The sequence below is a fragment of the Narcine bancroftii genome, chromosome 1, assembly GCF_036971445.1.
Source record: "Narcine bancroftii isolate sNarBan1 chromosome 1, sNarBan1.hap1, whole genome shotgun sequence".
Taxonomy (NCBI): domain Eukaryota; kingdom Metazoa; phylum Chordata; class Chondrichthyes; order Torpediniformes; family Narcinidae; genus Narcine; species Narcine bancroftii.
The window spans coordinates 224,737,516-224,881,694 of NC_091469.1; the positions used below are offsets into that span (position 1 = coordinate 224,737,516).

General features: G+C 41.9%; 2 protein-coding genes and 1 long non-coding RNA gene across 6 annotated transcripts in view; all 3 read right to left on the reverse strand.

Moving 5' to 3' along the window:
- Nucleotides 1–13,214: 13,214 nt before the first annotated feature.
- LOC138749642 (protein limb expression 1 homolog) lies at nucleotides 13,215–59,467 on the reverse strand. Its single transcript, XM_069911352.1, has 6 exons — nucleotides 59,204–59,467; nucleotides 51,423–51,586; nucleotides 22,576–22,716; nucleotides 21,379–21,474; nucleotides 19,039–19,116; nucleotides 13,215–16,151 (listed from the first exon to the last, which is right to left on the reverse strand). Exons 1-6 carry the CDS (start codon nucleotides 59,283–59,285, stop codon nucleotides 15,831–15,833), a joined length of 882 nt encoding a protein of 293 aa, XP_069767453.1. The 5' UTR covers nucleotides 59,286–59,467; the 3' UTR covers nucleotides 13,215–15,830.
- A 2,253-nt stretch (nucleotides 59,468–61,720) lies between these two features.
- LOC138749688 (uncharacterized) lies at nucleotides 61,721–74,783 on the reverse strand. Its single transcript, XR_011348836.1, has 3 exons — nucleotides 74,486–74,783; nucleotides 73,650–73,765; nucleotides 61,721–62,148 (listed from the first exon to the last, which is right to left on the reverse strand). It is a non-coding gene; the product is annotated as an uncharacterized lncRNA (long non-coding RNA).
- Nucleotides 74,784–98,403: 23,620 nt separating this feature from the next.
- Nucleotides 98,404–144,179, reverse strand: part of riok2 (RIO kinase 2 (yeast)) — a 61,132-nt gene continuing 15,356 nt past the window's right edge. Inside the window, exons 3-13 of one of the 4 annotated variants that reach the window (XM_069892227.1) lie at nucleotides 140,901–141,000; nucleotides 137,551–137,842; nucleotides 128,224–128,362; nucleotides 126,898–127,014; nucleotides 125,920–126,095; nucleotides 114,856–114,944; nucleotides 111,916–112,107; nucleotides 109,455–109,547; nucleotides 107,372–107,872; nucleotides 99,173–99,266; nucleotides 98,404–98,707 (exon numbers count right to left, since the gene is read on the reverse strand). In XM_069892227.1, the coding sequence (XP_069748328.1) occupies nucleotides 98,546–98,707; nucleotides 99,173–99,266; nucleotides 107,372–107,872; nucleotides 109,455–109,547; nucleotides 111,916–112,107; nucleotides 114,856–114,944; nucleotides 125,920–126,095; nucleotides 126,898–127,014; nucleotides 128,224–128,356 (1,557 nt within the window). In that variant the 5' untranslated portion in view covers nucleotides 128,357–128,362; nucleotides 137,551–137,842; nucleotides 140,901–141,000 and the 3' untranslated portion in view covers nucleotides 98,404–98,545. Of the gene's footprint in view, nucleotides 98,708–99,172; nucleotides 99,267–107,371; nucleotides 107,873–109,454; nucleotides 109,548–111,915; nucleotides 112,108–114,855; nucleotides 114,945–125,919; nucleotides 126,096–126,897; nucleotides 127,015–128,223; nucleotides 128,363–128,466; nucleotides 128,546–132,594; nucleotides 132,700–137,550; nucleotides 137,843–140,900; nucleotides 141,001–144,179 lie in introns of those variants that run through there. The other 3 variants (XM_069892206.1, XM_069892216.1, XM_069892235.1) reach the window with 3 other exon arrangements.

Below are 144,179 nucleotides of genomic sequence, written 5' to 3' on the forward strand. Positions count from 1 at the left end.
CCATCAGTATGCATTGGTCAAACTAATTAGTCGAAGAATATTATCCGAAGCATATCTATTTTTAATAAAACCTGTTTGATCTACATGTATCAATTTAGGTAAATATTTAGCAAGCCAATTTGCTAACAATATAGCTATTACTTTATAGTCCACATTCAATAAAGAAATAGGTCTATACAAAGATACTTTGAATGGATCTCTATCTTTCTTTAGAATTACAGTAATTAAAGCACTAGAACAAGATTCTGGTAACTCATAATCTTCAGTCACTTGTTGTAATACCTCCCCAAACACAGAAGATAAATCTTCATAATGTTCAGTCACTTGTTGTAATACCTCCCCAAACACAGAAGATAAATCTTCATAATGTTCAGTCACTTGTTGTAATACCTCCCCAAACACAGAAGATAAATCTTCATAAAAAACTTTATAAAATTCCACTGAAAACCCATCATCTCCTGGTGACTTACCATTAGGCATTTCCATCATAGCAGTCTTAATTTCTAAATCTGTGAATGGAGATTCCAAATCTATAATATCCTCTTCATCTAATGCTGGTAACTTTAATATAGATAAAAAAAAATAATCAATAGATCCATTATCCTGTTTCCACTCAGAAGTATATAATTTTTTTATAAAATGAATAAAACTTTTAATTGATTTCCTGAGGTTTATAGGTAACTATTGAATCCTTTTTAACAGCATTAAGGTTTGCTCCTTCTTTAACTGCCACGCAAGTACTTTATGCACCTTCTTACCCCACACATAATATCATTGTTTGGTTCAATTAAGTAAACATTCAACTTGATAAGTTTGTATTGTATTATATCACAATTTCAATCTAGTCAAAACTATTTTCTGATCTTCTGTTACTCCCTTCTGAAATTCCTTCTCCAATTCATCAATCTGCCTTTTTAATTTAATACTTTCAGCCATATACCTTTCCTTAACTTTAGTAGCATAACTAATTATTTGTCCTCTTAAATAAACCTTTAATGCATCCCATACTACAAATCTACTTTGAACAGAGTTAACATTTTCCATTAAGAAACAATCAATCTGTTTCTTAACAAAAGCAACAAACTCAGGTTTTTTCAACAACATTCTATTAAACCTCCATCTATAAGATGGACATAACACCTCTGAACTTTCATAAGAAAAACATAATAAAGAATGATCAGATATTACTCTACTTTTATAATCTGTCTGCAATATTTTTCCCTGTAAATGTGCCAGTATTAAAAAAAAATCTATTCTAGTAAAGGAATAATACCCCGAAGAATAAAAATAAAAATCTTTCTCTATAGGATTAATCCTTCTCCAAATTCTACCAAATTTAAGTCTTCATTAAAGTCCCTATTTGTATCGCCATCTTTGATTTTCTAATACATTTTGGAGATTTATCCATTAATGGATCCAAAATACAATTAAAATCTCCCCCAACTAGAATATTTTCATTAGCTTGACTTAATAACAAAAAAGCATCTGAAATAAAACATTCATCATCCACATTAGGTACATAAATATCAAGTAAAGTCCAAAGTTCATTAAAAATTGAGACTGATAATTGCCATAAAAAAACCTTCAACACTGCAGGGTATCAAAAAGCAAACTTATATCCTTTCCGCCACAGCACATCCTTGGCTGAATTAAACTCACGTCGACGTCTAATAATTTCTTGACTCAAATCAGCATAGAAACAAACTCTATTATTCTGAATCGTCATTGGGGCTTGACTTTGTCTTGCCTTCTGTACCGCCAATCTATCCTGATAACTCAAACACCGAATTAACACTGCTCGTGATGGTTGACCCGATAACGGCTTCCTCCTCAATGCTATATGTGCCCTTTCCAGTTCCAAACTACCCGGAAAGAACTCTTTACCTAACATCTCAGGAATCCAATTCTTAAAAATTTTTATTGGATTTGCACCTTCAATATCTTCCGGAAGACCCACAATTTTTACATTATTTCTCCGACTTTGATTTTCCAATTAATCAATTTTTTTCAATAAATCTCTCTTCTGAATTCCCCAATCCACGAACGAATCTTCCACTTTCTCTATTTTATCTTTATTACGTACAACTTGCTCTTTACATTCAGAGAAAGCTGTCTCAAGCTTTTTAAAATTTTCTTGTACTACATCTACTGAAGAAAGGGATTTATTAACATCTCTCTTAAGTGTAGATATATCTTCAGAAACATTAAACATTGTAGATTGCATTTGAGTCATTTGATGAAACATAGTATCCATATGGTAAGCAATCCCTTCCAGCACAGTAAAAATAGAGTTCAATCCAGATTCCAGTGCCACATTTTGAGACCCACTTTCTACAAGCTACTCCTCCAATTGTTCCTGTGAACTGGCCATAAAAGCCAAGTCTTCTTCTTGTTCCAACATTGTCAAGGCTTTTCCCTTGTGGCTGTGGGTCTGGACACCTGATGACGGCACCCCGACCACATCGGGGCACCGCTGCTCGGGCCCCCTGCAGACCACACATGCTCCAGTAAATTGCGGACCCTGGAAGCAACGCGCATGCCTGGCAGGGCCAGGGGCTGCACAGGGGGAGTCTCCAATGCCTTCCTGCACATCCCCGACTCCCCCGACAGCAGCATGGGTCCAAGGGCTCTTTGTTCAATCGGGTTGCCTGCGCGCACGACATCGCGAACGTGTGGGTGAATGTTGGTCGATTTCATCAAGAAACCGGCGCCATCTTGCGGAGACAAGACCAGCGCCGGCTTAATACTTAGCCTAGCTGGAGTTCTCTGTGGCTTGGAAGTTTCCGACAACAACTCCGTGGTTCCAACTGGACAGGTAGGCCTCAGTTCTTCAGCACTTTTAAAAAGTAGTTTTTTCTGTAATTGAGTCTTAGGTTTTTTAATATTAGTCGCCATTATAGACAACTAATGTACTTAGAAGCAAAAATAAAATGTTTATATACTTAGATTAAAGTTTAAAAACGGATGTTTAAAAAAAGCTGGCTGGGGAGGATTAGGACCGCACGTCTGCCCTCTATGCCATCTTGCCACGCCCCCCCAAAGTTTTTGATTTCTAATGGTCATAGCAGTCTCATCGTTTTCCCACCCGAGACATTCTATCTTTAACTTGTTCCACATCTTTTATTGAATTCATGATTGGTTTTGTCCATATACTTCTTCAATTTATTCACGGGTTCAGGTAACTTATTGATTTCTATTTTCGTTTCATCCTTCATATTTCTAACTTCTTTAAATAAATCTATATTACTCACTTCCTTTGGGGACAGCAATAGATCATGCTCCTTCCTGTACTTCTTCACCTTCGATCGCTTTCCAAAGAGGAGCTCTCTGACTCCAACTGGTCCGTGTGACTCCCGGTGGTGGCGTCTTCAGCTCATTCAGTTGGGTGTGGTATACTTCGCTGCGACAGTGGAGGCTGCACGCTCATCTCAGGGTCAGCAGACGCGCTAGTCTCCAGCTCTGGATTCGCTTCAGGCCTTACCATCCGGTTTCCTTCTCTACTTTGAACAGGTAAGTCAGTAGTAGTTTTTAAAATCTTTTTTCCCCATATTTGTGAGTATATAGATATATTTAAAGTTGTTAAATGGAGTTTGTATATAAAGTTCATTACTTTTTTTTAACACCTCCTTTTAATGGATATTCATGAGAGTTGGGATTTGCTAGTGGTTAGCACAGGGCAGTTACAGCACCATTGATCAAGACAGGAGCATGAATTCTGTGCTGTCTGTAAGGAGTTTGCATGTTCCATGTCTGTAAGGAGTTTGCATGTTCCATGTCTGTATGGGTTTTCCCTGGAGGCTCCAGTTTCCTTCCACTGTTCAAAACGTACCAAGAGGTGTAGGTTAATTGGGTGAAATTGGGCGGCACAGGCTCATGTCCTGTCACCATTCTGTATGACTAAATTTTTTAAAATTAAATTTAAATTAAAGAAAATAGAAAGACTGATTCCTGGGAATGACGGGGCTGTTGTAAGGAGAGAATAAGTCGCCTGCACCCATATTTACTTGAATTTATGAAAATGAGAGATCTAGACAGGTGAGGTATGGAAGGAGAACGCCCCTTCTGGGTGATTAAGGACTGATGATCATTGCCTCAGGATACTGGTAAGATTTTTAACATTCCGATAAGGAGAAATTTCTCATCTTTGGAGGTGGTGAACTGGAAGAATTCTCTATCCCAATGTAATAGAGATGAAGTCACTGGAAATATTTGAGGAGTGTAAATGGATTTTGTGGAGAGAGGCCCTATTCTTCCTCCATTTCTCTATGTTCTGCAAAGCGGCCATCTTTTTATCCTATTTCAACTGTCTCATATTTCAGGGATAATCATCTACAGAGTGAAACGCAACTATTCTAATTTGAACTGTGAAGGACAAGTGTACCTACTCCTGTGGAACAGTAATACCTGTCGTAACATGAGGACCCACTCATTTAAAAACCTGCCTTACTGTGTAACCCTCAAACACAACGGGGAAATTGCTTGAAAAGCGCAGTTGAAACCCACCCCTAACTCTGCACTCAGAAAGCAATGCAACAGAGCTGATTTTGTTCTTTAAAAAGAAAGATTTATTTGCATAAGTTTCATTTGAATATTTACATAATTCTCTCATTAAAGTACCCCCATCCTTGCCCAGGATGCACTCCAGACCTGTGGCATTCTTTGGCTCTGGAAACCTCCAGCGAGCCAATGTACACTGCGTCCTCCCTCTGTAGAAGCATCTTCTGAAGAGGAACTGACAATCCGCTCCCTACCGCCACCACCAGGGCCACATCATTATTGCGTCCGTCCAACACACACGTTACCAGGGTCGGCGGGAGCTCGGATGCCCTGTTCTAACTCCCTTCTAAATCTTCAGAATTGCCAAGGCCAAAGTTCCTGCACTTAAAACACTGTTTTGCTCACCTTTTGGTTGAATTGGCTACCAGTGCAGAGGGAAGAGCCGGTTACTCAAGTCAAGCTTATTGTCATCTGATTGCACATTCAACCTGACAAAACAGTATTCTCCAGTTCTTGGAGCAATGTATGCAGATACACAACCAGACATAACACACACAGACAAATAATACATATGCAGGACATGTATTAAATCTATAAAAATAAATATTGCCTCATGAATATGAGAGTCTCGGATGTTAGTGGTCGTTCAGGATTCTCACTGCACATACAAAGAGGTTGTTACCCAGCTTTGTGGTGCTGGGTCTGATACTCCTGTGTGACAGTATATAGATATGTTTTTGGGAGATAAATTGGGGCAGGTTTGTTAGTGTTGGTCACATGCAAACACTTTAAAACAGATCTTATTTAAAATACTAGAGCCCTGGTCATGCTAGACATGTCGGCCTCAGAGCCTTTGCAAAAGCTCTAGAGAGTGCGCAAGTGACATTACTAATGGATTGTTGTTTACAAAAAAGCAAAAGATGAAAGAACTTGTCGGAGTCATGTTCTGTCTGGAGTAGCACTTGCTGTTCAAGGAGGGTCATGTGGTTTTTCAAGCAGAGAGAGTCAAACGAGCTTTCTCTCAGAGTGCGAGAGAGTCAGAGATCAGTTCTACAGTTTTACAGTTAGTAGCAGTAGCTGGGACTGGAACAGGACTTGCTGGCAAGCTTGTGGAAAACCCCATTTGGAAGACTGGTTGTGAGTGCTTAGTTCAGCCTGGTCAAAGTCCTTATGGTTCATGCGAGAGGAGAGGACAGGCTGTCTCATATTTCACTTGAAATAAGAGAAACAAAAAGGAACTCTGTGGTGACATGAAAGAAAGGGGTTATCATCTGGAGAACCCTAAGGGGGCAAGTTTATTTGGCAAGATACTGAAGTGGCTGATTAAAAAGGAATCAGTTGTGGTGTCTAATGTACAACAAATCTCTCTCTGAAAACCAACAAGAACCTTCCTGAGCAGTAACCATTTACCTTTCACCCGTCAAAGCCTGGTGAACTTTATAAATGTTAAATTCTGTGCACAGTATAAGAATTGCCTTCAACCAGTGAACTTGGAGGGATGAGGAGTAAGATTGAACTGTGAATCAAAGAACTTTTCTGAACTTACACTCACATTGCATACACGTGCCCTTAGAATTAGAAGGGAGTTAAGTTAGGTAAAGAAAGTTAATAGTGATAAGTTAAAGTGTAATACTGTTTTCATGTTTAAAGATAATTAAAATCAACTTTTGTTTAAGTAACCATTTGTCTTGGTGAATATCTATTGCTGCTGGGTTTTGGGGTCCTCTGGGCTCGTAACATCTGTATTTCTTCCCTGACGAGAGCAGATGAACTATGCCGTGTGCAGGGTGGCAGGGGTCCTCAATGATTTTGCGCGCCCTCTTCAGACAATGATCCCAGTAGATCACATCGATGGTTGTGGGCGGGATGGTGGGAGGGGTGTGTGGAGGGAGACTCCAGTGATCCTCTCTGCTACTTTTATACTGATGTATAAGGAAGATGTGCAGACAGCCTATAGTTGCTAAGAAAAGCCTGTCATATATATTGTAATAAACAATATCAGGATAAACCCTGCACAATATGCAAGGGTATATTAAATCACAGTTTAGGAAGTGTTCAAAAATGTTGTGAATCAAAATGGGAAAATATATTGTTGGAGACTTTGTGAAGACATGAAACTAATGGTGGGGTCCCAACCTACTTTCAGAGCTGATGCCCATGAATTGATTGAAACACAGCAGACCGTGCAGCATGGTGTGAGAGGGGCTTGGCTGTTGAGCCAGACTCTGTCTACCACCGCCCTGATAGCCAGACAGACAGCACAAGCTCAGTTGATGGGGTAATGTGAACCCTAAAATGGTAAGGCACTGGCATAGATCTTATGGTGTTTAATAATACATTTTAAAGCAATGTATTCTACACAATATAGTGACCATACCTTGCAGGGCAATTCCTGGGCATTGAGGGCTGGGAAAGTAACTGTTTTGTGGGGTGGTGTACTGTTTACATTTATGCTGTTTCAGCGTTCCTGTGAAATAGACTAGACATTTCAGGGCCTCTACCAATGCTACATCTCCACCTCAAACAGTTAAATGAGTCAATGGAAATGTTGCATTTTTCATGGTGCTTTTGAAAATCTTGAATCTTATTTTTTTTAATTGTTCATCTGATAGACATCGTATGAGAGAGTGGGATCTGCATGGAATTGTCATCAGGCCTGCAATGATGTTACGGATCAAGAAGCTAACTAAATGCAATTATGGCCTTGGTATTGGGGATGTTGGCATGAAGCTGGCCATTGACTCTGAATGACTTGTAGGAGTGTTATGGAGACCAGAGGACCCCAAAACCAGCAGCAATAGATATGCACCACAACCCAGGGATACTTAAACAAAAGTAGTTTTTAATTATAATTGAACAAGAAAACAGAATTAAACTTTAATTTATTCCTTAACCTACCTAACTATTTAATCCCCCCCTCTAATACTAAGTGCAGGTGTGTGTAATGTGTATTTAAGATTAGAAAAGTTCTTTGGATCACAGTCCAATCTCACTGGTTGCAGGCAATTCTTGTACTGTGCACAGAAGTTTGTATTAACAAAGTTCACCAGTCTTTGGTGTTTAACAGGCAAATGTTTACCACTCAGGAGGGTTCTTGCTGGTTTTCAGAGAGAGATTCCTTTTCTAGGATATCCGCAACTGATTCCTTCTCAATCAGTCTTGCTGACGAAACTTGCCCCCTTCAGGGTTCTCCAGATGATCCTCCTTCTTTCAGGTCACCTTTCAGACCGCCAATCTCTTCCTTTGACCAGGCAGCCTTCCAAAGCTTGTCCTTCTGGAACTAATTTCGTTCTCCTCTCTCTCTGTTTCACACCCTCCCTCTCTGAGAGCAAAAACAGTTCTCCTCTGTCTGCAAAGATCACATGCACTCCCAGGCAAGCTGTTGTTGATACTTTATTGCCTCCTGCAAAAAGCATTCTGCAAAAGTCCTGCAAATATTCTGTGTTTTAAAATGTGTGTGTGCAAGCTGCCTCCCAAACCACCTCTAAATACTCTGTCACAGGAGAGACACCAGTGGTGTAGGAAGTATCTCATCAGAGATTTGAGGTGCTTAGAGTTTATAATCCAATTCTGAGAGGTACATAGGAGGAAAAGTGGTTAGCAGGGCAGATGTAGGGGTTTGCACAATGCTATTACAGTGCCAGCAATTGGAACGAGTCAATTAGGTACGATTAAAATAGTGGTTTTCAAACTTTTTCTTTCCACCCACATACCACCTTAAGCAATCCCTTAAGCAATCACAGAGCACCTATGGCAGAGGGAATACTTAAAGTGGTATGTGAGTGGAAAGAAAAAGGTTGAGCACCACTGATCTAACCTGAGGTGGGAAATTCCATCTCTGTCACCCTCTAGTGGCCAGGAGGATCACCAACTCCCAATCATCACACAATCCTCCAACATCACCTTTTCAAATTTCTGCAAAACTAATATTGCAGAGATACATAGGAAAAATGTTCTAAGGGACTTTTGTAATTGTAATCCAGAATAGCTGACAAAAAAGGATGACAAAAGGAATGATTTAATATTACAAATAAATTATTTTATAGAGTCATAAAACAAGAGAAAATTGGAAGCATTTAAGCAAAAAGCTTCAAGACATGCCTTGATGATAGTGGGTTGCATAAAAAGGGGCAATGGGTGAGCATACAGGAGGGATATGGAAAACCAGGCGGAATGGTGCACCAACAATAACCTCTCACTCAATGTCACCAAAACCAAGGAGCTGATTGTTGACTTCAAGAAGGGAAACCAGAGGTACGATCCATTGACTATTGGTGAATCAGAGGTGGAGAGGGTGAGCAAATGTAAATTCTTGGGAATCACTATCTCAGAGGATCTTTCCTGGACCCAACACTCTAATGGCATTGTGAAGAAAGCACGTCAGCACCTCTACTTCCTCAGGAGTTTGCAGAGGTTTGGTATGACATTGGAACCCTGGCAAATTTCGGCAGACATAATGAAAAGTGTGTTGACCAGCTGCATTATGGTCTGCTATGGGAGCACCAATACCCCTGAGTGGAAAACCATGCAAAAATTAGTAGACCCGGCCCAGGACATCACAGGAAAAACCCTCCCAAACCTTAATAACATTTGCAGGGAATGGTGCTGTCAGAGGGCAGCAGCAAACATCAAGGATCCACACTACCCAGCACATGCTCTTTTCTCACTGTTACTGTCAGGAAATAGGTAGAGGTGTCACAAAATTTGCACCAGCAGGTTCAGGAACACCCACCCCTCCACCATCAGACTCCTTAACAATAAAGTCATTTAGGGATGCATTTAAAGACTCTTACTTTTGCACTTTATTGGTATTTTTCTCGATGTATTGCATTATTTTTTTACATTTATTTATTTGTTTACATGAATATGTATCTCCTTGTGTACAGTTTTTTTTGCTCTACCAGTAAGAGGTAATTCTGTCTCGCTCACAGGAAAAGGGATCTCAGAGTTGTGTGTGATGCTATGTATGTACTCTGACAATAAATCTGAACTTTGACATTCCAAACTACAGCAGCTAATAGTGGAACAGAATGACAGGCTATAGTCAAGGTCAGGGAATATTACTTTGCAAGGAGCAGCGACATCAAAATGGAAAAGTGGGAATTTGAGTAACAGATCAATAAATGCAGATATATGTGAGTCATGAATTTCTGAAATTCTCCTGTGCTCTATTAAATAGATTATTGACAGCTATTGTGCCTAAGTATGGCATACCAGGAGAATAAATTTGTTCAAGTACTCGATCACTTGATAATTTTGCACATTCGGCACGGTTGGCGTAGCGGTTAGCGCAACGCCATTACAGCACCAGTGATCGGGATTGTGGTTCAAATCCTGCGCAGTCTGTAAGGAGTTTGTATGTTCTCCCCATGTCTGTGTGGATTTTCCCTGAGGGATCTGGTTTCCTCCCACTGTTTGAAATGTACCGGAGGTGTAGGTAATTGGGTGGCACAGAATCGTGGGCCAAAATGACCAGTTACTGTGCTGTATGCCTAAAATTTAAAATTAATTTAAGCAAAATCTACTTTGAAGATATGATGGTACGAGCAGTGCTTATTAACTACTTTGATAATTTTAGTTGGTTAAACTGCAGAAGTACTGGCAACTTTCTTGACCATCACCCAGGTCCTCTGACCTGAATGATAGTAGATCTTGGACCTATACAGGTTGCAGTGCTGAAAAGCCAGAAATAAAATGGGTGCGTTTCCCTTTTATTTTTGTGTGTGTGTGAGTTTACTACATTGATTAAGCTCCTTACTATATTTTAAAAAATCCTTGCATTTGTAAACTAGATGGCAATCGTTCAATAGATTGAAGTAGTACAAACCTCCTTTTTATCCATCCTTTGTACTAGCTCCAGAAACATTGCTCCCCATGAAGCAGCACACCCTTTGGAAATCAGTGGGAAATTTGATTTGTTTTCTTTTCAAATTAATTATCAGGCTATGGATATGATGCAAATGCTGCCATTTATTCCTCCTCAGAAGATGAGTTTAAAGCACCCTGCTGGCTTTTTGATATTAGACCACTGGATAAATGGGTCAATAGGTATGGATATTAGAAGTCAAGCATGTAAATGAAGATGCATTTAGTCCAAACCAGATTAAGTTGTAATGTTTCTGTTTCTAAAGGATCTCAATAAAACTGTTCGGTATTTGTCCCCCACTATGAACAGTTTGGTCATCAGTTTTACTAAAGGCGATGTTTTTGGATGATGTTCAGTTCAAATAATTCAAAAATTAAAAACATTGTCTTAGCTTTGTTTTTGAATATTTTATTTTGAGAATTTCCATTCAACATGCAGTCAAAACAAAGAATAATTAAAAAGAAAATTATCAACATCAATAATATTAACAAAATAATAGTTATCGATCCGTGTTGATATTAAAAATGTGAGAATAAAGATGAGTCAACATGTGATTCAATTATTAGAAAGAGAGAAACATTCCAATAACACTACAAAGATGCAAATTCTATGTCCGTGTTGAACCAAAGGGAGAAAAAGGTAATAGAAAGAAGAACAAAATAAGAGGACCCTCCCACCTCCCCACCCCCCGCAAGAAACACAGAGAAAGAAAAAGAAAAGATTGGCTTCACCTCGGATAAACCCCACTCCAATAAAGGGACAAATACCTGACATATCCAGGGTCCTCAGCTCTGTGAGCACCGGGGGAAGAGACAGGAGGGGGGAATTGTTAAAGATTTTCCCCGATGTACCTTAGGTATGAATTCCATATTTTTTTGAATTTTTTATTTAAATTCCACACATGTATTAATCCAAATACAGAATATATCAATCATACACCATGTAATTATAATACCTGTCTTATATATGTATAATCCCTCCCATCCCTTCCCCATTCCCCCAAATAATAGGCGCAAAAAGAAAGAAAAGAAATGAAAAGTTAGAAAAGGACGAAAAAGTAAAAACTAAAAAGAAAAAAGTAAGAAAATAAAGATAGAAATACCTGGTTATTAAAAATTTAATTAAATGTACCTTGAAATTTTAATCATACATTAATTAATTGACTCCAAGGAGCTGATAAGGTTCTCAGAGGTCTAGGGGATAGCTTTAAAAATTAATACCTACAATTTGTAAGTGTGGACACCAAATTTTCAAGAAGGAATCATATATGTTTCTTAAATTACATGCAATCTTCTTGAGAGGTATACCACTATGAATTTCAGCACGCCATCTATCCAAACCCAAATATGGATCTGATTTCCATGTCCCTTCTACGCATTTTCTTACAACTGCTAATGCAATTTTAAAAATTCTTTTTGCAACAAATTAAATTTCATTTTTAGTCTTATCCCAGATACGTTACCTAATAGGAAAAGCATAGGATCTTGAGGGAATTTAACTCATGTAACCTATTCTAGAAATGCTCCTAGTTCCATTCAAAACCATTTGAATTTTGAACATGTCCATGTGGAGTTTAAAAAAAAGTACCTGTCTCTTGATTGCACCTAAAACATTTATCTGATCGATCTGATTTCAGTCTATGTCATTTCTGTGGGGTAAAAAATTATGCTACATCTCACATTTATTGTATTTGTCATACTTTCATGACAGAGTTCTAACCAATTTTTCTCCCCAATACTGGTACATTTTTCTCCCCAATCTATTTCCCATCTCTGCCTGAATTCCTTGTTTTCACATTCCTTTTTGCAACAATGTATACATAGCCAAAATAATTTTTTTAACAAATTTAATACCAATTAAAATTTCTATCTCACTCCTTTCAGGCAATAACATTGCTGGATCTAATTTATCATGTAAATATGAATTCCATATTCTTGAAAATACATCATACATGTTTCTAGGTCTTCTCTGGAGGAACACAATTTTGCATTTCTATCTTCCAGCAGGCTAAACCTAGTTGAGAATCAGATTCCCAAGTAACAGCTATGCATTTCCTGGCCACTGCTAAAGTGAGCTTAACAAACTTTAATTGATATTTTAGGTCTTAGATCTTCTAAATTCCACAATAAAAATAATTCAGGTGCCTGAGGGTATCGAATTCTGGTAATTTTTTCCAGAATACCAAAATCTTCCCAGAAAGGCCTCACTTTAGGACATGACCAGATTAAATGCAAGGAAGTACCTATTTCTTGACCACATTGAAAATATTGGTCTGATATTTACAATTTGAATTTATGTAACTTTTGTGGAGTGAGGTATAGCTGATGCAAGAAGATATATTGCACCAGCCGATACCTTACATTAATCGTGTGAATCGTGCTGTCCCGACATAAGTCGGACCAGCAAAATGGATCAATTTCTATACCCAAATCTGATTCCCACCTTTATCTTGATTTATCAAGCCCTTGTTCCCTCCTGAAGTAAGGAATACATTTTTGAAAAAAATTTTTTTTGCTTCCCTGTTTGAACCAGAGTCTGTATTTCGCTACACTGCGGTAAGGTTAGTGCTGGACTCAATTTGTCCCTTAAATAAAATCTTCACTGAAGATAACAGAAAAAATATATATTTTAAACTCCATATTTATTCCCAATTTTCTCAAATGTCATAAATTTTCCCTGCTCAAAACAATCCTCAATATACTTGACCCCTCTCTGGGGCCAAGTGTCCAGGATTTTATTATCAATCGTTAATGGAATTAATATATTTTGAGCCAGGGGTGTTTTAGGTGAAAGACCCTACCCACCCACCCCCCCCCCCCGTTCCCCATTTGACCATTAATTTTATTCTGTATTGTAATTATATGCTTTAATAGGAGGGTTTCTTTAGGGCCAGATATATATAAGGTTTTCTGCTATCCTGTCATCAACTTTATGCAACTCCAATTTTACCCATGAAAAATTGTCTCCTCAATCAAAGAGGGAAGTAACAAACTTAAATTGGGTTTCCCAAAAATATTTTTTGAAATTTAGGAACAGTAATCCTCCCAATTCATAATTCCAAATTAATTTGTCAATAAAGACTCTGGAAAGCTTACGTTCCCACAGAAACTTCCTGATGCATTTATTAAGGTTTTGAAATAATCTCTAAGGTATAGGAACAGACAAACTTTTTGAAAAACATAGTGTACTCTAGGCAGCACATTCATTTTAATATAGTTGACCCTTCCAACCAAAGTTATTGGGAGAGTCACCCATAACATTGTATTAGCTTCATTTTTAAGCTTGTTCTCATACTTTTATCCCCTTGTGAGTTTTCTGTTTCCATAGCTTGATGACAGGCAATATCACTAATGACCACTCCTTGTGCACCTGGTTATCTGTAAAATGGAACCTTCACTTCCAGAAGGATTCGTAGCATCTATTCCTCATATTCTCTGTACAATATTGAGAGGTTTACCTACAGTTTTAAAGATCCTAAAGGGTTCATCACTAATTAACTGTAATAAACATATAGCAACAACCACGAACTTCAGTAGAAGAGCCACATGACTCCTTAGGTGCGCTGCCCCTCTTGATAACAGCTGATACCATGCCTTTTGGCCACCTTCCCATCTGAATCCATGTAATTTAATTTATTAGTTTCTCGACAATCTATCATTTTCAGTTTTGAGTACACCCAGTAAAGGAGTATTCACAACCCTGAGATAGAGGATTCCAAGGGGTTCTCCTTGTTTCATTACTATATGCCAACATTTTATTGGTTGATTTGTGGAGAGATTCAGAAAGCATTAAAGTCATTTAAACCTGGGTGGAGAAAGATCATTAAAACCCTGAATGAAATAGGATTTAAGACAAGTAAAATAGCATATATAATAAAAACCTTGCCTTTTGTGAGGGTGAAAACAGCGGCAGATCCAAAACAAAATCACAAATACAATTTTTTACGTTGCATTTGTGCTTATTTGTAGGCAAAGGCGCAACAGGAGCTGAAAATTGATCGACTGGCTTGTTACAGCTTTGTATTGGACTGAAAGGCATGACAGTGGCACTTGGTAATCCTGACAGCAAAGCACTTAATTAGAGCCCAAGGACTGCAATAAAAATGACACATTGCACAAGACTGTAAAGTTAAAAGCCATCAAAGCCAAACACACCCTGTAAATTTCTAAAAGGTTACAGAATCCTTTTCCATGCAAGGAAGCTATGAAGATACTCATTATAATGGATGAATATTCTTCTTTTATATGGGGAAGTCTTTAAAGCATGAAATTCCCAGCAAGTTATTATTGCTGCTCATCTGGAGTGATGTATAATATCTCTGGTCTTCCCTTTTAAGTATTTAAGGAGCTACAAAGGTGATGGGATAGAGGAGGTGGCAGATGTAGGATATAGTGTGAAACTGTATGGAGATTGTATCAGTTCTTCGGCTGTACAGCAGCTTCAGCTGGAATTGTCCCACCGGTGAGTTTTGATCACAAATTTTCAAATCCATGAAAGATAATGCACAAAATATAAGAGTTTTACTTTGAGAGTTGAATTTGATGGTGAACCAATGTATCCAAGTGTACTGTTATCTTTGCACATTGAGGAAATATACTCAGGCAAATGAGTTCCATGACAGATTCAGATTCACTGCAGCATATCTGAACACAGATATGAAAAACAAATATGAAGAACTCTGAGTGTCTTTAAATATTGGAAGCGAACTATTTCCAGTTATCCTGGTGAATATGAAAATATAAACAAAGTCTATAGGATTTAGGACAACAAACAGGAGTACACTTAAAAAAAAAAGTATGAGTGAAATATGGAATGCGCAAACAGCGTTTGTGAAGAAGGAAGAGAGGAGCAGTTGGGGAAGCCCATTTGGAGCTTGAAATGTTCTACCTGGATATTCAAGTCCATTATCTGTTGTAGGCAAAGTTAGAATTAAGGAGCAGGATAAGAACAAAGGCTATTCCTGGCTCGTGTAAATACTGAGGATCATTAGTAAATGGTTGAGGAAAGGAGAATATTCAGAAATGGGTAAAGAATGGTTGCCTAGATTATGTCTCATGCTCACACTGGCCACTGTTTAGTTAAAATGGTCTGTTCCCATGCTGTAATTTTTCTGGTAATCTAGATGCAAATTCTTTTCAAACTATCAAATTAATCATTTTGTTCTGAGAACATTTGATTTGGGTTTATCTAAGATACATTTATAGCATAATAATAATGCAAACATGGCATTAAGAATTAATAGGACAAGGATGCGACATTGAATACCAAGCCTCACTGAACTTCTATGTGCATATTATCCCTTGATTAGCTATTACACATGCCCTGTGCATATTACTGCCAGGATTCATCACCGTGCCAACTGCTAATACGTGCCATGATAATTATCAACAAAAACAATTATGCAGGTACTAGTTATTGACTCTTTCAATGTCAAGCTGAATTTCAATGCATACATTTTTTTTTGTGGTTATAAATTTCTGATCTGACCAAATTGGGTTAGGTTGCACAATCCTAACAAGTTAGTGTCGCATATTGTCTTTTCGCATATTTGAACACTGTTGCATTTTGACCCAATCTGGCTGACAGCCAGCATCAGAATTTCTTTCCTTTCCTTGTGAAACCGTAACTCATGGCCAGTTTCCCTGGCTCTCTCTAAGTCTCTGAGTGCAAATTGGAGCTCCTGAGAGATCATTCCTGGTGTCGTCTTTTCCCTCAAAATCCAATCTAGTGCCATCTGACTTCTTAAACAATCATCCAAAGGTTGATTGGAATAATAGGAAATTACATCCTGCCAAAAAGAAAAAAATAATCCCTTTGAAAATGGCTGGTTCATTCATGAAATAATTGGATGATGTCCCTGGTGGTACCAAGTTCACTAAGAATATTTTGATGTGTTACCCTTTAATGGATTATCATATATACGAAAGTATTAACAACCAGGCTTCATGTTACACATTTATAAAGTAATGTTCCCTATGATTCTAATGACTGTTACTTTATACATTTCTTACTGTCAGGCATTGAGTGTGTTTATTGAATATAGGGCTACAGGCTGCTGGACACTAGCTCGTGGGAATGAGGCATTAAAGGGCTTGGGGCAAGAAGAAGGTTTGCATCTGGAGCTCAGGTTGCCGATGAATCAAACTGGTGTCTGTGCAGTTCCAGTAGCGATTGGGGCACTAGAGATGAGTCCACGGACACTCAGTGTCTCTGAAGTGACTCCCTTTTACTTCTATTTCACCTATTGTTAGGGGCGTCGGGCAATGCTCATGGTGACCATTTGCCTTATGGCAGACAAAATTTAAAGTATATTATATATTATTACATGACAGTAAAAGGAACCTTAAACCCTGAACAGAGATCTACACAGCAGTAAATGTCCTTTGGCCCACAGTGTTCTGCTGACATAACTGACGCTATCAGCTGCCTAGAATTTCCCTATTGCATAACACTACATTTTTTTCTGTTCTATATACCTTTACAATTGCCTCTTACAAGATTCTATTATACATGCCTCCACCACAGTTGCTGGCAGTGCATTCCATGCACCCACCACTCTGTGTGAAGAACTTGCCTCTTACATCCCCCTTGTACTTACTCCATTTGGAGCTTCAAATTACACCCCTTGGCTGGGAAAAAAAAAGTCCCTAGCAGGGGCATAGCCAGGTTCAACATTAGGGGGAGCAAGCACATTAAAAAAGGTGCCATGACACATGCCAATGGTGAGTCAGTGGTTGAAGGATGGCCACACTGATTTTTCGACGGCGTCTGATGGGGTTGCGGGGGGTGGGGACTATCCTGAGTCTGTCAGAAGGCAAGTAAAGTCAGCAAACTTCCACAAGAGATAAGCGGAGATTAGTTCCATTCTTAAACGTACATGAATTGCTAATGAATGATGGGAAACCACAAACTACAGGTGTCTTCATGGTCCTGCAGTGTGCACATCATTTTTTGTGAAATGAATGATAATCTTAACTCAAATGAAACATGGAGAAAAGCACTGGGTAGAAAAGAGGAATGCCTTTAAAACTGAAAGAAGCCTAATTCTGCAACTGGTTTATATAAATCAGAAAATGGTGTTTGTGCTGAAATTGACGTCAGTTCTGCAACGGACGATAGGAGTTGTCCATCCTCATGCCTCTTCCTGGTTATACCTTTATTTGAAAATGAGCATGGGCACAGGTGGGCAGTACAGATCGGGGCCACTATTGGTCAGAGCCTGTAGCAGTGTCACCTATGCAGCCAAAGTGTGTCTTGTTGAGGGGAACTGGGACTATGTCGTGCACAGCCAGCCCACGGACTCTAGGACCGGCCGGGCTGAATCTCCTGTTGCCCCTTTTAGGGCTTCATCTGGTCTGCGCACATAAATAAACATGGCCATTGTGGTGATACGACCACCAGCCTACTGCAGGGGGCGATCTCTGCACCTGCAGGAAGACCACCTAAGGGGCTGACTCCACCTGGCCGGCTGTCAATCCGCTGACCTGAATATAGACCTGAGCCGGCCCCTCCTGAGCCAGTCACACCAAGGCATGAACTGGTGTTCAGACTTTTACTGGAATAAAGCCTGTTGTACAGTCTTTGAATTTTGTGTTTGCTTGCTGCTACCTCAGTTCACCGCTGTGGGGAAAAAGTAATTGAATAAAGCAAAGAGTTCATCTGGGGGAAAATAAACCAGTTTTTCCTCAGTTTACTGCAACATTTATTGTTGTCTTTATTTTAAATTTACGTATCAAACGAGTGGATGGGGGGTGTGTATGTACAGTTCTTCATTCTCACCCCAACTTCTGTGATGCACTGGTGGGTCACCAGCATACCACAGGAGACCGAGCAGTGAGTACACCATTCAAAAAGTTGCCGCTTTTGAAGAAGGTGATCCCCCTACACCTCCCCCCCCACTCCTTCCCCCAGCTGCACCACTGGTCTCTAGCCACCCACATCATCAATGCCTCTCATCATCTTGTACACCTCCATCAGGTCACCCCTTATCGTCCATCGCTCCATGAGAAAAAAAAACAAGTTCACTCATAAGGCATCCAGGCCACGTCCTTTTAAATTTCCTCTGCACTCTCTCTGTAGCATCCATACTTTCACAATATGAAACATATAAATCCTGCTGTACTTGTGAGCTTATTGTTGCTGAATATATTTTCATGGATCTTTATCCCCACTAAATATGCTACATAGATGTATTTTGGGTTGAAAATCTACTTCTTGGAATTAATGTTGGGGGCAAGATACAATGCTGTGGCAATGTGAGCTCAACGACACGAGATGAATTGTTAAGCAACATGCGTCTCTTGTATTAAGTTGACTATTCGACAGACAAACCTAAAGACAGTTCTCAAATGAAGTTTGGACATGTGACAAGTCAATCTTTGCAGGGTATGTATGCACCTATTTTCTTGCTTAGGCAGGGAAGGTGTGCCACAGAAAGTAAGATGAAGGGCTGGATCAATGAAATGAAGCAGAGGTTGTAGCAAATGAGCAAAGGCCAGGCACTAGACTTGTGATTAAAATAAAGCAGAAGCAGTGAAATGATTAAAGTAAGGAGCATTCCCAGCCCTTGCAGGTTCATTTTTGGATTTTCAAAGTAATAAAAAAATTAAATTTTCTGGAGTAAAAATCAGCTGCTAATCATTTTCTTTGTAATTTCTTTGATATCCAAATGTTACCTGTCGGGAACATTTCCTTTCTCTCAGAATTTTGAAGCTTCCATTCCAGTGTAACAATTGAAAGATCGTCATCAGTTCCTGTAAAAACAAGAGAAAATGACCTCCTTTACAGCTGAATATAAGAAGTAGGAGCACGAGTAGCCCACATAGATGCTTGAGCTTGCTCCATTATTCAGGACCATTTACTTTCCAGCCTATCCCCATATCCCTTGCTTACTTTAGCTCCCAAAACTCTGTCAGTGTTGGCAGTGAAACGCATGTCTGAACCACTGAATTCCAAAGATTCGCAATCCCAAGAGTGAATAAATCAACTATTTCATTAACTTTTGTGCAAGTTTATTATCTCTTTTAAGTGAGTCCTTGACCTCTTACCCTGAGACCATGAACTCTCTCTCCTGGGAAAATAACCTCCCAGCATCCATTCCGTGAATCCTCAGAACTTCAGTATAAAAGTGATAAATTATATATATTTTTTTGTATCATGGGTTATTTTTTTCATTAGTTGAGGAAATTGTGGATTTCTGATAAAGAGAAGCAAGTATTTTTAGATCCAGGAATTGTTTGGTGAATTTTATTTGAAATTACCCTAACCATTGCTAAATGCTTGGAAAAATCAAGTTCAACGCAAACCTTTTTTAAAAATATTTTGCAGAGCTATATTTTTAAAAAACTGCATTGGAATAATACCCTGCTCAGAAATTTTATATACCCCAAATTGAAGTAGTCATTGTTGAAACCTTCTGTAAACAGTGCTTGTTTGCAAATCCTCATATTTCTCCAAAAATTACACCCTTTTCAGTACAAGAACATTAATAAGCCTTCTTTTAAGTTGCAAAGAAACTGGCTGTTGCAAACTAATGGGTCCCATCTACAAAATGTACAGCAGTTATTTGCCCAGGCTACTGTGACAGCATGTCCTTTCTTTCTTTTTAAAACATTTTCATTGAGTTTAACAAAAACCTTTTACTCAAGGTAAACTAATGATAACATAAATCAAATAATATCAAATACATATCACATATCAATTGTAAATTAAAAGCAGAACCATAATTATTACATAACTTAATTTGTTCAGAACTTCAAATTCTTTAATTATAATAATTAAACAATGAAATCATAACTCGTACTATGTCCAAAAATAATATTGAATACAAAAATTATACAAATAATACATGTAAAATTCCCATACATAAGATATTTTATGCTTCTCTGATGTGATCATGTTGCTCTGTGATATGATCCGTGATCTGAAGTTAAACCCCCCTTTACTTATTTGTCAAAAATAAAAAGGGAAACTAAGGATTTTTAAAAATCTCTACAGCATGTCCTAAATGTATGAACTGTGTTACCAAAAATGGTAATGTTGGCAGCAACTGGGACATCATCATCTATATGTTCGCTGTCCTCACTTGGAAATAAGTTCCCACTTCCTCATGGCTTCTGGGTCCAAATCCTTCACCAGAAGCCTGCAGCAGTTCAAAAAGGCAGCTCACCACCAATTTTTCAGGGGAATTAGGGTGGGACAATAAATGCTCACTTTTCCAGCAATTCCCAGATCACAGACGTGAAAATAAAATGAAATGGTTCCATGTATCTGCTTGTCACTAAAATACAAGAACATTGTCTTTCCTCCCTAACCTATCCTACGCAGCAGCCAGAGATGCATTGCAGGGAGCAGTGGCACCTCATTTAGGAGCTACAGTTTTTTTTTCAGAAAAGCATAAACTTCTGCTGGTGAATTTGGTGGACGCATTGACAAATGTGATTCTGGCTGTATGTCCTCTGGCAATAAATCTGAAATCTCTTTTAGAAGGTGAATGTGTGATCCAACCTGAGTAAATAGCACATTACTCAGTAAATATGAATTGGTAGCAGAAAGAGAGATGGCCAGATGAACAACTTTGCCAATAAGTGGAGGGCGTGCTGGTTGAGGAAACTTGCTTGCATATCAGCCACAATCCTTCATCAAATCTCCAGGCAAATGCCACGGGAAGCTGGAAATCCCCACTTTGGCCTCATTTATGTCGTTACAACAAATCTGCACTTAGATTGCATGCAGGCCATCCTTCAGCGCCGGTGTCAGAAGAGATCTAATTTGGGGGTGGGGGGCACTTGAGTAACCATGGGTGGGGGAAGGAGGGGAGGCACAAATGGCCATTCGAGAACTCATGACGCCATTCCTTACAAATCCGTCCCTGCTATGTCACAGCAATGCAGGTAGGTTCCCAGCAAAATGGATCTCCGCACTTTTTTGTTCTTTATGCTCGAGAAGTATTCCTAATGGGAAATACTTCAATAAAGTGAATAATTTTGAGCGTGAAGTGACAGCAATCAAATTACCTGAAATTCCAACATAGTTTTTCCTCTATTTGCCTCCAGCATTTGATAGTAAGCCCCAATGCTGGTGCTTGGATTCAACACATCATTTGTACTGCCCTTGTAAAAGAAAAAGAGAAAGAGAAATTGAATTATGACAAGCCTAAAAATACATGTTCCAACATTATCTTTTGAAATGTTTTCCTGATGGATGGAATGGCATAAATAATATCAGGTTTTTGGCGTGCCACCAGAAAATGTGTTAAGTGAAGATTGGGGCTTATTGCACTATTTAAAAATTCAAATAATCTTTGTGTAACGAAGTGCCATATTTTGTGTAACTGTGCAGCAAGACGAGTTGTATCCTATGGTTGGGCATAGATTGAGGAACCAAATGCCTCATAATTAACATACAAACAGGCTGTGAGTTAAAGGAACAGGTACAAAGTCATTTCAGTCAGTCAGGGACAATCTGTTCAGCTGCCAGAAGCTGTTGGTAGATTAACAATGCAGTAGGGAAGGGATGATACTGTCAGTCGCCAGAAGTTCATTGGATTATTGACAGAGTGATTATTGAGATGCATACGAGTTGCATGTGACCAGACATGTAACAAAAAGGGAGGTGCTTTCGAAGGTTATAACATCAGATATTACCTGAGGCATTATTGTAATTTCTTCTCAAATGAAAATAGATCATCATAGATCATGAAATTCTAGCATGACATCATATATTGAAGCCCAGAGCTCCCAGTCCGCAGGAGTTTCTTCTCATCTATTGTTGATCGGCTGAGTGGAGAGTGTGATGATGTGCCTGTTGCCCTCTAACCACGTAACTTATTTACATGACTGCCCACAAATGCACTCCAATAATTCGTAAAAAGGTATCAGGTATTCTGATTAGTTTATTGATTTCGCTTGATTATGTTGCAAAGCAGCGTATTCTGTAAAGGAGCAGGTAATCACTTAAAGAAAGTAAGGTTTCCATATTAAAATACAGCTGAATGAAAATCTCAAAATTGCTGTCAATTTTACAGTTTTGTGGTGCTGGCTCCATTGTCATTGAAACTGCAAAATCTAATCCATTTTTTTGGATCGCCAAGTGGGAGCAACATTGAGAAATGTCAGGCCGTCGATGCATGGCTACCTCACAAGCCGTCCATTTTATAAATCAACACTGCTAACTAAAGACACATTAAACGAATGTGATAAGTAGGTACTCACACAGGCTGCGACAATTGCTTCGTCCATGCTATTTCTGATAAATTCTACCGTGATTAGACGAGATGGTTGTTCATTGAAGACAGAGTTCACCAGGGCTACTCTGGCTGCATCTCGTCTGGCGTCGGCTTTGGTTAAACAGTGCTAAGAATTTAACAGAATTTATGGGATGGTACATAAGTTGAGGCACAAAATTACCAAGTAGCCAAATACATACTAATTTATAGTATTATATTCTCTCCCCCTCCGTCACTCAGAGTCTAATTTAGATATACAGCACTGTAACAGGCCATCTAGGCACACAAGTCTGGATCACCCAGTTGCATCCAATTGACCTACAAACCCGTGCGTTTTGAAGGGTGGGAGGAAACCGGAGCCCCCTGGGAAAACCAACGTAGACACGGAAAGACCGTACAAACTTACTGACAGCGCAGGATTTGAACCTCAGCCATGATCGCTGGCGCTAACTGCTACACTAACCCTGCCACTCCCTGCGGATAATACAGGATAAAATAAACCACCCTTGATTTTTTCCTTTCTCATAATGTGGAAATGCTTCTCTTTCACTTGACACTGAATCTTAGTGGGACAGATAAGATATTGAACCTGGTTAAGATAAATATATTTCTAATTACAACTAAATTCCTGTTCGGTGCATGCATTTGAATGGGAGGGGCAATACGGTTAGTGTAGGTGTATTACAGCACTGGCGACCTGAGTTTGAAATCGGCACTGTCTGTAAGGAGTTTGTACATTTTCCCTGTGTCTGCATGGGTTTCGTCTGGCTGCTCCGGTTTCCTCCCACATTCCAAAGATGTACAGGGGTTAATCAGTTAATTGGTCAGATGGGTGTATTTGGGTAGCATGGGCTCATGGGACAAGAGGACTGGTTACCAGGCAGTATCTCTAAATTAAAAATTTTAAATTCCAGAACTTAACATAAAAATCATTGATCTAGCATCAGAATCAAGTATGGGAATGCAAGTTTGATCCTTCACACAAACTATCTAGTCTGTATCCAGCATTAAAGATGAATTTCTGATATCATGAAACCTGTGAAAGGTTATTATTTATTAGAATGGTAATTTGAGGTGCTCTTATCAATGTACACACTTCAACACATTATAGACAAAGCTATCTGGAAATTCCTTTCTGCACTTAAGGGTTTTGCATAAATGAAATGGGGCAATGACCATTTTGTTCATCGTTGGCAATGGCCATCCTGAGCTTGTTACATGCAATTTACACATTCCCACTTCGACCCGTTCATCCTTGGCTTTCTCCACTGCCAGAGTGAGGAATCTGGGGGAACAAAACTTCATGCTCTGTCTGGTCCTATTACAGCCCAATGGCACGAGCATTGAATTTTTAAATTTCAGGTAATGAGTCCCTTCTTCTGACTACTTCCATTCCTTTACTTTTGATTGCTTCAGACGTGAGAGAACGGGGGATGAAAGGGGGAGGAGTGGCATTGCTCATTAGGGAAAATATCACAGTTGTGCTCAGGCAGGACAGACCAGAGGACTCGTCTACTGAGGCCATATGCGTGGAGCTGAGGAACGGGAAAGGTATGACCACACTCATGAGGTTGCATTATAGACTGCTCAATAGTCAATGAGAAATGGAGGAGCAAATTTGTAGAGAGATAGCAGACAGCTGCAGGAAACATAAAGTTGTGATAGTGTCAGGATAAAATGCAACATAAGCAGGCAAAGGGAGCTTTGGTTTTTGAGGGTATTGGGGATCTGGTTTGTATAGCAGGTATCAGCAACATGCAGCAAATGAAATTCTTGGGGAATTGAAGACAAAAACTCAAGAAATAAATCATGAAGGCTAAAGGAAGACATGAGGTTGCTTTGGTAGACAATGTGAAAGAAAATCCTAAGGTTTTCTGCAGGTACATAAAGAGTAAAAGGATAGTCAGTTACAAAATTGGTCCCCCTGAAGATCAGAGTGGTCGGCTATGCATGGAGAGATGGGGGAGATCTTAAATGGATTTTTTGCATCAGTATTTACTCAGGAAACTGCACAGAGTTTAAGGAAATAAGGAAAACAAACAGTGAGGTCATGGAACCTATACAGATTAAAGAGGAGAAGATGCTTGCTGTCTTAAAGGAAATAAGTGTGGATATGTCCCCAGGGCCTAACAAGATATTTTCTCGGACCTTGAGGGAGACTAGTGCAGAAATTGCAGTGGATCTGGCAGAAATATTTAAAATGTCCTTAGCCACGGGTGTGGTGCTGGAGGAGTGGTGGGTAGCTCATGTTGTTTTGTTCTTTAAAAAAATTATACACCGGTGAGCCTGACATTAGTAGTAGGCAAGTTATTGGAAGGTGTTCTAAGAATTTGGATGTATATGTATTTGGATAGCTAGGGACTGATCTGAGTTAATCAACATGGCTTAGTGTGTGGTAGGTTGTGTTTAACCAATCTGATAGGAACATTTACTCAGATATTGCCTGGATTTCAGAAACTAAGTTATAGGGAAATGTTTTTCCCTGGAGTGTAGAACAATGATGGGAGATTTGATGGATGTATTTAAAATTATGAGGTAAGTTATTGGATGTGAGGAAGGCTTTCAAAGCTTGCAGAGGGATCTGGACGAGGTGGAAAAATGGGCCGAAAAATGGCAGATGGAATTGATTGCAGACAAGTGTGAGGTGTTGCATTTTGGAAAGACAAACCAAAAAAGGACATGCAAGGTGAATGATAAGACACTGGGGAGTGCAGTAGGACAGAGGGATCTGGGAATACAGATACATAATTCTCTGAAAGTGGAGTGACAGGTGGATGGGGTCGTAAAGAGAGCATTTGGCATATTGGCCTTCATAAATCAAAGTATTGAATATAGAAGTTGGGATATTATGGTAAAGTTGTACAAGATATTGCTGAAGCCAAAATTGGAGTATTTTGTGCAGTTTTGGAACTACAGGACAGATAGCAATAAGATAGAAAGAGTGCAGAGAAGATTTACTAGAATGTTTCCCAGACTTCAAGAAGTGAGTTACATGGAAAGGTTGAACAGGTTAGGACTTTAATCCCTGGAGTGTAGAAGAATGAGAGGAGATTTGATAGAGGTATTGAAAATAGTCAGAGTTAATTTAGGTCATATTTTTCCACTGAGGGTGAGATACAAACCAGAAGACATGGAATAAGGGTGAAAAGGGAAATGTTTAGGGGAAGCATTAAAAGGAACTTCTTGACACAGAGAGTGGTGGGAATATGGAATGAGCTGCCAGCAGAAGTGCTGAATGCAGGATCACTTTGCACATTGAAGAAGAATTTGGATACATACAGTATATGGATGGGAGGGCTATGGAGGGCTATGGTCGGGGTGCATATTAGTGAGACAAGGTAAAATATTAATTCAGCACGCATTAGAAGGGCCAAAGAATGTGTTTCTGTGCAGTAAGGTTCTATGGTTCCCCACTCACCTTGCCCCAAACCCCCACCCATTCTCATCCCCCTCTCTGGTTCATCCTCTTCCATGCACCTTTTCATTTCCACCCACAAATTGACAATGAATTTGCTTTCATTACCATTGACTGAGTCAGTAGTAAGGAAGACACATGCAATGTTAGTGCTCATATCCAAGTAAGGATGTGATGCTGAGGCTCTAGAAAGAGTTGGTCAGACTACGTTTGGAGTATTGTAAATAGTGTTGGGCCCATATCTAATTTTGAAGTTGGAGAGGGACCAGAAGAATGATTCTGATGTTGAGAAGATTAATGTATGAGGAGCAGTTTATGGTTGGAGTTTAAAAGGATGTGGGGGTGGGGGGGGGGGGGGGGGAGGTGGATTTTATCCATATTGTATATTGAAAGGATTAGTTAGTATGAATATGGAGATGTTTCCAGTCATGGAAGAGTCTGGGTCCAGAGGGCACAGCCTCAGAATAAAAGGCTGTACCTTAAGACAAGGAGAAGTTTCTTCAGCCAGAGGATGGTGAATCTGTGGAGTGAATTGCCACAGAAGGCTGACATTGTGTATGTTTAAAGCAGAAGTTAATAGGTTCTTGATTAATAAGGGTGTCAAAGGTTAAGGCAAGAAGGCAGGAGAATGTAGGTGAGAAGAAAAATACATCAGCCATGAATGAAGTGGTGCATCAGACTCGATAGGCCAAACTGCCTAATTTTGTCCCTACATCTTCTGGTCAAATTTGTATACCACAACTAAGAACTAAGTGCTAATATTAGATGTAGGCATTTTTATCTGGTCCCATTTGAGTAAATTGTTAGTGAAGATCTGTTGTATTTGACAGTTTTGTAATTTAATTCCTTGGAATCTAGGAGTCAGTGGCTGTGGTCTTAAGTCTCCCACATGAGTTTTAAGCTCAATGTCAATCTTAGCATTCCAGTGCCATATTGAGGGATTGCCACACTATCTGAATTTTATTTTGAGATGTTAAAATGAAGCCTTGTCTTCTTCAAGTAGACATAAGAGAAGACAGGAATCATCCCAGTGTCTGTCAATATTTACTTCCAGAGCAACATTAATGAAACAGATTAATTAAACTCGTCATTTATATTTTGTGTGTTTACAGACTTTTGCTGTGCACAAACTGTCTGTCTCATTTCCTATATCAGAACAGTGACTATATGTAATGTAGTCACAGTAAAGTAATTACTTCATTTTTATATTTTTTGACCAACTGTGGCCGTGAAAGCCACTATATATTGTGTGTTTTCATGCTGTGGTTGTAGTCAAAACACAGAGATACTGGAGGAACTTGGCCAGTCTTGCTTCGCCCATAGGAGGTAAAGATATAGTACTGACATGACATTTCAGGCCTGAGCTAGTATATCTCTGTTTAAATGACAAAATTAAATCTTACAGTAGAAATGAATAGTTCAGGCAAAAAGGAAAGGAAATTGTACAGAATTACTTTTCAAATCAGGAAACCCAAAGCAGTTCTCTCAAAATTCTTATTTTAACATTTTCCTTCCTGCGTCAAATCAGATATTTTCTCTGGAATTCAATAAACGTCCCAGTTGCAAGAGCATTGTCTACATAATCAAGCCAAGTTTGTCTTCAGTTAGAAAATTACATGCTGGAATCAGGACAAAGCTTTCTTTTATTTTCAAGGTATAGTGTGAAAAAGTGGTGCCTGGAGGCAAAGTCTCTGCAGCCTTCCACTGAGTTGTTGATGGTGCCATTCACTAACCAAATTTCCGTGAATTATTCGTTCACATTTTCCAATTAAAAGCTCCCTTCTTGCTGCAATTCATTTCCGAGAAGGTGGCATCTCATTAGGGACCTGAGGATCTAGAGTAAGACGTTCTGTCCTGGTTGTTGCTTTTGGAAGTTGGAAAGGAACGTTTGTGTGAGTGGTCCCTCCCAGCTAAGGTAGCTTGCCTGACACATTTTTGTGACTGGGCCTCATACAAGAAGAGCAAGGGTTTATTTGAGGGTTGGCTGTGTTGGATTCCTGAGGTTTGATCATTTGACTATTTCATCTCAAACTTGCAAATGGAAAACATCATGATGTAAATATTTTAATTAGTGTTCTATCCTTTAAATCTGACTCTGCCAAGGCCCAGAACATTAAAACATTTAAATATTACTTGAAAATATTTTTGTGCTTAATGTGTAAATATACACCATGTAACATATTAAACATACAATTATACAATCCATGGAATTACTTTACCAATTAATGTAAAGCAAACAAAATAATCAGAACTACAAATGTAGTATATTTTTAATAAGGTAATAAATTCGCAACTTATGCCTCTGTTTAGTACAACAATGTATCAAATATCACAAGGATCTTAGAAATACACTTATATACACAACAATATATTTTTACATTTTCCATCCATCTGCCATGGAAAACCAAGCACTGATGTTCAGAAATGCATTATCCATTTCAGGAAGAGAAATGTACATTGATTTTATTGATCAATTAATTAAAATGTTGATTTTTTTTCCATCAACTTTAAGTGTGGGTGTAGCCGCGCGCTACTTGAAAGAAGACACACACACATGTAGTGTAGTCAGGTTAAGATCTGAATTTTATTAGGGCTCAGGCCCGACTTTTATACTTGCACTGTTCTCACTATGGCCTCCCTTGGCTGTCATCACGACATACATAACAAAAGTGGGTTTTCCATGTGCAGGTACTTTCCTGCATAACATTGCCCTTCTTCCCCGAGCGCTGTCCCTGTCTGTTGGCTGCTCAGCAAGTTCAGCACCATTTTGGGGGCGCTGGCCTTTAAGCTGCCCTTGCCGTTCACCTGCTGGTTCGCTTGTTGGGGCCAGTACCACTGACGGCTCGATCACCACCGCGACGGGCAAACACATGAACCCCCTCTAGAATGGGCAGTATTATCTTTGTTACTGTCCTTGGTGCCTGGAGGCAAAGTCTCTGCAGCCTTAGGTACCCTGCCTTTTCTGCGGCCTGCCTCTCCAGCATGGTGCTGGGGTCTTGACCGGGCATGCCAGGTCTAGATATGCCAGCTTCAGCCTGTCTGTGGTGAAGACCTCTGTCTTGCCTCTGACCTCCAGCTCGAATGTGGTGGATGACCCGGAATGGAATCTTGTATGGCCTCTGAAGTGGTGGACGATGTGGCCCCTGCGAATGGAAACATACTTACTGTCCTGCAGGTCTTTGAGTATGTTGGTCTTCACATGTCCATGCCTGGAAGGTGGAATCAGGGCCGGGTTGATGACCCTTAGCCCGCGGAGCAATGCTGCAGAGTCGTCCTCCTCTCTGCCTGGGGATGCTATGAATTCCCCCAGGAACACCAGTGGAGCTCCGTAGACAAGTTCGGCCGAAGAGGTGTTGAGGTCCTCCTTGGGTGCCATGTGGATGCCCAACAGTACCCATGGTAGCTCATCTACCCAGTTGGGTCCTTGGAGTCTGGCCATGAGCACGGATTTGAGGTGCCTATGGAAGCGCTCCACCAACCCATTGGACTGTGTGTGGAAAGCTGTTGTGTGATGAAGCTGGGCACCCCACAGGCTGGCAAGGTTGGACCACAGAACTAGGCCCCTCTGTCAGATGTGACATGGGATGGTAAACCAAACCGTGCCACCCAGGACGAGATGAGGGCCCTGGTGCACGAGATGGTGGACATGTCTGCCAGCAGGACTGCTTCTGGCCATCTGGTGAAGCAATCGACCATTGTGAAGAGATAGCAGAAACCCTGGGATACCGGAAAGGGCCCTTCTATGTCCACGTGGATGTAGTTGAACCTTCATTCTGTGGGCTCAAAGTGCTGAGGTGGGTTCTTGAGGTGATGCTGTACCTTAGTTGTTTGGCACTGTATGCATGCCTTCGCCCACCCGCTGACCTGTTTCCGCAATCTATTCCACATGTATTTGCTGGCCACCAGCCAGACTGTGGACCTGATGGATGTCAGCCAGTTCGTGGATGGAGTCAAAAACTTGTCATCTCCAAGCTGCTGGGACGATAGATCTGACAGGAGGGTGGTGGTACCTGTGGCTACTTGGATATCCTGGAGCTGCAGTCCCGATATGGCAGTCCTGTATTGGGGCATCTCTTCGTTTCTCTGCTGCGCCTCTGCCAGTGCCACAAAGTCTACTCCCTTGATAACGTGTGGGCACTTTGTCTGGACAGTCCATTGGCCACCATGTTGTCCTTGCCAGAGACGTACCTTACATCTGTGGTGTACTCTGAGATGTAAGACGTGTTGTTGCTGGTGGGCTGACCAGGGGTCCAAGATTTTAGCCAAGGCGAAAGTCAGGGGCTTGTGATCTGTGAAAGCCGTGAAGAACCTGCCCTCTAAGAAGTACCTAAAATGGCAGATGGCTAAGTACAGCACCAGCAGCTCTTTGTCGAAAGTGCTGTACTTCAGTTCTGGAGGCTCCAGATGTTTGCTGAAGAAAGCCAGCGGCCGCCAAATTCCTTTGATCTGCTACTCTAGAACTCCACTCATTGCCATTCCTGAGGCAGCCACCATCAGGGCCATTGGAGATCTGATGTGGGATGTGCCAGGAAAGCAGCGTCCACCAGGGCTTCCTTGGGCTTTATGAAGGCTTCCACTGACTCCTCGTCCAAGGTGATGTTCTTCGCCTTGCCTGCCACCCGGGTGAACAAGGGCCATATGATCTGGGCAGCTGAGAGGATGAATGTGTGATAGAAGTTGATCATCTTCATAAACTCCTGTAGTCCCTTGGTCATGTTGGATCTGGGGAACTTCCAGATAGCCTCCACTTTGCTGGGTAGTGGTGTGGCTCCTTCCCTGGTTATCCTATGGCCCAGGAAGTTGATGACCTCCAATCTAAACTGGCATCTGGTTGGGTTGATCGTCAGGCTGAACTCGCTCAGTCAGGTGTGGAGTTTGTGGAGATGCTCCGTATGCTCCTGTTGGTTTCTACTCATCTCCAGGATATCATCCAGGTCCACAAAGGTGCCATCCAGGTCTCAGCCCACTGTGTCCATGAGTCACTGGAAGATCTGTGCAGTGTTCTTTAGTCCGAACTGCATTCAGAGCGAAGAGGCTGAACAGGATGATGATGATGGTGGTCTTGGAGACATCGGAGTGTACCGGGATCTGATGACATCCCCACATGAGGTCCACCTTGGAGAAGATCTTTGCCCCATGCAGGTTAGCCGCAAAGTCCTGGATGTGGAGTATAGGGTACCGATCCGGAGTTGTGGCCTTATTGACCCAGCATTAGTCACTGCATCGTCTCCAGCCCCCAGTTTCTTTGAGGACCACGTGCAGGGGTGCAGCCAATGGGCTGTCCAACCGCTGTACAATGCCGAGCTCATCCAGTTTACTGAATTCCTCCTTCACTGGCTGGAGCTTCTCTGGAGGAAGGCATCTTGCCCTTGCGTGGAGCAGTGGGCCCTAGGTCAGGATGTGGTGCTGTACTCCATGACAGGGCATCACCGTGTTAAATTGGGGGGTGAGCACTGTGGGGAACTCAGCCATGACCCTGGCATACTTGTCCGATCTCTGTATGGAATCCAGGCGGAGTGCTGGGAGTCTGTCGTCTTTGAAAGGGAACGTTTGAAAAGTCTTGGCATGGACCAATCTTGTTCCCTTGAGGTCCACCAGCAGGCTGTGGGCGCACGGGAAGTCTGCCCCGAGAAGCAGCTGTTCTACTGCGGCTGGCATGAACACCCATGAGAAGAGGGTGCCTCCCACAACTGCAGTTGGACCTTGCGGGTACTCTTGGTCTTAATCAGGCTGTTGTTGGCAGCCCACAGCTTGGGGCCTGACTGCCTAATTCTGGTGTCCTGTCACGACAGGCAGGACGCTGATCTCTGCTCTGGTGTCCACGAGGAAGGTCGTCTGGCTTGCCCCAGTGTTTCCCTGAAAAGTGCATGGCAGCCTGCACTGACAGGCTCCAGTGCCCCTTCTTGGTGGTAGAAACATTACGGGTCAACTGGATCACCTTCTCTGTGGCTCTGCATGGCTCTGGCTGTGGGGTTTAGTGATGAGCCCCATAGGTGCTGAGCACTCTCTCTTCTGCTTCCACAGAACGTGTGCTCATGCTGCGACTTTCTTGGGGGGGGGGGGGGGCGGTTGCTGAAATCTGGATTAGCCATGAGCAGTTGGATAGTTGGATGTCATCGGGCAGTTGTTCCTGGAATGCCTGCTCAAACATGATGCAGGGCCTGTCTTTGCCCAGGAGGACCAGCATCTCATTCATGAAGGCTGACGGGGGCCTGTCCCCTAGCCCGTCCAGGTGGAGAAGACATGCCCCTCTCTGTGAGAGCCCGAAGGTCTCGATCAGCAAATCCTTGAAGGCATTGTATGCGCCTTCCGATGGGGGCTCCTGGATGAAGTTGGCCACCCGGCTTGCCGTGTCCTGGTCCAGGGAGCAGATCACATGGTAGTACTGGGTGGATTCTGCTGTGATCTGTCGGATCTAGAACTGTGCCTCAGACTGGTCAAACCACATATGTGGTTAATTCGTCCAAAAAGTCGGCAGCTTGAGAGCGACCATGTTGACTGCTGCTTGTTTGTTCATCACTGGGTTTAGATGCCGTCTAAATCATCAGGGACACCAATTGTAGCCGCGCGCTACTCAAAAGAAGACACAGACCTAGTGTAGTCAGGTTAAGCTCTGAGTTTTATTAGGGCTCAGGCCCGACTTTTATACTTGCTCTATTCCTGCCATGACCCCCCCCCCCCCCCCCCTTGGCTGACATCATGAACTGCTTTCCTGTGCGCTGTCCCTGTCTGTTGGCTGTGCAGCAAGGCCAGTGCCATTTTGGGGTCGCTTGTCTTTAAGCTTCCTTTGCCGTCCGCCTGGCGGTTCACTTGTTGGGGCCAGTACCGCTGCACGGGCTGCTGGCCTTTGGTTGCACTCGCCGCCTGGAGCACGGCTCGATCACCGCCGCGGCGGGCTGCCACATGAGGACCATTCTCCCTATTAATATTTCAAGGCCGAGAATATCTGCTCTGCCAGATTTCTACCTAATCAAAATCGCCACAAATATAGATGTGTAAAAAAAAAATTTGCAAACTTATTTTTCCAAGAATTTTAGGAGAAACTACAAAAAATATTTTGCAATACACAAAAGTGCTGGAGAATCTCTGCAGATCACCGAGCATCTAGATGAGGCAAAGGGACTTTTCCACTTTGATAAATACTAAACAAGGTTCTGAAGATGAATTGTGTGCGACTGAAGGGAAAAAGAAAATGGTAAGACAAATGAATCAGCCAGAAATAATGTGGAAGGTCTTGTGGCAAAGACTGATTTGAGAATGAAATGCGATAAACATTTATTTTATTGGCCAGTTCTGTTTTTATGAAAGCCCTAACAGGAGTCTTCTGTAGAATAATATCAAGAAAGGTTGAAGCTGTGAAGGTTGTTGAGATATTGAGACCATCATTGACAGGGATGGAGAATAACTGGAGGGGACACCTTGTCATTTCTGACATCAAAAATGAGGTTTGTCATAGTAAAAGAGTATTTACAGATGATACATGTCAAAGCATTGCATGATTAATGATGGTAGAAAGCATGAAAGAGGCCATTTGACATTTTGGCTGAACATCTGGAACGTTTTTAAAAGCTACATTCCCCCGTCACGTCATCACTTTGTTCAGAAAATTATTCAAGATGCTGAGAATGCAGAAGTTCTGTATCTGATCTAAATGGCTCTTTCACCACTTTTAATTTATTCGTTGATAGTCTATAACTCCAATACACCACTGGGAAATCTGCCAGCTTGGGCTTTTCTCTTTGGAGTGAAGAAGGATGAGAGGTGATATCATAGAGTTCATAGATTGTGAGAGGGTGGACAGCCAGCATCTTTTTTCCCAGAGTGAGAGTAGCAAACACCAGAGGACATCTGAACAAAGTGAGGGGATGTAATTTTAGGGGAGATGTCAGGAATAGGTTTTTTACATAGAGAGTAGTGAGTGTCTAGAATGTGTTGCCAGGGGTGGTGGCGGAGGCTGGTACAATAGGGACAAATCTTAGGTGCTTGGATGAAAGAAAAATAGAAAATTTTGGATAGGGAAGGTTTAGTTTTTTTTAGTAGGTTTATATAGGTTGGCCAAGGGGGTTGCACTGTGCTGGAATGTTCTATGTTCTAACTTACTATAAACTTCATTGGAAAAGCCAGATAAACCTTAGAAATAACATTGCAAGTTCTCTGGGGTTTACGTAATATTACTTTCAAAATAACATGGAATGAGTAGAAAAATTCAGGTAAAAATTTGTCTCTCATTGCTTCACGTGGGGCCAGATTCACTGCAGGCAGCAAGGTTGTTTGATCTACCATGATCCACCTCGGCTAATCTGACTTAAGTCCCATTCACGCTGGCACTTTGTCTTGATAATTAACTGCCAATATACCGGTTAATGTCCAGTGCGTACGCTTGTGAATTGCCACACAGGTGGCAGTCACCCTGGGGATGGACTGCCTAGTATCAACCCCGTGGTGATCTGATGCTTGCATGCCAGTTACTCCAGTGTGAAAAGGACAACAGAAATTGCAGTGTATTAAACAAGACACGATTTCTAGTGTCTGTTCACATACATCAACTACCATCATGACACACAGGCTGAAACAGTGAAAAAATTAGCCGTTTTAAACACCTCCCATTTCTGCTGCTACTTTTGATACCTTCTAACAACAATATACTTAAAGTTAACATGACTTTGAGTGTTCTGGCTGTAACACTACCCCAAAGATTACTTTTGAATGAATATCTCCTAAATTAACATTGCATACTCAATTTTTGCACCTAAGTTATAATATAGTGATCCATTGATCAAATAGTTAAAACAAAGCATCTGAATGCTCATAAAACATGGATTAAATTAGTCTAGCTTTAAGTTTTTTTTAATCTATTGCCAGCCATTGTGCATTTAGGTAATTATAAGTGAGAAATCCAGGATTTATGGCAGAGTTGTCATACCGATGTTTATCTTGGCTGACAAAATTGAATACTAAAGCAGACGATGGAGCAGGAGGGAAGAGATTAAGTACTGACTACCATTATTACGGTGCGGACAAGGGCAACTCTGTGCATTTCTAAAAATAATTGTTATCTTGGCAAAGTTGGTGAAGCAGCTCAGATTGCCATCACAAGTTCAGCATCTTCTGAGGGAAGAAACCTTTCTTCATCTCGGACTGAAGCCTTACCCCATATCCTGGCCCCTTGCTTTCTTGTCCTTTCACTGGAAACATTCTCTTTGCATTCTGTCTAGTCCTGTCAGCAATTTGCAAATTTCAATTTGATCCCCACTTATTTTCCTAAAGTCAAGTGAATGGACACCTTTCTCTGCTCAAATGACCGTCCAGCATCTCAGGAACCTGAATGCACTCCCTTCATGACAAGTATATCCTTTCTTTGATTAGGAGACGAAAATTGTGCAGAATACTCCAGATGAGGTCTCACCAAAACCTGCTCTAATTGTCACAAAACATTCCTGCACTCTGCCTCCTGCCATGAAGGCCGACATACAGTTTGCCCTTCAAACTTCTTGCTTGTCTACATGCTTGCTTTCAGCAACTGATTTTTTTTTCAATTTTATACATACAACACGGTAACAGGCCCCTTTGGCCTACGAGCCTGGGCCAACCAATTACACCCTGGTGCATTTTGAATGGTGGGAGGAAACTGGAGTACCCAGAAGAACCCCACGCAGGCACGGGGAGAATGTACAAACTTCTTACAGACAGTGTGGGATTCGAACCCCAGTCCCGATTGATGGCGCTGTAACAGTGTTGCACTAACCGCTACACTAACCATGCTGTCCTATGTCTGAGAATATCCACATCTCTTTGTACATCAAGGCTTCACAATAGAACACATCACCTTTTGGTGGCTGCTAACTAAGTGGATTTTCTTTTACATTTATTCATATTTTACTGTCCTTGCCAACATTTTACTCTCAGATTCATTCTCTCAAAATGCCTTTGCTTCCCTCTTCAATCCCACCTAGTTCAGTGTCATCCAAATCATTGATAATACATTATAATTTAGCTAAGGTCCAATCACTAATAGCTGAGTTATCCCAGGGCATTAAAAAAAACCACACTTTTGTCTCTATCTTGTTTTCTCTCTAGCAATCAATTTTCAACCCATGCAAATACATTTCCCTAAGAACGTTTCACTTTAATTTTACGCATCACATTTTATGTGAGACTTCATCAAAGTCGTTCCAAAAATCCAAGTGCAGCATATCCATTTGTTTCTCTTATCTATCTATCTATATGTTTACGTCCTAAGAAATACTGCAGGAGCATCAAATCCATGTGATCTTATCATAATCCCTTTATAATTTACAAGTATTCTGTAATGACTTTCTTTTTAATAGTATTTAGTATATTCCCCATTGTTTATGTTATTCCAGCTGGTTTGTAGTTTCCTGTTTTCTCTCTTACTTCTCAGTTTTGAATAGTGGGATGAGATTTGCCAGTGTGCAACCTGTGGCAACTATCCTATAATCAACAAATTATTTCAAATGATAACCACAGCATCCATTATTTTCATGGCTACTTTCTTTAGTATTCAGTGCATACTTATCAGACTGGGGAAACCCATTGCTCTGTAAGGTGGTATAGACTCACTGGGTCAAATATCATAAAGAGTTGTGGAACTTTGCACAAAGGTATCTATACAGAACCCACCTACTGCAGCAATAACACACCACCTGCCTGCCCATCAGTTTATGTATTTATTTACTGTTGATCAAATTAACCTTATTTCCTTGATTAATTTAATTAAATGTAATTGTTAAAATGTAGTTAAATCCTACAGGTTATTTTAATTGCGACGTACAGCACGGTAACAGGCCCTTTTGGCCTATGAGCCCATTCTCCCCAGATACACCAATTAACTTGCATGCCCAGTAATGTTTTGAAGGGTGGAAGGAAACTGGAACACATGGAGGAAACCCATACATAAATGGGAAGAGCATACAAATTCCTTACAGACAGCGCTGGATTCGAACCCCAGTTGCTGTATTAGCATTGCACTAACCATGTTTGGCCTGGAAGTCAGCCTGAAGAAAACTGAGGTCCTCCATCAGCCAGCTCCCCACCATGATTACCAGCCCCCCCACATCTCCATCGGGCACACAAAACTCAAAACGGTCAACCAGTTTACCTATCTCGGCTGCACCATTTCATCAGATGCAAGGATCGACAATGAGATAGACAACAGACTCGCCAAGGCAAATAGCGCCTTTGGAAGACTACACAAAAGAGTCTGGAAAAACAACCAACTGAAAAACCTCACAAAGATTAGCGTATACAGAGCCGTTGTCATACCCACACTCCTGTTCGGCTCCGAATCATGGGTCCTCTACCGGCACCACCTACGGCTCCTAGAACGCTTCCACCAGCGTTGTCTCCGCTCCATCCTCAACATCCATTGGAGCGCTTACATCCCTATCGTCGAAGTACTCGAGATGGCAGAGGTCGACAGCATCGAGTCCACGCTGCTGAAGATCCAGCTGCGCTGGATGGGTCACGTCTCCAGAATGGAGGACCATCGCCTTCCCAAGATCGTGTTATATGGCGAGCTCTCCACTGGCCACCGTGACAAAGGTGCACCAAAGAAAAGGTACAAGGACTGCCTAAAGAAATCTCTTGGTGCCTGCCACATTGACCACCGCCAGTGGGCTGATATCGCCTCAAACCGTGCATCTTGGCGCCTCACAGTTTGGCGGGCAGCAACCTCCTTTGAAGAAGACCGCAGAGCCCACCTCACTGACAAAAGGCAAAGGAGGAAAAACCCAACACCCAACCCCAACCAACCAATTTTCCCCTGCAACCGCTGCAATCGTGTCTGCCTGTCCCGCATCGGACTTGTCAGCCACAAACGAGCCTGCAGCTGACGTGGACTTTTTTACCCCCTCCATAAATCTTCGTCCGCGAAGCCAAGCCAAAGAACCATGTCATCCACTTAAACAGCCCTTGGATACCATTAGTCACTACCTGCCTTAACTGTAACATCAAGCTGTGGATTTTTCTTGTAGCTTGCATTATCATTTGTCAAGCTGAATGTCAGTCACTCCTCTAGAACCAGCCCCCCACACCCCCGCCATTCCACCGCTCAGTATCATATCTACCATGCTGAAGCCCCCTTCCTCACAAAATCATGCACACTGCAAATGGCCTGCTCTGTGAGGACTACTGCTTCCAGACAATTCATCCATTTCATTTATTTTGCATTTGTGAGTAGTATCCACATTGATTTTACATCCTTGCGTGGATTTCTTCTTCATTTTGTCCTTATTCAACTAAGAACAATCTCTTTTCATGATCTCCCATACTCTAAATCCCATCTGCAATATTGCTTTGTGTTTTTGACACTGAACTTCAGAAAAGATGTATTGGCCTTGGAAGGCAAACATTGTAGATGAATCTGAATGACAGCAGGGCCTAAAGGATTTATTCAGGCTGAATACACATAGCTTGCATTCCCATGAGGTATGTGCGTGAGATGAACTCTACAATGACTGAGAATTTTGATGGAATAGATATTTTTTCTGGAGTAGGAAAGAGGGAGTAATCTTAAAATCGGATTCACATCAAAGTTAAGAAATTAATTTTCCACATAAAAATAGTGGAAGTTAGGAACTCTCTAACTTAATCCAATGTGTGGGAGAGATAGATTTTTTTTGAGGATATCAAGAGATAAAAAGAGTGAATATATTTTGAAATACAGATCAACTGAAAACAATATGGAACAATATTTGACGGTCAGAATAGCTCAATTCTGATACAAAATTCTGGCAGGAATGAGCACAGTTTCAGCAGGTTCACTTGAGGTCAAATCTAACAATAGAATCAACAATGGTGAGTGAATGGTGAATGTTTGGGTATCATGACTGGACAGGACTGAGCTGTGTCCAGTTTACAATATTTCAAATTCTTCAGATAACCATTGGACGTCTCTTCTCACCACCAAAGGAATTAATATGCTGCATCAACAAATCCCAACTCCAGCCACATACTGCTCTTGTCCACCTGCTCTAGGCACCAATGACTTTGTATTCAGTTACCAATGTGGGTCTGCCTCAGAAAACAAGCTATGAATTATCAGTGGAGCTTTGCCTAATGATCCCTCTATTTTCAGGCCTACATTCTTTCTGGTAATGATCTATCATCCAGTAAGACTTTCTTTATCCTGCATGGGCAATGCTATAACAATGCTATTGGTCCAGGTTCAAATCCATGGCTGCCTGTAAGGAGTTTGTACATTCTCCCCGTGACATTTGTGCACAGCATCTAATAGCCTGAAGGTACCTGGGATTTTCTGATTTCAGAAGCTAAGCAGGCACAGGCCTGGTCAGTACTTGGAGGGGAGACTGCCTAGGAACACTGTGATAGTACAGATTCTACCACCAATGTGTCTATGTAGAGATGGTAGTGTAGGATGACTGTGATTGGCTGAGAGTTTATCCACACCTACTGGCAGGTCTTAAAAGATTGCTCCGAGCCAGACCAGGTCATTCTGGACCGGTCGACCTACTTGTGACCAGGCTTTAGTTGATAAAAGCCTTGGTTTGGTTCTTTCACTGTGTTTCTGTGAGGGGCACTGGACAAAGTGGAGACTCTCTGTCTGCCTCACGGTGGACTACATTCTAAATGTAGTAATTATGGTGACAATAATGGAATCTTTACCTTTACATGTTTTTTCCCCAGGTCTCCAGTTTCCCCTCACCTTCAAAAATGCATGGGGTTGTTGGGTATAATTGGGCAGCATGAGTATCAATGGCCGGAATTGGCTTCTACTGTGTTGTAAATAAATACATTTAAAATTTAGATTTTAAAAAGATCCCACACGTAACCAAATCTACGTCTCGACCTCGATCATAAGCAAATTCTCTCCTATTTGTGCTCCCAGAGGCTCGGATTCTTCTCTCACTCTTTTGTTTTAAATTTATTTTATTGGCCCATGTAGAAAATACATACACAGCCAAATGCAATGTCAATATTAATACATGCTATTTTATGGTTTTTCACCCCCCAACGCCTTCCCTCCCACATAGAAACCCCCCCAAAGAAAGCAAGAAAAAAGAAAAGAAAGAAAGAAAAGAGAAGAAAAGAAAGCAAAAAAAGATTAATTATATATACGATACTGGATGTTATCTTATTGTAACCTTAAATTGTAACCTTATTATATTATCCTCTACAATTATGAATATATCTACTAGATATAAGATATATAATAAACTATATATATAGTTTATATATTATATAAAATATAAAATATAATATATATATAATATAATAAAATATATATAATATAATAAACTAAAGCACTACCATATAATATATACTACATGATCAAATTCTAAATAAATATATTTATATATATCTATCTTCTTCTTTGGCTTGGCTTCGCAGATGAAGATTTATGGAGGGGTAATGTCCACGTCAGTTGCAGGCTCGTTTGTGGCTGACAGGCAGACACGGTATATATATCTATATATATATATCTATATATATAGATATATATAGATATATATCTATATATCTATATATATATATGTATTCATAAAGATATCTATAAATTATTTAACAATAATAAAATAATAAAGATATCTATAAATTATTTAACAATAATAAAATAAGAGATTGAGATAAGGAGAGGTCGGGGAGTGACAAGATGGAGCCGAAGTTTACCAATTAACTTAGTGTAGATCTTGATAGGGCTATAACACCAATCCTTTGCATATATGGAAACAAAACTCTCAAAAAGTTATCATATTTATTCTTTAAATTATACATTTGCAACTTCGCATTTCACCATGCCATCTATCTAATACTAAGTCAGTGTCCAGTTTCCATGAAACAGCTACACATTTTCTAGCGACTGCCAATGCAATTTGTAAAAATTCCTTTTGAAACCAATCCAACTTTAAATCTGGATTAATCCATGAAATATCCCCCAAAAGAAATAGCATAGGATTTCTTGGAAGTTTAACACCTGTTGAAGGAAATCTATAAAATTGGTCCAATCTCACTCTTTTAAAGAATGCCAGAATTCGGTGCTGAAAATGTACATCTACTGAGTGTGTGCAATTCTCTGATCTGGTGACATTAAATTTCATGAACAAAGGCATGCAGAAGACAAATGATCATTGGTAAAACTAAAGATTTGTGGAAAGATTCAAGAAAGTCCAGCTGTCATGTCTAAAATGGAAACTGTTAAGGTATTTATAATTCACTACAGTATTTATAATTAAATGGCATTGATAAAATAAACCCAGTTCCTTCAAAGTAAACCAGGAGTGTGGTCTACAGGGCATAACTTTAAACCAGTGACAAGTTAATTTAAAACAGCTATTGAGAGGAACTTCAATCAAAGAGTGATAAATGTTAAGAGTAATTTGCAACCAAGGCAGCGGAGCCAAGATCTTCAGAGGTGTCAGTCTGATGAAAGAATATAGTTAGAAAAGAAGGAATTTATTGTTTTGTCAACATCTCTCCTTTAACGAATGCATCATGAACAGCTACAATATGATTATTGATCTTATCGGCAATAAAATTGAACTGGGTAACACAGTTAGTGTCGCGGTTCAAGTGCCAGTGATTGGGAGCTGGGTTCGAATCCTGCGCTGTCTGTAAGGAGTTGGTACATTCTCCCTGTGTCTGTGTGGGTTTTCTCCAGGTCTCCAGTTTCCTCCAACTGTTCGAAATGTTGTAGTTTAATCGGGTGTAAATTCAGCGGCATGGATCCATGTCCCTGTTACTGTGCTGCATACCTTCCTTTTTAAAAAAAAAACAAACTGAAAATTTGCACACCCTGACAAAATATTACTCACATGCATTTGTTATATAGTGATTGTCCATAAAACTTAGAATCATAGAACGAAAGGTTAAAAAAAAGTAAATTCTGGAACTCAAGCTCAAAATTGGTGTGGTGGGCCCCTGGTTCTCTCAGACGCTCTGATGCTGTAACCTCATTGGCTTCCAAAGGGGCAGTGGGCAATCCTCGACAGCATCACCTCAGAACTCCCAACACAGGAGGTGGATAACTCAAAAATCCTCAAGTAGCTCAGAAAGTCCAACTTAAAATGTGTAAGAGCAGTTGTTTCCTTAATGAAGTAGAATTTGTTCTACATTCTTTTAAGTTCAACATTACATTTTCTGTCAAATATTAGGTTACATATCTGAATAGGAACGCTTTATATACAGAACAAAGGCACGGCAGATGGTGCAGCCGTCTCACAGCTCCAATGACCCAGGCTTGATCCTGACCTCTGACACTTGCATGTGCAGAGTTTACACATTCCCCTGTGTTGTTTTCCCCTGGGTGCTCTGGTCTCCTCTTACATCCAAAGGCAGTATGAAGGCTCATTGTAGATGAGTGAGACCATTGTAGGTGAGTGAGACATTGATGGGAATGTGAAAGGGAAGAGATTGCAGGGAAATAAGTGGAAGAATGGGATTGTTAGGACTGAAGTGCAGTGAACTGGGATTCACTGGTAGTATGCTGTGCGGATGGCTGATTCTGCCCCCATCTGCTCACATCTAACCCTGGTTTCCCGCCTAAACCCAGAACCCTTTTGAAGAACACTGTGAGATCCTACCCACAGTTATAAGCTAATAAAAGCATTTGTCTCCTTGCAGTCATGAGAGCTTTTATTCACGCTACAATTTTATTAGCTTATTCCCTCAACGATGGAAGTGCTACTCAAGCCAGGGGTACTGCTGACAGACCCTCTGTTCCCGACGTGGCTGAGGAGTTCACGGACTGGCTAGACTGCTTTCAGGCCTACCTGAACGTGACCAGAGATGTCTTCCACACCGTTGAACTCAGGAGGTCCACACTCATTTCGAGGGTAGGAACAAAAGGGTATGCAATCATCAGGGACTGCACTACATATGATGCTGCCATGAAGGTGTTCAAGCCTCAGTACCTGAAGGCACAAAACAAGGTCCTAGCGAGGCACCGACTCGCTCTACATCGCTAATGGCCAGGAGACACCATCGATGACTACTTGCTGGATCAGTGACACCTGACAAGAAGTGCAGGTACAACATGGCTATGGGCTGCATTCATGAGGACACCCTCGTCGCGGGGGTCCGCTTGAGGTACATGAGGCAGCAACTGCTCGAGTCGGGTAAGAAGAACCTGGCTAGTCACGTTTCACTGGCCAAGTCGCTGGAACAGGCCAAACTTGAGAATGACCACCTCAAAGCCAACGAGCTCACACACCCAGGTGACCTCTTCCAAGGACCAGTTGCTCCCAATACCCCAGCCCTAACGGCTGCCACTTCCCGTGCTAGGGAATGCTTTTTCTGCGGCAAGAGCCAGCATTCCCAATCTCTTTGCCTGGCTAAAGACTTAGTGTGTTCTAGATGTGGCAAGAAAGGGCATCGGGTGAGGTTTTGCCACACGAGGGGAAGCTCCCGGATACAACTCCAGCAGCAAACTGTTTGCCCTGAATTCACCCAAACCCACTTGCAGCGCTACATGCCAAAGGAGGGTGACAGTAAAGAAATGGTGCAAAAATCCTTGGTGGCCGTGACTCAAATTCAAACTCGGCGCCATCATCGTCAAAGGAGGAAGGAGGGCGGCTATTTTGCCCCGCCACAAGTTCGACGCCATCTTACCCATGCAGGGAAATCCAGGATGGTGGGGGCCACTTGAGTAAGGAGTATGGAGTCTCTGTGGACCTAGCCTCAATGGTTCTGGACCAGGACAGACCTCACCATCTCAGCAACTCCATAGTGACTGTGAAGGTAAATGGACATTCCACTAAATGAGTAATCGACACAGGCTCTACCAAAAGCTTCATAGACTCATGGACTGTGCAAAAATACAACCTGAAGATGGATCCTTCCAATTACCACATATTTCTTGCATCTCATTCGCATTCTATGCATGTTCAATAACATTGTATAGTCCATCTGTCATTTGAAGGTGGAGATTTCTATAAATTTTGTTTGTATGTACTTGATGAATTGTGTGCTCCGGTGTTGTTAGGTCTGGACTTCCTGTGTCACCTTAAAAGCATGACCTTGGAGAATTCTGGTCCCCTCCTCCCTGTAATGGTTCGGAACAGAGGGCCCCTAAAATCAGAACCCACATGCAGCCTCTCCATACTGAATATCAACCCATTCCCCCCCCCCCCACCACATCTCTTCCCGAATCTGTCCTTGGACTGCAAACCTATTGCTAACAAGAGCAGGACTTACAGCACAGCAGACCGAGATTTCATACAGTCTGAGACACAATGTCTGCTCGAGTAAGGAATCATCGAACCTAGCACCAGTCTGTGGAGAGCTCAAGTGGTAGTGGTAAAAGGGGAAAACAAGTCCAGGCTAGTAATTGACTATAGCCAAACTATTAATTGGTACATGCTCCTGGACGCATACCCCCTCCTTCGAATTGCGGACATGGTGAATGATATTGCAAAGTATCGGGTCTACTCAACCATTGACCTGAAAGGTGCATATCACCAGCTGCCAATCCGTTCTGAGGACTATCCATATACAACATTTGAGGCTAACAGTCATCTCTGTCAATTCCAGAGGGACCCTTTCAGTTACACTAATGGGGTTCTATCTTCCAGAGGCAGATGGACAGAATAGTGGACGAGTATGGGTTGAAGGCTACCTTCCCTTACCTTGATAATGTCACCATCTGTGGCCACATCTTGGAAGACCGTGATGCCAATTTCCAGAGCTTTCTCCATGTGGTGAAAGCCCTGAACCTCACTTATAACTCTGACAAGTACATGTTCAGGACTAAACGTCTGGCTATCCTTGGCTACGTGGTGGAGAATGACATCATTGGCCCTGATCCCAATAGGATGCACCCCCTGTTAGAGCTTCCCGTTCCTAGAACCACGAAGGGTTTGAGGAGATGCCTGGAGTTTTTCTCATATTATGCCCAGTGTATCCCTCAATACAATGATAAGGTTCAACCTCTCTTAAAAGCCACTAATTTCCCCCTCTCAGCTGAATCCCAAACGGCTTTTAACTACCTCCAGAAACACATTGCATAAGCCACCAGGCTCGTGGTGGACGAAAATGTACCTTTCCAAGTGGAAAGCAACGCTTCTGACATCGCCCTGGCCGCTATCCTCAACCAGGCGGGCAGGCCGGTTGCATTTTTTTCGCCTTAACCCAGAATCCTTCCAAAGACTACTGTGAGACCCTACCCGTAGTTATAAACTAATAAAAGCATTTGTTCTCCCTCCAGTTGCAAGATCTTTTATTCACGCTACAATAAGTGGGAGAATGGGATTGATAGGATTGAAGTAAATTTGATTCGTTGCCCAAGTTTAAATGAACATCTTGTTTGTAAGACATACTGTAGATGCAACCATAGAGTTGCTCTACCGATGGTTAAACTCAGGAGTTTGGTAATAAAGAGGTGTACCAGCAGGAAGAAGAAAGATAACTTTCACTCAGGATTGTTACCTGCTGCAGCGTTAAAAGGGAATTTTAGTGGTGATTAATAAGAATTTTACACAAGGTCTGAAAGCTTTTACTATAATCAAAGAATCATAAAATCATTATGGTATAGAAGGAGTCATTCCCAAAGTGGGCGATGGAAACATCTAAGTGGGTGGTGAGGATAGAGGCCATGGCCCAAACAATTGTTGACGTGGTCTGGACAGGATACTGGCCACACGCCAGCCAGATCAGGCAGCAGATGCCGTGGCGTCTGGTGATCATTGCACTTTCACGTCTGCAATGACCAAGGCTCTAGGTTTGTAAGTTGAAAGTTATCTTCAGTCTTGTAATGTACATTTAAATTATAATATAATAAAGATATGATGGGGACCCCACAATATTTCCTTATGTTTTTCTGTTGTGATTTACATGATTTTTACATTTTTTTTTGCTAGAAATGCTTTGTTTTGTCATTGTCCTCTGTAGTGGAACACAATATTTATTTATATTTATGAAACATCAGGTAGCATTAACTTATATTTTGTGTATGCACATATACGTATTGTGTAGATAGGCTATGTTGTGCTATCAGCTACACCTCGTAGTTTTCGTTATGTATTTACGTGTGTCTGTCGCGCTATCAGATAGACCCGACAGACCAGAAGTCGAGATTATCAGCCTTTAATCGCTATAAACTCACAGGGATATCGTACATGCTGTTGGCCCGATTCCAAGGCAGTACTGAGGGAGGGGATTGGGTGATACCACCTTTATTAGGAATCCTGGGAGGAGGAGTTACAGTATCAGGAGCGGGCCAACCAGTCCAATGCATGTATTACAGTGTTCCACCACAGTGTCATGTACTTTTCTTGGTAATTGTGTACTGACAACAACCACACCAGCAGTGCGAGTATAAGACAGCTTTAATAAACTAATATGTACACTAAGAGGTCTTTTCTCTCTGCGAGACGAACCTGGAAGGGTAGACTGTAGCTCTGGACTGCTTTATATACAAGGTCACCGGGATGACCCCTGGTGACCTAATGGTGTAATTACATATCACCACAAATTGCATTGCTATTATATTTCCTTATGATATTTTTCTGCTGCATTTTGTTGCGATTGGCATGATTTATGGCCTCAGCACAGCAAACAAAACAGATGTGGTGTTTGTCGGGGTTGGGGGGGGGGTGGTGTGGGCGCTAGGGATGTGGCCTAGGAGCCAAGGGGGCGGCAGCCTGAGAACTTTTGGGAACCACTGATGTAGAGTAAGCTATTCAATCCCATTCCTTCATGCTCTCCCCGTGGCCCCTGAAATATTTCCCTTTAATTGCTGATCCTGTTCACCTTTGGAAACTCTAATCAACTCTATTTCGAGCACCTTGCCGCCCCACACCCTTTGCAGGCAGTTTGCTCCACTGCCCCCTGTCCATAAAAGTTTTTCCTTACATTAATTCTTGAACCATCGGCCCGGTTAGCCTAGCGGTTAGCTCGATGTTATTACAGCGCCAACAACCTGCACTGCCTGAAAGGAGTTTGTATGTCCTCCCCGTATCTGGGTATGTTCTCACCATATTTCGTCTGGATGCTCTGGTTTCCTTTCACCCTTCAAAAAAAAATGTATGGGGATTGAAGGTCAATTGAGGTATTTGGGTGGCATGGGATCGAGGGCTGGAAAAGCCTGTGCTGTGTGTCTAGATTTTTAAAAATATATATTAACAGCTTCCCTGCCGTTAACCTATTTACATCATGATTTAAACAAATTTTTCAATTGGGATTTTGATCTTTGGAATCTAAATATTGCCAACAAGGAGCAGGATTATTTTGGTCTCAAAATGTAAATACTGGTAGAAATAAAGGTTTTTGGTACATGTTATATCCACCAATGTGAGAGAACTGCAGTAATATAGTTTTAAATTAAAAAAAAACCAATAGAGATTATCACAGCAAAGTCCATCTGGAAATATTTTGGCCAAGAAATTAAATAAATTGTTGCTGTTGTAGAAAATAATTGCCGAGTGACCACATTGTATGAATATTCTTTTCATAAGTAAAATTAAGACATAACTCAACTGAGATTGTGATGAGTGAATTATAAGCTGCGTGGAAAAAAAAGAAAATTTATGCAGAATGAAATACAATAGATTCTATTTGCAACTCTGAAGTGCTTCCCTGTAAGTGGGAATTCCTGTATTCTGTGGGAAAAAAATTCAGCAGTAGTCCACTGGGACACAAGGGAGGTGACAGGTGAGTCCTCATAGCCCACTGATCATAAATTAACAGTCTGAGCTGGAGGCCCAATGTCCCCCATGCTGGGAGTGCAACTCCAGAAGCTGAGACAGGTTCTGTGGTACAGTACTTAACAGGTAGAATATGAAAATACGTGCAGAGGGGCTTACATCTTGAAGACATAACCCAGCACTACATTTGATTTTTCACAAGATAGGCAATCTATTACAACTCAAATGATACACGTTACCAGATATAATGGACGTAACTAATTAGCAAAAAAATCCCGAACAATTTCTTTACTTCCTCCCGTGTTTCACTTGTGAAAATGTAAACTGTTAAATCATTCAAGTATACCTTGAAAAAAGAAGTTAGGCCTGAATCATTGGTAACACATATTTACCTCCTATGGGCGCTGTGAGGCTGGTTGACTTCTTACAGCATTTATTGTGTGTTTTTACTAGAAACTTGGAAGACAATGTAAATAAGCATCTTTTTTTATCACAATAGCAAAGTTCAGCAGAAATTTCCTTAGTGGTACAGTTAGTGTAGCGGTTAGTGCAATGCTGTTACAGATCCAATGATCGGGGCCAGGGCTTGCACTGTCCGTAAGGAGTTTGCACATTTTCTCTGTGTCTGCGTGAGTTTTCCCTGGGGGCTCCGGTTTTCTCCCATCATTCAAAACATTCCAGAGGTGTTGGTTAATTGGGTGTAATTAGGAGACATAGGCTCGTGCTGAAATGGCCGGTTACTGTGCTGTAGGTCTAAATTTAATGTTGATGGGTGGAGTGTGCAGTGGTTTGGGGCAGGAGTGGGGAGGAAGGAACCATAAATTTCTGAAGGAGAACATGGGGCAGATGAGGAGAATGTTACAAATTTAGCCATATAATAATTACAGCACGGAAACAGGCCATCTCGGCCCTTCTAGTCCACACCAAACCAACTAGGCTACTCTAGTCCCACCTACCTGCACCTTGCCCCTAACCCTCCATTCCCCTCTCATCCATATACCTATCCGATTTTTCCTTAAATGACAAAATAGACCCTGCCGCCACTCCTTCTCCTGGAAGCTCATTCCACACAGCCACCATTCTCTGAATGAAGAAGTTCCCCCTCATGTTACTTCTAAACTTTTCCCCCTTAACTGTTACAGTGATCTAGAATGCATTGTCTGAAATAGTGACTGTAGCTGATTCAATACTAATTTTCAAGTGGGAAATATGGGAGATATGGGGAATAGAGGACTAACTGAACAATGTTTTCTTGGGATGCTAAACCACCATGAAAAATTGATTGTTCTCTTCCAATGTTCTGATGTTCTATGATTTTACTTACAATGTTACCTGATGGTTTTCACCTCATGCTTAGTGTATGATCCTTTTAATTGATTTCCAGAAGTTGGGTACCATTAGTACATCTGATCCAAACTGCCCTTCTGAGATGGTGGTGAGCGACCTTCTTGAACTGCTGGACTGAGAAAGTACAGTTGGGAAGGAAATTCCATGACTGAGATATGGCAATAATGAAGGCCCAGTAATACATTCTCAAGTGGGGATGGTGTGCAACTTTGTGGGAAAACTGCAGGTGCCCATGTGTCTGCAGTGTTTCTTTGTGCGAGAGGTCATGGGCTTTGGAGGTGCTGTCAGATAGCAGAGCAACTACAGTCCCATTTGTAGATGCATCCACACTGTGATGGGTCCACACCCCATCCACACCTGCTTGGTGGAGTGCCAATCAAGTGGACCACTTTGCCTGGAATATGTTGCAAGAGTTGCATTCATTCAAACGATTGGGGAACATTCTGCTACATCCCTGACTTGTCGATAATGGAAAGGCTTTGGGAAGTCAAGAGGTGCCAATTCGCTGGCCCTGCACTAATCTGTCACATCATATAACAAGGACACAATGGCGACTCCTATTCATTTATCCTACTGCTCTGCCTTCAACACCATAGAACAAACAAACTTAATGCCAAAACTCTGAGATAGGAGTCAGTGTCTCCATCTAACTTGATCTTTGACTTCCTGACCTGTAAAACACAAGCAGCATGGACTGGTGACAGCATCTCTTCCATGATAACCCGAAACACTGGTGCACTGCAAGACTGCATGCTCAGCCCCATACTATACTCCCTTTGCACTCATGGCTATGAGAAAAAAACCCTGCTCCAAGTCCACCCACAAGTTTGCAGATGGCACTACCATTGTGGACTGGATCTCAAACCACAACAGAGAGGAGAATACAAAAGGGAGAGAATTTTCTGGTATGATGTCAGGATAACACGCTCTTCCTCAATGTCAGCAAAGTGATGGAGCTTGCAGTTGACTTCAGGAAGCGTCTAGGATGTTTTGGTAGGGTAATGGATATAAGGCATTTGACAATGTCCCTCATGGGAGAGTGATTCAGAAGTTGGAATTGAATGGTGTCCACAGTGAATTAATCGTTTGAATTCAGAATTGGATGGCCCAGAAAAACACACAGGGTATTGGTGGAAGAGCTTTATTCTGTCTGGAGGTCCATGAACAGCAGTGTTCCACAGGGTGCGGATTCAACCACCCCCCCCCCCACCCTTGTTGTTTCTGCTATATATAAATGAATGGTGTCATGCCATCTGCAAACTTTATGACCCTGTTGGAGCTAGATCTGGTGATGTAGTCGCGAGCATGAACTGGAGGTGCGCCAGTGCTGAGCATGACGGTGCTCGACACTGTGACACTGACCCGGATAGACTGTGGTCTTCTGTTAGGAAGTCCAGAATGCAAAATGAACTGACTTATTCAAATGCTGCTCCCCGCAGTGTTGTCTTCTTTATTTGTTATTATTGCACCTCATGCTATATTATATGACTTGCCTGGATAGTAGGCAAAGGGAAGCTTTTTACCGGGGCACATGACAATGAACTATTCAACTCAGTTCCCTACTCTCCATTCATTATTTTGCATTTTTACCTTTGGAGAAATAGATGCACATTTTGTTGAATTCCCAAATTCTTCAGGTAAATTACACACTGACCAGAAATGAGCGGGAAGGGTGGTGGGCAATCCAAGGGTGCAGAAGATTAAATAAGTCAATGTGCGATTGAACTTGTCTGGTAACATTGAGCAGCACGTCTCCTTGTGCGGGTGAAGATAGAACCTGCTGGTGCTTTCTACTTTAAATTTTGTTTTTCCTCGTCAACAGGTTTAGGGAAGTGCATCTCAACTTTTCATAGCAAAGGAATATATACCAGGCTTGAGAACATTTGTTTTATCAGGAGGAGTCCCAAACATCTCTCCCCTTTCCATGACCCTGATAACTAGAACAAAAATTTAATTAACAAAATGTTTCATTTATTTAAATTTAATTCAGACATACAGCACAGTAACAAGCCATTTTGGGCCAGGAGTCCATGCCACCCTACACTATTGGTACGTTTCAAATGGTGCAAGGAAACCAGATCCCCCCCAGGGAAAAACCACACAGTTGAGGGGAGAATGTACAAACTCCTTACAGCACGGGATTTGACCTGGGTCCCAATTGCTATCGCTGTAAAGGTGTTGCGCTAACTACCGCAACAACGGTCAAAATCCTCTTGTAATTTATTGGATTGTCATTATCAAAGATGTCGATAAAATGTTAGAATGGAAACAGTCATTAATGATTTGCTTGCCTTTATGTATTAAATGATCAGATAGACAAAACCACTCAGCAGTTAAGTCATAAGCAAAATTCAGAGACATTAGCAAGTATCTGGAAAAGAAGTGTCTTTGTTATTGTTAAGACTCGAACATAAAATGCACAGATGCATGTTAAATACACTTTAACTGTGTTACCTGAAAGCTGCCAAAGCAACTGCCTCCTGGCAGGGTGACATAGCATACATATGGAGCAGCAGAAGATGGAACTGACTCATATATCACAAGGCTTCCATTCTTAAAGGCAGTGCCTAGATTGCTTTTCTTCTCCCAAAACTCCTGCAATGTTTCTACCACGTTCACTGTGTGAAGGCAAAGAAAGGAGAACTTTGAGTTTAGGAATTAACATTCAACTCTCATCCTTATTTCTTTATGATAAACTGGTAAGTAAGAGCAAATTAATTCATTCTTTGTTCTTCAGATGTGAATCATTTACAACATCAGTTGCTACTTCCAATGTAGAGCAGTTGTACAATCAGATGACAATAAACTTGACTTCACAAAAATGTTTGAAAATCAAAAATGAATTAAAAAATCCACTTCAGAAAATGTTAGGGCAGCTGACCCAAAATTTTGTCAAAGAGAAGGGGCTGATTATCGTAAAGAAAAAGATGTCAGAGAACCGGGAAGGTTTAGCAAGTCTGCTACTTTGACAGCTGAGGACATACGGTAACTTCCAAAAGTGGAGCGAACAAACTTGAGGACGAGGAAGAGACCGAGATGAGAGGAGTGAGGATGTCTTGGAGGATTGTGGGGGATAGAAATTTCAAGCATGGAAGGGACAAGACAAAACAACATCGAAAACTTTACAATCAAGCTATTGCTTTACAAGGGGTAGTGTCAGTCAGCAAGCACGAGACAGTAGGTGAAAGAGACATGGGGCGAGTCACCCAGATTATTTCCAGTATTTCATGATTTTGTTTTGCATTCCATTGTCTGAAGTCAGTTTCAAACAATGGTTGTGATTGTAGGCAAGTGAACCTTCTGTTCTTATGCTAGTTCATTGTTTACTGCCTGCATGTAAGTGCAATTATTTGATATCTGCCCAGTGGAGTCAAATCTGCATGTTTTTGTAAATGACTAATGGAAATGCAACTTGAGCCAAGAGTTCAACTCCACCTGTTGTCCTCAATTACTTGATTGAGTTTCTAGTCTGGTCACATCACCAATGGCAGTTCACCACTTTTAAATAGATAACCATGGGGACGACACAGTTGGCGTAGTGCCTAGTGCCACGCTGTTACAGCTCCAGCGACTGGGACTGGGGTTCAAATCTCGTGCTGTCTGTAAGGTGTTTGTACATTCTCCCCGTGTCTGCATGGGTTTTCACTGGGGGCTCCGGTTCCCATCCACCCTTTAAAAATAAACTACTGGGGGTGTAGTTTAATAGGGTGTAATTGGGCGGCACAGGCTTGTGGGCCGAAAGGGCCTGCTGTGTGTCTAAATTTAAAATTTACAAAGTTAACCCCTCGAGATCAAGGTAAAGTTTATTTATCATCCGAGAACCAGCACAACCCGACAAAACATTGTTCTTCAATCCTCAGTGCAAATACACTTACAGACATCACCCACATACAGACAAGTATAGTACATGTATACATACAGTATATTTGAAATAAATATTAATAATAAAGAGGGGAAAGTTATTTTAATAGTTAATTAGTTATTCAGCATGCTCATTGCCTGTGGGAAGAAATGGTTCCTCAGCTTGGTGGTTCTGGCTCTAATACCTCTCTATACTTTCCCAATGGGAGTAGCTGTAAGGTGCTGCATGTGGGGTGGTAAGGGTCCTCATTGATTTTATGAACTCTCGGATTGATCCTGGTAAATCACAATGATAGAGGGGAGGGAGACCCCAGTGATCCTCTCTACTGATTTCATGGTCCGTGGATTGACCTCCAATCCAATGTTGCACAGCAATCTGATGTATATGGCTTGGACATCCTGGATAGAGCTCCTGTAGAAAGTTTACTTTATGGTGGCCAGAAGCCTTGCCCACTTCAGTCTTCTCAGGAAGTGAAGTCATTGTTGTGCCTTCCTGACAAGTGAAGAGGTGTTGTGTGTCCAGGATGGTCTCCACAGTCCTTTCAGTACATGGCCAGGTATATTGTCTGGTCCTTGCACAGGATTCTCCTTGCCTCGGCCAAGGGGCCTTTTCTTAAGAGGAAGACAGAGCTTTCTTTAGCATCAGTCTATTCTTCTCATTGAACCATGCATAGAAGATGTTCAAAGAAGTAAAACACAGAAGTCTGCAGACACTGTGATTGTAGTAAAAACACAGAAATGCTGGAGGAACTCAGTAGATGTTGCAGCGTCTGTAACATCCTAGTAAATATATATTACTGACAATTTGGGCCCGAGTCCTTCAAGGTGTGAGCAAAAAGCAAGTATGGGGCCTATATTAAAAAGCTGATGAAAATGTGAGGTGAAAGAGCCACAGAGATAGGATATAAGAAGGCAGGAGAGGAAAGGTGAGAATTTATTAGGGGAGGGGGTAGTCTTTGGCTCGGTGAAGGGAGACAGAGGAGAAAAGGGAGGGAGAGAGAGAGAGCAAGAGAGCTAGAGAAAAGGAGACAAAGAAAAGATGGAGGGGGTGAGATAATGGAAACTGAAAAAGTCCATGACAATACCATTTGGTTAGAGGATGCCCAGATGGAATATGAAGTTTTGTTCCTCCAATTTACTGGTAGTTATGGCCTGGCAGCAAGTGAATTGAAGGCGAATTTAAATAAGCTACCACTGTGGGAGATCCACAGCATTGTGGCGGACAGAGCTGAGGTGCTTGATGAAGTGATCTCGCAGTCTGCATACAGTCTCTCCGATGTAAAGGGGACTACAACGAATACAGAAGAAGATCCCCACATACTCACAGTGAAGCATTGCTTCACTTAAAAGGACCTCCTGAGGCCTCAACCGGTGGTGAAGGAAGGAGCATGGGCAGAAGTGGAGCATCTCCTGCAATCACAGGGGTAGGCTCCAAGGGAGGAGTGGAGGGAGTGGTCCCTGCAGATGGCGGGTAGAGGAGGAGAAGGGAAGATGTTTCACGTCGTAGATGGTGAAAATCGTGGAGGATGTTATGTTGGATGCCAAGACTGGTGGAGAGGTTGGTGAGGACAAGGGGACTCCTGTTCCTGTTGTGTGGGGGTGGACAGTGCCAGGGCAGAAGTGTAGGAAATTAAAGATATGCAGGTGAGGGCCAAATTGATGACAGTAGTTGCGAATCTATGTTTTTTGAAGAAGGGGGACCTCTGATAATTTGGCATGGAGGCTCTCGTCCTGGGAGCGAATGTGACGGAGATGGAGGAATTGAGAGAACAGAATCTTTACAGGTCAGGGTATGAGGAGGTATAGTTGAGGTAGCTGTGGGAGTTGGTGGGTTTGTAGAGGATGCCTGTCAAGAATTTGTCTCCTGAGATGGAGACAGAGGTTGAGGAAAGGGAGAGTGTTGCTAGAAAGGGAACAAGCGAATTTGAGGTCGGTGTGAAAGTTGGCAGCAATGTGGACAAAGTTGGCAAGTTCATTATGGGTACAAGAGGCAGCTCATCAGTGCAGTGGAGGAAGATTTGAAGAGCATTGTCCATGTAGGCTTGTAGTATGGATTGTTCCACATATCCAACCAAATAGCAGGCATAGCTGGGACCCATGCAGGTATCCATGGCTACCCCTTTAACTTGGAGAAAGTGGGATGAGTTAAAGGAGAAGTTATTGAGGGGGAGGACAAGTTCTGCCAGCTGGAGGAGGGTGGTAGTAGAGGGGGACTGGTTGGGTCTGTTGTCAAGAAAGAAACAAAGGTGTTTGAGGCCTTTGCTCTGCGGGATGGAAGTGTATAGTGATTGTCGAGTAAGTCTGGAAGGGAGGCAACATAATTGACTCTCAAGGTTGTTGTGATCTGTTATTGTTTTGATACCTTGCCACATGAGTTTAGTGTCGCCGGTATACACAGCTGTATATGGATCCTCTGCGCTTACCCCTGCTTTGCCTTCAGGATTGCACAGGAGATTTCAGTCCTGGCTGATCTTGTCTCCTGTCCTGAAGGCTGCATCCTGAGCTCTGACACGTGCATGGACCTCTATGTCTAACCATGGTTTATGGTTAGCCCTGGTCTACTGGTTTTATAGCATTTTTTTTAAATCTACATTTTTGAATGACCTGCTGTAGGTCACATTAGATAACATGAGTCATTGAAGAAACCTGAGCAGAGGATGTTTGGATCCTATTCTAATCCAGTTATGGCAAGCATGCCTCACACCTGGGGGAGCTCATGGAACTAGCGAGTGGGTTAAAGGAGAGCTGGCATAGACTTTGTGGGCCAAAATGACCTCCTTCTCTGTGACATATTTCTAAAATAGGTGTTAGGTGTTTCATTCAATTTTTTTTTGTTAAAGGCACTCATACAAATGTAAGTTGTTAATTGGAAATAGTGGTCTCTTGAGTTATTACCAGGCCTGAACTTTAAAAAAAATCCATCAACATATAATCTTATGGATATAATCATTTTCTTAACACTAAATTATTTTGGAAAATCAATCAAAAATGGCATTCAAATAGTTTTCATTTAAAGTTAGTGACTTTCTCCCTCAAACTCTGTTAACAAAATAAGACTGATATTTGTTGAAGATCTGGCGTAAGAAGACCTTTCATCGCAGATCCCATTTTGTATTCTTTTTAATTGCAAAATTGTGTAAAACATAATGATTCCTTTGGTTTCAGAATTCATTGACTTGATCTTTAGATCTATAATCAGATAAACCACTACAGTTTGAAATTGAATGCTGCCCTAATTAGCTCCTTTCTTTTTTCAAGGGACGCTTCCTAACTTGTTCAACGTTTCCAGCATTGTGTGATGTTATTTTGGATGTTTGGTATCTGCAGTTTATTGTTTGGTCTTTTTTTCTCTCCAAAGATTTATTTCAGCCTCTGTTTCCCCAACACTAATAAAAACGTGGATGCTGGAAATCAGAAATAAAAACAGAAATAAATTGCTATACTCAGTGTTGTCCTTTTCATTTTTTTTTCTATTGTTTATTTTCATGAAAATAAAACAATACTCAAAAATTCAAAAGAACATCTCAAGAGTTTGTGTCATTGAATGAATCAAATCAGTCATTTCTAGGACATTGCTAACAGTTGAAAAAGCAATATGTATATATAATGGGCTCTTAGCTTGATGTATGGAAAGTTCTAAGTACCTACACAGCATATGTTTCTCATTGCTGGCTCTATATTTTAAACATTAAGTGTTTGGTGATTGATAAAAGTGGTGTCTCAGTAGTCTATGGACTTCATTGTCATTAAATACTAGTTACATAGGGGGAAAGGATGCTGACTGTTTTAAGGTACAATTAGCTTTTGTTCCAAAATATATGGGATTCATTCAAATGGACTTTGTGTGCCTCACTGAGAATTTTTCAGAGATCGTATCTAGTAAATACATTACAATAATTTTCTATATCTTGCCATTCGATCAATAAACTACTGTAGATGAAAGCAGGATTGTAATTCTTAGCCAAATCTACACTGATGTTTTTAAATGTTTCTGTGCAATATCAGTTAATAATTAAATATGAAATTGAAACTTCATGATTAAAATTTAACAATATAAAATAGAAATAATGCATATAATAAAATATAACTGCAATTTTCTTGGACTTAAGACTCCTTTCATTTTGGACGTTGTCTGAAGCTGAAGAGCTTGAATCTATACATTCATAAGTGCAAAATGTTAACCTTACCATGTGAATCTAATCACAGGACAAATTATTTTTAGTATGCTAACCGGCATGGTTAGCGCAATGCTGTTAAAGCTCCAGCGATCAGGATCTGGGGTTCGAATCGTCTGTAAAGACTTTGTATGTTCTCCACGTGTCTGCATTGGTTTTTCCTGGGGTCTCCAGTTTCCTCCCACCATTTGAAACGTACCGGGGGGTTGCAGGCCAATTGGGTGTAATTTGGCGGCATGGACTTGTGGGCTGAAAGGGCCTGTTTCCGTGCTGTATGTCTAAATTAAATTTAACATTTTTAAAAATTAATTATTTCCCAAAGTGAGTATTAAGATTTTTGCTCCAGATATTTTTCTGATGCTGACATTTCCTTTCTGACAATTTTGGGATTATGGGGGAATTAGGATAATATATAGTTTTTCTGTTAAATCTTGCTTAATTGCTCTGTAGCCAATTGAATCCTAAACTTTGGCACAGGTTAGAATTGGAGCTTGGAGCTTACAAATCAGATCAACAGAAATTGGGAATGGAGTGCATCAACACAACGGGATTTTCAACACCAGAACTCTGATATCTGTTCTCTTATCGAGCACTACACAAAAAGTGCAATCATAATCTGAATATCTATCTTCTGAATGATTTTAGCAAATATTTCCATCAAATATTAATATGGCAGTGACTTCAAAAACAAAATGAGATATAAACGTTTTTAATCTGCACAAGTTGGAAAGAATTGCAAATGTTGGACCCAGTCAGAAAAAGCTGGAAACAGTGCAGGTTTGAGGAACAATTACATGATCTTGTCTTTTCTCTCTATGATTTCTTACTGTTCAGCTGGGAATATCAAGCAGTTTCCTTCTGTTTAAGATTTCAATTTTGCCCCTTATTTGTCTGCTCTGTTTGAGTTTCTGCCACGTTGAGGATGTGAATTTTGGCCTTGAAGAAGTTCTGTTCTTTCTGATCTTTATTTGTTTTACTCTCCACCATCAAGAGCGGCTTGGTGAGCATAGCAGTTAGCGCAACTCTGTTATAGCGCCAACGATTGGGACCGGGGTTCAAATCCCACGCTGTCTGTAAATACTTTGTACGGTCTCCCCATGCCTTAATGGGTTTCCTCCGGGGGCTCTGCTTTCCTCCCACCGTTTGAAATGTACCGGGGCTGTAAGTTAATTGGATGTAAATTTGGTGGCACAGGCTCGTGGGCTGAAATGGCCCGGTAACTGTGCTGTATGTCTACATTTTAAAAAAAATTAAATTCAAGAGCATGCTTGCTTGAATTCTGATGTTTATTTAACATCTTTAACTTATTTATTAGAAATAAGGAGTGTCCATTACTTGTCTTTTATTCTGAATCCACATCGATATTTTCAACAGATTTAACATAAAGGATAGGAATGATAACTGAATAGTTTAATATAAAACTATTGATTTGTGCTTGTTCATTTTGGCTGCTAAAAATACACTGAATTTGTTGGGAGTCATGATCCTCTTCCAACTAAGTCACAGATATAAAAAATTCTCTTGGTAAATTCTAATAGACACACCATTGAAATACGTCATATGTGTTCCACTGCCCAGTCATAATGAAATACCTCAATTTTAACAAGCCAAAATATAGTCCTTTTTAATTATAGGTGAATCATTTTTGTGAATTTTACAGAGCTGTGAAGTCCTGGAGTTGGTGAGGTTGCCATTATAAAACTAGTGAGTTCTAATAATTTTCCTTTGCTTGAATATTATACTTTATATTTCCTGTGAAATAATTTGCTTGAAAGCCAACTGATTTAACTCAACCACTTCAAAGAACAAAACAGAACGAACTGCCTTGTTACAAAAACAGTAGAATTTAGACTTCTTAAACTATTTGTTGGCCACAAAAAGATACTTTTAACAAACTCCAGGACATAATGAACCTTAACATGCAATACAGTTCTTATATGTCTACTGTTCAACTTTACAGGAACTGTTTCCAAAATAGAAAACAAATGAAAATTTTACAAGAAGTGTAGTAATAGCTCATAAAATGTAAGCACTCAAATCGCAGACGTGTACATTTGACAGATTGAACTTATGGGTATAATATTATTGCAGAATATGTATGATTTGGAAACTGATGCCATAAAATATGACACAAGACTGAAGCAAATTAGTATTTGTTATTAGTATATCAAATAAATATTTCTCACAAAGTTTACTCACAGTCTTTAAAGGTAAATGCTGGATTTTTGTTAGGAAGCAGCGAAGAGACTATATCTTGCAGAGATTTCAGATCATTATCCATCTTGAGCCTGACTTCTGCAGATAACTTCTAAGCACTTCCCAGATGCCTGAATTAGTCTGGCTCTGCGCTGAGCTTCTGTGGAAGTCCACAGAGGCAGTATGGACTGGTGAGACTTGTTGTATGCATCTGCCAATCAGACATTGAGTAGTCTGAAAAGCCAACCAGGGGTCCTTATCCCTGGCTTGCTCACTTTTGTAGTATGGGGAGCTAATTAGCTGGAAGACTATCAGACAAGCTTCATTTCCACTGTTTCATTCTTTTTGATGTGATGCTCGCTGACAGCCACCTAATCAGTGAAAGAAATTCCTTGTCTGACCTACCAGTCAAAGCCTTTAGCTGTTTCAGTTCTTTGAATCACATAACTGTGTCTGCTTAGAGGGAGTTGAACATTACAAACTGAAATATGGTTGAGTTTCATCTGTAACTTTAAATGAAAAATAGCATTATTTTTGACATGAAAATCAAACTACACAGAATCCTTGCCCTTGCCAAAGTTAAGGCCTTTTATTGTAAAGTCTGCTCTCTTGTTGTGAAGGCTTTTACTGATTTGGATGAAAGTGTAGGAAGCATAGATCACCTGCATTTCATTCTGCACTTCAAACCTCCTGCACGATAATGAATGGTGTTTTTAAAGCTTTCCAAAAGCGCAAAACAACACCAGTTTAGAAATCAACAGCTGTGCCCAAGTGAATTGAATTTTCACAACCATTGCCTTACATTACCTTTCCATTACCAAAAGTTCTCCTTTTTGGTTTATGCCATTATTCTCTCTGTTTATTCATTATTCTTGCACATTTTGAAGGAAATACATTTAGAGAAATAAAAATATTATCTTCATAGTTTAAATATGTTTAATAATGGTTTTAAAACTATAAGCAGAAATGCTATTGCCATGAGTCTGAATATAATTAAATGCATGGTACCTTGTTTTTAAAATGCAATAATTTTAATAATGTTGTGGATTAGTATTTAAATAAAAATAAAAATACTTTTGAAATCATAGTGACTCCTTTATATTTATAGCTATTTTTAAAAAAAATTCTTTAAAAAGTGTTGATTGCATTAATAGAATTACGACATGGTAAACTAACAGTAACTTTTGTCAGAAGAGCAAGCCCGTAAACTAAACCATCATCCAGTCTTTCAGAGTAGAGGGGTCACTGATAAAGAAAGCGTTGTCAAGTTTGTGTCTGTCAGAAGCAATAAGGCTTAATTTTTTTTAATAGGATGCAACTTTAGTTTTTTTTTATTTTCGAGATTCTCTTTGGCTTGGCTTCGCGGACGAATATTTATGGAGGGGGTAAAAGTCCACGTCAGCTGCAGGCTCGTTTGTGGCTGACAAGTCCGATGCGGGACAGGCAGACATGGTTGCAGCGGCTGCAGGGGAAAATTGGTTGGTTGGGGTTGGGTGTTGGGTTTTTCCTCCTTTGCCTTTTGTCAGTGAGGTGGGCTCTGCGGTCTTCTTCAAAGGAGGTTGCTGCCTGCCAAACTGTGAGGCGCCAAGATGCACGGTTTGAGGCGATATTAGCCCACTGGCAGTGGTCAATGTGGCAGGCACCAAGAGATTTCTTTAGGCAGTCCTTGTACCTTTTCTTTGGTGCACCTCTGTCACGGTGGCCAGTGGAGAGCTCGCCATATAACACGATCTTGGGTAGGCGATGGTCCTCCATTCTGGAGACGTGACCCACCCAGCGCAGCTGGATCTTCAGCAGCGTGGACTCGATTTTCGAGATTCTAACATTTAAGTATTCGCCAATCCAAAGATCTCACTGGTAACAATGGAAACTGAGTCAATTCCTCCCATTAAAAGAACAGGCCTAAAACGTGCAGACACATTCCATCTGATTTAACGGGATTGCATCTGCGTGGTGAAATCACTATTGTACATATTTTCCATATGTAAATTCCATGACCTTTCCTGGTCGACCCTGCTCTCACTGGCCGGCTCATGACTCCTCCCCCTTTCTTCCCCATAAAGGCTGTCATGCCACCAGCCTGTCCACGAGTGCGAGCGACCAACATAGGGATGCTGACCATTTCTTGCAAATAAAAGCCTTCAGTCTCGACAACCTTAGTTTCTGATTGTGTTTCAACCTGCTAGAGATGTGTAAACTAATTTAAAAAGGATAGGTGAAGAATACTAGTATATATGCATTTCCAGTCAGAATCTGCACGTCAGTGGAAGCAGAACTGCTCAATGCTCATCATGTGTTCCTATATGCAGAAAGTATCTACAAGTTTGATTTTCCAAATCAAGGCAGCATCCTTCTGGTGACCCAGTCTGGATTTTGTATAGCTTGTGATCTCAGTCTCATCTCATTGTAAAGGTCTGTCTGTAAATCTGATCCATCATGTGTACCCCAAATAATCTATACCATCCCATATCCAACCCTAACTACCCTCTTCACTCTTGCTTCCCAGTACTTAGGTATTGATGTACGAGATTTCAGAAGAAGTTCAGGGTCAACATTTCTGAATGATCAGCCACATCCATCCTCAGATTAGAAGACTAGAGAAAACAGATTTATTTTTAAGTTCATCAGTCACATTATATCCAGTGTAAAGAGAAATGTTCTTCTGTGAAGAGTCCAATGTGTTATCTCTAACATTCTTACAGCTGTGTAAAAGGCACAATTTATAGTTGATGAATGGTCCACCCAGTTTTAGTTATATGGTGTTTTTAATTTTGCATTTTACAGGTGTAATGAAAAAGATACTTCACAGGAGCACTCCTCAAGGCCAGTAAGACAACAGGGACAGACTGGACCTTGTTGGTACGTTGCTGATGGCACCAATTGTGTCTCTTCGTTTGCTGCCGATGAAAGTGGGGTGCATTTGTAAGCTGTACCAGCCTGTGTAATGTCTGAAAGGAAAAAAAGTAAACAACAGTAAGTATAAGGCTTTGAAAAGTATGTGAAGGTGCGGTTTGTTTATAAGTGAGTGGTGAAAATGCTTTTAAGTAGCAATTGTTGACATTTAGAATTAAATAATGTCTCCATTGACCTTAACCACCTGTATCAGGGCCATTAAAAAACTTGCAGCGACGTAACCGTATAGTTTGCACATTACACTCTTTCGATCTGGTCAAATCCTAGGCCACAGTGAACAAACAATTTCCACACACAGCGCGGAGCAGGTCCTTCTGGCCCTGCACCAACATTTTTGAGGGATGGGAAGAAACCGCAGCACCCAAAGGAAACCTATGCAGACACTGGGAAAACGAACAAACTCCTTAGAGGCAGCACCGGATTCGAATCCAGTACTGTAATAGCACTGTACTAACCGAGCCACCCAATCTTTATTCTTCCCACTGCAGTGGCCGCGATAAAATCCTCAGAAAAGAGGGGTAACTGCTTTTGATCCATCCTGACTCTACAAAGCCAAATGAACATGTAGAATAATTTACAACAGTGCTTAGAGGCAATGACCATCTTCTTATTAAGAAGTGAAGGCATATCCTTGTCTTCTCCAACTAGATTTAGTCTCTCCCAGAATTTGGCCCTGTGGAATTGTGCTTCGGAATACATTTAGCCATGCCTGACTCACTGATGTAGAAAGAAAATGGATTCTGTACTGGGTCGAATAAACACTCGAACACTTCTCTGCTGCTTTGCTTCTCCTCATCTCCCAATGGAATTCATCAAAAGAATGAAAGGGTAACTTTTCTGTCTACATTGCCTGGACATCGAAGCCAAGATCAATGCAAATTCAGGCATTGATTTGGAGGCTGAGTTCAATGGAATCATTACTGAAGTTTAAATTTTTAAATGTAAATAAATGTTTAAAATTTAGACATACAGCACAGTAAAAGGCTCTTCTGGCCCATGAGCCCGTGGCACCCAAATACCACAATTAACCTACGACCCCTGCACATTTTGAAAGAGGGGAGGAAGCCGGAGTACCCGGAGGAAGCCCAAACAGACACGGGGAAAACGTACAAACTCCTAACAAACTCCACTAGATTCTATAGATGAAGAGAAGATCAAAGATCCTACTTGTAGAGTGCATCGAAAGAACCAAAGACTTGTTGATCCAAACCAAGGCTATTATTAACTAAAAGACTGGAGCATATCACAAGTAGGTCGACCAGACCAGAATGACCTGGTTTGGCTAGGAGCAATCCTTTAAGACCTGCCAGTAGGTGTGGTTACACTCTCAGCCAATCACAGTCATCCTACACTACAATCTGTAGATATACACATTGGTGATAGAATCTGTACTATCACACTACTCACTTAAATTTGGTTTCTAGACTTGAATAGAAGCAGCTTGTCACTTCAATTGTCTTCTTAACCCTCACATGTGAAGGGAGGGGGGGGGGGGAAACCATGTTAGAGATTTGCCTCCCGCAGCAACAGGTCAATGACAGATGTTATCTCACAGACTCCACACAAAGTTCTGAAACACTGGGCAGTAAAGATGCATACATCAGGATGTTTTTATCTTAATCAACTGGAGCTCAGCTCCATCATCCCCTCAAAACTGATCAGCAAACTCCAAGACCTGGGTCTCAACACCCCACTGTGTAATTGGATCATGGGTTTCCTCTGTTCTAGACCAGTGGAGGGTTGGTAAGAACATTTCCTCCACAATCTCCAACAGCACCAGAGCACTACAGGGCTGTGCTCTTATCTTCCTGCTCTCCACCATATAACCATATAACCATATAACCACTTACAGCACAGAACAGCCCAGTTCGGCCCTACTAGTCCATGCCGTAACAAATCCCCACCCTCCTAGTCCCACTGACCAGCACCCGGTCCATACCCCTCCAGTCCTCTCCTATCCATGTAACTATCTAGTCTTTCCTTAAATGTAACCAATGATCCCGCCTCGACCACGTCTGTCGGAAGCTCATTCCACATCCCCACCACCCTTTGCGTAAAGAAATTTCCCCTCATGTTCCCCTTATAATTTTCCCCCTTCAATCTTAAACCATGCCCTCTGGTTTGAATCTCCCCCACTCTTAATTGAAAAAGCCTATCCACGTTTACTCTGTCTGTCCCTTTTAAAATCTTAAACACCTCTATCAAGTCCCCTCTCAATCTTCTACGCTCCAGAGAAAAAAGCCCCAGTTTGCACAACCTTTCCCTGTAACCCAAACCTTGAAATCCTGTCAACATTCTCGTGAACCTTCTCTGCACTCTCTCTATTTTGTTTATATCTTTCCTATAATTTGGTGACCAAAACTGTACACAGTACTCCAAATTTGGCCTCACCACGTTTACACCTATGTCTGTACGGCTTGGTACAACAATAACACCATCCACATATTTGCTGAAAAGACCATCTGTGCTAAAAGGAGCCCTGAGCCAGCATCCAGGAGGGAGACTGAAAACTTGGCTGAAGAGTGCAGTAACAACAACCTCTCATTCAATGTCACCAAAACCAAGGAACCGATTGCAGCAGATCTTTGGAAGGGAGAACCAAAGATGTACAATCCAGTGATCACTGGGGAATCAGAGGTGGAGAGGGTCAGCAAATTTAAATTGCTGGGAGTCATTATCTCGGAGGACTGAACAACATGAACAACGCACATCAGGACCTCTACTTCCTCAGGAGTTTACGATCATTTTGTATGACATCGAAAACCTTGGGAAACTTTCACAGATGTGTAGAGGAAAGTGTGCTGACTGGTTGCATTGTGGCCTGGTATGGGAGTAGCAATACCTCTGAATGGAAAGCCCTACAAAAGGAAGTGGACACAGACCAGTACATCACAGGCAAAACTCTCCCACCATTGAGAACATCTACAGGGAATGCTGCTGTCAGAGAGCAGCAGCGATCATCAAAGATCCACACCACCCACCCAGCACACTGTTCTCGCTGCTGCCATCAGGACTGAGGTACAGGTGCCACTGGACTCACTGCTACCCCATCACCATCAGACTCAACCAGAAACTCATTTAAGAACTCTTATTTTATTTATTAATGAATATTTATTTTCTGCATTGCAGTTAGTTTGTTTACATTTCTCTTTTTTTGTTTACATATCTTTTCTGGAGTACAGTTTTTTTGCAATACCGATAAGTAGAAATTCTGTCTGCGTATTGTGTGTCTGCGTATTCTGCACCGAGGGCCAGAAAACACTGCCAGGTTGCACTTGTGCAATAAACTTGACTGTCTTATGAGTACACCGTTATCTCTTCAGATATAATTTGCTTCAGTCTTGTGTCATATTTTATGGCATCAGTTTCCAAATCATACACATTCTCCAATAATATTATACCCATAAGTTCAATCAGTTAAATATACACGTCTGCGATTTGAATGCTCAGTGCATTCAAGATCTTGCAGAGGCATGTTCCATGGTCTGATGGTGCAAGCAACTTTCTCCTGTGCCATGTTATTCATGATTCATGATTCCATAATGACAGCTGAAGGCCTAGTCAGCTGATTTTACAACCAGCATCTGCATCATTTAATCACACACTCAAAAAAAGATATTCAGTACAGATGTGTTCTTAATTACAAAGATATGTAAAGTGCAGCAGCCAAATATGGATACATTCATGATTTTTTCTCAAAATATGAATAAAATGTTCTTCCTACTCTTATCAACCATAGTTTCCTATGAATAGGATGAGATTTTTTTGATTAAACACTACAACAATTGACTGTGAGTTCTGAAATTTTTTTTGGAGGGAAGATATTAAATTGGCCTAAATGTTACCATTGTAGCGAAGTATTCTACACTGAGCTGCTATCGATGTCGGTGCAAATGTTGTCGATTTGATGTACACGCTGTGGAGTCTAGTGCAAGACTGACACCTCCAGGCTTGCATGCTGGGCTTATATCCATCTCTGCTTCTGTCACATGGACAGGAAGTGACACCATCAGTGATGTCATCAGATCAGATTAAAATCCTGTTTTGGATGCAGGTCAATTTCCCGCGTTTTCCACAGCACATCCACCATTTTGGGAGCCAGTTCACTTGCTAGTAAGTGGGTCGCCACACGAACACCCCAGCCCCCACTCCAGAACTGGCAATCCCCACTGTGGACCGCCAAAGTCTGTCTATGTTTTTGTTTGGGCAGCCTGGTTGTCCACCGAGGTGCCTGAATCACGACTGGTCCGTCCAGATCCAGCTGGGCAGGTTTGAGGCAAAAGCTTCCTCTTCACCTCCGATGGCCAAAATGTACTTTGAAACATTGCGTCTTCAAACCTCAAAGGGACCCTCATATGGATGCTGGAATGGTGCTCGTTGAGCTCCTTTCTATATGAAAATATACTTGTAGTCCTGCAAGTTCTGGGGCATATAGGCCCTGGCCTGACCGTCTTGAGATGTCGGTATGGGCACTAAAGAACCGAGCCTCGCGGAGCTTGCTTAGGACCACTGAGGGCTTCTCCTTCCGTCCTCGTGAGTCTAATACAAATTCTCCTGAAATTTGTGTGCCATAGACCAGCTCTGCCGATGAGGCACCTAGATTATCCTTAGGTGCCATTTGTATGCTCAAGAGTACCCACATCGATTCTTCAACCCAGCTAAGTTCCTGCAGATGCGCCATTTCAAATGCCTGTGGAATCTTTCTACTAGTCCTTTGGATTGTGGGTCGTACGCAGTTGGGTGGTGCAACTTGGTTCTAAGCAGGGTGGCCATTGCTGACATGAATTGGGCGTGATGTGTGCTGGCAGACTGAAATGTGCTAGCCAGGCAGAAATGAGGGCCCTGGCGCAGGTGTCGGTTGTCATGACTGCCAGTGGAATCATCTCTGGCCACCGTGTGGCTCGATCCACTATAGTGAAAAGAAACTGGGAACCACGTGTCACCGGCAGGGTGGCTTAAATGTCCACGTGTACGTGGTTAAATCTTCGATATGTCAGATCAAAAGATTGTAGTAGGGCTTTCGTGTGTTGCTGGACTTTGGATGTCTGGCAACAAGTGCATGTCTTCACCCAATTGCTGTCCTGCTTTCAAAGGCCATGCCACACAAATCTGTTGGCTACCATCTGGACAGTCGTTCAGATCAATGGATGTGCCAACCTGTGTACCACATCAGATACCTGCCACCTCCAGGCCACTGGAATGATTGGGGGAGGTCAACCTGTAGTTACGTCACACAGAAGTCTGAGCTCCCCCAGGCCTACCAGAATTTCTTCCAGCTGCAGGTTCGAGCCTTTTGTTCCGTAATGCAGAATTTCTTCGTCTGCCTGTTGCGCTTTCATGAGCACAACATAGTCCACCCCTTAGGCTAAGGTCTGCACGGATTTTATGGCTGGGAGAGACAGCGCATCTGCCACTACGTTGGACTTTCCTGAGATGTGATCAATGGCTGTTGTGAACTCAGAAACATATCATAAATGTCTCTATTAATAAGCCGACCATGGGCTTGATACCTTAGTGAAGTCATATGTAAGCGGCTTGTGGTCCGTAAAAACCATGAAATACTTTTAGAAAGTACCTGAAATGTCTGATAATGATTGGTACAGTGCCAACAATTGTTGATCAAAAGCACTGTACTTAACTTCTGGTGGTCTTAGGTGCTTGCTAAAGAAAGCCAATGGTTTCCAATGCCCATCGATGTATTGTACAAGAACCCCTGCTACTTCTGTACTGGATGCATCCACTGTCAGGGATGTTGGGAAATCTGTTCTTGAGTGGACCAGCAATGCGGCATTAGCCAGTACTTCCTTGGTGTTCTTGAATGCTGCCAACAATTCTTCATCTCAAGTGACTCCTTTGCCTTGCCTGACACCAGGGCGAAGAGGGGGCGCATGATGTGAGCGGGTGATGTTTGAAACCGGCAACAAAAGTTCACCATTCCAACAAACTCCTGGAGGTCTTTAACTGTGCTAGGCTTGGCAAATGCCAAAATCACCTTGACCTTTGACCTCTGCTCTGCTCCGTGTTTGTCAATTCTATGGCCCAAATGTCAATGGTCACTAACCTGAATTGACACTTGGCTGGGTTGATGGTGAGCCCAAACTCATCCAAACCAGTGAAAAGCTTGTGCAGGAGGGACAGATGTTCCTGACAACTGTGGCTAGTGATAAGTATATTGTCCAAGTATATGAAGGTAAAATTGAGATTGCGTCCCACTCTGTCCATTATATCTGGCAAAATCTGCCTGCCATTCTTGAGCCCAAAAGGCATCTTTCTTAATTCAAAAAGGCCAAAGGGTGTAATAATAGCCATTTTTGGAATGACATCCAGGTGGACCAGAATCTGATGATATCCCTGGACCAGGTCCACCTTGGAAAAGATGTGGGCTCCCTGCAGGTTGGACACGAAGCCCTGTAAATGGGGTACTGGGTAGCGATCTGGTGTGGTAACCTCATTCAACCTGTGGTAATTACCACAGGGTCTCTATCTGTCTATAATCTTGGGTACCATGTGGAGTAGGGAGGCCCAGGAGCTAATGGACTCTCCTCCATCCTTTCAAACACCTCTTTGGCCAGACGAAGTTTATCTGGATGTAGCCTGCAAGCTCGGGGATGCAACAGTGGCCTTTTGGTTGGTATGTGGTGCTGCACCCCATGTTTTGGCATCACCAAGGTGAATTGTGGCATAATTATTGCAGTAAATTCCACCAACAAATGGCAAATTCATTCTCCGAAGAGTAATGGAGTCTAAATGCAGGGCTGGCAGCTTGACCTCACCTAGGTCGAAGGTCTGGAAAGTGTTGGTATGAACGAGCCTTCATCCCTCTAGATCAACCAGCAGGCCACATGTTCTGAGAAAATCAGCACCCAGTGGTGGTTGTGTGACCACGGCCAATGTGATCATTTACGTGAACTTAGTATTGCCAAGCTGAAGCAGGATCCTACATGTGCCAAATGTCTGGATTGTACTGCAGTTTGCGGCTTTCAATAATGGCTCAGGGTTTCTGTTATGTGCGTCACACCCCAAAGTCCCTGTATCCACCGAGAAACACCAGCTGGAATGCCTACCCCAGACATATAAAAGGCTGTCTTAATGGCCAACCGCTGCAGCCATTAGTAACAGCTGGCCCCAGCATTTTCCCTGAAATACACAGGGAGGTCAGCAGCGTCGAGCTTTTACGCCCCATCGTTGATGGTAGAAACACCAATGGGTGGTATCTTCATCCCATTGTTTCCTGACCGGCTGGCAGTCTGACAATAGATGTGATTATCCCTGCATCTGGTCTAATGTTGGAATTGCACGGTCCTGCTGCTGTGAGCAGGATCTGGTGACCTGTCCTACAGATGACACACTTTCTTGCTTAGTCTTCCATAGAATATCAGCACAGGGTCACCAATATAACAAAGTATTCCATACTGAGCTATTATAGACATCAGTGTACACATTGTCAAGTTGATAAAACTGACACCTCCAGGCTTGCATGCTGGGCTTATATACATCACTGCTTCTGTCACATGGACAGAAAGTGACAGCATCAGTTCAGATTAAAAACCTGAGTTGCATGCAGGTCCATTTTCCACAGCACATCTGCTGTTTTGGGAGCTGGTTTGCTCGCTGGTAAGTGGGTTGCTACACCATCAAATGTTCCTTATAATCACAAAAAAGTTAAATCGATTGGTGCACTAATTTTTTTTTAAAGCATGACTTTTTGTTTTGTTTTGTTTTTGCTCAGTTTGATTAACATGTGATCAAGAATTCATCATAAATAAGTCATTTCAATTGGTGTGGGTTCCTTGACTTCAATTTTCAAATATGTTAAGGAAACATTCTGGTAAAGCATAAGTGTTCAAAGGACTATACTGGAATGATAAATCTGGAGCTGGCAGTTCAGTTGTGACCCAGAATGACATCAGGTATAGCTGGAATCCAGTCAATGATGTATTTTGAGAATAAATTGTCCATTGACAATGACCGTCCAAATAGAAGTTAAAAACATTACCTTCATGAGAATGAATATGTTTATGCTTAGATATAGACATGAAGCAGGAAGTATCACCTTTTAACCTTTACCTCTTCACTTAAACTAAAGGTACTGGTTTTTATTTTCTAATTACCATGGTCTTGTGTCAAGCTTTATCCTGCTATTGGTAGAAAGAGATAAATGTAAGTGTAAACTATGAGAGTAATTGTTATTTATAGCTATTAAGGGTAGCAATTCAATTAGAGAACATGCTTTTGCTTCTTGGTGTACAGTTCTTATTAATCTTATGGATTTTTCTGAGGTCTTGGTAAACAAATGACTAATGTACATTTTCAAATTGTGCTTCTTCAAAAGCTCATACTTGTGGAGAGTTTGTGTTTGGCCTAGAACGGGCAAAGGCACCAATCAAATGAAAGACCAAAAAATATCAGGTCACTGTTGCACATGGTTGCTCCCTTTTGGCTGAAAATGAAAAGGAGCTTGGAAATCTACATAGAACAATACAGCCCAGTACAGACCCTGTGGCTCACGATGTGGCACCAACCCATATATTCCTTAGAAAATGCTAAACCCTCAGTACCTTGTAGCCCTCTATTTTTCTTCCACCCATGTGTCTGACCAAGAGTCTCTTAAATACCCCTAATGTTTCAGCCTCCACCACCACCCCTGGCAATGCATTCCAGGCACCCACAACTCTTTTATGTCTCCCCTAAACATCCCTGCCTTCACTTGTTCATATGTCCTCTGGTATTTGCTAAAAAGGTGTTGGCTGTCCACCCTATCTATGCCTCTCACAATCTTTGAGACCTCGGAAGAATGAGAGGAGCCTTAATATCCTTCTACACTCCAAAGCCCTCCATTAAGTCTCTTCTCATGCTTCTAAACTTCAAAGAGACGTCCCAACTCTGCTGACCTAGCCTCACAAGACTTACTTTTAAATCCAGGCAACATTCTAGTAAATCTCCTCTGCACCCTCTCCATAGCTTCCAGAGGTAAAGCACAGGATTCTGTTGACACCGTGGTTAAGTGAAAAAAACACACAAATGCTGGAGAAACTCAGCAGGTCAAACAGAACCTTTATGTCACAAAGGTAAAGATACATCACCAACATTAAGGGCTTGAGCCCTTCATCAAGGTGTGGGGGAACATGAAAGATGTTCAAACAAAAGGGGGGAAGGGGGTGAGGGTGGAAAGAGGGAGGAGTCTAGGCTAGGTGGAGAGAGAAAGGAGGTAGGAACTGGAATAATTAGTTAAGGGGGAGGGGAGGAAAGGCAAGCTGATTAGTGGAATGCAGTGAACTCAATGTTCATGCCCTGGGGTTGGAGAATGCCCAGTTGAAAAATGAGGTGTTGTTCCTCCAATCTGCGGGTGGTCAGGGTGGGGTAGTGTGAAAGGCCATGGACAGACATGTGAGCTTGAGAGTGTGACTCAGAATTGAAATGGCTGACTACGAAGAGGTCGCTTTTGTTGCGGACAGAGAGGAGGTGCTGGGCGAAGTGATCTCCTAATCTGTGACTGGTCTCTCCAATGTAGAGAAGGCCACAGAGGGTGTACCAGATGCAGTAAATGAGTTATTTGGAAGTGAAGTGTTGCTTCACCTGAAAGGCCTGTTTGGGACCTTGGACCATGGTGAGGGAGGAGGAGGTGTGGGTACAGGTATTACACCTCCTACGACCACAGTAGAAGGTGCCAGGGGAAGATGGGTGCAGAAGGAAGAATGCACAAGGGAGCCACAGAGGGAGTGATTCCCATGGAAGGCTGAGAGGGGTGGAGAAGGAAAAATATGTCTGGTGGTGAGGTCCTGTAGTAATTGCTGGACATTCCAGTGGATAATGTGTTGGATGCGGAGGTGGTGGGGTGGTAGGTGAGGACAAGGGGATTCTGAGTTTATTGTTTCTAGGGATAGGGGGCAACGGCAGATGAGCAGGGAATGGAGATGTAGGTGAGGGCTGAGTTAATAGTGATGGAGGGGAAGCCATGTTTGTGGAAGAAGGCAGACTTTTAAGAGGCTCTGGACTGGAAGATCTTGTTTTGGGAGCAGATACTGGGGAGATGGAGAAATTGAGAGAAGGGGATGGAGTAGGGGCCAGGGTGTGAGGATGAGTAGTCCAGGTAGTTGTGGGAGAAAGAGGGTTTGTAATAAATGTTAGTGGAGAGTCTGTCTCCTGAGATGGAGATAGAAAGATACAGAAAAGGGAGAGTGTGATCAGAGATGGACTAAGTGAGTTTGAGTTCGGGGTGTAAATTGGCTGTGAAATTGATGAAATTGATGAGCTCATCACAAGTGCATGAGGCCGCCCTGATGTAGTCATTGATATACTGGAGGAAGAGTTGGGGGCCTTGCCTGTGTAGGCTTGGAGCATGTTTTGCTCCACAAAACCCACAAACAGGGAGGCATAGCTGGGACTCATGCAGGTACCCATGGCTACTCCTTTAAACTAGAGGTAGTGGGATGAGTTAAAGAAAAAATTGTTAAGGGTGAGGCCAAGTTCTGTCAGGCAGAGAAGGGTGGTGGTGGAAGGTGACTACTCAGGTCTGAGGTCTAGGAAAATCAAAGTGGAGAATGGAGGTCAATAGCTTCCACATCCTTCCTATAATGAGGTGACCAGAACTAAATACAATACTTCAAATGTGGCCTCACCAGAGATTTCTAGAGTTGCAGCATGAGCTTTTGACACCTGAACTCAATCCCCTTATTAATGAAGTCCAGCATCCCAGAGGCCTTCTTACTGCTCGACAACCTTGAGGGATGTATGGATTTGGTCCCCAAGTTCCCTCTGTTCATCCAAGTAACCGACCATTAACCCTATACTCAGCCTTCTGGTTTATCTTTCCAAAATGTATCACCTTGCACATATCCAATTTGAACTCCATGTGCCACATTTTTGCCCAACCTTGCATCCCGACTATATCATCTTGTAACCTTCGACAACCATTGGCTTCATCCACAACTCCTCCGACCTTTGTGTCATCTGCAAATTTACTGACCCATCCTTCTGCCTTCTCAACCAGGTCATTTATAAAAGTCACAAAGAGAAGGGGTCTCAGAACACATCTATTTGTGGTATTCAAAGAAAAGGGTGAAGTGAAGATTATTAACAAACATCAAGAAGAAAAGGATGATTGTATCTGGAATTCTATAAAATTTTCAATCTAGGCAATAGCCAAATGGACACGTCTTCCTGAAAGCCAGAGTGGGTGAAAAGGAGAATTTGCTAAAGCAACCAAAAGACAAGACAATGTCAGACTTCCTCAAGATAATGAATGATAGATGTTACTGGGAATTCCAAAATAAAAATAGTTGGAAGGCTGGATTTCCCCAGGAGTGTTAAACAGATGATAAGGTGGTTCTATATGAAAGACAGAGAGGAAGAGGATTTGAAGTATGTTCTGCCTAGTGTCATCATTTTCTGGTATGATCGCTGCAAAGCATCGGACTGGAAGTCAATACAGAGCATCATCAAAACAGCTGAGAAGATCATTGGGGTTTCCCTTTTCTCTGTTGATGACATTCATTGGAAGTATTGCTTAAATAGGGCTCAAAGAATTGCTGGGTACCTTTTCCATCCAGCTGTCCAGAATCAAGGAGGCACAGGAGCATCAAAATCAAAGTTGCCAGGCTGGGAATTGGTTTCTTCCTGCAGGCTGTGAGATTGGTGAATGGTATCCTGTAACTGAGTAAATAATTCCAAGTATTCATTTTAAATTATATTTGTATGTATATAACCATATAACCATATAACCACTTACAGCACAGAACAGGCCAGTTCGGCCATGTTGAACTAAATGTGATTTTTATGTGTTGGGTATGTACGTGAACCGAGGTCTGGGGAAACACTATTTCATCTGGCTGCTTATGTACATAGGTGCAGAAATAGGCTATTCAGCCCATCAAGTCTGGCCCACCATTTAATCATGAGCTGATCAATTTTCCCAATCAGCCCCACTCCCTGGCTTTTTCCTATATCCTTTGTTGCCCTGGCTAATCAAGAACCTATCAATCTCTGCCTTGAATACATGCAATGGCCTGACCTCCATCTGGGGCAACAACTTCCACAGATTCCACCCTCTAGCTGAAGAAATTTCTCCGCATCTCTGTTCTAAGTGGGCGTCCTTTAATCCTGAAGTTGTTCCCTCTTATCCTAGACTCTCCCACCATGGGAAACAACTTTTCTACATCTACTCTCTCCATGCTTTTCAACATTCAAAATGTTTCAATGAGATCTCCCCTCATTCTCTGAAATTCCAATAAGTGTTGGCCAAAAGCTGTTGGACTTTCCTCATATGCTAACCCTTTCATTCCCAGAATCATCCTTGTGAACCTGCTGCCATTCCCACAGTTTATGACTAGGTGAACAAAATAAATATCTTAAAAAGAAAAGGCCTACCCTTACCTGTGCCTACCTGCTGAATCTTTTTTGTTTCTTCAATAGGATGGCCCTTTCTGACTTCCACTCCAACTGTTCCTCGCCTCTTGCCTGTTCTCACCGAACCCTGATGAGCCAAAGCCTTGCCACTCTGATTCAGAACTATATCTTCTGATCGTATATTATTTCTTTCTAATGATTTGATGTTCTTTGTTACCAACAGAACCACACCACCCCATCTGCTTACGTGCCTATCTTTTCAATACACTGTGTATCCTTGGACATTCAGCTCCCACTGACATCTATCCTTTTGCCACAACATCATAAACTGACAATCTGTAGCTGTTCTACAAGGCCATTGACTTTATTTCTTATGCTGCATGCATTTCAATACAAATTATTTAGACTTTGAGCCTTGATTTGTCATTTTATTGACTCTGTGTTCCTGTTGTGTTGAAATTCATCCCTGTGATGATGTAAATGGTGGGGGGGGGGGGGGGGGGGGCGGAAATATTATACTGACTGCTTGCTATTGGCTATGGCGGTAGAGCTACTCCACCTTACTGGAGTATAACACTTGTCTGGTCCATGTCTATGGCATATCAATCCCAATAGTTGCAATTTTGCCTAAACTGCCTGTTCTCCCACACATACTCCCAACTAGACACCAACCACCTCTCACTCGGCCTCACCACTTTGCAAATCCAGTTTTATCCACCCCCACCAACAGCAATAGAAAACTTCCCTGCCAAAATATTGGTTCCTCTCCATTTCAGGTGCCACCCGTTCCACTTGTACAGGTCATTCCTGTAATGATAGAGTACTAGTGATCCTCCTGACCACCAGAGGGAGTCATAAACTAATTTTGATGCAGCTCAGGGATTCAAAATGGATGCCTCCATGAGGTCTTGACTATGTGTGTTCTAGTTAATAAAAATTGTTGTTTTAAAAGAACCCAAGATTCTTTATTACAATAAAAGAAATGTCACATGGTATCAAGAGTGTAAGAGTGTGCAGTGTGACTAAAAGTCTTCATCAACAGAGATATGTTAAGTGTAAAGACTCCTGATGCTGTAAATTGGACTGGAAATATCAGCCACGAGTGGAAATTGTTCAAACAAAAATTCATGCTGTACCTGCAAGCAATTGGACTTGCATGAAAGATTGCACTGCTACTTATCAAGCACTAGAGGTTTTCAATACATTTGTTTTTGCTGAGGTGGAAGACCAGGGCAACTTCAATAAGGTTATCAACAAGATTATGGTTTGATGAACACTGTTCACCATTGAAAAATGAAACTTTGAGTGATGGAGTAATGGCCGGTAGGATAATACCAGCCCTCTCCAGAAAAGAAAGAAAAATGTGAAGAAAAAGCAAAGCCCCAGACACACAAATCACAACAAATAAAACAATAAAGGTGTGGAGAAAATGGCACATAGGAAAGAAAAGCCAAAAACAACGGGAAGAAAAGAAGAAAGAAAGACACCGGAAGAGAAAGGTGAAGGCCTTACTTGCACAAAAAAGTAGGGACCCACCGTGGAAAGAGGAGCCCGCTCCCTGAGGTTAGTGGAGACCCTGCAGGGTTGCGACCTACTGACCATGGGACTGCAAAAATGGCTCACGGAGCCAAATGGATGCGCGATGCACACGACCAGCTGCGGAGTGAAACTTCACAGCATGAACAGCAGGGCTCCCAGCTGGAAGTTAAAGAAAGCAACAGGAATGGGAGGGGTGAGAATGAAAAAAGGAAACCAGAGACACAACAGATAACCAGCCCAGAAGAAGAGGAGCAACATCAAGACACCATGGAAAAAAAACCCAATAAACTGAGACAAGCAGCTCAACAAGAAAGTCAGAAGAGACACAGATATAAGGAAGAGAAGTAGAAGACACAAACCCAAGAGCAGAAGAAGAAGAAGCTCTGCACAGAGGAATAGAAGGTAAAATGAATGGACAATACATAGATAAAAAAAATTTTCAAGAACAAATGAAAGCATTAAAAGAATGGTTGACACTAGAATTTAGTGAAATGAAAAGAAAAATGAAAAGTACAGAAGAAAAAGTGAGTAGAATAGAGCTGGTGATAACAGATGTAGGGAAAGGATTAGAAAATGTGGAAGAACGTGTAATGGCGGTAGAAATGGAAGTGAACGACTTAAAAAGAAAATTGGAAGAAAGTGACAAAAAAGTTAAAGAAACACAAGAGTTGTTAGCTCAGAAGATGGATATAATGGAAAACTATAGTAGGCGAAACAATATAAAGATAGTGGGCCTAAAGGAAGATGAAGAAGGCAAAGATATGAAAGAATTTATAAAAGAATGGATCCCAAAGGTCCTGGGAATGCCAGAAATACAGGAAGGAATGGAAATAGAAAGGGCACACAGAACATTAGCCCCAAAACCACAGTCACAACAAAAACCAAGATCCGTTTTAGTAAAATTTCTGAGATACACAAGAGAAAATATATTGGAGAAGGCAATTAATAAAATTAGAGAAGACAAAAAAAACCATGGAATACAAAGGTCAAAAACATTTTTCTACCCAGACATAAGTTTTGAGCTCCTTAAGAAGAGGAAGGAGTTTAATGGAGCAAAATCGATCCTATGGAAGAAAGGCTATAAATTTATGTTAAGATATCCAGTGGTGCTTTAAATAGTTATCCCGGGGCAGCAAAACAAACTGTTCTCGGATCCGGAGAAAGCACGAGAATTTGCAGAACACCTGCAAGACAGAAAGAGAGATGAAGAGATGTAAGAAGAACAAAGAACGACAACAAACTACATATAAAGAAGTAAAAATAATTAATATATAAGTAAGAACTAAAGGAGGGAAGAAAAGGGAAGTAAGGGAGAAGGGGGAAAGAAAGAGGAGGGGTTTTAAAAAAAGATTTAAAATAAAAAAGAAAAAGAGAAGAAAAGGGGGAGCTTTGTTGTAATGTGAAGATAAAAGTCTTTTCTGAAGGGGGTTGAATGGGAGAGAATAACAGACACTGTGAAATCAGTTGACGCCTGCGAACAGGTTTGCAGTCCAAATGGAGAGGGGAGTTGTGGTTGCCTGGCAAGGAACAAGGGGCAACTAAGAGGGGGACACTTGGGGTTAAGGTGTGGGAATGGTTGAAATATTTTGTTTTAGAAGTGTTGTCATACAGTGCATTCAAAAAAAGAAAACTGAGAAATAGAAATGGGGAAAAGGGGAAAGGGGGTGGTGAGGAAGCAGAAATGTAAACAAAGTATGACATGGCCATGTTGAACTATATGACTATAAATATTAATGGAATACATAACCAAATCAAAAGGAAGAGGCTATTAAATTTACTGAAAAAAGAAAAAAATAGATATAGCATTTGTGCAGGAAAAGCATCTAACTGAAGAGGAACACAAGAAATTAAGGAGAGATTGGATAGGGCACGTAACGGCAGCATCATATAATTCAAAAGCTAGAGGTGTAGCTATATTAATTAATAAAAATGTACCAATCAAAATAGAGGAGGAAATAATAGATCCAGCAGGGAGGTACGTAATGTTAAAATGTCAGATATATTCAGAACTCTGCAATATATATGCACCCAATGAAGAGGATCAAAAGTTTATGCAAGATATTTTTTTGAAGATTGTAGATACACAGGGGAATATACTGATAGGAGGGGACTTTAACCTTTATTTGGATTCAAAGATGGATAAAACTGGACAAAAGACCAGCAGAAAGAACAAAGTAGCCAAATTTATGGTTAAATCAATACAGGAAATGCAACTTTTGGATATATAGAGGAGACAACACCCAAAGGAGAAGGAATACTCATATTATTCGAGTAGACATAAAACATACTCAAGGATTGACCTATTCCTGTTGTCAGCCATATCCAAGGGAGAGTTGGGAAAACAGAATATAAAGCTAGATTGTTATCTGATCATTCACCCCTGTTATTAGCAATAGAACTGGAGGATATCCCATGGAGATTAAACTCCATGCTACTTAAAAGACAGGATTTTAGAGAATTTATTGAGTGCCAAATTAAAATGTACTTTGAAATAAATACGGAATCAGTGAAAGATAAATTTATATTATGGGATGCAATGAAAGCCTTCATCAGAGGGCAGATAATAAGTTATGTAACAAAGATGAAAAAGGACTACAATTGGGAAATAGAACAGCTGGAAAGGGAAATAGTAAAAGAACTAGCAACAAGGGCAGACAAAAAATAAAATACAAAACACTACAAATGTATAAGGTTGAGAAGAACATAATGAAAATAAAGCAGAAGTATTACGAGCTAGGAGAAAAAATGCACAAAATATTGGCTTGGCAGCTTAAAACAGAACAAGCTAAAAGAATGGTATTGGCATCAAGGAAAAAGGACAAACAAATCACCTATAACCCAACAGAGATCAATCAAAACTTTAAGGAATTCTACAAGCAATTATACCGAAGTGAGAACGAAGGGAAAGAAGACAAAATAGATGAGTTTCTAGCTAAAATTTAACTATTGAAATTGCAAGAAGAGGAGCAAAACAAATTGATAAAACCATTTGAAATAGAGGAAATACAAGATAAATTAAAAAGCTACTGATCAATAAAATGCCTGGGAAGGACAGACTCCCAATAGAATTCTATAAAACATTTAAAGAGTTACTAATTCCTCCTTTCCTGGAAGTAATGAACCAGATAGAAAAAACACAAAACATGCCAGATTCATGTAAAACAGCAATAATTACAGTATACCAAAGACTGGGAAAGATCCACTAACACCAGCATCATATAGACCAATATCTCTACTTAATTCAGATTATATGATAATAGAAAAACTATTAGCAAACAGATTGGCCAACTGTGACCCAAAAATAGTAAAACTAGATCAAACTGGATTTATTAAAAGACTAACAACGGACAATGTTTGTAAGTTCATTAACTTGATATATGCAGTACAAGAAAATAAGATGCCAACAGTGTCTGTTGCTTTAGACGCAGAGAAAGCCTTTGACAGGATAGAATGGAATCATTTATTCAAAGTATTATAGAGATTCAACCTACCAGAGAAATATATTCTAAGTCATCTTGTAATTTCTTCCTTAATGGCTGATACCGTGGAGAGCATACTGGCTGGTTGCATCACTGTCTGGTACAGAGGTACCAATGCTCAGGACAAGAAAAAGCTCCAGAGGTCTATTAACTCAACCTACAACATCTTCATGAGGCAGTGTCTTAAGAAAGCAGCCTCTATCCTCAAGGCCCCCCACCACCCAGCCCTTCACTCTGCTACCATTGGGGGAAAAAAAAGTACAGGAGCATAAATTCAAGTACTCAGCAGCACAAGGACAGCTTCTTCCCCGCTGCCATCAGATTTCTGAATGATTAATAATGACATTACCTACTTTGACTTTTTGTGTACTATATTTATTGTTGTAAGGTGATTTTTATGAATGTTTGCCCTACGAAGCTGCTGTAAAACAACAAATTCCGTGACTTGTTCATCACAATAAATTCTGATTCTGAATTCCATGCTTTATACTTCAATTTCTTTACTCTTTCTCCTTTTTTTTCCCCCTGACATCTCCAAGGAAAAGCTTGTAGGACAAGCTGTCATTATTCCATTTGATGCCCCATCATTATTTGTGATATCACTTACAGGCACCAAAGCAATGTTTGTCACTGTGCAGGATAGCTAGATGGCAAAGTAGTCACCAGCACAACAAATGGTGTAATTCTGTAGCCGTGAGCTTATCCTGTGGGTTTCAGAAGGAATGGAGTCAGTCAAAATGCCCTCCTAGCAAGCACATTCTTTGAAGGGCTCAGGCCCGAAACCTCAGCAATATATCTTTGTCTGCTTGGTTGCTGAAAAGACCGGCTGAGTTCCTCCAGCGTTTCCGTGTGTTTTTACTCCAGTCACAGCCTCTGCAAACTTCTGTGCTTCACATTTTTACTGGGGTTTGGAGAAGATGGTTTGTGCAGGAAACTATTCAGGAATTCTTGGGAAATATCTGCACAGCAGCCCTATAATTCAACTGCAAGACTATATGCATTCTTTGAAACATACTTTAAAAAAAGACTGTCATTGGTGGGATTGCACCCGTTTCTTGTTCCAAAATCTTTGCCTCGAACGAGAACAGAACCATTTTTTTTTCTGTCAACATATTTTATTGGCACCATCTGTTATTTAACAAAATTGTTTAGTAATGCCACAAGGATACAAGAAATTTAAAGATTTAATTCACTTGTATCCATGTTCCCACGAAAATGAAATTGTAGTCCAATGTCCTTTAAATTATGAATTAATCTGATTGAGACTTTGTCTTAAAATTATCCATGCAATGATTTTTGAGCAGTTATTTGTTATTATTCAATCCTATCTGTGTATATAGGAAAGATATAAAGGCAAATTTGTTAATATTCTGAATATTAATACTTTTATACCAGTATTAAAATGATAAGAATATCAGAATAATTTTTCTTGTAAACTTGTTTGATGACTTAGTAATTTTGCAGTCGAAGTTTTGGGCTACAGATTAAGAAAGACTTTCTGCTGGGTGGCATGGATAGCATTGCGGTCAGCGCAATGCTGTGAGAGCACCAGCAACCCAGGCCAGAATCCGGAGGTACCTGTAAGGAGTTTGTATGTTCTTCCCGTGTGTGATAGTACAGATTCTATCACCAATGTGTATATACAGATTGTAGTGTAGGATGACTGTGATTGGCTGAGAGTGTAGCCACACCTACTGGCAGGACTTAAAGGATTGCTCCTAGCCAGACCAGGTCATTCTGGACTGGTCAACCTACTTGTGATATGCTCCAGTCTTTTAGTTAATAAAAGTCTTGGTTTGGATCGATGTCTTTGGTTCTTTAGACGCGCACTACACTGTGTCTGCGAGTATTTCCTCTGGGTGCTCTGGTTTCCTCCCACCCTTCAAAACTTACAGGGGTTGTAGGTTAATTGGGCAGCACAAGCTTATGGGGCAAAAGGGCTGTTGCTGTGCTCCATGTATAAACCCCCCCAAAACACACACACACACACACACACACACACACACACACACACACACACACACACACACACACACACACACACACACACACACACGATTGGCCAGGGCCGGGTTGATCATCCTGGAATGATGGGCACATGGGTCTTACTTCACAAAGGAAACCATTCACTCTATTTGCACTGTTCCAACACCATGAGACATCTACCTTATTAATGCCATTTCCCACCATTTCCATTTTTATCTTTCAAGATATATATTCCATTATCTTTATAAAAGTTACAGTGGAATTTGAATCTACTGTGGCAGCATCTCCCCATAACAATTATCTGTGCTAAACAAGTCTCCCAAACTCTCCATGGATTTGATCATGTTTTTACAATTACTTTGTCTTGTTTCTCATTCATCTACCAGTGGGTATAGTTTTTATTGATTTGGCTGACTTAAACCACTTGTAAATATTATGGATGTGAACAAGGTATTAATGATTGTGAATAGAGAACCATAGGCCATATGTAATCAGGTCAGAAGTGAAATAACATGAATTGTTTTTCCACAAAGAAGAGATGTTGAAAAGATTTTCATATTAAAAGCTTAATGTGGTACCAATGGTCATTTCTCAGATAGGATCTGGATAAAATATGGTTAAGAATTGGATTGAAATTAATTAGATATATAAATTGACAAATATTATCATGATGCAGTCTCTAAATGCACATGCTCCAAATCTTTGGCTCTCCCTTTCTTCTCCGTACCCAGAATCGTAGTCTAAAGCAGGATGCAAGGTCATTTGGCCCATAAAATTCCTTGATTTTTATCTTGAAGGCTCAAACCTTAACTGACTTGTTCATTAATCCTCCCTTCTTTAGATTTGTACACCAACAACCCATCTTCTTGCATCCATCTATAATGGTTCCAGATCCAGGATTGCCTTATCCTTGTCAAGTCCCTCTAGTATATCACCTCTCCTTTTCATTGTAATTTTCAGTAGCTTGGACGACATGATGTGGGGTTTCACTGGTAGTAAGGTATATTAATATGTATACACTAACTTCAACTTAATAGTGTGAAGAAATCAGTTGAACCAACATTTTTCTTCTGTGCCTTGAGAAATTCAGGAGAACTGACATTGGTACAGGTGCAGGTGTGTTCACTCAAACTAGTGACCTTGATAAATGATTTCAAGTTTTGGTAATTCTGCTGCAACCACAGGAAAAAAGAATTTCAGGGTTGTATGTGATGTCATGTATGTACCCTGACAAAAAAAATCTGAAATTTTGTACAGTGGGAGTTTACATTCTAATGGGAGCTAAAATATATATTTTTCATAAACAAAACCTTAATGATTTTTAAACAGTTTTTAAATTTAAACTTTTTTTGCATTGTTATATTCTATTTCTTTAATATGATTATGTTCTGGGTTATTTTTAATGAGGAAAGTTTTTTTGAAAATTTTTATCCTTTTAATCTTGTAGCACAATATATAACTACTGTTTAATTGTTTATCATATAAATGCCAATAAAATATTTTTTAAATAAAATTAAAACTTGTAAATTAAAAAAAATGTAGACATTCCCGCACAGTAACAGGCCTTTTGGCCCACAAGCCTGTGTCGCCCACTTATATCCAATTGAACTACAACCCCCAGTACGTTTCGAATGGTGGGAGGAAACCGGAGCCTCCCCGGGGTAAACCCACATTCATGGGGAGAATGTACAAACTCCTTACAGACAGTGTGGGATTTGAACCCTCGTCTAGTTGATGCCTGCTGTAACGATGTTGCACTAACTGCTACGCCAACTGGTGCCTTAATGAGTCCTGCTCTACTTTTTTGGCTATTAAGGCAAAGGTGAAAGAAGCTTGAGAGTCGGCTTCTGCCTTTTTTTGCCACACTCTAGGTGGCTTTGAAAAGAAGCCAATAAGCAAAATAAAAGCTAAAACAAATACTCAAGGAAAAACCACACCCTGCAGAACAGGTGGGATGACAAAATTACTCCTATCGTTGTAATCTGTCAGAGCTATCAAGATTTTGGAAAGTTTCTGAATAGGTCCAACGTTCAGAACATCCAAATACTGTGAATATTGAAATAAACAATTAAAAATAATACTTTATTATATGTTTTAAGCTATTTACATAAAAAAACACTTCTACCCGGTAAATACCTGAATGGTTTTAAAGAAAGTTATGCATCTTGGCTTTCTTCCAGATGTAAGACATCATTCAATGGGTAGTTTAATGGATCCTGAACCAGACTGTAAGTGTTAAAATTCCTGTAGTTTCCACCAGCAGGCACCTCAGCAATTTCATGTTTGCCTGGGGTCCATCTCCAGGTCAAGCAACAGATTTTCCAGTTGGAGTTCATCTGCATGTGTTGGACTTCCATGTTTGGTTACATATGCTTGCTCAGATATACATGGGAAAAGGCAAGGGAACACTGAAATTGTCTGCATGCCACATCAAACACTTACAGTTCATTTACCCTGTCTGCACAAGTTGTTTTCTCTTTAAGAATACTGATCGCTTCAGATTCTGTTTGCATTTTTGCCTTATGAGCAATTGAAATCATACCTGCCAAAAATGTCATTAAACCAGTGTTTATTTTTGCTACTACCTTATATTTATTTTGCCTGGAGGTCAGTGTCTACTGGAATGCCACATTGATCTGTTCTGGGACCCTGCTCTTTGTGATTTTTTAAAAATAAATGACCTGGATGAAGAGACAGACAGATGGGTCAGTAAGTTTGTGGATGATGTGAAGGTTTCAGTAGTTGTGGCTGGAGCTGAAGGTTGTAGAAGGTTACAGAGTTGGGTGGTAATGTGGCAGATGAAATTCAATCCAGATAAGTGCATTTTAGAAGGAAAAACCAGAGGCTGACTTCAGAGATAATGGTCAGTTACTTAAGAGTGTAGATGAACAGAGGGACCTTGGGGTTCAAATCCATACATCCCTCAAGGTTGCCTCACAGATTGATAGGAGAGTTAAGAAGGCCTATGGGACGCTGAGTTTCATTAAAAGGGGATTAAGGGCAGGTCATGTTCCAACTCTACAAATTTCTGGTCACTATTCATTTCTGGTCACCTCATTACAGGAAGGATGTGGAATCTATGGAGAGGGTGCAGAGATTAACCAGGATGAGAGGAAACTTAATAGAGATCTACAAGATTATGATAGGCATAGATAGGGTGGAAAGCTACTGCCTGTTTCCCACAGCAGGAATAGCAAACACCAGAGGACTTGAGTACAAAGTGAAGGGAGGGAATTTTAGGGGAGATATTAGGGTCAAGTTTTATATGCAGAGAATTGTGGGCATGTGGAATCCCTTGTCAGGGATGGTGGTGGTGGTTGAAATATTAGGGGCATTTAAAAAACTCTTAGACAGGGACATGGATGGAAGAAAAATAAAAGGATACAGGGTAGGGAGGATTTAGTTCTTTTTTTCAAAAGGAATATATGGGTCAGCAAAATATCAAGGGCTGAAGGGCCTGTACTGTGCTGCAGTGTTCTATGTTCAAAAATTTAACTTCAAAGCCTTAGTCACTTTCAACCCAAACTGTGATTAAGAATTAATTGTGTACTTGCAAATTACTGCAATATTTTGCTATCTTCAGTGATCAGTAGATTTGATGCATGGAATCTTAATGGATTGAGAAACCTGGAATAAAATAGCAAGCTTCACAAATTGTGATACAATGCTTGATGCTTCTTCATCTGAAAACTGTTGTAACTACTGAAACCATAGTTAATCACATGCTCTTATATTGGTTCTTAAGAGTATAAAACCTCAATATACTTTGAATGTAGATGGATTCTATCAAAAGATTATCTCATAGATCTCCTCCAAAATGTCTGTGTGGGTTTAATGTACTGGAGAAACTCTATCTCGTCTTTACCGTGAGAGCATGGAATGAATGATAGATAAAGGTGACTTGACTTGAGAATGCTGTAGTGATTTATTTGCACCCGATGTGTAGTTATTTGTGTATTATTCCAGGTTGATCTATGAGAGTGTGTGCTTTTTTGTGAATTCCCCTGTGTGTAAATAAAGTCCACTGCTTGTTGATAACTCGTGTCCAGCCTTGAATGTCTTTGAACCCATCGAACCTACTCTTGAACTGACCACCTTGCCAAACAGCTGAGCTTTCTATAGCTAACCATTTCAACTGCCCCAATCCTTCCTAAATGACATGTCTGTCTTTGGCCTCATCCATTGTTAGGATAAGACCAAACATAAACTTGAGGAACAACGCATCATTTCCCATCTGCACAGCTTTAAACCTAACAGCAGGTGTTATCCAGAGGATTATCCAACAAGACAAACAGGAAACTGCTCCAATCAAAGGATAATTCATGTGCTCGCTCCTGGAGGGTCACCTGGCTAGGCAGGTCAATAACCATTTCCCCATGTCAGTTAAGGTTAGACCACTGTCACTGAACACACACTGCACTGGCCCCTTTGAAAAAATACACACCTTGCATTGGCCCTTTTGAAAGAATACACACCTTGTCACTGTTTCTCTTAATCACCTTCCCTATTTTGGGGATACCTGAGCTGGCCCTTCCAGTCAGCTGCTGCATTAAGTCCAGCACATGGAGCAGTTCTCTTTTCCCCAAAGAACAAACGCAAGCTCCACTCCAGGTCATGAACCACTGACAACTCAGGAGAATTGATTGCAAGGTGTGTGCCAGTAATGGGTTGGGGGGCTTATTGTGGTTCACACTGACAAATCAATCATTGTAAAGTCAGTGCTGTAGTTGCATCTTTCTGCCTTGTTCTACAGATTGTTGTTTGTAGTGGTTACGAGTTGTTAATTGCATCTGATGATATTGTATGTACCTTGTCTGATTGTATGTGTGTGTGATTCCTGTGTTGATTTCCCCGCAAAGACCACTGCTTATTAAAAAACTATGTTCAGGCTGTTCTCACCATCACAGCATGTAAATTGAGTTTTCTAACATGAGTAAACCCCCCCCCCCATCTGATTCCACTGCTTCAATCTATTCTTTACCAACTCCTTTACTAAATTAAAAGTTACTGGTTTTTCTTTCCTCTTCTTCCTAATGGTTTCTGTCTACCTGTTTCTGAACCTCCCGCACCTTCTGTCCTACAGTCAATTACCTCTGGGGCCCCTCCCACTGCTTTTCCCCGATTATAATGTAATTATATCATCTATAAAGGGTTCAAACCCGAAATGTTGAGTGACCATGTGGATCTGCTAAGTTCCGCCAGCAAACCTGTGCTCAAAATTCCAGCATCTGCAAGTACATAAGAAATTGGAGCAAGAGCCGGCCATTTGGCCCATCAAGCCTGCTCTGCCATTCAATGAGATCATGGGTCATGTCCAGCTAGCTGCTTTTTTCCTCATCGCCCATAATATCAATGCCAAAATCTATCCAACATTGTCTTAAATACATTTTCTGAGGTCACCTCCACTGCTTCCATGGGCAGTGAATTCCATAGATTCACCACCCTCTGGGAAAAGCTGTTCCTCCTCATCTCTGTCCTAAATCTACTATCCTGAATCTTGAGGCTATGCCCCTAGTTTTGGTCTCGCCTACCAGAGGAAATGTCTTGCCTACCTCCACCTTGCCTATTCCTTTCATTATTTTATACATTTCTACAAGACCCCCTCTCATCTTCTGAATTCTAGCCAGTACAGGCCCAGACGATTCAATCCCTCCTCATAGGCTAACCCTCTCATCTCTGGAATAAAGTGGACCTCCTCTGGACTCCTCTGGAGACCAGAACTGCACACCACTACCCTGCACAGTTGCTGCATAACATCCCTGCTCCTAAACTCAACCCTTCAAGTAATGAAGGCCAATATTCAATTGGCCTTCATGATAGCCTGCAAACTACCCTTTTGTGATTTATGTGCCAGTATTCCCAAGTCCTTCTGCATGCCAACATGCTGCAATTGCTTGACATTTTAGTAATAAATATGGTCTTCCACTTTTCTTTCCAAAGTGAATAACCTCACATTTACCAAAATTGTGCTCCATTTGCCAGACCCTCGCCCACTCACTTAACTATATCTCTCTGCATTTCTCCATATACTCTGCACAATCTGATTTTCCACTCCAAGTCATCAGCAAACCTAGACACTACAACAGTCTCCTCTTCCAGATCATTAATGTATATTGTGAACAGTTGAGGACCTAGTACCGATGCCTGCAGCACACCACTCACCACTGATTGCCATTGAGAAAAATACCCTTGTATCCCAACTTTCTGCTTTCTGTTGGCTAATCAATTCTCTTTCCATGCTAATACATCACCCCCAAATTTATGCATCCCTAACTTCTGGACAGAGGTGATATAGGTGGAGCTGAGTAATGGGAAAGGTATGACCACACTCATGGGGTTGCATTATAGACTGCCCAATAGTCAACGAGAATTGGAGGAGCAAATCTGTAGAGAGATGGCAGACAGCTGCAGGAAACCAGATTGTGATAGTTGGGGATTTTGACTTTCCACATATTGACTGGGACACCCATACTGTAAAAGGGTTGGATGGCTTGGAGTTTGTCATATGTGTTCAGGTAAGTTTTCTAAATCAAATATAGAGGTGCCAACTAGAGAAAATGCAATACTGGATCTCCTTTTAGGGAATGAGACAGAACCGATGACAAAAGTATGTGTAAGGGAACATTTTGGGTCCTGTGATCATTATTGCCATGAGTTTAAAGTTAATTATGGAGAAGGGTTGGTTTGAGCCTCTGGTTGAGATTCTAAATTGGAGAAAGGCTAATTTGAAGGAAATGAGAAAGGATCTAGTATGCAAGGAATGGGATAAGCTGTTTTCCAGCAAAGGTGTGTGAGGTAAGTGGAGGACCTTCAAAGGTGAAATTTGGAGTACAGAGTTTATATGTTCCTGTAAGGATTAAAGGCAAGGTTTGCAGGCATAGGGGAACCTCCGTTTTGAGGGATACTGGGGATCTGGTTCAGAAGAGAGAGGCGTGTAGCAGGTAAAGGCAACTTGGAGCAAATGAAGTACTTGAGGTGTGTATAAAAAAAATCAAGAAATCAGGAGGGTTAAAAAACATGAGGTTGCTTTTGCAGAAAATGTGAAGGAAAATCTTAAGGATTTCTACAGGTATATTAAGAGCAAAAGGATAGTAAGAGACAAAATTGGTCCCCTTGAAGATCAGAGTGGTCAGCTTTGTATGGAGCCAAAAGAGATGGGGGAGATCTTAAAAGTTTTTTTGTTCATTAGTATTAATTCAGGAAAAGAGCACAAAGTTGTGGGGAGTAAGGAAAAAGAGTAGTGAGGTCATGGAACCTATGTAGATTAAAGAGGAGGAGTGCTTGCTGTCTTAAAACAAATAAGGGTGGATAACTCCCCAGGGCTTGGCAGGATATTCCCTTGGATATTGAGGCAGGCTGGTGTAGAAATTCCAAGGGCTCTGGCAGAAATATTTAAAAAGTCCTTAGCCACAAGTGTGGTGCTGTTGGATTGGAGGGTAGCTCACATTATTCCGTTGTTTAGAAAAGGCTCCAAAATTAACCCTGGCAATGATTGGGTGGAAAGCCTAACATCAGTAGTAGATAGATTATTGGAAGGTGTTCTAAGAGATCAGATATACAATTATTTGGATAGGCAGGAACTGATTGTCAGCATGGCTTTGTCGTGGTCGGTCACGTTCCGAGGTTATTACAGGAATGTTGACAAAGGAAAGGCTGTGGATGTTGTCTACATGGACTTTAGTAAGGCCTTTTTAAAATATATATTTTTGGTTTTCTAACACGCATCACTTGTACATTCTTTACATATATATATGTACCAAGATAATCAATATACCACTTACAAATAAATATATAGTCCTTCTTCTTTCTTATAAAAATACAAAAAGTACAATTCACACACACACACACACACATACACACATATATTATATATATATATTTCTTTCTTTCTTTTTTTCTTCTTCTATACATAAATAAAAACAAACCAATATAAAAATTTCAAAACAAAATGAAAACATTCCATCCCCCCTTTTCCCGGTACCCCCTTCCCCTTAACCTAAACAAGATAAACAGATACAGTGTCTTTTTGTCTACCACCGAGGCTCACAGTCTATTTTACTGGTTAAAAAATAATAGTATAAGGTTGAGAACAGATCATGTATTTACAGCTGCAATATTACACTTGTGTATCAATAAAGTTCAAATACGGTTGCCAGGTCTTCACGAATGTATAGTGTTTGTTTCTTAAATTATAAGTAATCTTTTCCATAGGAATACAACTGTTCATTTCTGATATCCATCTCTTCAGAGAAATCAGTGTATCTGATTTCCATGTGATGGCAACACGTTTCTTAGCTATCGCCAATGCAGAGTAAATGAGATTTGGAACTCAGTTAATGTTTACTGATGTCTATAAAATTCCCCAACAAATATAATTCTGGATTGCCAGGGAGGTTGACTCCTGTAATCTTAGATAACACTTATGACATTTCCTGCCAAAAAAAAAAATTACTTTCACACAGGACCAAATGGAATGAAGAAATTTTCCTTCTTCTATTCCACATTGGAAACATCTGTCAGATATTTCTGGCTTTGATTTGTGCAATCTTTGTGGAGTCAAATAGAATTGATGAAGAAAATTGCATTGCACCAAACCATATCTTGCATTAATAATCAACATTACCCCTTCTTTACACCATTCAGCCCAGGAATATTCTGATTATGTTCACTGCTAAATCTGCTTCCCATCTTTCCCTGGATCTATTAATTCCAAGCTTTTTCCCCATCCGTCTGGAGGGTAAATATGAGCAATAAAATTGGGTCTATTACCCACCCATAAAATGCGCTCCAATTGATTTGACCCTGGAGGAATTGTATTGTTTCCTAAATTTCTCTTTTTAAAAAAAGCTCTTAAATGTAGATAGCAAAGAAAGGTGCCATTCAGGACATCATATATTTGGTTCATTTGCTTGAATGACATTAAAATTTCATCCTTATAAACAATCTCCAATATACCTAATCCCCTTCAGGGACCAAATATTTAAAATCCTAATCCCCATTATCACAGGCAACAATGGATTGTTACATAATGGAGCCCTTATAGAAATTCCTGTTTTCCTTCCTATTATGTCATTGGTGTCTTGCCATATTTTAATCAAATGAATTAATAAAGGATTAGAAGACTTTTCTTAATTAGTTTCAAGTTCCACCTATGAATCTTCGGGTGATGCTTCCTCCAATCCATGTAGCATCATATCTACCTAATTAGGTGATTCCGATTAAAAAAAACATGCCAAAAACCTCAGCTGTGAAGCCAGATAGTATTTCTTAAAATCCAGAAGCCTCAACTCCCCTGATTTGTAGTCCCACATCAATTTGTCCAGTGCTATGCTCGGGACTTCATTGTTCCATAAAAATTGACTAACCGTACCATTTATTATTTAAAAAAAATTATTTGATAAATATATTGTTATTGATCAGAACAAATATTGGATCTTCGGCATGATCTTCATTTTAATATATTTAACCCTTCCTATTAAGGTCCTTCCACTACTGCAAATCTTTTTCTATATTTTCCAATAAGGGAGAGTAATTCAATTTATATAGATTGTTCAAATTGTTATCGAGCATGATTCCTAAATATGTAATCCCATCATTTTTCCATTTAAGCAGACTGTTTACTTTAAAGCGTTCATAATTTTGGTTTGTTATTGGTAAAATTTCACTTTTTTCCATATTTATTTTATACTTTCCCACATTTTATTAAAATTTCTTGTAATTTCTCCATGGAACCTCTGGGTTCAGACACATACACAGCAGTATAACATTAGCAAACAAACTAATCTTGTGTTGAAGTTGCCCAGTTTAATTTTAGGATAACCCCTTGTAGTGGCCTATCTGACAGCACTACCTCACGCAAGTGACAATAAGTGACACGAGACATTAGAGTGAGGAATCAGTCCCTTTATTATGCTTAACCACAGCTTTTATAGTTCCCTCTGCGCGTTTCACGCTGAGCCTTCTGGGATGCAGTAGTGGTCACTTTCCAGCCTTGGGTGTCGCGTGGCTCTTATTTGCGCACTTTACTAATTGCTGGTGTCTGGCTTGTAGCTGGAGGACTGGGCTATGCGGTCTGGTAATACACTTGCTAAACTGCTGTGGCTCCGCGCCATTCTGTTGTACGTGTGGGGCTCCTGCTACTCCCTAATCATTTCTGCCAGAGGTTCTCTCACTGTAACAAATAGTGCTGGAGAAGGGGGGCAGCCCTGCCTGCTTGAACGGCTTAATGGGGCATTCCTGACATCTGGTTATTAGTTATTATTTTTGCCTGTTATTTTGGTATAGAGCCTTAACCCAATTTATAAATCCTTATCAAATACATAACTTTTCCAATGTTTTAAACAAAAAAAAGCCACTCAAATCTGTTGAATGCCTTTTCTGCTTCTAGAGATTACTACTATATTGGGGTCCTTCCATGACTGAACTAAGTGTATTATGTTAAATAGTCATGTCCTGTTATTTGACGCTTGCCTTCCTTTAACAAATCCTACTTGATCTACGTGAATTAATTTAGGTAAAAATTGTCCCAATCTGTTTGCTAATCCTTTTGCTATTATTTTGTAATCTACATTCAAGAGATATCAGTCGATAAGATGAAGTTTTCATAGCATCTCTATTCTATTTGGGCAAAACAGTAATTATTACTGTTGAGAAGGAATCCGGTAATTTCTAGATTTTCACTCCTTGTTCTATTATATCCATAAACAGATGCATTAACAGCTCTTTAAATTCTTTATAAAATTTGATCAGAAATCCATCTTCTCCCAGGGCTTTGTTAACTTTAAGCATCCCCAGTGTTTTTTCAATTTCTTCCCTGGTAAAATGTAAATCTAAATCTGTCTGTCTTCATCATTCAACTTTGAGAGTTCAATTTCATCTTAGAACTTATCTCTTTCAGCCTCATCCCCCAGCAAGTCAGATTTATATAATTATTTTGTAATATTGTTGAAATGTTTCATTTATCTTTTTGATTGTATGTAATCGTGTCATTTTCCTTTTGTATAGCATTTATATCTCTCATTGATTCTTCAGCCTTCAGTTGCCATACTCTTTCTCCCAATTCGTAGTATTTCTGTTTTGTATTTAATATAGTCTTTTCTATTCTATATGTTTGTAAGGTGTATTGGATTTTCTTATTTTCCAGTGATCTATATGTGTCTTTATTCCACATCCTTTGAAATTTCTTTTCTAATTCCCTGATTTCCATCTGCAATTTATTTATTTCCACATTAAATTCTCTTTTAATCTTTTTTATATATGAAATAATTTGTCCTCTCAAATATGCCTTTAACATGTCCCTTATTAGAAAGCTATTGTCCGTTAGTCCCAAATTAAGTTTCATAAAAAAGTTCAATCTGTTGTTGTATAAATTGTTTAAAATCCTCCCTTTTTAGCAACATCGTATTTAATCACCATCTGTATTTATTTTCTTGCTCCTCCGATAATTGTATTACCAAGGTTAGTGGCGAATAATCTGATTGCAGCCTAGGTAAGTATTCAGTTTTTACTACTCACTCTTTCAGACTCGATGATGGCAAAAATAAATCTATTCTGGTATGAGAGCCATTTTTTTGAATAAAATGAATAATCTCTCTCCTTAGTTAAGCTGTCTCCATATATCCATCAAGTTTAGATCTTTCATATATGAGAGAGTTAATTTAGCTGCCTTGGCTCTTGTTACCATTTTTGCTGATTTATTTAGGATCGGATCCAAACAAGTCCCCTCCAATCAATTTATTTTTCCTTCCCTCTGCATCTTTTAAAAATATGTCCTTCATAAAGACCTTGTCGTCATAGTTCAGGGCTTAAATATTCATTAACGTCCATGATTCTGAGTAAAGTTTGCCATTTATCATTACATCTCTATCTACTTGCTCAATGGAGACATTTTATACAGTGATCGGGATGTTCTTATTAATCAAAATTGCCACAACCGCTGCTTTCGAATTGAATGATGAAGAGAAGACTTGCTCCCCCCCCCCTCCACAATAATCACCTCAATTTGTTGTGTTCCATTTTAATAAGATGTGTTTCTTGGAAAAATAGTCAGTTTTTTTATCTGTTATAAATATTAGAATATTCTTTTCCTTTTGACTTACCCATTCAAACCATTGGCATTAAAGCTTATAAACTTCAATGACTTATCCCTAATAACATTAAAAATTCTGTGCAAATATAAAAGTATGTAAACCATTTCATGATCAGTGACATCACCCTAAAAATTGTGCAACCTTTGCCCTGGTGGTGACGTAGACAGGAAGTCCCTAAGGCCCATGAAGAAAAGCACGCAAAAGCCTTTAGGAAGAAAGAAGAACCCCATCCTAAAGTGCCATCTGGAAAACTGTCCCCCCCATCGATACCATTACCCCCCCTTAAGCCAGAGTTGTACTGTACCTTCAAAACCTTCTTTCCAATATCTGAGCTACCCGAGATGTAGATAGGATAGAAATTTGACATTTCACCATAAAAATTAAGTCCACCACAAAAAATAAAACTTTACTATGTCCTTAAATATCTTATTTACACCAGTCTTTCACCATCAGCTTCGCTGTCCTCTTCATAATTATTGAATAAATTCTTCCACTTATTTCGATTTAAAATATCTTATATTGCCTTCGGAAATGTCCATTCTCAACATCGCTGGGTACGGCACTGTATATTTAACATTCTTTTCTAGGAGCTGCCACTTTCCCACATCAAATTGTCTTCACTGAATCACCGTGTAACTAAAGTCCTGGAAGAACATTGTGCGATTTCAAGGGAGAACCAGAGTTTCAAGTATTTTAATAAAGCAACGCTTAGGGTCGTCTATCCTCGAAACTCAACAATCTTACCAGAATGGGTTGAAGGTGGGCTTCACCAATTCTCCTTGGTCCCAATGTGCACTAGGTTGCCAAGCTCATCAGTGTGAAGGACTTGATAGATCCAAGACTCGAAGAATTTCATGGCATCTCTGCCTCTGCATCTTCTCTCAGGCCAACAATTTGCACATTGTTCCTCCAAATGAAGTTCTCCATATGATCCAATTTGTCCAAAAGAAGCTGCTTACCTGTCACCCGTTGTTCATCTTGTTTCTTTAGTTCTTCAATTTGTTTACTGTGTTTGCCAAAATCTTTCTCTGCTCTGTCCACTCTTTCATTTAACTCATTAATAGCTTCAACCAAATCTCTCACTGTAGTGGTAAGCTCTTTAATGGCATTCTCCACACTTGTAAAATGATGACCCAGACCTCCAATCTCATGCAGCACAGTTTCAAAGTCTGGTGTTTGTTGAGAGGAGGGGGCATCTCCACCTGCACTTTCCATCAAGGTGACTGGTGAGGCTGGAGCTTTTTCCATCACAAATTTTTGCTTCTTCCAATGGGATTATCCAGTCCTTCTTCAATATTAATCTTTAAAAGATGTATCCACACTTTTGTAGTTAAATTTTTTTCGCAAAACCACTTTTTGGTTGTCTTTTAGAGGATTTCCTCAGCTCAGAAAAACACGTCTGCTTAGCCACCCAGCATGGTCACACCCCCCTTTAGTAAGGCCTTTGACAAGGTCCCACATTGTAGGCTAGTCAGGAAGGTTTGGATGCAAGATATTCACAGTGAAGTAGTGAATTGGATTTGATAATGGCTGAAAGGCAGATGCCAGAGAGTAGTGGAGGCCTGTGACTAGTGCTGTGCCTCCGGGATCAGTGCTGGGTCCATTGTTGTTTGTCATCCATAGCAATGATCTGGATGATAATGTGGTAAATTGGATCAGTAAGTTTGCAGATGATACTAAGATGTTGTTGACAGCAAAGAAGGTTTTCAAAGCTTGCAGACGGATATGCATCAGCTGTAAAAATGAGCTTAAAATTAGTAGATGTAATTTAATGCAGACGGGTGTGAGGTGTTGCATTTTGGAAGGACAAACCAAGAAAGAACATACATGGTAAATGGTCAGGCACTAAGGAGTGCAGTAGAACAAATGGATCTGGAAATAGATATATAATTCCATGAAAGTGGTGTCACAGGTGAATAGGGTGTAAAGAAAGATTTTGGCACATGGCCTTCATAAATCACCAAGTATTGAGTATGGGAGTTGGGATGTTATGTTAAAGTTGTATAAGACATTGGTGAGGCCAAATTTGGAGTATTGTTTGCGGTTTTAGTCACCTAACTACAGGAAAGATATCAATAAGATAGAAAGTGCAGAGAAGGTTTACTAGGATGTTGCCAGGACTTCAGGAATTGAATTAGAGGCAAAAGTTAAACAGATTAGTACTTTATTTCCTGGAGCATGGAAGAATGAGAGATTTGATAGACGTAGTTGAAATTATGAAGGGGATAAACAGAGTCAATGTAGATAGGTGTTGTCCCCCCCCCCCCCACCCCCCCCCCCCCCCACTGAGGGTAAGTGAGTGAGATAAAAATCAGAGGACATGAGTCAAGATTGAAAGTGGAAAAATTTAGGGGAACATGACAGGGAACTTCTTCACACTGAGGGTGACGAGAGTGTGAAACAGGCTGCCAGCTGAGGTGGTGAAAGCAGGCTCAATTTTAATATCTAAGAAGAATTTGGACAGGTACATGGATAGGAGAGGGATGGACGGCTATGGACTGGGTGTGGGACAAAACAAAAAAAAAATGGTTTGGCACAGACTAGAAGAGTTGAAGGGGCCTATTTCAGTGCTATAATGTTCTATGGATAAACCTTTTACATGGCACCTTATCGAAAACCTTCTGGAAATACAGGTAAATAACGTCCACCTTTTCACATCCATCTATTGTGCTCAATATATCCTCAAAGAGTTCCAGTAAGTTTATAAAACAAGGGATACCTCTGCTGAATCCATGCTGCGTCTGCCTGATGGTTCCAATGTGTCCCTCCTGCACATCAATTTGTCATCCCCACTCTTATCTTGAGAGTACAAGGTCACAACTGCATCTTGTTACGGCCCAGCACTGGGTGACTCCCTCTACATTCCCAGCTCATGATGTTTTTACCTAACAAGGGTCAGCATACAAGAAAGATTGTCAGCTCGGACAGTATTCTTTGGGGTACAGAAGGATCGGGAGGTGGGCCTCATGGAGGCAATTTTAATGCTGAAAGGCCTGGACAGAGTTGATATAACAAAGATGACTTTCAGAGGCTTGCCTTTATCAATCCTCTTAGTCAGTAAAAAGAAACTCATCAACTTTGCAAGACCCCATTTCCCACAGAGAGTCAATCCATGCCTTTTCAAGTGCAAACAACTTTCCCATCATCGATGTTGGACTCTCTGCCCAAAAGTTTCTTCCTTGCCCTTGCAGCCCTTCTGAAATTAAGGTACCACATTAGTTATTTTGAGTCTTCTTGTAGGCATATGGATCAAATGTGCCCAACCATTGCCAGAAATGGTTTTTCAAGGAGGTAAAAATATTTTGTTCATTGTTCTAAATATATTAAGCTGATATAGCATTGCTGAACAATAATTTTACTATTTTTTGTTATAAAATGTTAAGCTTTAATAAATGTTGATTAACTGAAAACATCGTGTAGGATGAAACATAATGCTAGATATACCAATGACCCATATTTTCTGCTAACAAATAGTAAGCAAATTGCATGGGGGCTTGAATGCTTGTTAAACTTATCAGTGATGTTTCGTGGACTAGTACTATAGCATTTCTGTGATCGTATGCACTTTAACCAAACAAGAGGTCCTAATAACCACACAGATTCCTTGCCCTGTGCCTCCATTCAACATGAATTTCCATTTTTGAATGAAGAAGGAAAATTGTCAAATTTCCTACCTGACTTATCTTTTCTCAAGTCATTGAGCATGCAATTCTCTTTTTAAGTTTTGTTTTTCCTTATTGTGTTATGTTCATTTTCTTTTCTCATTAGCAGTGAAAATTCCCACATTTTGAATATTTTTACTGAGATTAATTAAAATCTAACATTGTCTCATAGAATTCATCATTACACTGGACAAGGAAGATTTTGTTTCCTGAACACTTTTGGGTGTATGGGTATGCGCCGCTTAAAGTCCACGATATGTTCTATGAAATTGGGTGTTATGTGATGTGGACGTTGCGCAAACACCATATTATATACTTAGTAATGCGATATGAGTGTACCTGTAAATATTTTATTTGTAAGTAGGGATCCGTGTGGGGACCAACTCGGGGTTGTGGCAGAGAGCGGGATTTTCCTATCATGTACATTTTTAAAAAAGATATAACCTATTTTTGTGATGTTCTGTCTTATTTTAAGGCTTCTTCAAGCGTACAAAATTATGAAGTGCAACACGTCATTGAAACCTCATTTCTTGCATTCACACTTGGACTTCTTCCTGCTGATCTTGGTGCAGTCAGTAATGAACACGATGAAAGGTTTCACCAGGATACTGTGACCATGGAAAAGCGGCATCAGGGCAACTGGAATCCATCAATGTTGGCCGACTATTGTTGGAGACTGACACAAGAGGCATCAGGTGTCGAGTACAAATGAAAATTAGCGGCAAAACATTTTTAGGTCAGTTGAACAAACATGTGTCAGCGTCATTAATTGAGCATGTTTAATCAGATAATGCTTCTCCAACTTCCTACTTGATACAGCAAATCTGGAATTATCTTTGTGTTCAGCTTGAAGTTGTCTATCCTAATCCTGATTTTTTAAATAACCTTTTGAAAAAATAACTGTTGTCCAGTGTTACTAAACACAATGACAATAATTATTTTTATCAGCCAAATATAAAGAGCAATAAGCCAATTAAATACATTTTAATTTTGTTGATTCAATTCTTCAAAATTAGTTACTTGATTTTCTTTAAATCAAATACACGCACCATTGAGAATTCCCATATAATAAAACTCAAAATTATTTGTGTTATTGCTCAAGGCAGATTTTTGTCCAAAACCTCTGTCCTGTTAGATATTTGGAAGTAATAGCAAGGATTTGCAGCAAAAATTAAAAAATCAATCTAGCATTCTCCTTCATGAAGTTTATTTGCTCTGCTAGTTCAAAATTGAATGAATAAACATTGCATTGTACTGTAAAATTTTAATAGAGAATCAGTACAAATTAATACTTTCACTGCATTTGTGTCGCTAAATTTCTCAAAGGCTCTGCTAGCCCCAAAAATTTGCTGCATCAACACTCCATTTAATGGTCTGCATATTTTCTCGACGTTGCTGCGTGTAGATATTGGCTTCTCCCTTTTGTAAACGTCTTCTCATTGCAGTCTTTTGCTGTTTGGTGAGCTGTTGTTTAATTTTTCGTTTGATTACATCCTAAAACACCACACACAATCTCAATAAATACAAAGCAAAGCAAGCAGTGGTTATGCAATATTTAGAAGTGTCATATGTATTGGTCTTGATTCCAAAATATTTCAAATGAAACAAACAATTTATTGCAGGTTCATAAACTAAACTCTGCATTAACTATGTCACAGTTAATTCCAAAAGTTCCATGACTCTTCTGAGATTATCTGAACAGAGTTCATGTCTGAAACTTCTTGTATGGTAAGCTAATATCTCAAGTAGTTCTTGGAGAATCAATAGATTTAAAAAATTCAATACTACAATAGTAGCTGATATCCATGTAATTTTCCAATAATTTCAAGACTAAATATAGACTAAAAATGTCAGGGCAAGCCATCTGCTAATCCCTATTCAGTTTGGAAAACTACTTCTAAATTCAAAAAGGAAAATAGCATTGAATAGAAAGAAAAACAAATGCAAAATATGACTTACTGGTGGGATTGTTGAAGTAGTCAACAAGCTAGCTGCAGAACTGACACTGATGGTTCTGTGTCTGTGCTCACGGGAGTCCCAACTCAACTCGTCCCTAGAAAGGTAAGAGCATTATCAGTAAAACTGGGAAAAGTTCATTGCATTTCATAAAAAAGTCAATTAGCACCACTGTTAGCGTAGCGGTTAACGCAATGCTGTTACAGTGCCAGCAATCAGGACTTGGATTCGAATCCTGCGCTGTCTGAAAGGAGTTAGTACACTCTCCAAGTGCCTGCACGGGTTTACCATGGGACCTCCAGTTTCTGAACTGTTTAATTGGCACTGGCATGTAGGCCTGTTACCGTGCTGTACATCTAAATTTAAGCATGGAATCAATGGTTGATAAATTTAAACCCAATGCAATTGACCAGTTGTGATATCAAACTACATACCCAATAGTATATAATGTTTTACACAGCATGTCTGACACATATTATCCTATGATATATTAAAGGAGTAATGAGATGAGGCAAGAATTTCAATTTATCTAGCTCAAACATTCAATATTTCATTTCTGCACTTCAAATGATGTTGCCCATCCCAAAATTCTCGTTCCACAATCTTTGCTGATAATTTTTTTATATACTATGCCACATGATAATACTATTTTAAAAAAAGCTTCAGTAATTCCTGGATTTTAGTTTCTAGAAGACCTTTCATAATCAGGACAGCCATCCAATAGGGCCTATGCTAGCTCCCAGTGTTTCATTCCCTCTTTCTATTTAACATGCACATATTTATCTTCCCAGTCAAACATGAGCTGCTTTCACAGTGCCATAAAACACTGGTACATTTTTCAACCAACAGATAAAACTCACCAAGATCTTTTTAAATCAAGATACACTGATCTTGATTTGCACTTATTTTGTTTGATAACACTTCTCCAAGTTAAAAATCAGAATACAAGAGATCACAAGATTCTCCCCTTGTCTGAGGGGGGACACCTTGTCTGCGGCGGGGACACCTTGTCTGGGGGGGGGGAGACACCTTGTCTGGGGGGGGACACCTTGTCTGGGGGGGGACACCTTGTCTGGGGGGGGGGGGACACCTTGTCTGGGGGGGGGACACCTTGTCTGGGGGGGGGGGACACCTTGTCTGGGGGGGGGGGGACACCTTGTCTGGGGGGGGGGACACCTTGTCTGGGGGGGGGGAACACCTTGTCTGGGGGGGGGGAACACCTTGTCTGGGGGGGGGACACCTTGTCTGGGGGGGGGACACCTTGTCTGAGGGGGGGGACACCTTGTCTGAGGGGGGGGACACCTTGTCCGGGGGGGGGACACCTTGTCCGGGGGGGGACGACACCTTGTCCGGGGGGGGACGACACCTTGTCCGGGGGGGGACGACACCTTGTCCGGGGGGGGGACACCTTGTCTGGGGGGGGGACACCTTGTCTGGGGGGGGGACACCTTGTCGGGGGGGGGGAACACCTTGTCTGGGGGGGGAGACCTTGTCTGGGGGGGTCCTTGTCTGGGGGGGGCGACCTTGTCTGGGGGGGGGACCTTGTCTGGGGGGGGGACCTTGTCTGGGGGGGGGACCTTGTCTGGGGGGGGGACCTTGTCTGGGGGGGGGACCTTGTCTGGGGGGGGAACCTTGTCTGGGGGGGGGACCTTGTCTGGGCGCTCTTCATTCTTCCCACCATTCAAAACATACCAAGGCTATAGGTTAATTGGGTGTAATTGGATGACACTGACTTGGCTTGTGAGCCAAAAGGGCCTGTTTCCATGCTGTATATTTTTAATTTAAAAAAAATTCCAATTTGAAATTCAGATTTCATAAAGTGCTACAATGGCCTTCTGTGGGCATAATGAAAACATTTCTAGTTGTAATCACCATCTATTAACTCCTGTTTCAACATGCACAAGATAAAATAAATGAGGAAATTGTTGTAAGATGACGTATATCACCCCAAATGCTTTTGATTCAAAATTCCCTTATATTTTTTTCAAAAGATGATCAATTTTTGGATAAATGTCAGATTGTTGCGAAAAGGGCCAATTAATGTAATTTGAGCAAATGAGAAATAAATACGGAATAACTCAAAACACTTTCAATTAAGAGCATATTTGAAGGATGAGTTAGGATCAACCATGTTGTTGCATAGTTGTATTGAAGTAGATTAGTGCAGGACAATTTTTTTTTTGTATCAGGTACATCTTACACCATAGAAACTGAACAGATTTAAATCAGATTTATCAGACCAATGTTTTAGGTGTGGTGAATCTTTGCTTTCAACTTGGTCTTGTCCTAAGGTAAGGCCTTTTTGGGTGGATTTAGTGAATTTTTTGGAACAAGTTACAGGTATCGTATTTCCGCAAAATCCAGATTTATTTTTATTGGGAAATATTGAAGGATTTATGAAATCCACAAGACCTAAATTAAAATTATCATCATATCAATTTGAATTTGTTAAAGTTGGATTAGCCGTGGCAAGGAAATATATTGCAGTTACTTGGAAATCAGATACATGTTTGGGAATGGCAAGATGGAATGCAGAAATTCAAAGTTGCATTCCTTTGGAAAAAAAACTATATAGTTTGAGGAATAAATATTTATGTTTTTGCAAATTTGGCACCCGTATACCCAAATGTTAGATTCAAATTTGTGCCCCTGGACCTGTGAGAATCTCCTCTGAATTATGTTAATGAATTTTTTAAATGTGTATTAACAGGCATTCCTATGTGCAATCGTGAAAACTTTCTCTCTTTCTTCTATTTTATATAACTATATTGTACTTTTTAATATTGATTATTTTGAGGAAGGGGGTCTGGGCGGGGGTTTAGGGGGATAAATACCATCATGTATGTAATTTTTAATTTGTTCTCTTTTTGGAAAATGTATTATTATATTAAATCTAGATTACTGCTTATATCAAAAAATTAAATTCAAAAAACATACATATGTAACTGAAGAATACAACTGTGGCCACAGGATGTCTGCAACAGGCCCAGACAAATAGCACTCATTTCAAAAGTGGAACGGCGGAAATAATTGCAGAATATCCAATTTCAAAAATTTCCTGCCGTCCTACCCAAGTCAAAAATACTTGGCAATTTTAGCCTTTTGGAGACTCTGATGACCAGTGATTCAATTTATAAGTTTTGTGCACAGAAGTGGGTCATATTCAATGCCACAGAAATTGACTGCATAAACCATTCATTAAAAAAAAAAATCATGGAATTGTCACAAGTGGAAATTATTTGACCATCAACTCTATGCCACTCCTCTTATGGCATAGAAAGGGAGAAAGTTGTAGAGGAAATCTGTAATCAGGAGCAGCCACTGTGCTGGGAGTAGTCTACAGGCCACCAAATAGCCCTTGGTACACCAAGGAGCAGATAAGCAGGCAGAATTTGAAATGGTGCAGGAAATACAGAGTTGCAGTTATGGGTGATTTCAACTTCCCTAATATTGATTGCGAGAAATCAGACTGCTCAAACTACAGGGGAATCACGCTGTTCTCCATTGCAGGCAAAATCTTTGCTAGGATTCTCCTAAATAGAATAATACCTAGTGTCGCCGAAAATGTTCTCCCAGAATCACAGTGCGGCTTTCGCGCAAACAGAGGAACTACTGACATGGTCTTTGCCCTCAGACACCTCCAAGAAAAGTGCAGAGAACAAAACAAAGGACTCTACATCACCTTTGTTGACCTCACCAAAGCCTTCGACACCGTGAGCAGGAAAGGGCTTTGGCAAATACTAGAGCGCCTCGGATGCCCCCCAAAGTTCCTCAACTGCACGAAAACCAACAAGGTCGGGTCAGATACAGCAATGAGCTCTCTGAACCCTTCTCCATTAACAATGGCGTGAAGCAAGGCTCCGTTCTCGCACCAACCCTCTTTTCAATCTTCTTCAGCATGATGCTGAACCAAGCCATGAAAGACCTCAACAATGAAGACGCTGTTTACATCCGGTACTGCCTGGATGGCAGTCTCTTCAATCTGAGGCAACTGCAAGCTCACACCAAGACATAAGAGCAACTTGTCCGTGAACTACTCTTTGCAGATGATGCCGCTTATTTGCCCATTCAGAGCAAGCTCTTCAGCGCTTGACGTCCTGTTTTGCGGAAACTGCCAAAATGTTTGGCCTGGAAGTCAGCCTGAAGAAAACTGAGGTCCTCCATCAGCCAGCTCCCCACCATGACTACCAGCCCCCACACATCTCCATCGGGCACACAAAACTCAAAACGGTCAACCAGTTTACCTATCTCGGCTGCACCATTTCATCGGATGCAAGGATCGACAACGAGATAGACAACAGACTCGCCAAGGCAAATAGCGTCTTTGGAAGACTACACAAAAGAGTCTGGAAAAAACAACCAACTGAAAAACCTCACAAAGATAAGCGTATACAGAGCCGTTATCATACCCACACTCCTGTTCGGCTCCGAATCATGGGTCCTCCCAGTGTTGTCTCCGCTCCATCCTCAACATTCGTTGGAGCGACTTCATCCATAACATCGAAGTACTCGAGATGGCAGAGGCCAACAGCATCGAATCCACGCTGTTGAAGATCCAACTGCGCTGGGTACGTCACGTCTCCAGAATGAAGGACCATCGCCTCCCCAAGATCGTGTTATATGGCGAGCTCTCCATTGGCCATCGTGTCAGAGGTGCACCAAAGAAGAGGTACAAGGACTGCCTAAAGAAATCTCTTGGTGCCTGCCACATTGACCACCGCCAGTGGGCTGATCTCGCCTCAAACCATGCATCTTGGCGCCTCACAGTTCGGCGGGCAGCAACCTCCTTGGAAGAAGACCGCAGAGCCCACCTCACTGACAAAAGACAAAGGAGGAAAAACCCAACACCCAACCCCTGCAATTTTCCCCTGCAACCGCTGCAACCGTGTCTGCCTGTCCCGCATCGTACTTGTCAGCCACAAACGAGCCTGCAGCTGACGTGGACATTTACCCCTCCATAAATCTTCGTCCGCGAAGCCAAGCCAAAGAATATTGATTGCCACTTACTTACTGCAAGAGGGATAAATGGGGCTGAATTTGTCTGATATGTCCAAGAAGGATTCCTGGCGCAGTATGTGACCAGCCACTGAGAGGAGAGGCCATAGTGGATCTAATTCTGGGTAATGAACCTGATCAGGTGGCAGACCTCTCGGTGGGGGAAGTATTTTGATGAGAGTGACCAGAACTCACTGAGCTTTAGCATAGCTATGGAAAAGTATAAAAGCAGACAAAATGGGAAAGTGCTTAATTGGGGAAAGGCTAATTACTACGGGATGAGTTGAGAGTAAACTAGAAACAGATGTTCAAGGGAGAAAGCACAGAACTAATGTGGGGGAAGTTTAGGAACCACTTGTGCTGGATTCAGGGTAGGTTTGCCCTACTGGGACCAAAAAAAGGAACCATGGTTGATGAAGTAGGTGAGGCAAGAGGAAGAAGGAAACACTCAGAAGTATATGATAGCCAGGCATGACCTTAAGAAAGGACTTAGGTAAACTTGAAGGGGGCATGAGAAGGCCTTGACATGTAGGATTAAGGAGAATCCCAAGGCGTCCTATGTGTATGTGAAGAACAGAAGGATGATGAGAATGAAGGTGGGGCTGCTAAAGGAGGCAACATGTGCCTGGAAGCGAAGGAGATCCTAAATGAATTGTTTCAGTATTAACAAAAGTACCTTGGTCAGGGTGATTTGGAATAGAACAGGCTTGCGTGCTAGACAATGTGGAGATTAAGGAAGTGTCGATGTCCCCACAGCCATATGCAATATACCCCAGGTTGCTGTGGGAAGTGAAGGAAGAGATAACTGGGGCAGTAGCTATGATCTTTGAGTCCTCTTTGGCCACAGGTGAGGTGCCGGAGGATTGGAGAATGGCAAAAATAGTATCCTTATTCGATAGGGAGAATCCTGGGAATTACATACTAGTGAGTCTTGCATCAGTGGCATGAAAACTATTGGCAAGGATTCTTAAGGATAGGAACTACGAGGATTTGGAGAAGTATAGTCTACTCGAGGATAGTCAGCATGGCTTTGTGAAGGGAAGGTTGTGCCTCACAAGCCTAATTGATGACGGTAAGGCAGTAGATGTGGTCTACATGGATTTTAGTAAGGTGTTTGACTATGTCCCGCATGAGACTCATTCAGAAAGATGAGGCATTGGTTCCATGGAATCTTGGATGTGTGAATAATTTAAAAAAAATTGGCTTGCAGGTAAAAAACAGAGAGCAGCAGCGAAAGGAAAGTATTCTTCCTGGAGTACTGCAAGGATCTATTCAGGGACCCCTACTCTTGGCAATTTTTATAAATTACCTGGATGAAGAGGTGGAAGGATGAATCACTAAATTTGTGAATGATACAAAGGTTGGAGGAGTTGCGGAAGGAACTGAAGGTTGTTAAAGGTTCCAAAAGGATACAAACAGGATGCAGAGTTGGGTGGAAAAGTGGCAGATGGAATTAAATCTGGATAAGTGTGAGGTGATGCATTTTGGAAGGATAAACCAGAAGGCTAAGTATGGGGTTAATGGTCAGTTACTTAAGAGTGTGGATGAAGAGAGGGAGCTTGGAGACCAAATCCATACATCTCTCAAGGTTGCCGTACAGGTAAAGAGGATAGTTAAGAAGGCCTACAGGATGCTGAGCTTCATTAATGGGGGATTGAGTTCAAGTGTCAAGAGGTCATGTTGCAACTCTACAAATCTCTTGCGTGACTACACTTAAGAGTATTGTGTTCAGTTCTGGCCACCTCATTACAGGAAGGATGTGGAAGCTATGGAGAGGATGCAGAGGAGATTTACCAGGATCTTACCTGGATTGAATAATGTCTTATGAGGCAAGGTTAGCAGAGCTGGTTCTTTTTTCTTTGAAGTGTAGAAGGATGAGCAGAGACTTAAGAGGTCTACAAGATTATAAGAGGCATCGGTAGGGTGGAAAGCCAGCGCCCGTTTCACAAGGCAAGAATAGCAAACACCAGAGGACATGAGTACAAAGTGAAGGGAAGTTTAGGGGAGATGTCAGGGATGTTTTTTTTTAATGCAGATTTGTGGGTGTCTGGAATGCCTTGCCAGGGATGGAGATAGAGGCTGAAGCATGAGGGACATTTAAGAGACTCCTAAACAGGCACATGGATGGAAGAAAAAGAGGGTTATGCAGTAGGGAGGGTTTAGTCCTCTTTTTAAAAAATATATGGATTGGCATAAAATCGAGGGCTGAAGGGCCTGTACTGTGCTGTAGTGTTCTATAAGAGCATTCCTATAGCCTGCCTCTTTATCCATTCCTCTAAATTGTTTGCTTTCATAGACATAAATAAAGGTTCTGAAAAAAAATCACTCAAAAACCTTAACAATATCTTAGATTTTAAAAGTTATTTTCATACTTCTTGTAATTTTTACCCAACTTCATTTTGGTGTCTGATAGGCCTTGAATAAATGACCTATATTTAATTTAGATAATCTAATAAGGAACATGTATCTATCAGATAGATCATTATTTTCTTAGCTCCAAGAACACAAGCTTCTTAATTTTAACTTACAAGTGAGATTCTAGCAAATCTTTTCTGCACAAGTTTAGTGGACATAATTTAATCAACACTCATTAACACCCATTGTACAGGTTCAACATACCGCCTAGGTTTTGTTTTTTAAAAACTGTCTCTTTTGTGCATTCCAGGATTCCACAAGTTTTGTCAACTGCACTCTCAATAAGTCTTTTCACCTTCAAGGATCACATGCAAGTTCCTTTCATCAGGGCAAACCTTCACATTATAATCTCAAATTGTATAATTTATCACTTTTTTTTGCATCTTCCATGTTTCTGTCCATTCAGCTAACCTATGTCTTCTTGCAAGCTATTACATTTTGCTTTCACACTTTACATTTCCACATCATGTACAATTTTTGGACACTCATGTTAGTCATAAATACAAATAAGCAAAAGGCCCTGCACTGACAATTGGGGGAAAATAGCACCTCCCATTCATTCTCCAATCTGGAAAGTAGCCGATTACTATTATTCTCTGCTTTTTCTCTGTCTATTTCCTATACATACAGCTAATGACTGCTTAAATCTGTGGACCTCAGTGGTGCAAATTAACTTTTAATGTGGGATTTTATCACACACCTGAAAATTCACACAGATGAGATCAGAGTTTCTTAATCATCCTTCTATATTACTTCATTACAAGATTTGCCAATTAGATACTAGTTTAGTACCTGAAGGGTTTAAATTCCTTGTTTTGATTGGATAGATCAATCAAGTCTGAGCATTCTTCTTCATCCTTGGGAACAGCATCTCTCTGTTCAATCCGATGCACCATTTCAGTCACATGTTCAAGATCATTTTCACCACTTCCAGAAATTTCAATAGCATCAACCACTTCAGCACACTGCCTACCAACTTCTTCATTTATTTTCAGTGTGATTAGATTAATATTTTCAATTTCATTACTACCTGCATCTTCTTTGGATGTTTGTTCAATCATATTACAATTAGAAGTGGAAGAATCTTCATAGTTAGTTTTATTGTTGACTTGCAAATTCTTGCTGGCAGTTGTTTTGTTTGTACATTTAATTTCTTCATCCAAATCATCATCTGAAAGTTCATTCTCAGCATCTTCCTCTTCTGGGTCTGAGGCATCAAACAGTGCTGCATCTTCCTGGAGCTCTTTTGTGTAACCACTAACTTCTACCTCCACATCCAGTGAAAACTCCTTCCTAAAAATGGAGAAGAATCATTTTATATAAAAATATGTACGTCTTGCAATGATAAATTTGTTTTAAGTTGCAAGATGAGACAAAACTGTGAAAATGAGTAGTGGGGAGAATGGATGAGGAAAATAAATTGAGTACAAAATACCAATCCAGCCTCATTAAAATTTTGCTTTTGTTCACCTCATTAAAAGAATGTGAATATATTTGAGCAGATCCAGAAAACATTTATGATAATAGCTGCTAGGATGAAAAACTTATGACAATAGATTAGAGGCTATGAGTGGCTTCTTTATATGGATGGTTAAGGGGATATTTGGAAGTCCATAAAAAGATGAAGGAAGATTGAGAGAGGCGGTTTGCTTCAGGAAGGAGTCAGCGACCAGTGATCAGATGTATTAAATAAGAGAATAGTGAAATGAGGAATTTTTTAAAAATATAGCAACAGTGTATATTTTGAGACTGGAATGATCTTCTGCAGACATGGTGGAGGCAAGTTCCATCATTGCCTTCAAGAAATTGAATATATAGTGGGAAAATATTTGAGTGGAACAACTGGCAAACTGCATCGATAAAGAGAGTGAGCAACAACACAAATTCAATGGTTGACTGGTTTCCGATTGTACCATTTCATGACCCTAAGGTTTTAGTCTAGGAATGATTGGGCAGAACTGGATCTTTGGTTAAATAGGATACTATTTGACCTCAGCCGTCAGCCACTTTGGAATTTGGGACTGGACTTTTCAATATTTAAAAATAACTTCTACTGGATATTTGTCAATGTGACAAATTCAGAATGGTGCTGTTCTGAATGGAAGTGAAGTTGTGTTGCCAATGCATGCAATGTGTGATTTTTGAATTATGTCATCAAGAGGCAACGTGTGGATGAGACAGGTGAAGGAAGTTTTGGATTGGAGAGGTAGGTCCTGCTGTAGAAATGGAAGAACACATGACAGATATAAATGGCTGGGCAAAAAAACATTGACAAATTGAGGATGAAAGTTTATTGCAATGGCATTTATAACTCAATCTGTTAGCCACAATTCTACCATAAAAATGGTGTGCTATATTGTTGCTACTCAACCAAGTTGATGCATATTTAAAATATTGAAGTTAAAGTGCAAGTTTAAGTACAAGTAATTGCTGAACAAATAGGCCAGTGGTTGGTGGGGATGAAGAAAAGAGGACAAATTGGTGATTGGCTATAAAAGGCACTGCAGTGCTTATGCAAAAATATCAGTGATGAGATTATATAACATCTTCCAGAAAAATATGCAAAAAGTTAGAGAAATATCTTCAAGGATTTCATGGGCTAAATCTGGACTGCCAAATTTATTGAAATGGTGATATAGAATGTAATGAAAAAATGCATAGTTAACATTGCATTTTGCCTACAACTCCATAACGAATTCCCCAAGCATTACAAGTTTCTGGTTTAAAATCACTTTAAATAATTTAAGTAGACTATATAAGAGTAAACATGTTATTGTTGAGCACAGAAGGATACATTTTCAAGCAATGGTTGTACCTAAAGAGTTTAACTAGAAATGTAAAATATTAGATATTGACTTGTACAAATAATACTAACCTGATGTCTTTAAACGTTGGATAAAGTTCACTTTCGTAGTTAAAACGCCTAATAAAAAAATCGCGGATGCATTTAACATCTCTGTCAAAATACCTAGATTTTAAAAAAAATCAGATCATATTATTCAACAGAATGTTTTAAACTACCGCAATGCTGATCTTTAAGCCATATTTTTTCAAAGAATTCCCTTTAATTGAATACCATTTAAAATAATAATTACAAAATCTAAAGATGTAAAAGTCATTTTCAACAGAAACATTTAAGGCAATTTCTTGAAAATTATTCATATTTATGCAAATCAATCTCCAAATGCATGCTGAAGTTGATAAATTCATTATTTTCTGATTTTTCATTATTGACATCCATACCATTCCCTTTTCCCACTTCATGCTAAACATATTTTTATACAGTGTGAAATTCGCTTCAGATGGAGGTGTGATAGAGTATTTAAAGGTGTTTTTGGAAGGATTATTAGAGCAGGTTGCACATAAAGATTTTAAAACAGAATTTTTGCAGGACCTTTGCAGAGTGCTTTTTGCAAAAAGAGCAACAAAGTTGCAGCATACAGCTTGCCTGGGAGAGCATGTGATTTTTGCAGGCAGACAGAACATTTTTGCTCTTAGAGAGAGAAAGGAGACGGAAATCAGTTCCAGAAGGACAAAGCTGGCAAACTTGTGGAAGAATGCCTGGTCAAAGGAGAAGATCGGCTGCCTGAAAGGTGGCCTGAAAGAAGGAGGATCATATATGTTGAACGTTGAGTGGGTGGGAAGGGTGAAGGAGGGAGGGAAGGGAGGGGGGGGGGAAAGGGGAGAAAATGACACTGTGTATATTCAAGAGGGAAATGTTTGTGTGTATTTTGGTCAGTATGGTTCATAGTGTGGAAAAAAAAATAAAAAAAAAGGAGGATCATCTGGAGTCCCTGAAGGGGGCAAGTTTTGTCAGCAAGACTGATTAAACAGGAATTAAGTACAGATGTCCTGGAACAAAAGGAATCTCTCTCTGAAGACCAATAAGAACTCTTCTGAGTGGTAACCATTTGCCTGTTAAGCACCAAAGACTGGTGAACTTTGTTAATACTAGCATCTGTGCACAGTACAAGAATTGCCTGCAACCAGTGAGATTGGACTGTGATTCAAATAACTTTCCTAATCTTACATTACATACTCCTGCACTTAGTATTAGAGGGGAGATTAAGTAGGTTAGGTAGGTTAAGTATGTAGGTCAAGTAATAAGTTAAAGTTTAATTCTGTTTTCTTGTCCAAATATGATTTAAAAACTACTTTTGTTTAAGTAACCTTGTGCTGTGGTGCATATCTATTGCTACTGGTTTTTGGGGTCCTCTGGACTCCATATAATAGATAAATTGCATTAGACAAGGTATGTTTTCTCCGCCGTTTTCATACTCAGCACCTTCTTAACCATTTACAGCACAGAAACAGGCCAGTTTGGCCCTACTAGTCCATGCCAAACATCTTCTCCTACCTAGTCCCACTGACCCACATTTGGCCATAACCCTCCACACATCTCCCGTCCATATACCTATCCAAGCTTTCCTTGAATATTAACATCTATCTCGCTTCTACCACTACTGCCAGAAGTTCATTCCATACCCTTATCACCCTCTATGTGAAAGAATTCCCCCTTATGTTTCTCTTAAACTTTTCCCTCTTTACTCTCAATCCATGTCCTCTTGTTTGAATCTTCCCCACTCTCAGTGGAAAAACCTATCCACATTGACTCTTATCTGTCCCCCTTATAATTTTGAATACCTCTATCAAATCACCCCTCAACCTTCTACACTCCGTTCCCTGTAACTCAACCCTGAAACCCCGGCAACATTCTCATAAACCTCCTCTGCACTCTCTCTCTCTCTCTACTGTTTATATCCTTCCTGTAATTTGGCAACCAAAACGGCACACAATATTCCAAGCTTATCAAGTGACATCAAGAATTCAGACAGACAATTCAGAGCATAATTTGGTAAACTCATTCTAGAAAGTAAAGAGAAATACCTGATCTCAGGAAAAAACATTGGGGCTCCAGCACTTAAAATTAAAAAAAAATAAATGCTTAAAAAGAGTCCAATAAATGCTTGCAATAAAAACTTTTGGATGAAGACCCTTTATCAGAACACTGGACAATAGGACAATCACCCAAAACATTATTGTTTTAAGCTTTTATAGATATTTTCCTTGTTGCATATATGTGAAAGAACTACTTATTTGTCATTTTCATGGTTCCCCTTCTGGAAATAAGATCAACATTTCTTACATATACATCAAAACATCACACCGACCTATTGATTCAAAGAAAAATGTATTGCAAGTGTACTTTGACTAAGTGCCTTAGTAAGGTGGCAGCAGAAGAATCAAATTCAAATAATGTTGATTTTCACCCGTGCAGTAAATTACTTTAGCTAACAAAGGGAAAAAAATAAATGCCTATTTTTGGCTTTATTTACCATTCAGCATTTATATGAGATGTAGATACCATCTGTGGAAAATCAATCACTGTGACATGATCGTCTTCATCTAACATTAAATTGAATTCATTGAAGTCACCATGTATTAAGCCATGATTAGCAAGCTTCACTATAAGCTCCATTAACTCATTATATGTTGCTGCCAGATTTTTAAGGTGATGAACTTGGCACCTAAGGAAACATACAAAAGGTGATTTTTTTAAATACAGAAATTCTTATTCACCTTGGTTCACACATCAAAAAGCTTTAGGTTTGTGTTACAAATAAACTAGCATAATTCTTTTATGTTCTTTTGGTTAATTAAACATAGACTTGGCATAATGTCATCATTGCTAGACTTAATTTTGCACTCAACTACTTCAGATAACAAGATTTCCAATTCTTTTAGAATTACTGAATTCTGATGAAAGGCTATTTACATGAAACATTAACCATGTTAATCTCCCACAGATGCAGTCATATCTACTGAGCATTTCCAGCGTTTCTTATATATTTCAGATTTCCAGCATCTGTAGTTTTTGATTTCCAATTCCTATCTATACCCTGTAAAGTCATGTCAGAATTTTGTTTCAATGACAATACTTCTTGCAAATTTTAAGAAATATAATCTAATGTCCTTAATCTTTTCAAACAGAACAATCCTCTATGGCAGGAATCCACATTGTAAAGTTTTGTTGCATTCTGTCAATTGCAAGTATACTTTCTTTGGTAGGGAACCCTGATTTGCATGCAATATAATTGCAGGAAAATGCTGTTATCCTTGTTCTCAAATTTTCTTCCAACAAGCCCAGCTTACTATTTTCCTACCCCATGTTCATTTTCAGCACTTGCTAATGGCAGGACACATGGATCCTCCTCAACATTCAATCTTCATATTTAAAACAAAATCTACTTTACTATTATTCCTACAAAACAGAGCCATTTTCTCATAATATATATTCCATCTGCCATTTTTCTTGTCATTCACTTAGATTGTCTACATCTCCTTGAAGCCTTTCAATTCTGATTGTTTCTTGCACTGCCACCCAGCTTTGTCTCCTCAGCAAACATTGATGTATTACACTTGGTCTCCTCACCCAAATTGATTTGGATTGTGAAACTAAGGTCTTCACAACAATCTCTGTGGCAATGCAGCTCTGAAAGCCTCTAAAGTAAAAAAATGACATTTCATTCCTACCCTGATTTCTGTCTTTAATTAGTGTGAATTCAAGGCAATACTTTACTGCCAATTGAAATCTTAAGATCAGGTTCTAGAGATTTATTTGCTTTTAATCCAATTCATTTTCATGATTTGACTCATTCCACAAAGATTAACTTCATTCATCTCCTCATTCTTTCCAGACCTTTTGTTCTCCACCTTATCCAGAAAGATGTCTTGCAAGACTGCAAGAAATTGCACGTAGTTGTGAACATGGCTCAGGCCACTGTATATAAATACCTCCACTCCATCTATCCCTCCTGCTGCCTTGGAAAAGTAGCCAACATATCAAGACTCATCCCACCCAGCCACACTCTCTTAAAGGACCCACATTACCAGTTTTTTTGGTGCATGTACCCACTACAGATGCTCGAGACCGGAGCAAGAAACAAACTGCTGGAAGAATGGAGTCCTGATGTTTTAATTTGAAATGATGACCACCATTTTGCCTCCACAGATGCTGTTCAACTTCCTCCAGCATCTTTTGTAAATGCAGATTTAATTGTAACAGATAAACCACACATATTTTAAAATAGGAAATACTTGAAATAATAAATCAAGCAGGATCTGTAGATGGAAAAAAATGCATTTCATGTCAATTTTATTTTGATTGTTCATAATTTTATACACCTCAATTAAACCTTCCCAAATCATTTCTATTCAAATGCATCTACCACAGCTTTGTTTTCACCATTACATTTCTCCAATTTTTGCCAACAATTTGGTTTAGTTTCAGTCCATTTACCAGGCAAAGAAGCTAGCATACTGGGTATCACAATGGTATTATAGCTCCAGTGATCCGGGTTCAAATTTGTTGCTGTCTATAAGGTGTATGCATGTTCTCCCCATGCCTGCACAAGTTTCATTCAAAGGTTTCAAAGATGTAGAGGGTTAATACATGTGAGCCTGACACTGTGCTGCATCTCAAAATTTAAAAAAATTAAAAACCCATCTCATAATAGCAGGAAAAAAAAGCAATGAAGAGTGATCTTGAAACAAAGAAATCAAGTTCAAGAATAGTTTTTTAAAAAAATCCTCCAAGTTATCAGAGTGTGAACATCGCTATACTACCCAAGACCAATACAGGAACAGGCCCCCTCGGCCCACAATGTCTATGATCAAATTAAACTAAAACTCTGCTGCTTGCAGATGGCCCATATCCCGCTATTTCCTGCATACTCATGCGTCTATCTAGAAGCTTCTTAAATGCTGTCATATCAACTTTCACCACTACTCCATGCCACCCATTCCAGACACCTAGTGTGTATTATAAAACTTGCTCTGAACTGGTCCTTTAATCATTATCCCCATAAACTAACTACTTCAGGACCACCAGAAGATATTTCTATGCTATTGAAACATCAACTTATTTTGCACTAATTGCAATATGCAATTAAAAATTGAAATACGGGCAAAGATATAGATGATAGTCTAATCTAGACAAGAGTGAGATGTTACACTTTGTGAAGACATGCAATAGGAAAGTATAAATGGCAGGAGCCATTTTGTATGCAAGATTGGAGAAATATTTATTTATTCTTTTTTGCCTCATGGAAATTTGTGGTAATTCAATTTATCCTAGAGTTAGTGCGTCTTAAGAATTTTGTTGCCTCAGTACATTAATAGGGCAATAAACAAATTCTCAAAGCAACTTCACTGCCCAGATAAACATGAGTAAATTCTCATACAAAACTATGCTCTGAAACAATATTAATACTCACAAGGGATAACCATTTAAGAGCTCCATGATTACTGCATGTCTATTGAAATCCACAGGCTTAGGAACAGGGAATCCTCGATCGTGTAATGCCTTGATAAAAATAAGTATAATTGAATGAAAACATTTTTTTGCCCAAGATCCTGCCATACAGAGTAGAACTCTGAATTTCTGAATAATTCAGTTACCAGATTAATAGACAGTTTGGCATCTTGCTCAAAGATTTCATTTCCTGCACTTTCTTTAAGTACATTAGGACTCTATGCTCAATTTAAATGTGAGATTTATTGGATAATGTATCCTACCATCAGGTAACATTTGAAATTAAAAAACATGTTGGGGTAGTAATAGGAGTTATATTCACTAGTCAGGAAAATCTCAGTCTACCAAAATCCAAAGGGTTTTGTTAGATATTCATAAAAATATAAACATCCATTTATAAGCATATGGGCTTAGTGAGAAACATTTAAATTACAGTACAACCCCGATTTTCTGAAATGGTCAGGACCAAGCCCATATCAGATTTTAAAAAAATTTCAGGTAACTAGTTATTTATTTAAAAGACAGTATAACTCATGCTGATTGGCTACTATTTCTGACAAACAAAAACTTCACATTAATAGTTTACTCATGATCAATAAAGCTCAACTAGTCACTTACATTGGGAGCTTCAGGAGAACAACTACTGATCTTTGAAGCATTGGAACTGACTGGAATATCTTAATAGTCAAATGCTGTGTCTGCTGCACGGGTTAAACATTCCAACACTGACACCCTGTGGTTTTGCAAAACAACAGCACATGGAGCCTCACTTTGAATATTCAGAAAGCAACAGAAAAGGTAATTTTTACTCAATCACGCTGAGTTTGATCATTGTTCCTCCTCCAGAGAAAACATCAATTTATGCATTAAAAATGACGTTGAAATGACCAGCAAGTTTTTGTTTGCATTAATGCACTAGTACAAGATAGGAAGCTGTTTCAATGCCTTTTCCAATAATAAGGAACAACTTATAAAAGACATACAAATTACCATTTTAAACTTTACATTCAACTTTTTTTTAAAAATACATCCATCGTAAAATCTGAAGGCTATATTTGCAATGAAAATGACCGTAAAGAGGTCACTGTTATTAAATCTTTTTGACAATATTGTTTGGAGCAGGAGAAAGAGGGTTTGAAGGAGGAAGTATTTTAAAAAAGCAGCAAGATAAACTCAATAGCATTCAATACGAATGTGGAACAATTAATTTCAGGTTTAACAAAAAAAAATTGTGTAGAACAGATTTTCTACTAACTCTCTTTCAGCTACTTTTTCCCCTCTCATCTCAATTATTTTTCTTCACAATCTTAACTCTCGTTTCCCTCCAAATGGAAGTGGTGGATGATATAGGGTGAGGACAGTGGAGTTAAAAAGATAAACTATATTCTATCAATCATCCATTCCTTGCACCCTTCAATCACATCATGCATTTTAACACTACATTTTCAATTAAATCTGTAGTGGCACAACCCTCAGTGGCATCAATCTTCCATTTGAAATAAAAATGTAACCACAATCTTCCCTTGCTTCACCGTTATTTACTTGTCTTTAACTAGCTATTATTACTTGTGCCATCACCCTTAAGACAGGTTGTTGAATATTTACTTCTTCCAACCATCTATAAAATGAATTCAAAATTCAGCTTATTGCTGAACATTTACTCCAAAATAAAATTGTAGATACCCTCCCATAGCATTTTCCTCCCTTCACATCCCTACAAAAGACAACCAAGGTACATGATCAGATATCTTTTCCATTTAAAAAAATTTGTATCTAACTACAATTAAGCATACATCCCCTCTCCCCCTGAAGAAAGGCAAGAAAAATAATAGAGAGCAAGAAAACAAGATAGTTCAAGACTAAACTAAAGAGAAAAAATGTGAGGTTGTTAGGTATGCACCTTCTGGACCTTAAATTCTCTAGATTTTTTAGATCCAGGGGAGGGGTACAGACAGGGCAACCGAAGCAAGAGGGGAAAAAAATTACAGCTACTTGCCATATGCCGTATGGCTGCCAAATGTTGATTAAAAACATCACATTTGTTTCTCAAACTGTGTTTTTCTCAAGAGGACACAACTTTGCATTTCCACATTCCATCATGCCATTCCTGGATGGGAATCAGATTTCCAGGTAACCGCTGTACATTTCCTGGACACCACCAATGCTATCTTTACAAATTACATTTGAAATTTGGACAGCCTCATTATAAGTCTTACGCCTGCTATGTTTCCCAGTAAAAACAATTCTGGGTTTTGTGGAAAATGTTTTCCTATAATTTGTTCTAGGAAATTCCACAGATCTACTCAGAAGGGCCTCACCTTGGAACATGACCAGGTTGAATGTGGAAAGGTTCCCACCTCTGTGCTGCATCTAAAACATTGGCCTAAAATTTGATTTAAGTTTATTTAATTTTTGTGGCGCAAGATATAACTGAAGCAAAAAATTATACTCTACTCATCTATATCTAACATTAACTGTATTTGTCACACTGTTTCAACATAGATCGAACCAGCACTGCTCTCCAGTTATGACCAAGACTGATTCCCACCTCTATCTTGATTTATGTAACCTCCTTTTAAGAGTTTATGCTTGAAATAGGAAATACAATGCCGAAATAAATTTCTTTATAATCCCTTTTCGAATCAGTCTCCAATTTACTGCACTCTGTAAAGTCATTGACTGACCTAATTTGTCACTTAAATAAGATCCCAGTTGAAGATAGCAGAGAAAAGAATTATTTAACAAATCATACTTTTTATATATAAAAATGGATTGAATGACAAATTTCCCCTGCTCATAACAGTCCTTGATACACCTGATCCCTTTCTGAGACTAGGATCTTGTTATCCAATATTGATGGTATTAAACTATTTTGAGTCATGGATGTTTTTGGTGATAACCCCACCTTAATTCCAATCTGCTGAATTATTTTATACCAAACATTAATTACATGTTTTAATAGTGGGGCTTCTCTTATTCCTGAAAAAAAATTCAGCACCCCATTTATAAATCTCCTGCTATCCTCTCACCCACCTTATGCAGCCCAATTTGTGCCCAGAATGGTCTATCTCGCCCCCCCCCGCCCCGATATATTTTCAAACAGTGAAGTTTATAATACGAGAACCGTTGCCTAGACATTTACCTCTGGTTAGATGCACAAATTTTTTAATGCAATTAAGTCATTGCATTGTTCTCCAACAAAAATCATCTCACTGCAGTCTTATGAATTTACATCCATAAAATTTAAATAAAAAATTCTAGTATTTTCAACTGTTTGGAAAAATAATTCAGGATCAATAATGACAAAAAAAAATTCCTTGCACATCAAAATTAAATTTCAACTCACAGGATCAGTGTAAGAAAATGCTTGTGCCATATTCCTTTGAAACATTTCTAATAAAAAAGTCTTCTTAGCTCCAATTGGCCCATCACTTCTAACCTTACAAGGAAAGTTCCAAAAATTTCTTCTTTTGGTGATTTCACTGAAAATGGTTTCACTCTAATTTTCATATCTGAATGAAAATCTATCCCCTAACCCATTCCAATGCTAACACCATAATGGAAATGATTTCTCCACATCTACTCTCCTTCCGATTTTCATTTTAAAAACTTTAAACCAATTACCCTACAAAGCTCTTATTCTTTTTTCTTTGGCTTGGCTTCGCGGACGAAGATTTATGGAGGGGGTAAAGCTCTTATACATGCCAAATAAATGTCAAAAGAATTAGATAAATGGCCAATCTATATATATTTTACAATATATATACACTCACCTCTAGTTTTCTTTGTGCCAATTCCCCACAGCCTACAATTCCTTGATCTTTTGTGGCAGACCGAGTGGCCGCACAGCTGGACAGGCTGAATCCCCATACCAAGCTCCTTTACCCAGGAGAAGCTTGCAGGCCTGCGTAGGTTGATGAAGCATGTTGCTTCCCTGCTGGCATGTTGCCAGAGAGAATGACTCTGCAGTGCGCTGACTTCACTCCCCTTTATGAAGCGCGCTGACTTCACTCCCTTTTGAGGTGCGCGAATGTTTAAAATAAAACCAGTTGGTAGTTGACTCTTCTCTGATAGCTGTGTTTCTTGAGCTCCACAGTTAGTCCCACTAAATTGGTGACTCTGAGAGGTGCTCAATGCTTTTTGAGCCCCAACAGTGAAATATAGTGAGAAAACTGGCAGAATGGATGCCTCTGTGAAACTGCCCACCTTCTGCCCTCACAGACCACGCCCATGATTCCAGCACGCTGAGCCTCAGTTCCACATTGGGAACATAACAAATGAAGCCATCAAATTCTGGCATGTAGTCGCCTCACTAGATGAAGACTCTGCTGCCAAGGTAGATGATTTTATCAACAACCCACCCGAGGAGGATCAATACAGCGCTTTTAAGGCACACCTCCTCATGACTTTCGACATGTCTGACCTGGAGAGGCACACGCTTACTCCACCTTGACGATTTGCGGGACAGAAGGCCGTCAGAACTGATGAATGAAATGCTTGCATTAGCAGATGGACATTTCAACTGCTTAATGTTCAAGGCGGCCTTCTTAGAACAGCTCCCTCATGACATCGCCCTGCTGCTCTCTTCTGATGACTTCTCCAAACCAAGGGAAGAGGCGAGGGAGGCAGACAGATTTCACAGGATACTGCAGCCTTCCGTGGCAGTTTCAACAGGTCACCTTGGAGAGTCAGGGCAATGCAGCTACCAGTTCTGCGGCACTCCACAAAGAAAAAGCCATTGGAAAACAGTGAGTGGCGTTTCTACCACAGAAAGTGGGGCTGTGTGCCACCGTGAAGTTACGAGGTTGACTCCCAGGAAAACAACAACGCTAACTGCCACTGATGGCCTCGGTTGCAAACTGCTAGTCGACACCAGAACACAACATCTTCCTGCCATCCTCTTATGAGCCTCAAGTTGATTTGCGTGCCGCCAGTGGCAGTACGATTAGCAGTTATGGTACCGTCGATACAACTGGTATTAGGCGACATACCTTACCGCTGGGCTTTTCACGCTAGCAGCCATAGGACAGCACATTTTGGGAGTGGACTTCTTGAGGGCACATGACTTGTTGGTAGATGTGAAAGGGCGCCGTTTGGTACACACCACTATATTCCACACACGCCCACTTTCGTCAGGTCATCGGCTGGCAAGACTGATGTGTGTGCAAACACTTACCACCAATGATTTTGCGAACTTTAAGAGTTTTGTGAACTACTTACACCAGATTTCCATTTAGTCTCTCCACGTCATGGAATTCAGCACTACATAACCACCACCAGCCCTCCCCTATATTCCAAGGCACACAGACTTTTCCCTGACTGGCTACTACAGGCCAAAAAAAAGTTCAAAACTAAGGCAACATCCAAAGGTCCGATAATCCTTGGGCATCGCCACTCCATATGGTGCCCAAAGCATCTGGCAGCGTAAGACCTTGTGGAGATTACCGACGCCTCAACGGTGCAACTGTGCCGGATAGGTATCCAATACCACACATTGAAGATTTAGCTGCCAATCTCCATGGCAAACACATCTTCTCGAAAGTAGACTTAGTAAAAGGTTATCACCAAATCCCCATCCACCCGGAGGACTATCTCTAAAATGGCCATTATTACTCCATTTGGTCTATTTGAGTTTGAGGATGCCTTTCGGCCTTAAGAACACGGCTTAGACGTTCTAATGTTTAATGGACGCCATCACAAAAGATTTGCCTTTCCTTTTCGTCTACCTCGATGACATCTCAGTGGCCAGCTAACACAAGAGCACAGACAACACCTGCGACAGTTCTTCCAGAGGTTTCATGATTTCGGGCTTTCTCTTCTCTTTGGCTTGGCTTCGTGGACGAAGATTGATGGAGGGGTAATGTCCACGTCAGCTGCAGGCTCGTTTGTGGCTGACACCTTTCTATCAACCTTGCAAAGAATGTATTTGGCAAACACACAATTGACTTTTTGGGACATGGGATTTCAAACGCAGGCGTAACCCCGCTTCCAGACAAAGTATCAGCCATTCAGGCCTTCCCAAAGCCCATTACAGTTAAAAGGCTACAAGAATTCCTGAGAATGGTTAACTTTTATAACAGGTTCATCCCGGTAGCTGCCAGGATTATGAAGCCCTTGTTCTACATCCTCACCGGCAAACCTAAAAACCAGCTCTGGACTAGAAAGGCCACAGATGCATTTGACAAAGCAAAAGAGGCACTTTCAAAGGTAACCACATTGGCCCATCCCGGCTGGCACGAATTTGACATCGCCATGGTGTTGGTCCTAGAACAGAAAATCAGCGATCACTGGCAACCCCTGTCATTTTTCAGCCACCACCTCAGCCTGCCTGAATTAAAGTACAGTGTTTTTGACTGGGAGTTGTTAGCACTTTATCTGGCCATCAAACATTTCAGATATTTTCTCGAGGGCAGGCATTTTACTGCATTTACTGACCATAAGCCTCTAATGTTTGACCTTGGCAAGATTACAGATCCCTGGTCTGCGCGTCAGCGGCATCTAGCCTATATTTCTGAATTTATCTCAGATGTGCGGCATTTGTCAGGTAAAGACAATGTTGTAGCTGATGCTTTGTCCAGGAGGGCTGGATCTCTGAGCTCTCGCAATAGCTGAACAAGAGGACCAGGAGGTACAAGCTTTCTGTACTGCTATTATAGACCTGCTCTTAGACCTGACCAAGTGAACATACTTTGTGATACTTCAATCGGCCACCCATGATCAATCATCTCACTGTCTTGGCAAAGGAAACCTTTCAACCACATTAATAGCCTGTCCCACAACTGTCAAGCTTATGTCCTCAAAATATATCTGGCATGGCTTAAAGAGCCAGGTCACTCACTGGGCATGAACATGCCTCTCCTACCAGGCAGCTAAGGTCTAAAGGCACACCCAAGCACCGGTTCAATAATTTTCACCTACGACTCAAAGGTTTCAGCACATAAACATAGACATTGTGAGTCCGCTGCCTGTGTCCAGAGATCAAGGGTATATACTAACAATGGTTGACCATTTTACCTGCTGGCCGGAACTACACCAATGATGGTCATCATGGATGAAACGTGTGCTTGGACTTTTCTCTCGATCTGGATTGCTCGATTCGGAGTACCAGTGCATCTAACCTCAGTTTACTTCAACCTTGTGGGCAAACATGGCGAGACTTTGCGGTAAGCAATTACACCATACTACAGCGTACTACCCTCAGGCTAATGGAACGTTTCCACTGGCATCTGAAACAAGCCTTGCGGGCAAGACTTAATGGGCAGATGAGTTACTGTGGGTGCTTTTGGGTATTAGAATGGCACCCAAGGATGACCTGGAGACCTCTTCAGCAGAATTAATTTACGGTGCTCCACTCCTAGTACCTTAGTGGGGCGCACCCTGGCATCACTCCCCCTCGTGAGGCCCGCTGGCATCACCCCCTCGTGCGGCCCGCTGGCATCACCCCCTCGTGCGGCCCGCTGGCATCACTCCCCCTCGTGCGGCCCGCTGGCATCACTCCCCCTCGTGCGGCCCGCTGGCATCACTCCCCCTCGTGCGGCCCGCTGGCATCACTCCCCCTCGTGCGGCCCGCTGGCATCACTCCCCCTCGTGCGGCCCGCTGGCATCACTCCCCCTCGTGCGGCCCGCTGGCATCACTCCCCCTCGTGCGGCCCGCTGGCATCACTCCCCCTCGTGCGGCCCGCTGGCATCACTCCCCCTCGTGCGGCCCGCTGGCATCACTCCCCCTCGTGCGGCCCGCTGGCATCACTCCCCCTCGTGCGGCCCGCTGGCATCACTCCCCCTCGTGCGGCCCGCTGGCATCACTCCCCCTCGTGCGGCCCGCTGGCATCACTCCCCCTCGTGCGGCCCGCTGGCATCACTCCCCCTCGTGCGGCCCGCTGGCATCACTCCCCCTCGTGCGGCCCGCTGGCATCACTCCCCTCGTGCGGCCCGCTGGCATCACTCCCCCTCGTGCGGCCCGCTGGCATCACTCCCCCTCGTGCGGCCCGCTGGCATCACTCCCCCTCGTGCGGCCCGCTGGCATCACTCCCCCTCGTGCGGCCCGCTGGCATCACTCCCCCTCGTGCGGCCCGCTGGCATCACTCCCCCTCGTGCGGCCCGCTGGCATCACTCCCCCTCGTGCGGCCCGCTGGCATCACTCCCCCTCGTGCGGCCCGCTGGCATCACTCCCCCTCGTGCGGCCCGCTGGCATCACTCCCCCTCGTGCGGCCCGCTGGCATCACTCCCCCTCGTGCGGCCCGCTGGCATCACTCCCCCTCGTGCGGCCCGCTGGCATCACTCCCCCTCGTGAGGCCCGCTGGCATCACTCCCCCTCGTGAGGCCCGCTGGCATCACTCCCCCTCGTGAGGCCCGCTGGCATCACTCCCCCTCGTGAGGCCCGCTGGCATCACTCCCCCTCGTGAGGCCCGCTGGCATCACTCCCCCTCGTGAGGCCCGCTGGCATCACTCCCCCTCGTGAGGCCCGCTGGCATCACTCCCCCTCGTGAGGCCCGCTGGCATCACTCCCCCTCGTGAGGCCCGCTGGCATCACTCCCCCTCGTGAGGCCCGCTGGCATCACTCCCCCTCGTGAGGCCCGCTGGCATCACTCCCCCTCGTGAGGCCCGCTGGCATCACTCCCCCTCGTGAGGCCCGCTGGCATCACTCCCCCTCGTGAGGCCCGCTGGCATCACTCCCCCTCGTGAGGCCCGCTGGCATCACTCCCCCTCGTGAGGCCCGCTGGCATCACTCCCCCTCGTGAGGCCCGCTGGCATCACTCCCCCTCGTGAGGCCCGCTGGCATCACTCCCCCTCGTGAGGCCCGCTGGCATCACTCCCCCTCGTGAGGCCCGCTGGCATCACTCCCCCTCGTGAGGCCCGCTGGCATCACTCCCCCTCGTGAGGCCCGCTGGCATCACTCCCCCTCGTGAGGCCCGCTGGCATCACTCCCCCTCGTGAGGCCCGCTGGCATCACTCCCCCTCGTGAGGCCCGCTGGCATCACTCCCCCTCGTGAGGCCCGCTGGCATCACTCCCCCTCGTGAGGCCCGCTGGCATCACTCCCCCTCGTGAGGCCCGCTGGCATCACTCCCCCTCGTGAGGCCCGCTGGCATCACTCCCCCTCGTGAGGCCCGCTGGCATCACTCCCCCTCGTGAGGCCCGCTGGCATCACTCCCCCTCGTGAGGCCCGCTGGCATCACTCCCCCTCGTGAGGCCCGCTGGCATCACTCCCCCTCGTGAGGCCCGCTGGCATCACTCCCCCTCGTGAGGCCCGCTGGCATCACTCCCCCTCGTGAGGCCCGCTGGCATCACTCCCCCTCGTGAGGCCCGCTGGCATCACTCCCCCTCGTGAGGCCCGCTGGCATCACTCCCCCTCGTGAGGCCCGCTGGCATCACTCCCCCTCGTGAGGCCCGCTGGCATCACTCCCCCTCGTGAGGCCCGCTGGCATCACTCCCCCTCGTGAGGCCCGCTGGCATCACTCCCCCTCGTGAGGCCCGCTGGCATCACTCCCCCTCGTGAGGCCCGCTGGCATCACTCCCCCTCGTGAGGCCCGCTGGCATCACCCCCTCGTGAGGCCCGCTGGCATCACTCCCCCTCGTGAGGCCCGCTGGCATCACTCCCCCTCGTGAGGCCCGCTGGCATCACTCCCCCTCGTGAGGCCCGCTGGCATCACTCCTCTTTATGAAGCGCGCGCACAATTGTTTAAAATAAAAAACATATGGTAGTTGACTCTTTGGTAAGCTGTGTTTCCTGTGCTTTGTAGTTAGTAGCACGAAACTTTCATTTTTTTTTAGACATACAGAATGGCAAGAGGTCATTTCGGCCTACGAGCCTGCACCTTCCAAATACACCCAATTAACCTACACCTCCAGTCTGTTTCAAATTGTGGGAGGAATCCAGAGCCCCTGGAATGAACTCATGGAGATATGGGATGAATGTACAAATTCCTTACAAACTATGCGGGATTTCAACCCGTCCTGATCACTGGCACTGGAGCAGTGCTGCGCTAACCATGCCATCCCAAATTTAAAGCATCTCCACCTCAAACTCAAGTTCTAGTTCAATGTCATATATACCAAGACACAGTGATAGATTGTTTTGCAAGTAGACCAGTTGTCATCACATACAGAGTACAAAAATTAAGACAGTACAAAAGTAGAATTAGAGAGAGATAGGCTGATACAGAGCAGAGATAACATTTGTATTATTTTTGTGTTCATTTCCCAGGCAAAATTGCTCCCAGTAAGCCAAGACTCAAATCTAGAGTGCAAGGCCTTCAGTATATTAAAACAAAGTTTCAACATTAAATCAGTGCAAAAAAAAAATCAGCTGGTGAATTTAATAATGGTAATTGAAATAAAATTGTACTATTTTAATTTTAGAAATTAAAATTACAAAAGTTAATTACAAAATATGAGGAACCTTAACCACTATAAATGGAAAATAGTGATAACATGAAATAAATGGAAAAGAACAGTGTACATGTATGTAGAATCTAGGGCAAGTTGAAAAGAGTGTGGAGACGAATAATGTGGAATTAGTGTACAATTTACTAAAATAGGTGGTTGATCAACTTAGATTCAGTAGGCTGAAGGCCTATTTCTGATAAATGACTAACAGTGGATGAAAAATTTTTAAAAGGCGCAAACGAGTACAATTACTACACACAGTTAAAAATTCAAATCGAAAGGTCAGTTTACCCAAACTGAAAGTCAAATTACATCATCCCTTTAATGTACATCAGAATCAATATGACAACAGTAGAATCTCTGTGCGACTATGGAAGGCAATTTTAGCTTTGGAATACTCAGTATAGTCTAAAATGTTATTTAAATCAATGTTCTGATGGAAAAACATCAACTGAAATTACCAGATATCAAAACTATTTTGTTTAAATGACCCCGTCTTCAGAACAAAGCACAATATAGCATGTCTAATAGCATGCTACTTAGATAAAAGGCACGGTATTATCTTTAACGCAACAAGGAACATTCATTACCCAGTAGTAGAAAATATTTTTTTTTAAATTAGTCTTTAAAAGGATCACCTACTTTCATGTATGCAAATTCTTTCATTGCTGCAAGGCGGGAGAGATAAAGCCAGGACATTTTTTGTCTATGTTTATGGTAATCGCGTTTATTCTTCAAATTCCGAAATGATGTACGCCCCAACCTATGTAGCTTTAAAGCAAGCTGCTGTTCTTCTTCGTTTGCAACAATATAAATGTCTAGAATAAATTAAAGCAAACTATGTTACAGGTGCATCATTTTGAAACCATTTTACAATTTCTTACAAATAATGCTTTTGCAGTACTCCTGGATACTGTTTAAGATAAACCATGTCACCATGCACTTTATGTAATATTAAATTCAGCAGCAGGAGACTGTCACCTTGAAGGTCTTGCACCTCTACAGGCCAAAGGCAAATTGATGCCAATTCTTAAATTACGCTGAGAACACTGCCACATGAAAAAAAAATCCCTAATTTGTGTTAGGTTCCCTACAAATTGAATGCAGCTCAATTAGATTGTCAGTATTTGACAGACCCAAGTATTTGGGGATGTGGGAAGGGGGAAAGAGAAGGACCATTATATATTGAGGCAGATTTCCAGTGCAGATTATTAAGTAAAATTGTAAGAACCCATAATCATCCATGGACAAAAACCCCAGATATGGCATTTATTACACAATGCTGGACACAAATGTGCATGCTTGGCTAGTTTCATCTGTGCAACAGTGCATCAAATGCACAGAACCTGGAAAAACCTTTTTGAAATTCAACAGCCTTTATTAAGTTCTTATTGCATCAATAAAAACTCAAAATTTCCCACCTTTGATTTTTCATTCAAATTATCTTGTGGCATAGGAATTAAGACCCACATTTCAGACAATCATCTTTAGTTACCAGTGATAATGTTTTGTTATAATTAACCACAAATATAGCTGTTAAACATTGAAACTGTTAATTTGTAGAAACAAAATAATGCAGGAAGGAAAAAGATCAGAATTTTACTGTAATTATTTTCTTACCAGATTCTTTGCCAACGCCCATTTGGTTTCCAACAGAATTAAGGACATTTCGTGACGAAAGTGTTTTCAGGGCTAGGTAGTCATATCCAGAATTTGTCAACCGATAACCCTGTACAGCTAATAGACAGTGTGAGATTAACTAAACAGGACAAAGGATAGATGAAATGTAGCATAGCTCATCTAACCTTTTACTAGTACACAAGTTTGGAGTTATTGGACACTCTAATCTAGCTGCTTATCCTGATCAATGAATCCCAAAGATGCATTTTCTGGGTTTTTTTTTTAAATGTGCTTTTTTGCATTCTTATCCCAAACAGTAAATTTAACTACCATTCACATTTTTCAATGCAGACATTGTGCCAGATTTTTGAGATGCTTACAACTAAGCTATTTACAGTGAATGAGGTGGAAGCAGATGCTTTATAGTAGTGACATTTCACAAATAAACAGCAACTGAAGTGGATCCACACTCTAGATAATTTGACTTCTTAGCTTTGTTGGATTTTTATATATTCTTCTTCTGCCAGTCTCCTTTAGCCATTCATATGTCTTCCAGACCAAGTGTTTCTCTATTTCTCACATGATTTTCCTATCAAGAATCAAAAAATTAATCTGGGCATTCCTCTTTCAACTACTCTTTTGAGACACGCATGTCACTTGTACTAAGCAACTCCTAACAATGGAACTGCATTGTGCTTCGAAAAGATCCAATTAGTGCATTTATTTAAAATACAAGAAGTTTTCCCGTTGCCTCTCAAAAGAGAATACTATCCATTTTGATAACAATATCTGAAACAATATTTCTATAATTTTAACATGATCTTCATGTGAAAATGTCCACCCCACACCAGAGAAAGACTTCCCCCCCCCCCATACCATATCATAAATGCGTAATAGATATTCTAAAGTCATTAACACACTCAGGAGCATGATATTGCAAAATAAAACCTAATTTACCATTAGTAGAAAAGTCATTGACATCAATTTTAATTACATAAAAGACACCAGGTTACACACAACTACTTCATTTCATACACAAATTATTAAAAGAAAAAAAAAACATAACTTCAAATAAAATAGAGAAACATATCTATTCATCAAAATGGATTATCCAAAATGAACACGTTATAAGCTGAACAGAGACAAACAATTCAATCAAGGTAAAAACAATTGATCAGTAGATATAGCAAAAACAAATGAAAGTAAATAAATACCACTTGAAAAAAAAACAATTTTGAAGAAAATGTCTTGGCATGTTTATATTAGAATGCTGGTTAAACTAATACAAAGTCATTATTAGAATTTTTAAACTAATCTCAAACATACTTTTGGTTCGTTCATAAGCCAGTAGCTTATGTTTTACTAATTCACGCAGGACCTTGTTGCATCCGCCATGTTTAAGGTTTGAAATTGAAGCAATTAGACTTGGTGGAACAATTTCATGATTTTTCATTCCCATTTCAACCTGCATGTTGAAACAAAAAAGATGAAAATTGCAACTTTAAAGTACTGAGATTAAAGTAAAAATTAAATGGAAATAATTAAAGAATAAAATGACAATTATGTCACCTCTATAGAGCAAAAACAGCAGATGAAAAACTCCAGTAAATCATGAAACGGCAGGTCTGTCCACGTTACAGAAGAGGTGCTGGAGGGGTGAAAGTGCACGACAGTAGATAAACCTCAGACACGTTGAAATGTATCCGAAGACATGATGGGAAGCTTGGGAAGAAACTGGAGGAGCCTTAGCAGAAAAACATGCATCATCATTCAGCACAGGCGAGATGCCTGAAGGGTACCTGTGCTTTTGTTTAAAAACTGCTTCAAGGAAAAGTCACACAACTGCAGGCTTGGTGAAGTACATGCACGTGACAGCAAATTCAATTATCTCCTCCAGTTAACACAACACACACAAGTGCCGCAGGAACCCAGCAAGTCACGCAGCATCTTTGGAAAGTAATAGGCAGCTAACGTAGAAACTCCTGCTGTCTTGGTGAGAGAGGACACGAGTTCGAAATAGCTTTAGCAACTAACTGCAGTACAATTTTTTTTAGGTGACACAAACTGCGACATGTTGGAGAGAGTGAACGTTTATGGCAGTGGAGAACAATTTGTGGATGCATTAAGTTCCTTGAGCTGTGTTACAACAGGAAGTATACCAACATTTCTGTTGTGTCTTGTGGACAATAGAAGTCTCAATAGGGGAGTCTATAACCTGATCATATAGACGATATTTATCTTGTTTGACCAATTAAGCTTCTGGACAATGACAACCAAAGTGATGATGCCAGAAAATTCAGTTACAGCAACACATTGAATGTCAGTAGGTGATTTGGCTCTATGGTAGATGACAGCATCTGACACAAGTATGACATAACTGTTAGTACTTCTTTAAAGGATGTCAGACACAAGTTTTTAAAAAATTTTTACTGCATATGCACCATATACTGCTTCATTTACAGAGAAGTGGCATATGAAATTAACACAATGCAGCAGTTTTACTTATGATAAGATGGAAGGAAGATTGTCATTAAGCAGATGAAGATCATTGTACAGGCCACTTCCAAGATACAATTTGAATAAAACATCATGAGGTGATTTTTTTTCAAGAATGTGGGCCATGCCTTTTGATGACCTGCTCTGGTTGTTGGATCAAACGTCTTAGACCCAGAATTCAGGCATTCTTTCAGGGTCCTACACACAACCAGCCTTATCAACTTTATCAATGACCTTCTATCATAAGATCTGAAAAGCAGGCATAAAACATAAAAGTCTACAGACACCGTGGTTAAAGTAGAAAAACAATGCTCATCTAACGCTACTTTACAAAGGCAAATATGTACTCAACGTTTTGGGCTTGAGCCCTTCATCAAGAGTACTTAAAGTACACTGACAATCAAGAGTTTCTCCAGCATTGTGTTTCTCTCTGAAAAGTAGGCATGCAGTGAAGGAAAAAAAACCAAATCAAGATAGGTACGACAGGCACATGATGCAAGGAAAATAGAGGATTGTGGGTGTGAGGTAGGGAAGGTTGTGGGGTACAACAGTACCACATCATGGGCCAAAGGGTCTCTGTAATGTTCCACGTTTTTATTTGCAATTCACTTCCTCTCCTCATCTGCAAGACCATCTTCAATGCACATTGGCCCTCACACACTTTATGTGGATTGGCAAATTACAGATTTTCAGTGGCCTCCATTCATTAACCACCCAAAAGTTATTTCTGTCAAAACGTACAAACTGCACTTCTCAAAGACTGTTTAATTGCCTGATATACTACAAAAAAAACGTGCTACTCAGAAAGCAAATGGGAAACTGACATTCCGCCGAGATCCCAACATTCAGATGCCCGCACTAACAGGCCGTGTTCTCCAATTATGAAGGAGATGTTTGGAATCATTTTCAATGCCCAATCTTAGATCAGATCAGAGCGAGAAGAACTGGGGGGGGGGGCGCGGAGGGGGGGCGCGGAGGGGGGGCGCGGAGGGGGGCGCGGAGGGGGGGCGCGGAGGGGGGGCGCGGAGGGGGGGCGCGGAGGGGGGGCGCGGAGGGGGGGCGGCGGAGGGGGGGGGCCGCGGAAGGGGGCGCGGAGGGGGGGCGCGGGGGGCGCGGAGGGGGGGCGGGGGGCGCGGAGGGGGGGCGGGGGGGCGCGGAGGGGGGGCGGGGGGCGCGGAGGGGGGGGGGGGCGCGGAGGGGGGGCGGGGGGCGCGGAGGGGGGGCGGGGGGCGCGGAGGGGGGCGGGGGGCGCGGGGGGGGGCGGGGGGCGCGGGGGGGGGCGGGGGGCGCGGGGGGGGGGCGGGGGCGCGGAGGGGGGGCGGGGGGCGCGGAGGGGGGGCGGGGGGCGCGGAGAGGGGGCGGGGGGCGCGGAGGGGGGGCGGGGGGCGCGGAGGGGGGGCGGGGGGCGCGGAGGGGGGGCGGGGGGCGCGGAGGGGGGCGGGGGGCGCGGAGGGGGGGCGGGGGGCGCAGAGGGGGGGGCGGGGGGCGCGGGGGGGGGCGGGGGGCGCGGGGGGGGGCGGGGGGGCGCGGGGGGGGGCGGGGGGCGCGGGGGTGGGGCGGGGGGCGCGGAGAGGGGGCGGGGGCGCGGAGGGGGGGCGGGGGGCGCGGCGGGGGCCGCGGAGGGGGGGCGGGGGGCGCGGAGGGGGGGCGGGGGGCACGGAGGGGGGGCGGGGGGCACGGAGGGGGGGCGGGGGGCACGGAGGGGGGGGCGGGGGGGCACGGAGGGGGGGCGGGGGCACGGAGGGGGGGCGGGGGGCACGGAGGGGGGGCGGGGGGCACGGAGGGGGGCGGGGGGCACGGAGGGGGGGCGGGGGGCACGGAGGGGGGGCGGGGGGCACGGAGGGGGGGCGGGGGGCACGGAGGGGGGGCGGGGGGCACGGAGGGGGGGCGGGGGGCACGAGGGGGGGCGGGGGGCACGGAGGGGGGGCGGGGGGCACGGAGGGGGGGCGGGGGGCACGGAGGGGGGGCGGGGGGCACGGAGGGGGGGCGGGGGGCACGGAGGGGGGGCGGGGGGCACGGAGGGGGGGCGGGGGGCACGGAGGGGGGGCGGGGGGCACGGAGGGGGGGCGGGGGGCACGGAGGGGGAGCGGGGGGCACGGAGGGGGAGCGGGGGGCACGGAGGGGGAGCGGGGGGCACGGAGGGGGAGCGGGGGGCACGGAGGGGGAGCGGGGGGCACGGAGGGGGAGCGGGGGGCACGGAGGGGGAGCGGGGGGCACGGAGGGGGAGCGGGGGCACGGAGGGGGAGCGGGGGGCACGGAGGGGGAGCGGGGGGCACGGAGGGGGAGCGGGGGGCACGGAGGGGGAGCGGGGGGCACGGAGGGGGAGCGGGGGGCACGGAGGGGGAGCGGGGGGCACGGAGGGGGAGCGGGGGGCACGGAGGGGGAGCGGGGGGCACGGAGGGGGAGCGGGGGGCACGGAGGGGGAGCGGGGGGCACGGAGGGGGAGCGGGGGGCACGGAGGGGGAGCGGGGGGCACGGAGGGGGAGCGGGGGGCACGGAGGGGGAGCGGGGGGCACGGAGGGGGAGCGGGGGGCACGGAGGGGGAGCGGGGGGCACGGAGGGGGAGCGGGGGGCACGGAGGGGGAGCGGGGGGCACGGAGGGGGAGCGGGGGGCACGGAGGGGGAGCGGGGGGCACGGAGGGGGAGCGGGGGGCACGGAGGGGGAGCGGGGGGCACGGAGGGGGAGCGGGGGGCACGGAGGGGGAGCGGGGGGCACGGAGGGGGAGCGGGGGGCACGGAGGGGGAGCGGGGGGCACGGAGGGGGAGCGGGGGGCACGGAGGGGGAGCGGGGGGCACGGAGGGGGAGCGGGGGGCACGGAGGGGGAGCGGGGGGCACGGAGGGGGAGCGGGGGGCACGGAGGGGGAGCGGGGGGCACGGAGGGGGAGCGGGGGGCACGGAGGGGGAGAGGGGGGCACGGAGGGGGAGAGGGGGGCACGGAGGGGGAGAGGGGGGCACGGAGGGGGAGAGGGGGGCACGGAGGGGGAGAGGGGGGCACGGAGGGGGAGAGGGGGGCACGGAGGGGGAGAGGGGGCACGGAGGGGGAGAGGGGGCACGGAGGGGGAGAGGGGGGCACGGAGGGGGAGAGGGGGCACGGAGGGGGAGAGGGGGCACGGAGGGGGGGGGGGCACGGGGAGGGGGCACTGCCAACTAGGCCCAGAACCACCCCAACACGTTTAGTGAAACACCGTTATAAAACTCACCCCGACCAGCACCCGGAAATCATCCCGACTGAGGTACCGCAACAACACGACGTTCAGCTTGCCCATGGCGTCCGCGACTCACTCCGCCGGCACTCGCACTGCGCACGCGCCGGTCACCCAACCGCGCATGCTCCCCACCGGTATCAGCCAATACTTCCGGTCGAAGCATGTCTGAGGTGAAGGACTGATGGTGGTGAACAGTGTGGAAGGCCGCTCCAGCATCTATTATATTTTTTTAATCTTCTGCATTTCCCTTCATCAAGACATGTGTTACTTCATCAGTTTCTTTCGTAGTCTGGCAACCATGCTTGAAGCTGATGAACAATATGGCCCTCAAACATTCGATATGGAAGGAATTAACAGTGAAAGGTCACTCATGGCATAGTTGCCAATACTTATAAAGCACTTTTTTCCCCCCATATCATTTTGAGTATCGATACTGCAGCCACCTTACACTACGAAGAATTTGGCTTGGGTGATGGAATTAAATAACGAATCCAATACTGGTAGAAACAGCAGCTTTAAAATTACCCCCAGTCCCCTCAACCCAGAACCCCGAAGGTCCAAGAGACTAAGGAAAACCTGCCAGATCCTGGACTTATGAACATGCCCGGGGGGTGGGGGGAGAAGTGGCCAAATGTGGGTGAATCTAGTGATATGCCATTACATCACTAGGTCAACAGGGGCCACCGTCTGATGACCCTGTATAAAAATCCGATCCGAGCTGCACAGAGGCAAGACCTAGCTGTATATATCACTCTATTAAAGCCTGCATTTAACCTTCACGATGCTTCGTGTGGTTGATGTCAGTCTCAGAATCGTTTATTGCCAGCTGTACGGAAAAACTGTTTTGTGTAGACAGTCACTGCCATCGGCTGCTCTGCACCCACTGAAATTGCATTGCCAGCCACCCTACTTGCAACAGCGTACTGCACATGCACGGGCTCCACGAGGGCGCGCAAGATGAAATGAATACCAGCATGGAGCAGATGCTATGCTATGTGCTCTCTCTCTCCCTTTCTCTCTGATTGAGTACAGTAAAGTTGTTTGGTTCGCCTCATCTGCCAACTCGTTTAGTTATTCAGCACTGTTATGGAGTCCAGAGGACCCCAGGAACCAGCAGCAATAGATAGGCACCACAACACAGAGTTACTTAAACAAAAGTAGTTTTTAATTATATATGAACAAGAAAACAGAATTAAACTTTAACATTACTTAACCTACCTAACCTACTTAATCCCCCTCTAATACTAAGCGCAGGTGTGTGTATTGTATATTTAAGATTAGAAAAGTTCTTTGGATCACAGTCCAATCTCACTGGTTGCAGGCAATTCTTGTATTGTGCACAGAATTGAGCATTAACAAAGTTCACCAGTCTTTGGTGCTTAACAGGCAAATGGTGACCACTCAGGAAGATTTTTATTGGTCTTCAGAGAGAGATTCCTTTTGTTCCAGGTCATCAGCACCTGATTCCTGTTTAATCAGTCTTGCTGATGAAACTTGCCCCCTTCAGGGTTCTCCAGATGATGTTCCTTCTTTCAGGTCACCTTTCAGACAGCCAGTCTTCTCCTTTGACCAGGCAGTCTTCCAAAGGTTTGCCAGCTTTGTCCTTCTGGAACTGATTTCTGTCTCCTTTCTCTCTTTTTCAAACTCTCCCTTTCTGAGAGCAAAACTGTACTTATCTCCCTGCAAAATTCACATGCTCTCCCAGGCAAGCTGTATGCTGCAACTTTGTTGCTCTTTTTGCAAAAAGCACTCTGCAAAAGTCCTGCAAATATTCTGTTTTAAAATGTTTGTGTGCAACCTGCTCTAATAATCCTTCCCAAAACACCTCTAAATACTCTGTCACAGCACGCAATAACAAACATGATACCAGAAATGGGATTGAGAGCGTCCCAAGCCTGACACTTTCCAATCAGTAGCAGTGAGTAACCAGACTGTTTTCAATAGTCACCATAATGGTGGATGGATTTAGATGGCATGACCCACTCGTGTTTAAAGGAAATGTAGTGGAGAACTGGCATATTTTTGAGCAAGAGTGTGACATTTTTATTGCTGCAGCGAACAGCAATATGCCTGCCTGCACTAGAGAGAGAGTACATTTTGTTAAATTTGGTGGGCCTGGAAGCCATTAAATGGATGAGGTTGTTAATGTACACAGTCGAAGTGCGCAAAGGGAAACTTGTTATGAGCCTGGCTGAGTTGAGAGAGGACCCCAAATGTTTAAAATGAAAATTCAGGAAAATGTGCAATCCACAGAGAAACATGAAGATGGAAAGGCACAAGTTTAATATTAGAGACCAAAAGCCTGGCGAGTCAATCCACTCATAGGTCAGTGATTTGAAAATCAGAGCAAAGACCTGTAACTTTGGAATGCTCTGCAAGAAATTAATTGAATATAGGATGGTTTGTAGTATTTGTGATGATAGTATGTGGAAGGTGCTCCAGCATGTTAGTGAGCTAACGCTAGCAAAGGCTATCTCTACCTGTATGGGGTACGAAACAGCAAAAAGCTGGCCTCTCCACAACATCAGGCCACAAGCATTGATGCGATACAGGCAGGAACGGCAAACAGACAGTGGCTGGAGATGAGGAGGAAGAGCCAGCCAGGCCACACCACACTATTGTCCAGGGCAGGGTGCAGCAATTATGGAGGCGATCACATGCTGAGGAGAGAAATGTGCCCAGTGTTCGGCCAGCAGTGCAGAACCTGTGGAAAGTGGAACCATTTCAGCAGATGCTGCTGATTCAGGGAGCAAACCAAAACACAGACCAGATCCAGAAGGACAATTGACAAGTTGGAGCCGGAACAGGGGAGAGTCAACCCTGATGATGAGTACTATGTTGATGGGCTGACCCTGCAGATTGCAGGCAACCCAGCGGAAACAATGAGGCATTCGTATCCTTGAAAGTCAACAGCAAGGTGGCAGAGGTGAAGGTTGACACAGGAGCAAAATACAACATCATATCACGAAAGACATTCAAACAGCTGAAAGAGCAGAACAGGTTAAATCATGCGTTAGGTTAATGAGTCTGGTGGTGTGCAGAGACAGCAGAATCCAAACCAACGGCACGGTGCAGCTATGGTGCTATGTACAGGGATGGTTACATATATTAACATCTTCATGGTACACGAGGATGTCACGCCTCTGCTAGGCCTGAGCGCATGCATACACATGGCACTCGTTTCGTTCAGCAGAGAGGTACACCAGATAATCCCCTCCAAAGAAGATCTATCACAAAGTATCTTTTCCAAATATGGCGAGCTTTTCACAGATGAGCTGGGGAGGCAGCCAGTGACATACTCCACGCGGCTCGACCCGGATTTGACCTGTGGTTGTCCAGTGCGATGAAAGACAAGGTCAAGACCGAGCTGGACAAATGCAGGACTTTGGAGTAATCACTCCAGTTTTGGAGCCGACTGAATGGGTGTCCTCTATAGTGGCCACCAAGAAGAAAGATGGACAGGAGATCTGGATCTGCATAAGCCCGTGAGCCCTCAGCGCAGCCTTGAAGAGACCGCATCACCTCAGATACACTGTAAGAAGTTGCCACACAGATGGCCGGCACATCAGTATTCTCAGTCCTAGATGCGTAAACCTGTTCTGGCAAGTCTCACTCGACTATAACTTGTCACTATTGACCATGTTCAGCACTGCATTTGGTCAGTACAGGTTCCTGTGGATGCCATTTGGCACAAATTTTCACTGGGTACCCCTATGCCATCATCGTTGATGATATACTAGTAGGGGCCAAGACTCAAGGGGAACATGGTGCCAACTTAAAGAAGGTGCTCGACCAAGCACGGAAGGTAAACGAGGCTCAACCCCTGGAAGTGCAGGTTCTGCCTAAGCCAAATCAGTTACGTAGACCAAGTGTTCTCCAGCAAAGGTATGAAGGTGAACCCCTTCAAAATGAGGGCCATTAGTGAAATGCCAGTGCCAAAGGATGTGGCAGCCCTGCAAAGATTCCTTGGCATGGTAAACTACCTGCGCAAATTTATCCCCAACTCGAGCGAGCTGACAGCCACACTGAGGCAGCTGACGCACAGAAATGTAGAGTGGACCTGGCACGAGCAGCAGCAGAAGGCTTTTGATGCTTTAAAGAGACACCTGTCATGCCCACCAGTCCTCTCCTACTACGACATACAAAGACCGGTGATGCTGACCTGTGATGCCTCGCAGTATGGCTTAGGTGCAGCATGCCTGCAAGATGGAAAACTGATGGCATACACTTCAAGGTCACTCACTGACCCGGAAACCAGGTACACGCAAATTGGAAAATAACTATTAGCAGTCGTGTTTGCCTGCTCTGAGTTCAATGACTATGTCTACGGTTGGCTGATTACCATAGAAACTGACCACCTACCCCTGGTGACAATACTGAAAAAACCAATACATGCAGAGCCAGTGAGACTCTACAGCAAATGATGCTCAAACTCCAGAAATACAATATCACTCTGTGCACATGCAGAAAGGAAATGCACTTAGTTGATGTGCTATCGTGTGCCCCCAGAAAATGCACAGTCCAGCAGGTCGAAGAAGAAGACAGTTTTGATGATATGATGGTCACCCACATATCCTTGGCCTGGCTAGAGGAACTAAGAAAACACAGGGCGGAAGACAGTACTTTAAACACCCAAGGCCGGCTGGCCGAACAAGTAGCATAGTCTGCCACCAGCAGTACAACCTTACTTTCACTTCCATGATGAGCTACTCATTGATGAAGGGGTTGTGATGAAGGCCCAAAGATCGTGGTAATCTTGAGCTCACTGCAGATCCTACACAGAGGACACCCAGGCGCAGAGGTGACAAAACACAGGGCGAGGGACATTGTTTTCTGGCGAGCCATGAGAGAAAACATAGAGCAAGGGGTACAGGCCTGCTCGGTGTGCAACAGCACTAAGTCACAGCAACAGAAAGAGCCACTGCAGCTCCACCCCGAAACCAGACCTACCCTGGTCGACCATGGCCACAAACATTTTCGAATGGCAGAAGCAGCAATACTTGGTACTAATTGATGTACTCAGGATGGTTCGAGATAGACCTGCTGTATGACGCAACCTCCTCTGCAGTCATAACCAAGCTGAAATGACACTTCTCAGTGCATGGGGCGCCTCACACTCTGCTATCAGATAATGGCAGGCAGTTCACCAGCGAGAGATTCAGAGTCTTTGCAGCAGTGTGACACTTCACCCACGTCACCAGCAGCCCAGAGAATCTACAGTCAAACAGGTTGGCAGAGAGAGCTGTAAGAAGCACAAAAACAGATCATGGAAAGTTTCACAGGGAAAAGACAAACATGCTCCTCAATCTACTCAACCTAAGGAATGTGTTACAAGCCTAGTGGACCCCAAAACCCAGCAGCAATAGATATTCACCAAGACAAAAAACAGGATCAAACTTTATCTTATTATAATTAACTTATTTAAGTTAAAGCACACATGTATGTAATGTGTGAGTAAGTTTAGAAAAGTTCTTTAATTTCAATTTCACTTCTCATTCCTCCAAGTTCATTGGTTGCAGGCAATTATACTGTGCTCAGAATTTAACATTTATGAAGTTCACCAGGCTTTGGTGCTTGAAAGGTAAATGGTTACCGCTCAGGAAGGATCTTGTCGGTTTTCAAAGAGAGATTTGTTGTTCGCTGGTCACAAACTGATTCCTCTTATCAGCCACATCAGTGTCTTGCTGAAGAAACTTGCCTCATCAGGATTTTCCAGATGATAACCTCTTTCAGGTCACCACAGAGTTCCATTTTTGTTTCTCTTATTTCAAGTGAAACATTGGATAGCCAGTCCTCTCCTTTTGTATGGACCACAAGGGTTTTGACCGGGCTGAACTAAGCACTCACAACCCATCTTCAAAATGTTTTTTTCCACAATCTTGCCAACTTGTCATGTTCCAGTCCTAGCTACTGCTGCTGAACTGTAGAACTGAATTCTCTCTCTCTCTCTCTCTCTCTCTCTCTCTCTCTCTCTCTCTCTCTCTCTCTCTCTCTCTCTCTCTCTCTCTCTCTCTCTCTTTCTCTCTCTCTCCCCACCCCACTCCCAGAGAAAAGCCCTGTTTGACTCCCTCTGCTTGCAAAACCACATGACCCTCTCAGAACAGCAAACTGCACTCAGAAGGCCTGCGGCTCCAGACGTAATACTCCAAATTCCCCCCACCCCAGTCTTTTGAGCTGGCTCGACGAAGATTCAGCCATGTGCACATTAACATTGTGGGTCCCCTACTAGTATCAAGAGGAGCACGATACTTCTTGATGATGATGGACCACCTGACTAGGTGACCAGAAGAAGTTCCGCTGGCAGAAACTTCCACAGAAGCATGCACCAGAGCCCTACTGAATACTTGGGTTACATGATTTGGGGTTCCAGAGCTTCTGACCTCAGTTCACCTCAGACCTTTGGGCAGCCTTAGCCAACACCCTGGGAACACAACTCCACCATACTATGGCGTACCACCCTCAGGCCTCCTGCGTGTTCATACCACTCCCAAAGAGGATTTTGACATTTCAGCAGCAGGGATGGTTTACTGCTCACCCCTGGTCATCCCTGGAGAATTCTGGGCCAAAAATACGGACGAACAGCCAGCAGTGGCCCTGATTTGCCTAAGAGAACAAATAGGCACACTGGCCCCAGCACTTCCCAAAGCACACAGCCAGCCCAAAACCTTTGTCCCTGTGGAAAATATGGACGAACAGCCAGCAGTGGCCCTGATTTGCCTATGAGAACAACTAGGCACACTGGCCCCAGCACTTCCCAAAGCACACGGCCAGCCCAAAATCTTTGTCCCTGTGGTGATATGTAATTATACCATTAGGTCACCAGGGGTCATCCCGGTGCCTTTGTATATAAAGCAGTCCAGAGCTACGGTCCAGACTTCCAGGTTTGTCTTGCATAGAGAGAAGACCTCTTAGTGTACATATTAGTTTATTAAAGTCCCTAAAGACTTAAAGGACTGCAGACACATCATTGTGAGACAAAGGGCTCACTAAACACCGCTTCAATGGCCTTATGAAGGACGCTACTGGGTTCTCAAGCACAACGGGACCACCTGTGTGGTAGGCAGGGAGGAGACATTCACGATCGACTGTCTCAAACCAGCACATTCGGACTCTAGACAACCAGTCACTCATATGGCCTCACATTGCAGAGGTAGGCCTCCCAAGGATTGAGCTTACACACAGATTGCCGTTTCTGGGGGCAGAGGGGGGGTCATGTAGTGACCCGTGGACTACTTCACAGCCCAACTCAAGTAGCGACATCAGAACATGATGATCGAGCAGGCAGTATGGGCCTAGACAGACAGCCTTTTTCCATAGGCCACAATGGCGATGGAGGAAACAGACCAATCAGCAATCAACGGATCATAAAGCCACCAGTCAGCGATCGGCGGAACGTATGCCATGCCCGCTGATGATGTAGCAGCAAGGCTCAGCTGGCCTATAAAAGGCAGAGTGGATGATCCTATAAATCAGCATTGTTTGTACTCTTGAGTGTGTGTGTCTTCTCTCGAGCTCTAACCCAGAGCTCTAACCGCAGCCACACACTACAGTCCCTTAATATCTGTTTTAATCCTTCTGGCAAACATCTCCTCTATCAGCTCTTTTCCATTTCAGAATCCATGAGAAGAGAGGCATTCTCTTGCAGAGTGGATTTGTCTAATTATAAAGAGAACTGAGAATTTCTTGGATTGAAATGAAATGACAATGGCCCTTGCCATCTCACAAATTCTTCTAGAAACAGTGGAATTACTTAAAAGAATTGCCTGAATAGTTTCTTCCACATTTAAGTTCATGGCATCAGATATTATTATGAACACTGAAGGCAAAAGAAGTGACTTAGCGATGTTATGAGCATTTCCACTTTTAGGAGTCAATTCACTTATCTTGTATGATGTAAGAAGACACTTTTCTAATTTATGGATCATTTTAGTAATCATCTGTTTGAGGTTTGCCTTCTCAAATTTATTTTGAAGGGTTTGGAAGTAATTGAAAGATTTATCTTTCTTCTCTTTATGCATAGTCTCTCAATTTTGTTTCAGCTTGCTTGGTCTCATGCTTTCGTTTGAAAATGTTTTAAAACAAATCAAACACATGGCCAGAGAAGGGTTTTGCGGAGATGTAATTAAGCCTTACGATAAGTATTCCATTGAATATTGCTGACTCTTTTTTGCCGAGTAACTCATAGGTAAAATAAATTCGGAAAGTAATAAAATTTAACTGTCACAAAATGAAAGCACTTCATACAAGGGTTAGCTCAAAATTTGGCTTAAATTTTATGGAAAATAATGAACAATACATACCTTCTTCAATAAAAGCTATCAGAAGGAGACATACATTCACTACCTGTCACGAAAACTCAATGCAGAATGAGGGCAAAACTTCGGCCTGCACACTTATTTTCTGGAATTGGAGACAATAGAACATAAGAGGAAAGCTACACAGAAGACAATTCATAGCCAAAGCTAGTTCCATGCCAGTCAAGGAACATTATGAAAACATTGTTAATTTTACACATTTATCTTAGTCATTCTAGGCTATCTCCAATCTTGAAAAGAAATCCCATGTTGCTTGGTAAGTATATAGCAAAACCTGGTGGCAAAGTCCTTTCTTTCCCCCAAAAATGTTTAATCCCTTCAGTTTCCATTCCCCCCCACCCCATACACGTTGGGAATTTATTAAGGATTTCAGTCCGTAGCCCCCTTAAATGTGCTGTGGCCCCCAGAGAAGGCTGTTGCCCCCCCCCCCCCATTGAGGATGGCTGGTTTAGACCATCCCAGCTGTAGTACTGAATGCCTGTACCTAGAATTAGTGCAATTTTGCAACTTTGGAACCTGCCAAATGATGTGGAAAATTCCCCAGGTGTGTTCTGTTCTGTCTATTAGTTATCATTAACAAAGTGATGGACGATGTCATCAGCGGTGCTATCTGGACCCAACAACTGAATTCCCGACATTACATGTCAGTGATTGCTCTTGAAATCAAAGTAGCATTTGACCAAGTGTAGGGTCGAGGAACCCACATGAAACTGAAGGGAAATCAATGGGCATCAAAAGGAATACACTCCAAGGTTGTAGCCACACCTTGCATGAAGAAAGATGATTGTGGGTGTTGGAAGTCAATTAGTCCAATCACTATTAGTTTCTCAGGATAGTGTCCTAAGTTCATTTAAGATGCATTTTCAATTACTTTTTTTACCTTCATTGTGGGGATATTTACTGATCATTGCGCTATGTCTAATTCCATTTCTTAATTCCTCAAAAAAAAAAGAAAGTCTGTCTACCTAATATTCAAAGGCAATAGATCATGATTCCTTTTATTATCATGCAATTACATGAAATTTGCTTCAGCCTGCTGTATGGCAGACAGATTCACCATTGGATCTAAATTCTGGGCTTCCTAACTGAAAGACTGTAATCTGTCTGGGTTGGTAGCAGATCGTTGAGTACTGTCACGCTGAGCACTGGCACTCCTCAGGGCTGTGTGCTTAGCCCACTCCTGTCATTCCTGCTGCCCCACGACTGCACTGCCAGATCCAGCTCCAACAGTGTCATCAAGTTTGCAGATGACACGACAGTCGTTGGCCTCGTCAGCAACAATGCTGAACCACCCTACAGAGAAAAGGTAGAAAATCTTGTGCTATGGTGCGGGATCTGAATGTGGATAAGATGAAGGAGATGATCATGGACTTCAGGAGGACAATGGACGGCCACCTCCACTATACATCAATAACTATATAGTGGAGAGAGTAAAGAGCACAAAGTTCCTTGTCCACTTAAGAAGTAACATATCCTGGAGACACAATACGCAACAGTGACTGCATTTCCTGAAAAGACTGAGGCAGGCAAGGCCACAAACCTGTTGACTTTCTGCAAGAGGTCTATTGAGAGTATCTTGGTTGGCGGCATCGCAGTGTGGTATGGTCGCTGTAGAGCATTGGATTGGAGATTGCATTTTGGGAAGTTCAGCCAAATCAAGATATACACAGTAAATGGCAGGTACCTGGAGAGGTTTATGGAACAGTAAGAACTTGAGGTAAAGTATATACAGTACTCATCTGAAATGAGCAGTACCAGTGTGCTGCGCTGTGGTTCAGCAAGCAAACACAACACTCAGCAAAGACTGTTCAACAGACTTTAATCCATTAAAGTGTGCTCAGCCCACTCCTGTCATTCCTACTGCCCCAAGACTGCACTGCCAGATCCAGCTCCAACAGTGTCATCAAGTTTGCAGATGACACGACAGTCGTTGGCCTCATCAGCAACAATGCTGAGCCATTAAAGTCTTTAATCCATTAAAGTCTGTATACCAGTTTCTGTCCTGAGGGCTCCACAGTGACTGGCCCAGGAGGGGCCAGCTCAGGTTTATATTCAGGTCGATTGATTGATAGCTGGCCAGGTGGAGTCAGCCCCTTAACTGGTCTTCCTGCAGGTACAGAGGTTTCCCCCTGCAGTAGGCTGGTGGTCGTATCACCACAGCAGGTAGACATTGTGGTGAAGGAGGAGTATGGTACACTTGCCATCAGCTGTGGCAATGAGTGTAGGAGCTGGGATAAATCATGTTACAGTTGTAAAAAATGGATTAGGCCACACATCTGGTGCAGGTCCAATTGCCACATAATAAGAAGGATGTGATTAAACTGGAGAAGGTGAAAAAAAGCTTTGCAGTAATATTGTTTGGATTGGCAGCTTGAGTGATAAAGAGTGATTGGGTAGACTGGGACTGTTTTCCCCGGAGCAAAGAAATTATGAAGGTCATGGCTGGAATAAATTTATGTTTAGATTGCTGATCCAATCCTGAAAATACCATTAATTCTTGATTCATTGACAAGAGGAAACATTCTTACAGTCTCTACTCCATCAATCACTCTTAGAATCTTGTATATTTCAATTATATGAAGTAATGTTGCAGCTATATAAGTCCTTGATTAAACTCTTCTTGTAATATTCTGTTCAGTTATGGTCACCTCAAAGATGGTGATGTAATAGAGAGAGTGCAGAGGAGATTTACAAGGTTGTCTGATTGGAAACCATGCTTTTGAGGATAGATTGGGTCAACTTGATCATTTCTCTTTGGATTGAGGGTGGATGAGGGGAAACCTGATAAAGGTGCACAAAATGATGAGAGTCATTGACCGTGTAGGTGGCCAAAGGCTTTTTCCTAAAGCTGAAATAACTAACCTGGGGGGGCGGGCACTTGGGAGTGAGTACACGGGGGAATGTAAGTTTTTCCTGTGGTGGGTGCATGGAATGGACTACTGTGGTGGATGCAGATACAATAAGACAATAAGATATTTTAAAAGATTACTAGGTATGTATATAGAACTGAAAAAATATTGGAGGGTTATGAAGCAGGGAAATTCTAGGCAGTCGTTAGTGTAGGTTATCAGGTTGGCACAATACTGTGGGCGGAAGGACCTGTATTGTGCTGTAGATTTCTGTGTTCAATATCTTAATTTAACCCGTTATTCTTCAAAATTCCAATGATTAAGAGGAAATCTTACATCATGGGAAGACATACTGAACATACACAGCACAAATTTTAATGCCAATATATTCTTCTTTCGCTGTGCAGACAAGCAC

What these genes read in the sequence shown, in the direction of transcription:
- LOC138749642 (XM_069911352.1), bottom strand. Translation starts at nt 59,285, where the DNA reads ATGGATAATGATCTGAAATCTCTGCAAGATATAGTCTCTTCGCTGCTT. An exon ending in AGCATTTACCTTTAAAGACT is followed by an intron (nt 51,587 to 59,203) that starts GTGAGTAAACTT and finishes GCCTTCACACAG; the next exon opens with TGAACGTGGTAGAAACATTG. An exon ending in AAGCAATTGTCGCAGCCTGT is followed by an intron (nt 21,475 to 22,575) that starts GTGAGTACCTAC and finishes TTCTTTTACAAG; the next exon opens with GGCAGTACAAATGATGTGTT.